The 119,598-nt window shown below is 41.3% G+C and overlaps 6 protein-coding genes across 7 annotated transcripts in view; 3 read left to right on the top strand and 3 right to left on the bottom strand.

The window, feature by feature from the left end:
- Positions 1–24,373: 24,373 nt before the first annotated feature.
- Positions 24,374–26,169, top strand: bet1 (Bet1 golgi vesicular membrane trafficking protein). Its single transcript, XM_083680235.1, has 4 exons — positions 24,374–24,506; positions 24,848–24,957; positions 25,050–25,106; positions 25,348–26,169. The coding sequence occupies exons 1-4, from the start codon at positions 24,488–24,490 to the stop codon at positions 25,501–25,503; spliced, it is 342 nt and encodes a 113-aa protein (XP_083536361.1). The 5' UTR covers positions 24,374–24,487; the 3' UTR covers positions 25,504–26,169.
- A 421-nt stretch (positions 26,170–26,590) lies between these two features.
- Positions 26,591–40,410, bottom strand: LOC310811881 (putative acyl-CoA dehydrogenase 6). The gene is made up of 9 exons (XM_083680221.1): positions 40,203–40,410; positions 35,197–35,317; positions 31,464–31,593; positions 31,149–31,255; positions 29,620–29,787; positions 29,104–29,277; positions 28,386–28,547; positions 27,764–27,914; positions 26,591–27,058 (listed from the first exon to the last, which is right to left on the bottom strand). The coding sequence occupies exons 1-9, from the start codon at positions 40,407–40,409 to the stop codon at positions 26,968–26,970; spliced, it is 1,311 nt and encodes a 436-aa protein (XP_083536347.1). The 5' UTR covers position 40,410; the 3' UTR covers positions 26,591–26,967.
- A 634-nt stretch (positions 40,411–41,044) lies between these two features.
- gngt1 (guanine nucleotide binding protein (G protein), gamma transducing activity polypeptide 1) lies at positions 41,045–41,720 on the bottom strand (the record flags this gene model as incomplete). The annotated part of the gene is made up of 2 exons (XM_083680269.1): positions 41,045–41,173; positions 41,625–41,720. 2 exons carry the CDS (start codon positions 41,718–41,720, stop codon positions 41,045–41,047), a joined length of 225 nt encoding a protein of 74 aa, XP_083536395.1.
- A 1,793-nt stretch (positions 41,721–43,513) lies between these two features.
- On the top strand, positions 43,514–45,808 carry tfpi2 (tissue factor pathway inhibitor 2). Its single transcript, XM_083680204.1, has 5 exons — positions 43,514–43,608; positions 43,830–44,000; positions 44,273–44,452; positions 44,754–44,927; positions 45,216–45,808. The coding sequence occupies exons 1-5, from the start codon at positions 43,536–43,538 to the stop codon at positions 45,302–45,304; spliced, it is 687 nt and encodes a 228-aa protein (XP_083536330.1). The 5' UTR covers positions 43,514–43,535; the 3' UTR covers positions 45,305–45,808.
- Positions 45,809–70,364: 24,556 nt separating this feature from the next.
- On the top strand, positions 70,365–89,772 carry calcr (calcitonin receptor; the record flags this gene model as incomplete). The annotated part of the gene is made up of 15 exons (XM_083680837.1): positions 70,365–70,409; positions 73,400–73,562; positions 74,112–74,219; positions 75,042–75,145; positions 75,512–75,674; positions 75,986–76,096; positions 76,299–76,411; positions 76,744–76,835; positions 80,803–80,926; positions 85,223–85,376; positions 86,655–86,715; positions 86,848–86,914; positions 87,244–87,462; positions 87,567–87,608; positions 89,551–89,772. The coding sequence occupies 15 exons, from the start codon at positions 70,365–70,367 to the stop codon at positions 89,770–89,772; spliced, it is 1,788 nt and encodes a 595-aa protein (XP_083536963.1).
- A 19,124-nt stretch (positions 89,773–108,896) lies between these two features.
- Positions 108,897–119,598, bottom strand: part of vps50 (VPS50 subunit of EARP/GARPII complex) — a 99,075-nt gene continuing 88,373 nt past the window's right edge. For both annotated transcript variants that reach the window (XM_083680320.1, XM_083680321.1), the window contains 5 exons: positions 116,432–116,528; positions 115,830–115,988; positions 113,467–113,588; positions 110,516–110,705; positions 108,897–110,263 (listed from right to left, as the gene is read on the bottom strand). In XM_083680320.1, coding sequence (XP_083536446.1) covers positions 110,144–110,263; positions 110,516–110,705; positions 113,467–113,588; positions 115,830–115,988; positions 116,432–116,528 — 688 coding nt within the window. In that variant the 3' untranslated portion in view covers positions 108,897–110,143. The remainder of the gene's footprint in view (positions 110,264–110,515; positions 110,706–113,466; positions 113,589–115,829; positions 115,989–116,431; positions 116,529–119,598) is intronic.

Below are 119,598 nucleotides of genomic sequence, written 5' to 3'. Positions count from 1 at the left end.
TTGGAGCACCTAATGAGCTCCCATAAATACACATCCTTTTAGTATGCAGAGTGTGTTAGAACACTTTTTTGGGACAATGATGCGTGATTGAAACGGCCATGAATGTCAGAGAAAAGACAGTGTACAGTCCAGTAACCCATAGTCAAAACTATGATTATTGTGTCTGATGCATAAAGCTGTGGTGGTGATTATACTGTACATTTACACAATGCCTCTCCGCCACCTCACATGAACTCACAGTTATTTCATCCCATCCAAGGGCTACATTAGAAAAACCTCCTGCCACGTTGTCTCTCTTATTCTTTCTCCCCTCCCTGTCTCTCTCTTTCTCACTCTCTTTTATTTCTCTTCCTCATTCCCTCCTTCTCTCGCTCTCTGAGTTTTATTATCCTCCCTCCTTCTCCTTCTCCCTCTCCCTGTAGTTCAACCCTGAGCCTGACTCTGGGACAAGGTTCTAGCTGGGACAGTGGGAGGGTCACTGTAATTGAGTTGCTTCCTGTATGCAGTACGACTTAAATGCCATCTTGGAAACCACACTGCTCCCACTGCCTGAAGGTCACAGAGATGGTATAACAACTGTACCACAGTCACAAGCCATTCTCACATCGTTATTCACTCTTTCATGTGACCTCTACACTGTAAAAGCCAACTGTACCTTGACCCCTTGCCATTTTACAGCAGAGTCAATGTAGTCGCAACAGTGTCAAAACTTGCTATGTCCAACAAGTCCTGAACATACTGTAGGGCACAGTATTTAATCAGACTAACATCCTCAGTTGTCCTTATTTGTATTGTAATATCTGTGGATGGTGGCTTAGACGTTGTGAATTGGATATTATATCAGATACAGTACAACAATACAATAGGCTATGTGAAATTATTATGGAATTAGCAGTCTTCTTCAGTCTCCAGTGTTCATTATGATTTCCCTTTGTGCAATAGGGAAATATGGTTAGTGAGAGTCTCTGCCAGTCTGAGTTTAAACATGTCTCACATACTCTTTCCTGTGCAGTCACAAATATTTGAAAGCCTGAGGGCCTATGTAGGTCACTGAATATATTTCATTATGTTTTTCGATTCAAATACCCAACTGTTTCTTTTGCAACTGATAAATTATCTGCCAGTATGTACAGTAGCCTGGGTTATGATTTGATCACAGTCACAAAACCTATATTCCTCTATAACTACCAAAGCTAAGTGAACATGCAGTAGCTGTCCCCCTCGTGATTTAAATGGCAGATGATGAATAACGCCGTACAAACCCACACACTGTGTTACAATCAGAGTGCATTTTCAGTTTATGGTGCATTTTTGGTGTTTTGGCTACAGAAAGTTTTCTGCACTGACAATATTGCCTGTCAACTTGAGCAGTGCTGTAGGTTGACCCACGTGTCATTCTTGAATAGATTTTTTTACTATGAAACATTGCATTTGCAAAATCTATAATGGTATTAATGAAAGTCACCCAGTAACGGGACTTTTTTTTTTAGCAACTCTGTCCTTGTTAATTGAACTTTTGCAATTTGTGAAGTCTATACTGTTTTGCAAATATTTGTCAATCCAAGGGCATGGCAATGTGACGGACCCTAAACGAAGCCTCTTTGTACATGGGTGGGTATGTGCTGTATAAACATCAGTGAGTACGTGGAAAAATATAATGAGCTGTAAGAAACCAAACACAATCATAGTAACTAGATTGTCTAGACTTGTGTCTGTCAGAAAGACTGCTATAGTACTGTAAATACCATAGGCTTGCAGACATGTAAACTGTCCTTGTTAGCAAACTGCTTATTATGATTTTAAACCTATTTGGAGTTAAACGTGTTAACATTTCACCTCAAGCTTTTAGCATAAAAAACAAACAAACCGTGAACCAGTCAACGCCACCCTTGGGCTATGCCAAACTATTTCTCCAGACAAAAAATAAAAAGTAAAAAAAAGTGAACTGTTCCTGTAAACACAAAGCATTTGAGTCAGAAACAGACAGCAACTATGAGAAATATAATAAATGTAAGTGACCAAAGTAAATGTAAAGGCTTTTACATTCGTCTGTAAATCTTGGGCTTCTGTTTTGTCTGTCTAGCATTTGCATTTACCGTGTGCCTACATAAAAAGTTCTCCCTCAAATGACAAGTTGACCCTGCCCGTCTTGTCGCAACACCGTAGCTCATAGCCCTAAGCTACAGTCCTGGGAATATACAGTAGCTGAGAGTGTTGACTGTGTTGTTTAATTACACCCTTCTCTTTTCCAGCACTGTGATTCCAGAGGCAAGGCGAGGGTTTCGTGTCTGCATGCAGCTGCTCGTCATCGCCCGTCCTCTGGGCCTCTCCGTGTCTTAGACTCCATGAGTGAGAGAGCAGCATCCTCTTTTGGTTGGAAATCCAATAAACAAGAAGGACTTCATCCAAGTTCCATGTCATCTTTCCATGTTCTGTTTTTGCTATCTATCTATGCATTTAACAGGTGATGGAAGGAGTTCTATGAATAAGCTTACATGCTTATCATCATATCCAGAAAGTTGTTTAGTAAAAGATTTTTTATAGAAGTATGTTTGTAAAAGATGGGTTTGAGAGAGGATTAGGAAGTAAGGAGCAAATTATGTTTTCATGTCCAATTCCTTCCAACTGAATTTGTCTTAAATCTGTCCAAATCAGTTTGCTAATAAACCCTTTATTTGTTCAGTGTAATACAATGTTCACCAATGTGTAAATATAATGCTCAAATCACAAAGCAATCGCTAAAAGGTCTAGCAACATACAATACAATGCTTATACCATGTAATTACTAGACTAACTGTAATTATAGAATAACTGAATGTAAAGTAACTGAATGTAGATATAGAGTAACTGAATGTAGAGTAACTGAATGTAAATATGGAGTAACTGAATGTAAAGTGTTACTGTCATTTTGTGAAATGGTGACCTTGAAGATGTGTCAGCAGCATATTACCTCCCACTGGAGGGCGCTATATGATCACTAATATCATCTGCTGGAGAAAGCTCTGTTACTGTTCCTGTACTGTTAGAAATCAGGAGTGGGTCCAGCATATGTTCAGCATAGTGTATAAGCTACAGTCTGAGTCTAATGTAAATAGAGGTGTTTTGCATTGTCTTCTTCATAGCTCTTTATCATTATCTAATTTCATCTCACAGTAGTCAAATGGTTTAGATAGTTTAGTGTTTAGTTAGTGTATAATTCTAAACCTGACCTGACTTCCGGTGTACATAGAAAATTACAGGTATAAAGTATAACCCCTGTATGACCTTTTGAATTCAGTTGGCTGGTGTGTGTGTGTGTGTGTGTGTGTGCGTGCGTGTGCGTGTGTGTGTGCGTGTGCGTGTGTGTGTGCGCACGCGCCTATGCGTGTGAATCTGTGACGGCACACCATTTGCGTATGCATTGAAATCTGGTCAAAGGAGAAGTGTGATGTGTTTACTGAACCTTGAAGTGTTCCTTGAAGTGCTCACTTCTTCTTTTTTTCTTGATCACGCATGCAGTGAATTCAGCGTGCGTGTGTGTGTGTGCACACGTGCATGTCTATGTGTTGCAGAGAGTCACCCAAGCACACATTTGGTGCCTTTCAGCTCAGCTGGCCAGGGGCTGGCTCTCTACCTACAACTACTTAAAAGCACTCTTGAATACTAAAAGATCTGCATGAGAACAGTACTCTCAGACATCAGAGAGGGATACACCCTACTACTCCCACGTATTCAGGTGCTACAGACTTGATCATATGAGCTTCAGTTGAGGCCAAGGTGTGTATCCATGACCCAATAAAAGAAGGTACAAGGCTGGTAACAAGGCCACGTCCCTTGTTTGACTGTTGTACTACTTGATCAAACTCTAGCTCTTGCAGTAGTCTTTATGCACCACCTATAAAGTGCCACTCAGCACGACAGCCAACAAGCCAAAGCTGCTTGAAAACGATAGCTTGATAAAACAAAGAAAAAAAGAAAAAAAGAAATGTCAGACGAGGATCAGCCTCCTTAAACACCACACAACAGAACGCTGTGTGTCCATCATCGTTGAAGCCTTTGAATGTGTTGACTGGTCATTCACAGCAGTTCACTGTTCAAGCAGTCTGCTCTTTTGTCTGGGTGAGATACAGAAGATCAGGCCTAGGGCTCTGTTTTCAGCAGGCGGGAAACATACGTGGGTCCATACGCAGGTGTTTTGGCAATTTGTGTCGGCGGTAACAGGTGAAATGACCACAGCTGTCTCGTCTGTGCTCTGATGTGCAGGTGGATGGAGTAACGGTAATAGAGATGTGTTCACGGCAATGAGCAGGCCAAGTGCTATCAGTTGTGCTGAATTCTGACCTTTTATTTATTTTATAAATGTATTTTTATTTAATATTTATTAAAGCAGGGAGTCACATTGAGACATATGGAGGGACAATGGAGCCCTGCCTACATACAATTTACAACATTAGGCCTCCATCATTACAACATTATAAAACACAATCAAGAAAAACAACCACATTTTTCATGAAGGTCCTCAATCAATCTACATGGATTTACATTAAAAGGTTACTGACATCATACCAATATCTATCAAAACTATTGCTTACAGTTAGCTAGCTGGCTATTTTTAGTTTTTATTATAAACATAGCTTGAAATTGAAAGAGCTAGCTAGCATATCCAAGTTTAAACAGTTTCTCAAAGGCAGTCATTGTGAAGTTAAACAAACGGTGGACGCTACCATAAACTGTCACCTTTTAAGGGAGAATATCTCCTTTTGTTGTTTGTCATAAGTCAGCGTTTGGTTTTTAGTAAGTGCGGGTGGACGGAGACGTCGACGTTAGGTTCAAACGCTAACGGTCGTCATGGAATGCGTCAACAGCCGCCCTTGAAACGTCCTCTGCGTTCCATCATTTCTTCATTAAGAAAAAAACGTTTTTTGGATTCTAATTGGAGTAACGCAATCCTTCAAGACTTATCAAAAACCTACAGGATCCAATAGGATTGCTTTTGATTTCGAATAGGTGACCCTATGGTGTCCTAAAATATTGTGTGTGTGTGTGTGTGTGTGTGTGTGCGCGTGTGTGTGTGTGTGTGTGTGTGTGCGCGCGCGCGCGCGTTCCTGAGTTGATTGATGTTGGTTTACTGTCAAATGCCATCTTGATTGAAGCAGGTCTTGCAAAGGTTTTTTTGAGCAGCGCGTTTGCTCTCAGGTACTATTAGATGCCTCTGCACACATCAAGCACCTCTCTTTTCAGTTACAGACATTGACAATTTGGTTTCGTCCAATACTGTATGTACTTCTACCATCTTATGTTGTGATGTCAGAGTTTTCTTTGTCCTGAATTGAACACATGTTGTCATTATCTGTAGTATATTGAGATTCAATGCAGGATCAGAATTCTACACAACACAACACATCTTCCTCACTGTTGGCGTTAAATCAAGAAATATGACCAACTCAGAATTTGGACAAAAACAGACCCACCATTCTTTTTTTAATTCATGTTATTCAGAATGTTGTTTTGCTCCAACCCACTGCAAACATTCTCAAACTGCTCTCGACAGACGTTCCACACTCCAGAGTCAAACACAGCTTGTTCAATGATTATTGAGCAGTCAGAAGTGGGTGGGCTCAGCTGGGCTGTTGATGTTCAAAATAACATTGACAGGTTGTAGCACCAAAACGTCAATGCAATTTTGGAACCATTGCATCTACGCAGATGTTTTTCCAGATATCCAGGTTTGATTTAATAGAAGAAGCCTGTGTGTTAGTTGGTTAAATCCCTCAAGCTGTATTTGTTCTAGCAGGTCCAGTGTAATTTACTCTCTAAGTCAAAGTCCCCCAAGAGGCATTAGTAAGGAAATAAAATTGTTATCGGCGTACATTAGACTTGTAGATGTGGGCAGGTGCAAGCGACAGCACTCATAAATAAAGATGAAATAAAGTGGCAGAACTCCATAGACAGACTCAAGGGAAAAGAACCACAGATCAATGCGCTTGAAAGATTAGCTGCTGCGACTGAACAGAGAAACCGCTGAGGTAATCATGCATATGATAATTAGTAATTCCTTGAATACAACGTTTTTTAATGATTTGGGTGTAATATGATATGATTATGTTTGTCGCATAATGTGTAGATTTATATATTAAAGCCTAAACAACATGCACACATCTATTTCGAAAATTATAATTTGGAAAATGTCCTTTAACATTTTATAAGACAACGATACTAAATTCCTTTACTTCAGCATAAAACACTAATTGTACTGTACATTATATCAGATTGGATTACCCCCTGCTCCCTGTTGAAAACGGACCTTGTCTTCTTCATTTTCCCATTAACAGCAAGGGATACTGTAGCTAATGACATCTAAAACCCTATAATTGGAAAATAATATGTACTGTGCACATAATGCAGTTGATAGTTATGAGTCATCAGAGGCGTGGCAGTGTACTAACACTTATTCAGTCTAAAAGAGGTGCCGGGGGCCTGTCGTGCTGTAAGAGAATGGGCTGATTAGCGTGTACTGTACTATATGGCTCAGCAGGAGCTCGAGAATACAATATGTCATTATCTCTGTTTGACTTCCTCGAACCACTGAGACTCTTTGAGAGAAAAATAGAATACATCCCCACCCACTCCCTACATTCACACAGCTCAGAACAGGGACAAAAACAAGACAGTCAGACAAATTGAACCTTTTATAATGCAAAAAAACAAGACACCCAGACAAATTGAACCTGTTATAATGCACCAGTGGTTGAAGACATTGTGTAATTTCAGACAAACCTGACACATTTTTTAAGGGAGCGCCAGTCCGTGACATTAAGTCTGTCATTCCATTCTGAACAACAGGAGCCGTGCTCCAATCATCAACCGTAAGTAAGCCCATAGAAGAGATGTTCCCTATGTGGTTTGTATTGTGAATGTACATATATTATATGTCCTATATGAAAGTGCTTTTGAAACATTAACCTTGAATGACACACTCTCTGTTAAAAGGAAAATGAGAAGCATATTGATTCTCATTGATTCCTGTTTAGTCTGTAAGAGACTAGCTCCAACACACACACATGCAAGCACGCACGGACGCACGCACGCACGCGCTCGCACACACACACACACACACACGATTCAACATCAGTCGCCCACTGGCATGCATTACTCTGTCAGTCCATCAAAGAGCCATCCAGTAGAATTCTGTTATTCTGTCTCTCTTAATTCAGTGTGCAGAATGAAACCATATCACAACTGATAAATGTGAAACATGTTAGATTCAAGTACGTCAGTGAGCCCTACAACAGATGAAACTCCCTCGAGCATCAGCTTCTCTGTGCCCAAGTGAAAAAAGATATATCTTAAGTATACTGAAGTATTATATTTCTAGTATACTTGAGCTTAAATATACTTAGATACAGTATATGAATATGTTTAAATGGTATTAAAGTTGTATTTAATATACTCGAATTAAATGTACTTTAAATATGTTAAATTGACCTTGACATACGTAAGTATACTATAGATTATCTGAGTACACACTTAGAATGTAATGTTAATCATATTCACAGCTACTGTGTTGCTAGCATATTTGTAAGTATTAAAAGTACATTTCAATTAGATTAGAAATGAATTGGTATTTATGATTTTTATTTTAATATTCAACTGTTATTAATTCATGAAATCTTATTGTGGTTGAGTTGGACATACAGTTAGGTCCAGAAATATTTGGACAGTGACACAATTTTCATAATTTTGGCTCTCTACACCACCACAATGGATTTGAAATGAAACAATCGAGATGCAATTGAAGGGCAGACATTCAGCTTTAATTCAAGGGGTTGAACAAACATATCATATGAAATATTTAGGAATTGCAACCATTTTTATACACAGTCCCCCATTTTCAGGTGCTCAAATGTAATTGGACAAATTAACATAATCATAAATAAAATGTTCATTTTTAATACTTTGTCGAGAATCCTTTGCAGGCAATGATGACCTGAAGTCTGGAACCCATGGACATCATCAAATGCTCGGTTTCTTCCTTTGTGATGCTTTGCCAGGCCTTTACTGCAGCTGTCTTCAGTTGTTGTTTGTTCGTGGGTCTTTCTGCCTTTAGTTTTGTCTTCAGTAAGTGAAATGCATGCTCGATCGGGTTGAGATCAGGTGATTGACTCGGCCATTGCAGAATATTCCACTTCTTTGCCTTAAAAAAACTCCTGGGTTGCTTTCGCAGTATGTTTTGGGTCATTGTCCATCTGTACTGTGAAGCGCCATCCAATGAGCTTTGATGAATTTGGCTGAATCTGAGCAGACAGTATATCCCTAAACACTTCAGAATTCATCCGGCTGCTTCTGTCTTCTGTCACATCATCAATAAACACTAGTGACCCAGTGCCATTGGAAGCCATGCATGCCCTTGCCATCACACTGCCTCCACCGTGTTTTATAGATGATGTGGTATGCTTCGGATCATGAGCAGTTCCAAGCCTTCTCCATACTTCTTCCCTTACAGTTGATCTTAGTTTCATCTGTCCAAAGAATGCTGTTCCAGAACAGGGCTGGCTTTTTAGATGTTTTTTGGCAAAGTCTAATCTGGCCTTTCTATTTTTGAGGCTTATGAATGGTTTGCACCTTGTGGTGAACCCTCTGTATTTGCTCTTGTGAAGTTTTCTTTTTATGGTAGACTTGGATTATGATATGCCTACCTCCTGGAGAGTGTTCTTCACTTGGCTGGATGTTGTGAAGGTTTTTTTTTTTTTACCATGTGAAGGATCCTGCAATCATCCACCACTGTTGTCTTCCGTGGACGTCCAGGCCTTTTTGTGTTGCCGAGCTCACCAGTGCGTTCTTTTTTTCTCAGAATGTACCAAACTGTTGATTTGGCCACTCCTAATGTTGCCGCTATGGCTCTGATTTTTTTGTTTTTGCAGCCTAAGGATGGCCTGTTTCCCTTGCATTGAGAGCTCCTTTGACCGCATGTTGTGCGTTCACAGCAACAGCTTCCAAATGAAATTCCACACTTGGAATCAACTCAGACCTTTTACCTGCTTAATTGATAAAGAAATAACAAAGGAATAGCCCACACCTGTCCATGAAACAGCTTTTGAGTCAATTGTCGAATTACTTTTGATCCCTTGAAAAAGAGGGGGCTACATATAAAAGAGCTGTAATTCCTAAACCCTTTGGATGTGAATACCCTCAAATTAAAGCTGAGAGTCTGCACTTTAAGCCCATATTCATTATATAACTGTAACTTGAATATGTTTAGGTAAACAGCTAAAATAACAACAATTGTGTCAGAGTCCAAATATACAGTATATGGACATATACTACCAGAACATGTTACCATGCAACTCTGTAACTCTTGCAGCAGGTTAACTGCCAGACAAGGAGACCCATAGGCTTCTAACTTGTACATTCTGTAGGGCTGAATGGCATACCTTATCTTGGTCCTAATTATTCTAGATATGAAAATAATTGACAGATGTATTTTTGCAGTTACAAGTCGAAAAACAGTCTATCCCTCCATCCACATGCCCATATACTGTAAAATACAGAAGCTTTTAGCAGATGGATGGATGTCATATTGAATTCGTACGTTTGAGGATATATCCGTTGCTGTGAGTTTTCATGTATTGTCCTCAACTACAGTGTGTATAAGATTTAACATCAAAGAAGGGATTGAGTGCACATTGAAAATGACAACACACCAACGCAATCCCAGAGAAGATAAATCACATTGGATCCAGGAGCAGCAGTGGTGACATACAGAAAGGCCTTGGATTCAACTGTTCAACTGTCTCTCACATGGTCACCTCAGCCGCATCTGCCAGCGCCCTGCTTTCTGGTGTAACCATCAACCCTGTGGTGGCCCTCTGACCAGTCTCCGACCTCAACTGAATCCAACAAACAGCTCAACCTGATCCGGTGCGTCTATACTTAAGCTGTCCTGACACTTCGGAGTTCAAGCACATCCTATAGTTTTAAGACAAGTGTCATTCAAATGACGACGACACAATGACAACACAGATAAGCCTAAAGATTTTGAGGGACGAAAACTTTGTACCTGTAATGACTGTCGTACTTAGGCAAAGGACTCAAATGCACGACTCGGAGACAAAAGCTTAAATCCAATAGAATAGTCTTTACTTTCGAAAAAGGTTCGGTATACAGGTAGGCAGTCAATGGGTAGGCAGATAATCCAGGAAGGGGGTAGGCAAAAGGCAAAGTCAGAAACACACTCGGAGATCAAAAACCAGGAATACTTATCACTAGGAAATGCTGGGACATATGACACAAAGGTACAAAGCAAACTGGCACTGAGACAGGGGAACACCCAGACTAAATACACAGGGAAGGATGATGAGGGACAGGTGAAACCAATCAGGGCAGGGTAGACAATCGCACAGGCGGGAAACACACAAGGGCAGGAAGTGAAGTATCTGAAACGAGAGAGGAGGTGAGGATAACAACATAAAACAGGAAACAATGAATGACTGACATGAAACAAAGACAAACATAAAGGAGCAGGGCGAGACGTTACAGTACCAAAGCTACTTTCTCCTTTTCTGTGCTTACTCTCACTCAAATATTCTGTTTACGACTTGACAACAAAGGAGGAACAACAAAGAACAACAACAAAGTGAAATACTCACTGGATTTATGTCCTTGTTGCCATTTGTAGGGTCGACATCCGTCAACATTTCCTAGTCCTCTGTAAGGCATTGACATTGATATATACAGTACAGTCATAATTTGCATTTATATAGCAACTTTTGTACACTTTTTCCTGAACTTGAAAAACATTTTCTTATTTATTCATTTGTTTATTTCATTGTACCATAATTAACTACATAGTTTATTTCCATTTGCTGTCTCTAGGCCTTCAGTCGTATAGATCTAACTGACATCACATACTTAAAATAGATTGTAAGGCAATCACTACCAATCTTCCGCCGTAGATTGAAGACCCATCTCTTCAGGCGACATCTTAACGGTCCCTCCTAAAGACCTCTTCACCCCCACTACCCCCCTGTACAAGTTTCTATAAAAATAAAAATGTAAAATGTAAATGTAATTTTTCCTTCTTCTAGCATTGTGACTGCCAATGGCCTCTGGTCCGAGCATTGATTACTGATGGGTAGATGATTCACTTACTTAAACAAATGTATTTGTTGTAAGTCGCTTTGGATAAAGGCGTCTGCTAAATGCCATAAGTGTAAATGTAAATGAATGGCCGGCCTGTTACTAAAGGCTAGAGGTTTTATCAATGCATTTATCTTGCAGATTCCACATGTCTCTTTTGGGGCAATGGAGAGAGCTCCATGGGACAGGACTATGTTCTAATCTGTTAGTCAATAGACTCTCCTCCCTTGAAAGCCAGTGGGTATTTAAAATCATTCTAGCTGAAATACAGTATAATAGGATTAGAGCAGCTGTAATTGGAGGTCCTGAGAGCTGTATTAGGTTAGTTTTTGTTAGTTTTTGCCTGTCCCATCTAGAATCACTGAGGAGTGGAAATGGAGACCGGATTTCAGGGCTATAAGGGCATTGGCTGACAAATGAGTGGAGTTGATTTTTAATCACCAGAGGTAGATTTGTTCATGAAGATCGAGCACAGACAATGTCCATTAGAACAGCTGTGCAGCTCTAAAGATACTGATGTTGAAGGGGAGGGGAAGTTGGTAATTTCTAACCTTTAACTTTTTATAATTGGACATTCATAGAGATCTGGGACCCTTTTAGAAATGTAGGAGGTCTTTGTTTGAACGATGTTCAGAAATATCTCAGAAATGATATTGTCCTTGTGCACTAATTGTAGACATCTTTCAACTTTCAAGAATGAAGAGTCATGCATTGCCTTCCTCCAGTCTGTGCTGTGAAAATCCATGCAAGTGTTTGATTTACAATCTTGTGTGCACAGATGTCCATCAAGATGAGAAAACTGACACATTATTGATTGACAGTGGACTGGGCCAGTGATGATGAAATAATACCCACAGCACTCCAGTGTCAGTTTCTGTCTCAGCATTTCACTTGTCAGTGTTGTGGCTCGACCTGGCAAATGCGTATGGCTCCATTCCACACAAGCTGGTGGGGGGCACCCTGACCAAACATCACGTCCCCGGCAGAATCAGAGACCTCATCGCTGATTACTACTTCAGGATGAGGGTCTCTTCAGGAGCAATTATATCAAGCTGGCACAAGGTGGAGACCGGCATCATCACAGGGTGCACTATCTCTGTGACATTGTTCTCCCTAGCCATGAACATCCTCACTAAGTCTGCTGAACCGGAGTGCAGAGGGCCCAGAATGAATTCTGCTCAACAGCAACCACCCATCAGGGCATTCATGGATGACCTCACAGTCACCACAGAGTCAGTCCCAGGCTGACGGTGGATTCTGCAGGGGCTCGAAAAGCTGGTGGAGCGGCCCCGGATGCGTTTCAAACCAGCCAAATCAAGATCTATGGGGGGGGGGGGGGGAAGTTCCGGTTCAACATCGCAGGCACAGCCATCCTGACCATCACAGAGAAGACAGTCAAGAGCTTTGGCAAGATTTTTGACAGATCTCTGAGGGACATGGCATCCATCCAGTCGACCTGCACCGAGTTGGACGGCTGGCTGAAACCCGTGGACAAGTCTGGCCTACCAGGGAAGTTTAAAGCCTGGGTGTATCAGCATGGCATTCTTCCCAAAATCCTGTGGCCCCTCCTCGTCCATGCAGTTCCGATCTCGATAGTCGAGACCTTAGAGAGGAGGGTCAGCAACCACCTCAGGAGATGGCTGGGGCTGCCAAAGAGCCTGAGCAGCACAACACTCTACGGACACCACAACAACCTGCAACTGCCCTTCAGATCCTTGGAGGAGGAATTCAAGGTAACAAGAGCCAGAGAAGTGGTACAGCACAGGGACCCAAGTGATTCGAAGGTGGTTAAAGCAGGGATCAAAGTGAGGACTGGCAGGAAGTGGAGGGCAGAGGAAGTTGTTCAGGAAGCAGAGGGAAGGCTGCGTCACAAGAGGCTGGTGGGAGTGGTCACACGAGGCCGAGCTGGGATAGGATCCTTTCCAACTCCCCAAATGAACACCATCAGAGGAAAGAACAGGCGCCGCCTAGTTCAGGAGGAGGTGAGAGCAGCAGTGGAGGAGACGAGAACCTGCAAGTTGGTTGGAATGAAGCAACAGGGAACTCGGACAAGATGGGACAATGTGGTCGAGACGAAAGTGACCTGGGCTGAGCTTTGGAAAGCTGAGCCACACCGCATCAAATTTCTCATCCAGGCTGTGTACGATGTGCTGGGTCACCTGGAGGAAGGGGTATGATGTTGAAAGACCAGAAACACCAGCATGATTCCAGTAACATCACTGAAGATGTGTCCAGAGGCATCAGTAGATGTATGTACACAGCTGTGTACTCCACTGGAGAGATAATATGGCGGGGCAGAGCAGCGAGGAATCTGCAGCCTTAAACATTTTTCAAAACCAGGGAGCCAGATTAGGCTGAAAAGCTTCAGTCAGACTCTGAGCCAGATGGAAATACATTTTCATCTCAATTTTCAATTCCAAAGAGACAGGTTGATGTTTGTCTTGAATGACAATGACATGGATTCACTCTTGAAAACAAAGGTTTTTCTCTCTTGAGGACAAACGTTGTCAAGAGTCAATTTATTTCTATGCAACCGTGAATCACAACCTCTGGTATTTTTCATAACAATGTATGCTCTGAGGACATTCATTGAATATAATTATATTGTGTGAATAGACGAAAAGGATAGAACAATCAAAGCGTACCTACTTTATTTTACCCTTGTATCAGCAAATAATTCGTCACGAATGTCTTTGGATTTAATAAGGTTATAAATCTGTTAACTCGGAGCCCAGAATCTAATCTTTTCGATTGAGAATGTGATTTAGTGAGACTACAAATCTATGAACATACACTTTTGCGAAAACATAGATATTCACCTGGATAACTAAACTTCAGTCTCACTCAATCAGAAAAAAACATGTATAATATAGTGCAATTCCAAATTAGGAAGAATCCAGGGTTGAATACAGTAATTGGTTAAACCACAGTTATGGCAGAAAGACATATTCATCTGTCTTTAGTTTAGTAGATTAACGCTGGTTGAATTCTTTAAAAAGCATTAAGCATGACGCATTAAGCATCTGCTTAATGTTTACGGGACCATAACACTACTCTGACATTCTGAATTTCATGCCATATGTCATATATCAAACTCTATTGCCTTAGAAATGTTTACAGTCTAATGCACATTGTTATGAATAGATGGGTCTGAAGAGAGCGGCGCTGATTCTCTGGACTAGATGGCACTGTTGCTCTTGCTACAGTAAGAAGTAATGTAGATTTAAAAAAAAACATGTAGGAAAAATAACTGTTGAAAAGAAAGAAACATAGAACAATAGAAACATAAGAGACAAGATAAGATGCATATTATGTAGTAAGATACAATTACATGACTATGTGCATTTTTATGATTCAGTTATTCATATACATGCCATAGTCTACACCTGTTAGAGGATGGAGCTTAAGGAAATGGCCACTTGTCCACTAGAAAAACATCTAACTGCCTCTTTCAAAAGGATAAGGAGACTTCAAAAGGATAAGGAGACTTTCCTGATGGGGAGAGGGAGTTGATGTCTACCCAAGGTGACTGCTTGACCTTTGTATAATTTGTACCAAGTTACTTGTAAAACAGCAAACGCAAGATTGTTGTGGGTGTTGAGAGGGTTTCCAGGGGGTATGAGAGATACGGTGTGCGAAAGTAGTAATCAAGATTGTAATCAAGCCTCTCTTCAAAACATGTCCTCTGTAAAGCTTCAGTGTTCTCTTCCTAGATAAATACCTCTACCTAGCTCTACCTGAGGTTTTCTTTTCATTCTGTTTCAAGCTGACATTTTAATCTCCTATTGATACTGTATATGCCAGTGACAATTAATCAATTTGATTTGAACTACATAAGATCTAGAAAATGCAACTATATGTATGATTACATATTGGTAGATGAACAAGGAAATGACACTTGGAATTGTGAATCTCCCCTAGAAATAGTTTGGACCGCAAACATTATACTATGGTCTGCTCTGTGATGCCAATGATTGCAAATCACCATTTCCTCATCTGCTTCATACTGTACTGTTCACCAGATGGTTGGGTCTCTAGTGCACATCCAGTCCAAAGTATGGAGCCTCAGGGGAAATACACACTCCAACGTGAAGTCCATTTCAATGCTGCTGCTACCCGAATGGTGGGTTATCCCAAGCAATTTACTATATTCAGCAAACTATGAAGTACTTGTCAAAGCTGTTCATGCAGTGAACCAGCAGTTAGAAAGGAAAAGGAAATTGAGCCCTGATGATTCTCAATTATACAGGACAAAAGCATGCAGCTTAGAACAATCGGAGGGGAGTGCTACAGAACTGGGCCAAAGCCTGGCTACATGAGAAAATACATTAGTGCATTGAATTGTGAATTTACAGCACTAATATCCGCAGGTCTTCACCTCCATTAGGATTTTTCAGGTAGCCATGTATTATGAAAACAACAAAACAATATGGATTAAAAACAGCCATGTTCATGAGTGTAACCAGTGATTATTCACGCTATTTCATGAGTTCCTGAGTAATCAAAGACATCAATGCACAATTTATCATCTGTTCAATCACTCAGTCTCATTAACTAATTAGACTTATACATATAATGTAGTGACAGTAGCTTACTACACCGCTACATGGCAAAAAAGTAGATAATTACAGGAAAAACTACTAGGATTTGAATTTAGTTTAACTACCACCAAGCTACTGCAAAATGCAGTTAAACTAACAGTTGAACGACATGTAGTGGAACTACTCCGCAACACTGCAGAAATGTTAGGGGCTCAAGTTGGGTGGAAAAAGAGGTTGTGAATGAGGAGTGCAACTTCAATTTTTTGGGTCAGTGGAGTCTACACTCTTACGGACACATGGACAAGCAAATAGAGGAACTGGACCATTGGTGTTGCATCTAGGCTTCGAGGGATGGAATATGTAGGGCATATTTACTGGTACCATCCCCATCCTCTGACTTGGGCAACAGCTGGATATACTGTAAACAAAGTCTGTCTGTAGGGTTCACAGAGAACTGTAGAATGTGGGGGAATGTCAAACAGTCTTTCACCTTGGGGACTCACACATTGTGAGATGTCAAGTGCATCTCAAAAGACCTCATCAAACATCACCGAAGACTACTATATCTACCTGACAATACAGTTATGCACACCTGTATGGCTGTATCTGTTTTCCCCCTTGTCAGTCATCCATAGCCTCATCATCAAACATGATACGTGGTATATGAAACGTGATACATGATGACGCAAACCAGATTCTCAGCCAAGACGGGCACAAATCCACTTTCAATGTGGTGAGTATAACAATACTCACCCATTACTGCCTCACCACAGTACTGAATCACTCTGGCTAATGAGTGTGTGAAAATGCTCTGCTTTGTACCTAGAATCTCAGACATGAGCAGTATAACATACAGACGCTATCAAATGACCCTCTGGTAAAGAGTAGAAAGAACAGATGTTCACTGGAGTGGAATGGCTACAGCTGTGTAAACACTTGTCCCAAATGGTGTTGTCTGTCTAGCCCACGTCACCCCAAAGGCAAGGTTCTGTATATGATGGCAGGTCTCTGTGCTTTAACTAGGGAGTAACTTACAGTACAGTCACATTCACATCCTGTTCTACTGCGTTACCATTATTTGCTGTTTTGCTTTGAAATTACGTTCTATGAAAAGATAATTACCAATATTTCACGCCACTGACAAGGACAAAATAATCACTCACTGTACATTACATTACCCATCAATGTTTTTGCTACAGGGCTGGAAACCAGAAATCACACACATTCAGTGCTCCATTAAACATACTGTACTTCAATACTTCATAGGCTTATTTAAAATGTCTAAATATAAAACGCCATGATATATTTCCCCCATTAAAAACAGATTCTTCATATGAGGATGATCAGAGGAAGATCTGACATTGGAGACATGCAGCTAAACAAGCAGTGTTTTCATTGGAAGAGAGAGATGGGGACAGAGAGGGAGAACACACGTGGGCCTAATGATGAATGTGAGCAACAGTCTTTGGGATATTTTCATGTCTTTCAGTTAAAAAAATAACAACAGTTGAGTAGCTCTAGGCAGGGGTACGGCAAAGTCAAACAGAGGACAGCCTTGATGTACGTGCCAGGCTGGGGAAAAGAGACCTGCAACACAGTAGGCCAATGATCCATCTATCCTCCCTGTGTTTTCATCCATCCATACCAATGCATGGAAGATTGTTTGTTGAGAGGACAGAGTGTGGGAGACATAGAAATGCTCATTCATTTACATTGGTGTAGCGCAACTGTCTTTTCCAAAGGTAAATTACATTTAATAGGGCTATGGTTTTGTCTGAAACTGTAGCTAATGAGACTCTGCATACAACGGCAGGAAATTGTGTGCATAATCCTCTGCACCTCTCCTGCGTAGTATTGGTCCAGGACACAAAGAACATATTTGCTGTACGATCAGCCTGTATGCTTGAGTTAATCTGAGTAAACCTCAAACAAATTGCTGATGAGTATCATTATTAGGTATTGGGTATTCCCTGTCCCTCTGCCCAACGAGGGTTCTGTTAGATAGATAGATAGATAGATAGATAGATAGATAGATAGATAGAAACTTTATTTATCCCTAGGGGAAATTCAGGTTCCAAGTAGCTTAAAGACATAGAGACATCACACATAACATACACATACAACATACAACATACAACATAAGCAGGATTGTAAACAGGAAGTCTATATGAATACTATAGACAGATAAGAATAAAGATACTGAGAAAAATATACTAAATACTAAGTAACAAACAAGTCCACATTAATGTGCTGAGGCTGTATGATAAGGGTGACAGGGCAGGGACTGACCCTGTGGTACAAGATAGTTCAAGTATGATTTGGTGAGGTGCAAAAAGGTAAGGCAAGACAGTGCAATTATAGTTCAGGAGACCAGCATTAAATACTAAAAACTAAATACTAAATATGGGCTAAATAGATATGGACTATTTTGAAAAACCAGTGTGTATGTTAAGGTGCAAAAGGTAGGCAAGGCAGTGCAAGTAGAAGTTAAGAGACCAGCATTAAATAGTAAATATTAAATATGGGCTAAATAAGATAATTATGTGGACCTGTTAGGTTAATGGCCATATTTATCTATTGTTGTGTTCTTCAATCCATCTCTGCGCTGCCACAGGCCTCTCCTAACAGGTCCACATAATGTGGCAGCGCAGAGATGGATTGAAGAACACAACAATAGATAAATATGGCCATTATAGTGTACAATGTAAACATAGGAAGAAAAAGATAACAGTCAGTCAGTCAGTAACAGTCAATACTAGATTTTAAAGTGCATTTAGTCCAGGCTGGTTGTGTACTGTCTGTTCAGTATTGTGGATCACAGGTGGATGGAGATAACACAGAGAACCACTAGTTGATGTATATGTACTGTGGTCAGCAATACAGAAACACTGTATTATAAGATCAAAATGAAGTTTAAATCAGGGTCAATAAGGATAATCATTCAGAAACAAAGATGCCATTCCTCCGAGGGACTTGCCAATCAATACTCTCGATTCCATTGCAAATAGTGTTAGGCCCTCTTATAGAAGAGATTAAGGATGTTTGTAAACCCTTGTATACAGGCACTAAACACATTTTTTTTTAAAACACAAACTCATTTGACACATCAAAAATACTTCTGTGCGACTCCGGGGGACTGAAGCTGTAGAAACATAATTAATGATAATGTGACTGTCTGCTGAAGAACTTATTTTAGTTTGAGTAATGACTCCACTCATTAGGACTGACTGGTCTCCCCTAAAGGTATTCAAACCCACAGAGCGCAAGTAAAGTGAAATAAAAGAGTGTCATTTAAACTGATGATGTTGGGAGGGTTTTCAGGCAGTCTCTCAATCACTTCCGAAACAGACCTCAACAAGAACCTGCAATTATGTGCTTCAAGCTCCCACTGGTGAAAGACGCACTCTGTTCCTTCCTCTTTTCGTTCAGTGTTTTGCTTATTGATTTTTATCAGGTGAAAAGTCAGGGAAAGAGAAAGGATAAAGTTCAGAACAGTGTGGCAGCAATTGTTTGTAGAATCCTGTATAACACAACACAACAAAAACGAATGCTGAAATTGCACGATTCCCACCAGGCATTGAATAATGACCATGGCAGAGGGCATGGCAGAGCCCTGGGGTCCACCAGGGCTCTGTTCCAGGGCCCTTATTGTTCTCCCTCTTTACCAAATCTCTTGGGTTGGTAATTTCCTCACATGGTTTCTCGTATCACTGCTACGCAGACAATACTCAATTCTTTCTCTCTTTCCCCCCTTCTGACTCACAGGTGGCAACACGTGTCTCTACGTGTCTTGCAGACATTTCCGCTTGGATGTCAGCTCACCACCTCAAGCTCAACCTTAACAAGACTGAACTGCTCTTACTCCCAGGGAAAGCCTGCCCTCTTCAAGAGAACTCTACTGTGACCTCCTCCCAGACAGCCAAGAACCTTGGGGTGATCCTTGACAACCACTTATCCTGTGTGGCAAACATCACAGCGACAGCACGCTCCTGTAGATTCTTCCTCTACAATATCAGAAGGATACGTCCATTCCTCACCAGAGAAGCAGCACAACTTTTGGTCAAAACACTTGTGATATCTCGCCTTGACTACTGCAATGCACTCTTGGCCGGGCTCCCTGCCTCCCTCATCAGGCCTCTGCAGCTCAACCAGAATACTGCCGCCCGTCTGATGTTCTATCTCCCCAAATTCTCCCTTGTCACCCCCCTCCTTCGCACCCTCCACTGGCTCCCGGTAGCAGCTTGCATCAGATTCAAGACCCTGGTGCTCGCCTACCGGGCGGCAAAGGGAACAGGCCCTCTGTAATTGCAAGCAATGGTCAGCCTCCAAACCCTTGCCCGATCACTCCGTTCTTCCACCTCGGCTGGCCACATGGCACCGCCTCCTCTACGTGGATACAGCAGCCGCACTACTCGGTCACGGCTTTTCACTGTCCTGGCGCCCCGCTGTTGGAACAAGCTTCCCACTGCTGTCAGGACTGCAGAGTCACTACCTATCTTCCGCCATAGATTGAAGACCCATCTCTTCAGGCTACATCTTAACTGATAAAGGTGTCTGCTAAATGCCATAAATGTAAATGTAAATGTAATAAACTGCTATATGGGGTATGCATAGCAGACGGCTAAATTGAATGATTAGACACTGCCATAAGTCTATGGTTGTACTGTAAAACTACCTTACAGTCCATAAAGGATGATGCAACTATTTATAGAGATTGTCTAGAGCAGGTCTACAGGATGAATGATGCGTTGCATAAACAAATGCAGTAAGCAGTAACATGTACAGTGACTGAGGATGTTAGTTGAGTCGCTGCATGATTCATAACATTATTTGTACATGAAGTGAGAGTTGTCATGCTTACAGTAAACATAAATCTGGACAGTAATCTGGAATCCCTGTGTAGTGGAATAGAAATGATCATTTACCTACAGTTATTACCTCCACATCCAGGTATCACACAGGGCTATATTGGGAGCTCATGGAAATATATTTCTCTTCTGATTAGATTCTATTTGTCTGAAAGAAAATAATAAAATTTCCTGTGCTAGAATTAAAAAATTCAGAATTTCTTTCTTTGATCATATTATCCACAACAGTGATGAAATAGGGATATTTCAATTGACTAAGTCAAGACACAAAGACCTTGGAACCATCATGTCTTGTTGTCCTGAATTGCTGCACCACTTGATGTAATAATTATATTTGCACTGCGAAGGATGAGTTGGCTACTGTCAGTAGTGGTGAATAGACTCGTACTTTTGGTCCGCCTGGAAGGACAGTGTAGCAGTCACGGGTCTCATAAATCCAAAGTGTAAATTAAGGTTGTTTTTTTTAACCGCAGTTCAAAGAGATGTCAAGTGTGGGAGTCAGATCCCATCTTAGGTTTAAAAATAGTATTGTAGAATACCTTCCGTTCGTCCTCTGGCAAAGTTTCTTTTCATCTCTTCTCTCTCGTCTCTGACTCATTCATCTATCTAAATCTGTCTATTCTCCAGAGAAATTAACGCAGTCAGGATGAACTAGTTAGCAGCACCAAATTCTCAACACCGAGGAACAGAGGTGGATGCAGCATTTACATGTTTAACAGATTACAAATGCCCTACACTGACATCTGTGTATTCTCTTTCAGCCAAATTTAAACGCAGACGAAGATAATGTTAGACGCTGTATGATGTCTGCAAGATAAAAACAAAGCCAATATAGCCGACATTAAGCAGATGATAGCTATTTGGGTAACCCTTTGGGTAACCAATTATAGTGCACCCTTTATAAAGGGTTTATAAGACGTATGTAGACTAAAGTGGCACTGTTATTTACAATCACTGGAAAAGATACAGAGAAACGAGCAGTCCACTTGGAGGCCGCTGGCCATATGTCTCTAGACCAACACATAAAGACCTTCTTAACCACGCTGTGCCAAAGTGGGGCCACTGTCCTGATCTGGGTGTTGTCCATGCAGGGGACCATGATCGCAGCGTACTTTGAAAACAGATGCATACTGTATGAGTGGATATGAGCATCTGTACTTTCCTAATGGTGGTAAACAATGCATTACAGTAGCACATCTCAGGACAAGAAACAACCCCAAATCAATTTAAGTCTCAAAAGTTACAGTGCTGTAATCAAATTGTGTGTGTTAAAATCCAATAAAATGTTAGATTTATATTCACCATAGACTTTTGTATTCTAATCTGACATATTAACTTCTAATATCCTGAATACTTCAACACTACTTTATTGCGCATATATATATATCTTGGTCACATGTCCTTTTTCCAGGGATCAGTGCAATGGTAGAACTGTCCAACGAGATATATATCTCGTTGGACAGTTCTACCATTGCACTGATCCCTGGACATGTGACCAAGTCAAACAATTCACCCAGAGCACCCAGGAGAAGATATACAGATTAACAGTGTCCTCTATTCTGACAGCGTTCAAAGGGCCTGCAGTTGAAAAGGGCTTTGCTAGATACTTCTGATGGTGCTAATCTTATCAAATCCATAGAGATGGCTGGAACACACACACAGATAAATCAATGGGCTCTTCCCTCTGGCATTAGTGGGAAAAAGAAAGGAGATGTGGGGATTGAAATGCATTGTGGGATATAGGTTGTAAGATTTATTTATTTATGAGCCATTGGATTAGAATAAATTAATGTCACTTTAGACATTTTAATCTTTTAGATCATATTACCTGTCTCTGGTGGTATTGACATCATTTAGGTAGAAAATGATTAATGGGGGAATAAGAAAAGCTAATTAATGATAAGCAGCGTCTGAGATCTCGTTAAAGACTTATAAAAAGATGAGTTTGAGGATATTACAGTTTGGGAATATTACATATCTCACTAATCCTTTAAGTCAGAGACAGAAGTATAAATGCCCGTGCATCTGCCAATAAATAAAATATTTTTGTCATCTGCCAGGGAGGTTAACAACCAATTACTTCTTCATGATATATATATATATATACGCATGTGTAAAGTGCTTCTCTTGGAAAGTAGCTTTTAAACTGAAAATTAATGTTCGAAGTTGAGGATATGCCTTGGGGATCCTAAACTTACAGCTGTGAGGTCAAGATGAACTATAACACACTATAATGGAGCCTGTACCAAACGCATGAGGCATGCTACTGCATGATAGACTTTACTTTCACTTTGCATATGATTAGACTTTATTCAAGCTGCTAATACAGGACTGATTTAAAATTCGGACATCATGAAAGGGCTGCCGTGAACATGAGATGAAAAGGCACTGCGACACATTACAACACTGACCACACCGACAGGGAGTGTAAAGTAATTAATCTGAAATGAGTATGGGTATGTTTAACATAAACTAATACTGAATTAGTAAATCTCTTTAAGCCGTTGACAAACATCATCAGAACAGAAAGCACACACACAGCATACTGCAGAGGGCTTTAGTTAATTGGTGCTGTTTGAGTTACACTACCTCATTGATAGCATTTCTCAACTGCTCTGTCAGCTCTGGGTCCTAATTAGAATCATGTTGTCAAGGTGAGTTTGGGGTATCACGCTGTCTGATTAAGAAATTCCCCCTGCTTGCTGCCTGCCTCACACAGGCTACACTGTATCCACATCTCCAGGCAACAGTGATTGGCATTTGGTGGGGGAGTGAGTCAAGCCCTTTGTTCTGTTCCTTCAGCAAGGGAGGTTTTTGTTCAGAGTACATCTTTGTTATCTTTGACAATCATAAAAGTAATTCAAGGCATCAATCACACTTATAATACAATAATTATAACATCATTATATATATAATTATATATATATATAAAGGGGGCTTTGAGTATAAAAATATAAATGAAGTCTTCAAGTGCCTGCAACCCTTTGAAACACATTTTCATCTTTACTCAAAATGTTATTCAACAGGAAACAAGAGATGGATCACTCAATAAATATAACACAATTAGTCAAGTTGATGAAGTTGGTCATCGATGCTTATGAGGTATTTTCACAAGAGGTAACTGTGATATGAGATATGAGCTCTTATAAGTGTTAATTATGTGTTAATATCTGTGTATGTGTGTGCTTCATGTTATCCCCTCAGTAATGAAAGAAGAGTGACATATAGAACTCAAATATTACATTAATCAAGAGAGGATTATAGGAGGAAATGAGTAACAAACCCATCTATGACTCATTCTTGGCTATTACAACTCACTTCAGGATATCACTAGCCTACTGTACAACATGCTATTATTGCTGATACCCAATATGTAGCAAATAATACTGATACCAACTGTCTTTTTCAAATTGTTGAACATTAAAGACTTTGGACTGCACAGGTGATGCTTTGCAAACTTTTGAATGAAAAGCTAACAATGTGGGAGGAATTATAGCCTCAAACATAGGCCCCCCTATCTTAACCATTATCATATACCCTATCCTAAAACACACTGCCTTGAGAACTAATCTCTATTTTTGGTAGAGTCATCAAATATAGCCTAGAACTGTGTGCTCAATGCAACACCATCAGCTGACAACAATACTTGATACCATACTATGGGAAACTTTAAAAATAGACTGTAAAATAAGTGCCCAATTTAGAGGAGGTTTGAAGTTCTGCAGTCCAGTTAATATCCGTGCTCATTAAATGTGAATGATCTGTGGCTTTTGACAGCTGAGGGGGCGGGGTCGCCGATGTAAACATTTGCCTCATCAGCTTCCGTAGGATGTCGTGGCGATTTCATGACGCTTCCTTAGCTAACGAAGACAGTGACCATAACACATCACTGCTGCTGGGAGAAAATCCCACCGTTATCACTTCAAACGCGCTGCTAGGATCTCTTTGATTGAATAAATCAAGATGAGACGTGCCGGTTTGGGTAAGAGAGGAGTCTTGTACCGTTTAGCTGGCTAGTTCGTTGCTGACTTTAGCTAGTAACTTACTAGCTATGTTATGGCTAGCTTAGTAGCTAGCTATTCCATGGCATGGCTAGCTGGCTAGCTCTGTAACTACAATTTAACTTGAAACGTACATTTTTGGCTTGAAAATAGTCAGCAGGGCAGCGCGTACCATCTAATGAACTGTAACTTAGACAGCTAGCCAGCTGTAAACCTGATGCTAATGTAGATACGTTAGCTTGCTAGAGCTATCTTGCCCAGGCCTGCTTCATGTTCATCTTTGTCAAATTGATGTGATTTGTTTCATTGTCCTGTCACACAGGCGAAGGAGGACCTCCTGGAAATTATGTGGCAAGTGGATACAGCGTGTATGAAGAGGAAAATGAACACTTACAAGAGGGTCTTAGAGCCAAAGTCAGCGCTTTGAAACATGTAAGGGCTGACGTGGTTTCTTAGATTGTGCGCTGTGACAGAAATCCATTTTGTTATGAATTCTTGTTAACTTATACCATGTTTTTCCTTAGCTGACAATTGATATAGGAACAGAAGTCAAGTACCAGAACAAAATGTTAGATGATATGGTAAGCTTCCACTTTCACACCACCATGAACCACAACATACCTAACCCTAACCTTTTAATTACTTTATCAGTAACATTCATAAATATCTTATTTTCGACTATATCCTCTCCTATGAGGCTCTTCTATTTATTCATTGTCAACAGTGACAAACGTCACTGAATTCAGTGCTTTAATCTTCCAATGTAGGACGGGGTCCAATGTAGGACGTCACTGAATTCAGTGCTTTAATCTTCCAATGTAGGACTCAGACTTTGACTCGACGGGAGGTTTGCTGGGAGCCACCATAGGCAGAGTGAAACAGCTCTCCAGAGGCAGCCAGACCAAGATCCTGTGCTACATGTTGCTATTTGCCCTCTTCGTCTTCCTCGTCCTCTACTGGTTTATCAAACTGAGGTGATAAGACAACAGGAGGCGTTGATTCCCTTCCCCCAGTGTCAGTCACCCACCCATCAGTGCCATGCACCTTTGGACCCGATGACCAGGAAGAAGATAACTGTGACAATAAGGCTGTAAGAATGTGCTTCTTGGTGGACAAGATAACCTAAGTCATCAAATGACAGTGGGGTATGCGTAGCAGACGGCTAAATTGAATGATTAGACACTGCCATAAGTCTATGGTTGTACTGTAAAACTACCTTACAGTCCATAAAGAATGATGCATAGAACTATTTATAGAGATTGACTACAGCAGGTCTACAGGATGAATGATGTTGCATAAAAAAAAAAAATGCAGTAACATGTACAGTGACTGAGGGTGTTTGCTGTGTCACAGCATGATTCATGACATTAATTGTACATGAAGTGAGAGTTGTCATGTCATTGAGGACGTGTCATCATTAATCATCCTATATGTGTGATTGATTAGATCCATAGTGATATGAAATGCTTACAGTAAACATAAACCTTGTTTGTTTTGATGAATAAAGGAACTAGAGGCTACCCTCTTTTCCTACCCCGTCTGTAAACCGCTTATTGCCGTCACTGCACCACTCTTCCCTTGTTTCCAACTTTGTTGTAAAAATCTGTTTTATATGTAAATTAACAAGATGTGTTTTGAATTTCACCTTTCTGAATGTGTTTTTTTTTGTTCAGTTTGCATTTGACACAAATGACACAGTTCGGAGGGTGAGGCCAAGTCATATTAACCTTTTGTTTGGATTTCACAAAAAGAGTCTCAGTTGAGGTACACGAGTGATCAGTTTATTTTATACAGATGGCTCTATTTAAGCAGGTTCAAAAGGGGCACAAGTCCAAACGCAGGCGTATTGGCAATTTGTGTCAGCAGTAACTGGTGTAATTACCACCGCCGAAGCACTGTCCTGTCTGCGCTCCGGTTGGTGGAGTAGCGGTAACAGGCGTGTTCATGACAACGTGCAGGTGAAATGCCATCAGGTGTGCTAAAAAAATTCTGGCCTTGAAAATAGCACTAATATTCCAGACAACCCCTAGCGCCCGTGTTCGTGTCAAGACCGTTTTTTACACCAGTAAAATATAGCCCCTCACATGTATTAAAGACTACATACTATTCTGAGTTCCTCAGACTACTACAAAAATCAAACAGATTCTGTTCATACAAAAGTATTAATACACCCTAGCAATTACAAATCCTTTTCCCACTTCACATTGAAATGACTATACAATCATGAGGAAATGTCACACATCCTGTAAAGGGATATGCTAATGAATCATGATAAGGCAATGGATGGAACAAGTTATTCTGAAGAAAATAAACATTGGTATTATTATCTGGTACAAGCATCTTTACATAATAATTATGTAATAATTAACTATTATGAAGTCACTTCAGGTGACAAGTTCTGTGATTTCCAAGTGACGGTCATTCAATGCTGGCATTGTGACATCACTTCCTGGGCAGGGTGTCCATGTACTTGCAGATTATTGCCAGCATGACCTCATCAGCACCTCCTCCGATGGACAGTAATCTGGAATCCCTGTGTAGTGGAATGGAAATTAACACCGAGGTCATTTATCTACAGTTATTACCTCCACACCCAGAGCCATATTTAGGTATCATACAGGGCTATATTGGGAGCTCATGGAAATATATGTCTTTTCTGATTAGATTGAATTCTACTTGTCTGAAAGAAAATAATACAATTTCCTGTGCTAAATTCAGAATTTCTAAAATAAACAGTGCGCTGCTCATAAGAGCCAGATCTGCCCTACACCTACAGAATCATTTATTTCCACCATCTACTGTATGATAATATCTGATCATATTATCCACGACAGTGATGAAATAGGGATATTTCAATTGACTAAGTCAAGACACAAAGACCTTAGAACCATTGCGTCTTGCTGCCTTGAATTGCTGCATCAATAGATGTCACTACAGAGTAATAATTATATTTGCTCTGCGAGGGATGAGTTGGCTACTGTCAGTAGTGGTGAATAGACTCGTACTTTTGGTCCGCCTGGAAGGACAGTGTAGCAGCCATAGGCCTCATAAATCCAAAGTGTAAATTATTTTCCTTGTCACTGGTATTTCAAAAATGACCAATATCTTGGGAGTCTGGCTTCCTTGTGTGTGTTTTTTCTCAAACTTTTAATCGAAAAAAATCACAAAGGGCTTTAATACCCAAGTCCGCAGAGCACAAAGGTATCTTTCTTTACAGTTTTTTTTTTTTTTCACTCACCTGTAGAATCTGCTGACCAGGACATCACTGGTGAAGCCCATCCCACCCCAGAACTGCAGGCAGCTGTCACCCACCTCCCGAGCTAGGCGCCCCGCCTTCAGCTTGGCCATGGAAGCCAGCTTAGTCACGTCATTACCCTTGATGTACAGAGCTGGACAGAGAGAGAGAGATTGTGTGAGAGGGCGGGGGGAGTGGTTGATGCAAAACATGAGTACCAGCTAATCGTGTGCTTACACTAACCTTGCTATGAGTCAGTGGATACGTCTCAAATCTCTTCTGTGGTCTACTTAGTCCTCACATGCTCTTGAAAGTCACTAATATTAGTTGTATCTATCCAGACCAGTGTACACAAGGAAATGGGAAAATGGTGATGTAACCAATGTGTGTTTAGAGCTCTGGCAAACAGACGCTTGATTTGTGTTTTCTGGCTGAACAATTATTCCAATACCTGATGTGAATTCAATTTGTGCATCGAAGCTGTTGTCCAGTAAAGTGGTTATGGACTGGGTTAAAACAAAACCAAACGAGGCCTTGGAACTATGGGAACATGTCAGATGTGTGCATTCTCCTAACAATGAATGTCATATGGAGGGTTACTGGACCTTGGGCTGGACCGACCCACCTGTAGCGTGGTAAAGGAGGGAGCGGAGCAGCTCAATCTCAGTCTCCAGCTCAGCCAGTCTGAAGTGGACGGACTGGTGGTAGAGGACAGGCGTCTTAAAGATCTTCCTCTGCCTAGTGTACTGGATAGTCTCCTGGATTATGTTTTCCATCATGTTCAGAACTGGGGGGTAGAAATAGTAGAAAGGGTCACACAGTCACACTGCATCTGTCATTCACGTTTAGAGAGTGACGAGAGGGGTGTGAATGCTTGAGAAACATGTGAGCAAAGTCACATCCTGGATGTGACTGGACACGCACACAGAATGCAGCAATTCAAGTGTAATTGTGACATCAGAGTGTGTACGTGTTTTGGCATTTGTGATACGGAATTGTCTGTGACACTAATGTTATTTGTCAATGAATAAAAGGCTGCCCAGCAACTAGACTGACTGTCATCAAGGGCTAGAATATAGCAAGACCCAACTCAAGAGGCCAGTTTACATAACCAAAGAGAAATTCCAAGTTATTCCTTACTGGGAAGGCCTTGACTCACCCTTCCTGACATTACGCCAGTACAAATATTACTGTGGATTAAGTTGGTTTGTTTGTTATTTTTCCCCTCAGACTACAGTCCATTAATTCTCAGGAATACATAAAAAACCTGTGGTTGAAGGGCAGTGTCTCAGTAAGGGGGAAGGAGTACAAGAAGAACGGAACAGGGGTGAAGGTTGACTTACTGCTGGCCACCGCAAAAAGTCTCTCTTCCTGGAACTGGACCATCTGGTAGGTGAAGCCCATCCCCTCCTTGCCAATCAAATTTTTGCAGGGTACGTGCACGTCATCGAAGAACACCTCCGCCGTATCTGACGACCACATCCCCATCTTATCAATCTTGCGGGCGATGTGAATCCCTGAGAGTGACGGGAAACATGGAGTGTCATCATGTGAGTCTTGGCTGGGATACAAGAGGCTGCCAGTCAGGACGAAACCCTGTTTACATCATAACAAATATCCTGAACTGAAAATGACAGTATTGAGCATTTGAAATAATCACCCTGGTCTTGGACTATGAAATCTGCAGATGACAGTAAAAAAAGTGTGTTCATAAATATGACACAAGTGTGCGCTGTTAATATGAATACAGTACAACTGACTATTAGACATATTGCTATGGAGTGCTCAGTAGTAAATGTGTCCATCAGTTACATTTGGTGCTTGTGTTACAGCCACTTGCTCAGTGTTGGTGGTCTCACCAGGCAGGTTCATGGGCAGGCAGATGAGGGATTTGTTCTTGTGCATAGGCCCATCGCTGGTGTTGGCCAAGAGGCACATCCAGTCTGCCTGGGTGCCACTGGTGGTCCACATCTTCCCTCCGTTTATGACAAGCTCATCCCCTTTCCGCACCGCTTTGGTTATAATGCCTGCAGGAGACGGAGAGAGAGATTTAATCTTTCAACCGGTTACAGAGAGTTAATCTCAGTCAAGTGGTAAAGATGCTTGTATATACTATTGAACCCATGAAGCTGTACAGTATGATAACAATACCCTCTGAACCACTGTTGTCAAATAGAGAGATATACACTCACCAAACACTTTATTAGGAACACCTGTACACCTTCACGTGGTGTAATGGTGTGGGGAATGTTTTCTTGGCACACTTTGGGCTCGTTAATACCAATCAAATCATCACTTGAATGCCACAGCCTATTTGAGTATTGTTGCTGACATGTGCATCCCTTCATGGCCACAATTTACCCATCTTCTAATGACTACTTCCAGCATGAGTCGTCTCAAACTGGTTTCATGAACATGACAAAGAGTTCAGTGTTCAGTGACCTTCCCAGTGACCGGATCTGAATCCAATAGAACACCGTTCACAGCTTGACAGTGCACCTGAAAAATCTGCAGGAATTGCGTGATGCAATCATGTCATCATGGACCAAAATCTCAAAGGAATGTTTCCAAGATCTTGTGGAATCAATGCCACAAATAATTGAGGCTGTTTTGAGAGCAAAGGGAGGCCCTACCCAGTATTAGTATAGTTTTCCTAATAAAGAGCAAAGGGAGGCCCTACCCAGTATTAGTATAGTGTTCCTAATAAAGTTCTCAGTGAGTATACAGTGTCCAGCGTAACTATTGGGATCATTCTTTTCATGTTTTGGCTCTATACTCCAAACATTCTGATGTATCGAAACAATTTCTGTGAGGTTAAATACAATAGATTGGCGGTTTTATTTCAGGGAATTTGTGTACATATTGGTATCACCATTTACAAACGCCAAATTTCAGGGCACCAAAAGTACTTCTGGAGTACAGTAGAGAGCCAAAAGAAGAAAAAATGCTTCACTATCCCAATAATCATGCAGGGCACTGTACATTATAGAATAACCATTGATCAGTGCTTTTCCAACCACTGACCAGTGCCTGGACTGATGTAACAGATGACTCAAGAGAAGGTAAATCATTCCTCAGTTCAACCATTTAGTCTGATATCAGTGCTAAAATAGGAAAGCCTTGCAGTTGGCCCCCTGCTTTGAACAAGATGAAAAGGGAGGGAAAAAATAAAGCACACTAAATATTAAATTAAACACAAGTCTATTTGATATATGTTATCATGCTGTGCCTCTAGTTCTTTGAAGTCTCTGCATAAGTAGAAACAGAGTCAAGGCCTCCTTTCCGGGCCAGAGTTGAGCGGATGAGCACTTATTAAAAAATCAGCCTCGGGGGAAAAGGGAAGTCAGGCCGTAATAAAATACTAGTGAGATAGTGAAAGGCGGCCTACTCGCGACATCTGAGCCCGCTCCAACTTCACTCACGCCCAGGCAGGCCACTTTGTCTCCCATTATGGTGGGCAGGAGGAAATCTCTCTTCAGCTCTGCCGAGCCAAACCTACAGTTCCACATTACAAACACAGAAAAACTATTTAAAACAGCCACACTTACCCTTTCAACCAACTTAAACATCCATACAAGATTGTGGAGGCATGTAAAATAGCACTTGTATCCATGTTCTGGATTGTTGAAACTGCAATTAAATAATTATCGTGGATGACCTCTATTAACAACAGTGTGTGTGTGTGTGTGAGAGGGTATATTACCTGGCCAGTGCAGGTGTGGCCATATCGGTCTGGACTCCGATGGCCATGGGGATACCTCCACAGCGGATGTTCCCCAGCTCCTCTGACACAGCCACGCTGTAGCTGAAATCCAGGCCCAGGCCTCCATACTCTGCAGAGGATAAACACCAACGCAAAGACCCTCTTAATAACAACACAATGAACAGAGATGTTAGTTTTGAAGATAAATGATAGAATGTCTAAAAATGTTAATTAATTATTTATTTGCTTTCCAAAGTAGACCGTGACAGTTCTGTAAAATGGCCTTTCAGGTAAGATCAGGTATTTAATGGGTTTTAACAGTGCATTAATATAACCATGTAAAACCACCTAACTGTCAGTTCGTCTTGCAGAGAGAGAGAGAGATCTCTATTCACCTTCTTTCTATTGTGTTTATTTGTTACAGAAGCAAGCATGAGATCAGAGGGTGCTTTCAGCACCACGCAGACTGAATGCCAAAGGCCAATCAGCATGCTCTTCCATGTCCAGTTTAGTACTCATGTTAGTGGACCCCTTTTACGTTTTCATTTCATAGTTTCCCTAAAGTACTCCTCGTCTAAGGCAAACAGATGTTCTAAGACGTCTGAACAATATGCTGCTAGGAGGCAAATAGCCGTCCCTCTGGAATATAAAGTTGGCCAATTTACAGACATCCACACTAATCTGCAAAATCTAACCAGACAGTAATTCATTTGGAAAATGACAAAGGCCTGACACCCGTGACAGATTTTTGTAATGTCAGTGGTGATGGACGTCATAAAGCGCGACTAAATAACGCTGTGTAAACGACAAAATGGACACTAATGATGACGAGGATGAATAACTACAAGCACATTTGACATGAGAGTTCCCTCCAGCCAGCAGGGTCAGTGTCATCTGCCAGACGACCGTCAGATGGAGGGGGGGGGGGGGGCGAGGGGGGAGGGCTGCGGTGTTGGGACCAGCAAACAAGGATGAAAGGAGCCAAGAGGAGAGGAAACAGATACAGCTGTGTGGAGATAGCTCTGTGACAGCGCAGGAACCCCGCGGGGGATAATATAGACAGAGGGAAACGCAGAGAGGTGTCCCTGAGGTTTAGCACACCAGCTGGCCTGAAAGTTAAGCGGAGGAAGAGAATAACAAAAATCACTGTCAGCAACTGATCGCCCTTACCTATGTTCATAAAGGGGGGAGGATTCCATTGTAGCACAGAATCTGCACTAACAATTCATGTTGGGGATTGCAACAAATGAGCCTCAAGAGAGTTAAAGAAGTAAAAAAACAAAAACAAGACCTTGATGATCTTGCAGAAAGACACAAATTGATTGTTGCATTGAACATGCATGTGGGTGACGAAAACAGAGCACATTGTAAATCAGTGGAATGGCCTGTCTGTGTGCCAACTGTTTAATTGGCCGTGTCTCCATGTGGAGGATAACATGGAAGTCTGGGACAGTGAATCATTTATTGATAATGCATCTCCATGACATCCAGACCACCAAGTTTGAGGGAAGACCCAAAGTGAGGCACTGGACTAAAATGTGTCCTCATGTCGAGGCGAAGCCATTACTAAGCGACACACACGTCAGAACGTGAGAACGTTACGTAAATCAGAATCCAAAAAGTGTGTGCGTTCACGGCCATAAGATCATCATAAGAATAATAAGAGTTAGTTAGTTACAGAACTTTATATCGGTGTGTTACGAACAAGTAGGGCATTACTGAGGGAGTTAGGAAAAGTCATGCGTGTGACCATCATAACAGAACTATCAGAAATATGCAGCTCAGTGGAAAAACAGTTTGGGTTGCCAAGCCTGTCGGTCGGCCAGGAGACGGGCCAATGTCAGAGGCTGAACTCTGGATCTCACTGTCTGGTGGAATAACACAGGGAGGGAAGAGGTCACTAATGTTCTGCTCCCTGTTGCCGTGGCAACATTTCCTGTTCGGGTGTGTTACAAGTAATGCTGTCTTTTCCCTATGGAAAGGAAGGAGAGCCCGAGTGGAAGCAGTTTGTTTCTCTTGTCTCCGAGTGTGAGGGACGAGGAGCAATCTGACTCAAAGTCTGGCAACCCACAGTGCTTTCTGTGCTTGGACAGCCCACCACTAGCAACCGGAGTGGGCCATGCCCGCTAGATAAGTGAATAGCTTAAACGGGAGTGTTTCATGCAACACTGTATTTGCCAGATTAATGTCACAGCTCAAAGAGGCGTGAAATGGAATGCCCAGAAAAAGGCATTTATAAAGTACAACTGTGAATGTTTGAATGTTCGAGCCTGGTACTAAAAAGGCCCAAGTTGTGTTTTTTTTGGCTTGTTTTCTCCTGACCTCTCATTCCATAATGACTCAGAATAGTGTTATACATTCTCACTATGGTTACGTTTTCATTCCAAATGGTCCCTGCACTCAAGAAGTCCCCCAAATTCCGCAGCGAAGGCCTGAGTGAAATTCCAGTCTTCTGTATTTGATATTTTAAATCCCTCGGCTGTCTCCTCATTGATCAACACAGTCCACCTGGTATTTCTCCATTGGCCACAGCAGGGCGGTGCCTAAGCCTCTGTTCATAATCAGTATAATCTTATCCCATCACAATCAATCACACCATAACTATGTACATCATACACGGAGGGGCTGCCAGAGTGATTAGCGTTTTAGCATAGAAAAACCTCCCATTTGTATTGATTGCCTATCCGATCATTAAGAACAGTATTCACACAAGGTATAGTGACTTCATGATGTTGGGACAACAAGACTGTTTTGCTACAACAACAACAGCAGCCAACGCCCCTCCATGCAGTGTTTGATTTGCAGTGCATAGCTCTGTATCAGTACCACATGTATTAGCAGTATCATAAGAGGCTATCCAATCTGCCATCTGGTAATCTGGTGTGTCTGGGCCAGCCTTCCCTGGCCCCCCTCCTTCTAATCCTGCTTACTAATGCTACAGGTCTCTGCGGTCAGCAGTTCTGAACGCTCCCCTCCCTCTCCTCAACCTGCAGATTTATGAGCCATCCTCCCATAGGACCAACCAACGCAGTTTTCTCATTAAATTGCCATTCACTGTAACAAAGGGTAACAAAATCATCGGCATATTTCTGGATGTTTTTTCTTCCCGTAATCAAAGTTCTACTCTAAAGTATTGTTTTCTCAGTTATGCAAGAAACCACAGCATCTGGAAATGATACGGCTGACATTTTTTGTAAGATGTTACTACTTCCCTAATCACTGGAAGTACCTAACTAAGCCCTGTATCTCTTGGAGTGAGAGAAACTAAAATTCCAAGCTAAGCACTCCAGCAGTTTTCTTATATTATTGTATTGTATGTATAATCTTATGGGGTCTGCCTAGTACTGAATGCAATGAAATTAGACTTTTTTTCTTTCTAACACAATAGCTGGCTTGAGAGGTTCTTTATTCCAGGTTTGACGAAGAACAGTGCTGAGTTTGACAGTTCTGTGTGGAAGCCATTATATTTGGTACGCTGACTTATTATCTTTCGTGACCCTTTCACAGGGAACGAGGCTCCTCCACACTGGGGAACAATAGACCTCCGTTTCTTATTTTCAAGCTACTCCTCAGATCGCTCATGAAGACACTTGATTAATTCAACTATCTTTATCGTCTGAAATGAGCCATCTTCTGATGAAAGGGTGGTTTCGCCAACTTTTTGCACTTTCGATGTTTGAAAAGGCTGTTGACTGGGTAGTTTTGAGGCCCTTGAATCTTAGCGTCTACGTACCAACAGGCTTGTTGACTCCCAGAAATCCATTGTTTCCAAGGACCTTGAAGACTTTGTGGGCAGGAAACTTCCCCTCTGCTTCCCATTGATCAACATAGGGGTTGATATCCTGGTCAATGATCTAAAACAAGACAACACAAAAAGATGACAACACGCAGACATGGCAAAACATAGCCTAGAGACCAGGCTTGGAAAGGGGGGGGGGGCACTGAGGTAAATAAAAGCAAAGCTAAATCTACTGTATTTTTTAATATACAATCTGTAGACTTGTGTAGCCTCCACTTAAGCCGATGTAATACTGTATCACCGGCAGACCGCTAGACTAACGTCTAAATATCAACGAATACGAAATGAATACAGGGTGGATACACACAGAAAATACAGGGTGCATTGAAAAATAAATAACATGTATGTATTCTGTGACAAGAGGGGATGCTATTATGCATGCATGCCATTTCCCAGATAGCAAATTCATTATATCTATCTCCAACCGAATAGCTGATAACGGAGTTATGAAATCTAGGCTACTCCCCTGCCCGGTTTATGACATGTGAATGGAGATATATCTGTTGCCTGCACTTCTTCCAAATCTAAACCTTTAACTAGGTATGCTATGACTTTTGTTTTTGATACCTATTAAACTATTCAGCTTTTTGCAACTCAAAAACTCCTATCTTTCAACATGGTGGTATGTTGATTTAGGCTAATAATTCTATGAGGTCCATTGTTACTGCAACTGCCATGGAACTTTCAGAACTCTTGAATAAAAACACATTCTTAGAATGATTCCACAAAAATGCACTCTCTTGGCTACCAGCCCTGACCACCAAGACCACTCTATCCTCTCCACCCACTCCACTGAACTACCCCAGGTTCACCCTATCTATCTATACATCAGCTACCCAACAAATCTATCATCCAAATCATCTTTAAACTTCTTCCACAACCAAAATAAGACTGTGCTAAGTATCTTTCTGGAACTTCTTTTTCTCGTTCTCCTTCTTACAGGATTTTCTCACCGCTACTCCTCTGACAATTTTAAAGACAGACATACCAATCCAACTTTACAATGTGCAAGAAGTCTAACTCACTGATCACTCTCACTTTCTAACAGCTACCCAGCCATCATCCTTTCCTCCCTCTGACCATCTTTTATCCATCCTACTATTTCACTTTCATTTAGCTATCTGGCCATCATCCTTTCTCCCTATAACCAGTCACTACTGCTCCACTCAGTATAATCCATGCTTATTAACCTCTCCAACCAAGGGTTTTATCTATCCATCCATCTGTCCTACCCTCTGCCCATCTTTTGTCCATCTTACTATGTCTCTGTACTTCAACTACCCAGCCATCATCCTTTCTTCATATAACCAGTCACTACTGCTTTACTCACTACTGCTTTACTCACTAACCCTAACCCTAACCCTAACCCTAACCCATACTAATCAACCAACCGTCCAGCCAACCAAACCATCTTTACATTTTATCCACTACCATAATAAGACTTTCAGCAAGCACACACAAAGTTTCTTCTGGAACTTATTTTTCTAGTTTCATCTAATAAAGTACAGTAACACCCAATCTTCCCATAGAAACAGTTCAATACTGTTAAATAACAGTTACACGCAAATACATGGGTCTAGAGAGATTCGAGCGAGAGAGGTTCATGTGGATCTTAAGTTGAGACATTAACATAGATCCTCCATGAAGCAGTTTTATGACTATGGATGGGATGATATATTTTTAAATCTACCTCAGAGCATTCCCTTCACTACCAACTGCCACTGCCGATCCCCTTGTGTCATGCTGGAAGACTGCACTTAGGGAATGAAAAGGTGAGGAGTTGGTCCCTCCCCCACTATGGAAGTGCTCCAACTGAGCCATTGTACCATGACTCATCTTGATTTGTGCTGGGAACATGTATACAGCTGGAAGACAACTCAACAGTATCCAAGAGTCACATTTCTAGAGTCACATTTCTAACCTCTGCAGCTTTACAGAAAGTGACTAGGCCTATGGTACATGTGTTAAGGTACTAACGTCACTCTGTTTAAACACTATGTAAAAACAAGGCAGCAGGCATTAGGCCCTTATAGTACAAATGTGCAATTCATTTATTATGCATGACTGATCTCAAGTCCCTGAAAACCAAATTAAGCTCAAAATGGTTGTTGTGCAGAATGTCCTCATAATATTGGGATTTTCATATGGGAGGGTTAGGGTTAGAAACAATTCATACTGCCTTCAAAAATGGTTTGATATTTTGCAATTACCTTTGCTACTTCCCAATTTCATTGAGTAGTTAATGTAGAGAACACAATGTGTTAATGCACTGGCACTTTTAATGGCCAAATGAGTCAACAGACCCTTGACAAACCTGTCCATAAATCCGCTTTCAAGCTCTGCTGTGGAGCACAATACCTCTCAATGGCAGGTAGAGAAAATTAAAAGCAGTCATTAAAACCACTATAATTATGCAATTAAGGGAAAATGGCTAATTCAGTCAAAAAGCTTCATTAAGTGCATAAGCCACTGTCAGGAGCAATGAGTCATTTATCATAATGGGATTTGTAATAAATACTTTAATTCAGTCGTATTCAACAACAAGTCTAACTTTGCTAAAAGTTGATCATTTACAAAGTACAGGAGTAGGTTCTGGGCTCTATAGGTTCTAGGCCATCTTTCCATTGGGGCTGGATGGGATTTTAAGGCAAAAGAAAACCTGTGTAAGAGGTATGCCTCACAAAAGTTATTTTCATACTCCGAAAAGATTGTGTAAAGTATCTGAACTCAATTCTTCTCCAAAAAATACACAGAACCAACTCTACCCGCCAAGAAAAATACAATATAATACAATACAATCAAAGTCACAGAAAGACAGCTACCATACAGAGTATGGCTCCACTCCCCTTTCCTCTGCAATAAATTTATCATTTCCAAAGGTGAAATTCTGAGGGAAGGAAGGGAGGCTCTGCTAAATCTTGGAAAGGAAAATGTTGAGGTCTGCAGGGACCCTAAATCTTGTGGAAAGGTTATTGTGGACTGTTAGTGCTGCATATCAGCACAATTTCACATCACAGAGCTGAGAGTTGCTCGTCGGAGTCAAGGACATGGCTCATCCGGGCCTTTCAAAGTGACCGACAGTCTGGAAGTAGTGCTTTCCCCTGACACTGCTGTCTAACGCCTACAGTAATACCTCGCCTACAACACAGGTTTTTGTAGGTCGTCATACACATTCTACGTTATTCTATGAAACAGTATTCTGATGGGATTTGCAAGGTCATTATGAACCTCTGACCTCAAACAGTCAAGGGTTTCCCATCAACCGTTTTGTATTCCAAGTTTAGAATACTCGAGGAAATCCTCAGGTGTTTTCTTTTAATAAACTAATGTCTCTATAGTTCCTGTCCTACTTTGTGCTATTGTTATTTTTCTCCTTATATCCTTCCTATTCCTCCCCACGTCAACTTATTTTCAACCTTGTAGACGTCCTTTGAGGATTGAGTCACAAAACAAGGTTCCTTCCATTTATTGCTCAAGCTTTGTTTGTTTCCCACTTTGTAAGTATGCCTGCTGTATGTATTTTAAGACTCTTTTCTCAAATGACCGTCAAGCATGAAATCAGAATGAGAACAATAGAGCTAATAAATGAAGTGTACAAGGGCATCTGGTGGACTTGCTTTTGTTCCTCCAAATCATCATTCATAGTAGTTAAATATCTATGGCTATTGTTTTTCAGTGATTAGTAATCAACATGTTTGGCAAATTGGCTACAGTTGTTCCATACAAGAAGTTTGGGCAGTAGGCCTATAGGACTACCAGGTGTCCTAGTCTGGTTCCAGATCATGATTTAGCCAACTATAACTATCGACTGTCATCCATATATGGCATGGCAAAGATAGTCATGGAGCTATCCCAAGCGGACCACACAACTGTACAGTACTTATGTGGGGTCCGAGGCTCCCCTATTGTAGTTGCCAAGGGGATTGCCTCCTGTGGTACAAACGTAATCCGCGTCCAGATTGCAATACTTTATTGTAAACTTGAAGTCCTGAATATAAAAATTAAATCCGCCGTTTTAGACGAGAATCTACCCGACCATGAAGCAAGCCCACCAATAACAAATAATGAGAAGTACGTATGAGTAAGAACAATCCCACTAAAAAACCACTGGCATCAGGGTTGTATAGGTATCGGAATACATGTATTCAGAATACATTTAAGTATTCAGTATTCTGGTATGATACATTTTAAAAAATGGGTATTCAATCAGAATACAGATACTTTCATTAATAAGAAAAGTGCTACTTTTAGAATCCGCAACTCAATCGATCTCACAACATTGCTGCTACTCTTCACAGTAGCTGCTCAGCTGAGTGAATAAACACCGTACACCTGCACCATGTTTTTTTGCTCAGTTCATTTGTTATGCTGACAAGAACTTTCTGTACAAGTTCACTCATATTTCACAAGCTTATTTGCCAGGGATATGATTTGCAGGCCTCTGAGAATATTTCTTATAAATATGTTGCGAAATATTTGTTAAGTGTGTCCATGCTTCTTTGAACACTTCCTTTGTGTGTTTTATTGAGCGCTCCTGCGAACCGTCAGACGTAACGTGAAAGACTAGGAGAAGTCACGTGACGGCGCATCTTTTCCCTTTTCCTGTCGAGTCCAACATCAAAACAAAGAAGAGTTTGTATCGTTTAGGGTTTTGTTGAGTATCTTTTTCAGACCAGACGAACGGGACAAGCACAGCTGCAAAAGTCTGGTTGGAAGTCGACTTCAAAGCCTATTAGCTATCGTAGATGTGACCCCTCACCTACTTTCATGCCCCTCAGTCAGATGCCTGTGGTTATGTCGTCTGAATGTTAGTTGCTAGTTCTGCAAGGATTCATAGTCACGAAAACAGCTTCATAATTTTCCTTCAGAGGTTCATATCAGAGACTGCTTAGGCTGGGTTTCATGGGCAAGCTTGCTGCTATGCTAGCAGTCTTGCATACCTTTTTGAGAGATTCCTTCAGTGCAAGATGCTCCTGAGTGTAGAGTACATGATCAGCCACTATCTCAGAAGGACCACTGGCGTCTTTGGGCTTGGATGACACGTTTCCAGACAACGTCCGTACACTGCCAACCGAGGTTAATGTGTAAAAATGACGGCTAGCTGCTAAGTGCAGCCTCAGGGCTCCTTTGCGAAGAGCCATCTTCATGCAATGACAGTTCCCGTTGTGTGTTTACGTCTGACTTGCACATGCGCAAATAGCCGCGACACATAACCACTGTGACTGGTCAAGTCAGGTGAACAAAACATAAACTGCAGCTTGCCATGTCACATTCATATTCCCATAAAAGACACATGCAGAGCTTATCAAAACAATTGATGTGCTAATAAATCATATCGATCTTAACAACATGAGCAATAACTTATTATTAGTATATTATTATTATTATTATTTTACAAAACAGTCGGTGTAATAGACTTATAGTTGTAAGCAAGCTCATTTAATGACAGTGGTTTTGTCTAATAATGAAACAGATGGTGCACACTCACTACAGAAGAGCCACATGGGAGAGAAACACTTTAAACCATGAAACAAAGCTCTGACAATCATTGCCCAAAACAACTCTTATTTATTGTATCAGGAAAAAAATACAAGGTTACAAATCTTAGGGGCGTAATCCAGGGGATACATTTATCCTGAGTTTTTAAGATGTATTTACATATGTATTATTTATTCTTTTAGTGTCTTGGCTGATAATCCGGCAATGTTTCATAGGTAGGGGTGAATATCCTTGGGAGCTAGCGAGGGGTGAATCAGTGAAAGGAAAAGCTCCTCTGTCCAGTCTAGCAGATGACACATCCACCCTTTATCTCCTTGAATGGATTCTTATCCTCCGCTATGCCTTTGACAAGGGTGTCTTCCTCCACTCCAGCCTGAATGTAGTCCTTTACCTCTTCACAGCATTTAGAGGTCTGAAATAATATTCAACCAGGTTTAACACAAAATATAGCTTTACCCAATGATAAACTCCTTTCACTGTTATTCTCTTTTATGTTGGCAAATGGCATTACTTGTTACTTAGTTATTACTATTATGATATTGTTATATATAAGGTATAACACAATTAAGCTCTACTGCTATAAAGGTGTTTAATTACTGTATATTATACATGTATTGGTGAATACATTTATCTTACAGTAACCCTGCAATCCCATACAGTAGATGATTAAAGGGATTCTATTCATAGATCCTTATAGAAAATACCAACTTTATATCTAGCTCTGAAAAGCTTGTAAAAAACAACAACATTGTATTCAGAATTTAGTCAAGACAGCTTATAAAGTAAAACAAATATCATTTTAAAAAGGCAGCCATTGCAAATGAAATTCATAGCAATCTATGATTGCAGGACACAAAACTTACCACCATCCTCTCAAGCTTGATTTCACGTTTAAGCTGGTCTACCTGCATTACAGCCTTGTCCTTGTCCGTCAACGTGTCCATATCTATGAACGGCATTGTCTGTAAAAGTACAAAGACATCAAAGGAAATGTTCAAATATTCACATACCAGAGACACACTCACATCTGTGTCTTGTCATCATGTTTTGCATTACATTATTGTTAACTGTGTTTCTGTGCAGAATTGTTAATATTGATGAACTTTTCATTTGAATGATTGTCCTACATTCCTGCACTGAAGAATACATATGTTATTCCTCTCTAATGAATTAATGAATTGAACCATATATATCTATCAAACACATTGATTAGATAAAAGACAAGTAAATAAAATACGTACCAAAGAGAAAAAGAGAGCTGTCTTCCACTCCTGAAAACTACCAGAGAATCCCACTCCTCTCCCTCAATCCGAGTTATAAAGTAATCTGTATCAACATCCTAATCTCTTAATCTGATTAAAACAAGGCCCCTTATTTGCTCATTGCAGCATCATAGCAATGGAATAGTGAATCACACAGATGCCTGTTTTTGGTTTCACTGACCCACATGTTGTGTTGTTGTGATTTCTAGGAATGGCAATGAGAGAAGTGGGGTATGCATGTGTATGTCCAATATTTTGCCACAGGTGTGTTTCACTTCACTGTTCCAATGCAAATATGGGTCAAGGGGACGGACACAGTGGTTCAGGTGACCATGATAAGAAGGCTAATCTGTGTTTACCCTCAACCTATCATGTTGTCATAGGAAATGTGACAACGATAGCATTTCTCCAAGATATACAGTATAAAAGATGGAAGAGCTTCAAATGAAATCAGTTATGGAATGGATACTGCAAGATGCCTCCAAGAGAGGAGACAACTACATATCCAACATTATCAGTGTAATAGTCTTTTGATATATTACATTTAAATTTACATATTTTAAATTTAAATATCATTTTTATGTTTAGTGGTATACCTTGGCCTTGATTTAAAAACATTACAACTTTTTTTGTTGTTAATTCTTTACATCAGCTCCCTCAGAGTTCGGAAAGTTCTTAGTAACTTTTAAGTGTTGAACTTCTCATGGGCTAAAAATTAAATGTAAATAAAATATATAGTTTACATGACGTTTTAATGCAGCAGTGCTGAGAGGTGGTGTGTGAGAGTGCAGTGGACAGGCATTGTTCAGTGAAGCGAGAAAGCAGGCATGGAAAAGTCCCGTGGAAAAGTTACCTGGAGGTCACACTGGTGACAGCATTCAGTGACCGGAAATGTTGAAGGCAAGGTCATTTTGGCTTAGCTAAGGTAGTCAATAAGACAAAAAGGAGAGAGCCTTAAAACAAGTAGAGCTCATAGGTAGTTTGGATAAATAGTGAATGTATGCACTCACTGCAATGTAAGTCGCTTTGGATAAAAGCGTCAGCTAAATGGCATATATTATATATTATATATAGATCTAATGATTTATCATATTCAAACATCATCAGAAGTTGAAAAACAAAGAAAATCAGGTGCAGCCTATTGCAGAACTATTCCTAACATTGACTATACACGATACTAAACCATCTGTCACGTAGACATAGTCCTAAAGCTGGACGAACAGAAGGCTACTGATTCAGAATCAGGATAGGCTACCTTGACATATTGATTGGACGAAGCTTTTTACGCAGGAGAAACTTTGACAGGAGCTATTGCGTAAATATTACAGACGATGTTTCTGCTATGAAGCAATCGCAACATGCATCATCAGTATCAGCTCTATCGTAGTATGGAAATGAGTCATTATCCCGCCCCTTCGTTTCCCTCAGGAAAACTTTACAGGAGTATAAAGCTGGCGATGATTGCATTTGGAGTGCGTTAAAAGTTCGGAGAGTTGGAACAAACGTGCAAAAATGGAGTTCGGTTTATTTACTTTCGTTACACTTTTCTCTTCGCTTCATCAGGTTTCAGCGTTGCTCCCTAAAGGTAAAGAAAATATTATTAACATGTTTGATAACTCTATTCTAGACGGAACAGTTGTCGAGTGATTTACCAATTTTGATTTCCCTATAGTCCTCGACTCGTCTAAATAATTTGCCATCACTGCCTAAGCAATCGAACGGGCGACACGACACTACAGAAATCATTTTGAGACCTAATGTTGTAGAAAACAATAAAATTAATGATCTTCGATCTTCTCTTTTCAGAGGTATGTCTTCTACAAGTAGATGAGGGACCTTGCAGAGGGGACATAAATCGGTTCTACTACAACACTATCAGTCAACAATGCGAGGAATTCAGTTATGGAGGGTGTCAGGGGAATGGCAACAACTTTATGTCTTTTCAGCAGTGTCAGAAAACATGTTGGAGAATACCAAGTAAGTTTGACCTTTACTAAAGTCTATTTAGTTTTGGCAAGCCTAGCAGAGTGTTTCGTTGCAATGAAAACGTATTACTATTAATTAACTGAACTAAAAACATAAAAGACTTGTTGTAGTTTATATAAAACTATAAGAGCATCCAACACAGGCCATTAATAACATATGTCTTATTATCAAACTATAGAAAACTAAAGTTGTTTTCAGAATATATGACACTTATCACAAACCATAGTAAGGACAAAAGTCAACAAGAAGTGTGTTTCTTTCAGAGATTCCCCAGATCTGCAGGTTCAGGGAGGACGTCGGACCCTGCCGTGGCCTCCATCAGCGCTACTTCTTCAACATGACCACCATGCAGTGTGAGCTGTTCTATTATGGGGGATGCCACGGCAACGACAACCGTTTCGAAAACCAACTGTCCTGCATGGAGTACTGCAGACCACACAAAGGTATGTGGAGAGAGTTGAAAATAACATTAAGATATAGAAACAAAATGAAGAAATAGCTTTTTTCAATAATTGGGCAAGAAATTGGGCAATTTCATAAAAAAAAAAAAAAAAACACGGTTGAAGATGTTCAAATAATTCAGGAAATGGCAGTACCAAAGTACTAACAAACTGCTCTCTAACAGCTGCCTAACAAGAGACATGACATTTTCCAGAAATTATTAGTGTCCTCTCAATTTTGGCATAAATGAACCTCTTAAAATGTGATCATTTTTAAAAATGTGTTGTTTTATATTACCAACAGCTACTCCTGTGATCTGCCTTGACCCTCTGGACAAAGGAAAGTGTTCTGCCTCCATACCGCGGTACTACTACAACTCTGCCACTAAGATGTGTGAGGAGTTTATGTACACTGGATGTGGGGGAAGCAGCAATAACTTTGTATCCAGGCACAGCTGCAGGGACGTGTGTATTAAAGGTATGTGGCCAGGACCTGCATCCAAGTACTCTGCCCCAAATTAAGTCTACTCCATTGAGCATGGTTTTCAGTCCAGCAGTTTGTTTAATCTGGGTCCAAGAGGCCCTCTATGTACTGTATATCTGAAGATAGTGATTTTCCTGGGTCAAACAAGGGACCGCAATTGAAAATTAACGAACAACAGACGCTCAGATGTGTGTACTAGATTAGAGTATTGAACAAGTTACTGTTTATGATCATAATATACTGTATTGATACTAATTATCAGACTTTTTTGTTTTGTTTTAGGTGGCCGGTCACGGAAAAAGAAGCAGCCAGGGCCAGCCAGATCAATCAGAAATCATATAAGAAGAAAGATTAATGTCATCCGGTATTAAATACATGCCAATTAGTTTCAGGGTTTATTACATGGATGAGTACATGAGTAAATTGACGGCCATGAAATATTTTTTACTGTACTGAAAGTGATTTTTCAAAACTAGTTATTGCACTGCCTTTTCTGCAATGTACTGATGTTACTGTAACAGTTGAAAATGGTCAGTAAATCAGGACAATGTGATTCACCTTCAACCAGCAATATTTCTGCTGGTTCATTCTCTGAAGACAATATGGAATGCTGCATACATCATTTACTATGACAAGTATTATATTTTTATAGAGTTTAAAAAAAGGTTGCCTACCATTCATGAAGTTACTATTACTGTTGAACTGTTTATATTGTTAGAAGTGCTAGCAAAATAATACAGATATGTGTTGTATTTAGTGTTTTTTTATATACTGTACGTAATGTAAATGTTGACAAAAATCTTTGGTTGGCTTTATTCTTGTTGTTTTGTATCATAATAACAGTATTTTTAATTAAATAAAAGACTATGACTATTTGTCTTTATCCGGTCCTGTTCTTTCTCATTTGTTTAGAAATTCATTCTAGCCTTGTTTGGATAGTCCCATTGTTAAGCAGGCAGGATGAGTTTGATATGTGTAAAGACTTGTGCATTTTCTCTGGGGTCCTCTCTTACCAAGTCATCTGCCCCAAATTACATTCTGCTCATTTGATAACTGCAGTGCGTTAATACCCTCTTTTGTTGCCACTTTATCTAACTTTATCTCCAGCTTCCATTTTCCTCTATCTCTAACTCTATCCTCTTATCTTGCTACAGCCTGAAACCAGGATGGAAGTTCACTGGATAGAGAGAGTTACAGTGGCAGATTCTGCTGCGTTTAGAAGAAAGTCAACAAGCTAAATGACATGATAATTTTAACTGGAAATGCTCATTAGCAGGAAATACATACTATCAATGTTATAAGTATGTATAACAATGTAATACTCCTTCCCCACTTAATTACATTTCTAGTTCATTTCTTTGTTTCTAACTGAGCCCTATAACTTGCCAAGTTCTCTTGAGAAATAGATTAAGAACATGCTATGTTCTCACTCATAAATAACATTTTATGAGGCAATATTTTTTGGCAACAAGATCAGTAGACAGACATATTTCTCTTGCTTGCTGTGTTGTTCTCTCAGACATACCCAATTTTGACCAATTTTCATGTAGATTCCCATAAAAGAAAGCTATTTCCCCAAGCTGCTTTATTATATGTCCCATAATAGAATAGTTGTAGCCATATGATTTTGTGGCAATAAATATTTATGGAAGCCATCAAAGGTAACTGCTACAGCCCATTTTGCTTGGATATGAATAGTATAAAGGTAATATGTCTGAATGGTCTACTAGTAGGAGTCTAGGGTAAATCATCCATTACAGAGGAAGTGTTATCAAAGAGCATGTCCGTATACATATCTGGTCGTTTTCACTCACTTTAGAGAGGTGAAAATGAGTTGGACACACTCCTCTGCAGGCCTAATGCAACTCCATAGACTAGAAACAGAGGAGGCATGAACATATTTTACGGAAAGATTTTGGTTACTCACATAGAAAATATACTGTTGTTTCTTGTCATTTTGTTACTTGCCACAAGACATTTACCATAAATAACTGACAAATGTTCCATCTCTGTGCTTGGTAACAAACAGATTTACTGGCTGATTTTCAATTACAAAAAACCTCTGGGTTAGAACTTACTACTCTTTATGGGTGCAGAATTAATCCTGATTATTAAATATTTGGTTCACATATAAATGCTTGAGCTGGGTGATCAGTTCTTGCTCTGGCTATTGTATTAGTCACAGGACATTAGGGAAGGCAATCTACCAGTAATTCACTATTTCAATTAATGGTCTGATGTATTAAAGCATGAATCCCACGTGCTAATCAGTCAATGTCCTTTGCAAAAATGTTCACCATGTACTGCAGAATTTCTATTGCAGTACCATTACCATAAATTGACCAACTGTCTCGTACAAAATATTTCGAATCATTCCAGAAATTAATAGATCAGGTCAATAATTGTTATCAATCAACTATTATGTTGCAGTGATACCATCAAATCATGGTAACTGAATACAGAATGCAAATGCTTAAAGTAAACCTAAAGACTTCAACCCTTGATTTGAAGACGCTTTGGGAGTAACACCATCTCTGGTGCCCCCTGGTGGCAAGTCTTACACATTTTACAGCTGCCCTTGGCAACAAACATAAAGATGCTCTCCCAATAAGGTTGAGTAAGTGAATGGCCAAGCAAGGTTAACCAGTTATCAACCCTATGAAACTTCATTTAGACTATTTGCTCAGTGAGATGTCCATCATAAACAGAGCATGCGTGGATGTAGCAGCATGTTTCTCGTAGCTTACATCTACTTAGGGTGGATCTCATATTCTCCTGTTAGGGCCTTCATGACCTCACTGTTTGGCATGACTAGAGCATAAACAGCCACCGGGTGGAGATCCAAGTTAGCGTTTTAGGAAGTTCCCAACCAAATTTACTGCCGGATTGCGTCAACATCCCCTCTTTTCATTCCGCCTGTTTGTTTCACTCATAAGAAGACTTCAAACGATAATTGGGAAGTTTGAACGACATTGATGTTGAGGCAAACGATAAAGCGTCAGATCATCTCTAAACAAAATACATTTCTGCTCATTGCCCACCAGCTGTCAGTCACTCAGAGTCTAATCCAAACACGTCCTCAGTGTTCTGGCGCCCAGCAGTTTCCTCCTCAAGACATGGCATCACACTTTCCACAGAGCCGATCATCCTCTGCAGGAGCCTCTCTCCCACCCTGAGTGGATCTCTCTGGTCAACAAGATAACACTCCCTGTCTGGCCGCCTCTGTCACTTGGCCACGCTCATAGTTTCACATTGGCCTACAGCTAACATTCAATAAGCATATCATACACCTACCCTCCTGAAACCTCCTGAGTACACTCTACTGGAGTTGTTCCACGGGCTATGGGCTGGAGGCTGGGCTATGCTACAACATGACCAAGGGTTAATGTTTTACATTCAGAGAGAGCTTGGTGCCTTAAGATCCACATCAAAATCAGATCAACATCAGATGATTGGTTTTCGTGAGTGATGTGATTTGCATCAGTCCTTTTTACACAAAGCCAGATCGTCCTCCAGAGTAAAATGGGTTATAGAGGTTAAAGGATGGGATTTACTGACATTTAAACTGAATTCACCATAGTTTGAGTAGAGTCCAGGTTTGTTGACAAATAATTGCTATTTCTTTATTTTTAACGAAGCCTATTATCTACTGTAGGCTTTCCCAGTATCCACAGACCGTGTGTGAATCTCCCTTTATGTCACATAACTCATACAATACAGATATGAAAATATCAACAAATGCAACGCGCTGCAAAAGTGCCAGCATCCTTTCTAATCAAAGTTTGGAAGATTAAAAATGACTCAACCAAATCCGTTGCTGAATACAGACGCTCATTGCTTTGCCTGATGTATTCTTTGACACATTCAAGAAGAAAGTGAAAAAGATTTCAATCGAAGCTTGAATCTTCTGCTGTGCACATCCACTGCCAGTCTCCAAAGGTTAATGACTTTATAGCAAAAAAATATTCAGAGCCTCTCAACAGACTTAGCAGGTAAACACATTGGCACAATTGAATTTGCGGCTCATTAATGTGATATTTTATATTAGGTTTCTGTACAGAGGCTGTAAGCACTCCTTCAAGAGAGCTGAACTCTGTGAATAAGCAAGGTGTGCTCTGTATGCAAATTAGACATAACCCTTATTCTGTGATTACCCCTGTAAATCAAACGCAACACGTTCTGGCGCTAGGCCTAATCTCAGAGGACCATACCCAAAATGCTTCTAGCCATGTTGAGAATGATGCTTCTAAAGCACCAGAGTTTCTGTAGTTATGTCAATGCAGGAAGGTGAACAGCACAGAAAAATATGTAACAGTGCCCAGAAACTCTTTTTTTTTTTTTTTTTTTTACTGATTAACCCTCTTGGCCACTCTCTCTTGGAGTTTGGCAGAGTGATCCTCAGAAGACACAGATATTTGAGACCCATGACATTATCTGCCGCCATTGCATGCTCACCTTATTTTACCCTAGAGCCTAAAATCTAGCATCTCTTCAACAAACAGGTGTTCAACTGGCTCAATTTCCTCCTCTGCATCGCCCCAAACAATGGCCTTGATGGGGTTGAATTGAGATCTCTCTCCTGTTTGTGAAGTGGGCTGGCCTCATAGTGCCCCTTTCTTCTGTATTCAAGCATGGAAACCAGTGGGTGGTTTGCTAAAAGGATGTTGATGAGTGTTCCATGCTGTGTCTAACCTTTATCTAGGTGTGATTGCCCATCTAAAACCCAACTCCCCTGTTTCTAATGGATGGTTGAAATAGGGAGAGAAGCTGAGAAGAAAGCCTCTTGAGTAGTCTAGCTATCACCGGGAGTTTTTGTTTTGTTTAACCTTCTTAACTAATTTTTTTTTATCTAGTCACCACTGTGTATTAAAAAGCATCAATATGGAATGGAGTTGGAAGTTTAATTTGATATGCGTCAGTTAAGGTTAATCCAATGATCTCCCAGAAATGTGAACAAACACTCCTCACATGTGGCAAAGGGCAAAGTTATTTTCAAAGTTGGAGGGAAAAAAACATCCATGAGAAGATTGTGTTTGCCTACCCACTCTCCCCAGTGGATTTATTGTCTTTCTTCTCAGCCATTTTGAAAGTATCGCTGCTGTTTTAGGTTTACAGAGCCTTACAGATGACAGGCCCATCTTGCATTTCAGTGTAATACTGTCAGAAATATGCAGCTTCACGCCCACAACATATGTGTGTGTGTGTGTGTGTGTGTGTGTGTGTGTGTGTGTGTGTGTGTGTGTGTCTCTCTCTCTCTCTCTCTCTTTGTGTGTGTGTGTGTGTGTGTGTGTGTGTGTGTGTGATAACTGAAAACGTAAGGAGAACACCTGGAACAGCGATGGTTAAGCAGAAATGGCGAGTGGGAGAAAATAATCTATGAAAAACATCAACACAATAAAAAACGTTTGCATCATGCTACCTATTGTCAGGAGTATTTCCTCGCAACAGGGAAGTTAAATTGTAGCTAATGAAACACTCTGAATTGTGCACATCGGAACATCAGCATGCACTGTTGCAGCGTTATATTTTCAGCCGAGCACACAGCACTCACACTGACCTAAGTGATATTTAACAGTTGAATTAAAAGTAAAGCTTAATATGTTAAATTCAAGAATCCTTACAGATGAATCTTAGGCCCTATGAACTGCCTCCAGTATGACAAGATGTTGATTTGAAATAATTGGAGGATGTTACAAGGGTAATCTCCCATTTGAGCTAATCTCTGTCAAAGTGACAGCCATTTACCACTTGTCTGAGCACAAGAAAACCCTTAATATTAGTCTCTCAAGTGACACTTAGAGATAAAATACAATTATCATCACATTAAGGATGTTGTTGTTTGTTCTGACCCTCCCATTTCTTTGGATATAGATCGGAGTTGTCATGCACTGAGGTAGATTTAGGTCTCATCACTAGTTTAAATGCCGCTTGTGCTTGCTTCAGAAGAGCGGTCTTCTGTCGTAGGAACCAGACACTAAGCTTACTATATAGCAGGCACTTGAATCCAAAGCAACACACAGTTAACACATATTCAAATTAAAGAACAAAAACTTTCATCGGTATACTGTCTGAATACATATTGTATGGAATGGTCTTTGATCACATTATAGTAGGCTATTGAAATTGTCTTCCCTAGTCATAGGCCTTTTTGCCAATAAATGAATGCCTCACATTTCCTTTTGAATAACACATAGAGGAGGTGGAAAATGATAATAAACAGCATTATTGAATCTTAATTTTCATTGGGTTACGCGTTTATTACCTCACTAGGGATGGCCGTCGCACATTGTAACCTGCGTGGATGGTCATTTTAAAAGACTTCGGTCACTAGTGCCCGTAGCGTCAGTCATTGGAAAGCGCGCTCATAGAGATCCTTGCCATCCTGTATCTTCAACAGAGTGATGAAACCCACTGGGCAGTCACCAGCCTAGGAGGAGCTCCGCTGCCACATGCCCGTCTGCGGAACGGGAGGCTGTTAGATGCACTTGGATTACCGGTTGGTGAACTGTCACAGTGTTTACGGCTGCTGACGGGCATCATCATCACCAAGCGTTAACAGCGCATCGGACCAGTCATAAAAAGTAGCCTCCATAGCTGCAATTAATAAAACAATGGCAATTTTCGCACTTGATTGTTTTTATATCGAGTGGATATTCCTTCCTTTGGTGAAAAAAACCTTGTGAAGTGACATTGCGCCGCGTTAAATAGAATCACGGACGATGGGAGTCAGTCTCCGAGGACGCCTTCCGTGCATAGGCAAGATTGTGCTGTCCTGAAATTCCACCTAATTGGACCAAGTAAGGAGTTTCAATTTCACATCCCATTTTACCCAGGTAAGTCACTTAACCATCATTAAGTTATCTTACTACATTACATTTTGAATTATTTTAACCCCCTTTGTTAGTAGCTACTGTCTGTCACCGTATCTTAGAATTACCACAAATATTACATAACGAAGTGTCGCGCTCATTTGCTGATTGTTTAATTTCACACAAGCTTACAACCTTACGTCTCGTCCGTCCTACAGAGCTCCAGAGTGACCATTGCTTTCCATCAACTCATAACATAGTTGGTGGTTGATACTGTATTAAAGTCTTATACAAGTCTGGGTCCAGGGGAATATGAAGAAATATATTAACACTAAAAGCGCACAATGGGAAATATATTTACAGGATATATATTTATTTTATTTTTTTCTGTGCCCATAAAAGGGCATTTCTGCAAGGGCATCTATTGTAGATTGATCTTCTCCGGACAATATTCAGTAAATCAATGGCAAGCACGAGATTTGTTTGACCATACAAATTTAAATGTTAACTGTAGACTGTGAAATTATTAAATAATACGTTCTGGAAAACAACCTAAGATTTAACGTGTCATGTGTCATGCACATAGAGCTGTATTATTTTCTTACATCAAGGGAACACACAGTCCTCTCATTCTGTTGACACAGAATTCGCTCTCAGTAGCCTATGCAGAATGACATTATAAAAATACATTTTCATAATCTCAAAATATATCTTGTTATAATTTTCTCTATTGTGCTATCATCTTGTTGACCCATTGAGGCGATTGAACACACCTGCAGTACCCAAGCCCACAAGGTGGTATCCTGAATGTTCTAGCAGTGCCACTGAGAGCACATGATTTTACATGTGAATTCCAAAGTAGCCAATTTAGCACAAACACTGTGCTTAAAGCAGCACTTGCTTTCCCTAAGTGTGTTATGAGTGTCTGGAGATGTGTTGTGCCTCTTGTTAACCTGCCTTGGTCATTGTGCCTTAGGACGCTGAGTGAAGATGTGGGTGTTATCAATGCTCACAGACAGAACAGGCTGTACAACTCAACCGCACTCGACTCACCTGCTCTGTGTGAATCACTGTACTGTATCAGTATGGGTGTCTGTATGTAGTGTCAGCATGCAGATTGTGTTGTGTGCATATGAGTAATAGCATTAATACATATCAAATTTGAGCAGAGTTGATTACTGACCTGCTCTCTGGGAGTCTGTGACACAACATTGAACCAGTGCACACTCACACAAACACATTAGCATATTTATGGAGAAGATAATCCGCCTGGAATTAGCACTACGCTTGCAGGCTGTAGGATATGCGGGGACAGAGAGCATCTGGATGAGGGTTGTGACCACATGAAGATGTGGTGACTGTATGGGAAGATGGGCTCTGTTTGTGTAATCCTCTGTAGGGAAATGGCTTCCCTTCTCAACTGCATTGATGGGAGGCAGGGGGATGAGGGGTTGAAGTGCTCAGATATGAAGGGACAGAGAGACAGAGAGAGAGACAGAGACACACACAGCTCCCGGGGCGAATGGACGAGCACACTGTTAAATACGTCTGGTTTCTCTCTGTATCTCTTGGTTAGTAATTCATCATCCCCCCACTGTCTGGTCAGCAGCGGACGGGTGAGCAGCAAATATTCCTTTGGCTGGTGGGACGGCAGAGAGAGAGAGAGGGAGAGAGAGGGAGAGAGAGAGAGAGAGAGAGAGAGAGAGAGAGAGCGAGAGAGAGAGAGAGAGATCTGATAGAGGGATGAAAATGAAAAAGAAAAAAGAACTCTCTCGTCCCTTGGTAAGATTCACTCTTGGAAAAGGCCACACACTCCAAGAGGACACGAGCAGCATGTAACCCAGAGAGCTTTCTGTCAACTGCTGTATGGTCACCAGTGGATAAAGCGTCTTGTTGTTCCTCATTATTAATCCAGCTAATGGTTCATGTTTTATTCATGGCTTGGTTTACGCCACTCTCCTGCTCTCTGTCTAAGACTGCCACATGTGCATGTCAACTGTGCTCCAATTATTCTGGAGAAGTAGTTTGACTGAGCAGAGATGCTTGTCATGGACCCTAATGGCTTGCAGTGGAGTAAATAACCCCTGGAATGCTGCCTGTGTGCGTTCAATGAAATGGAATCATATTAACTTAGTTGTGCAGAGAATTCTAACCTTTGACCGTTTGTCTCCATGGCATGTGTGAGATGGCTTGTGCAAGTCCATTACGACACGATGGGGCATTGTTTTGTTCCTATTTGAGCGAAACTTGCCAAATTTCGCACTCACAGACACAAAGGAACACATCTGCTAGGGTGAGGTGTAGTTTTTTCCGTTACAAAATTAGCTACAGTGAGTTTTTGCCAAAGTTAGAATGTTGCTCCTTGTACAGGTCCTTGATGACCGTGGGGATAAACAGCAGCTCCTACAAACATGTTTTGTTTCAGTCCCCTGTGACATTATAACGCCATTTATAGACTATGGGGGACACTAAATCAAAGTTGCAGTTGAACCCCCTGGACTGGTGATAGGATGTGATCATCTTAAGCATTGTAATATGCGTGCCATAGTTTTAATAATGCTAATATATCATTCATGTTTTTTCAACCAAACTAAAGCACCATGACACCATGGTGAGGTGAAAAATGCTTCTTATTTTTGCTCTTATTCATTCGTTTCCCTGAACACAAAGAGGAACTGTTCTCTCAAGATACAGTTTTTATAGTCTTCTTCTGCCAGGTCTTCCCACCCCTAAAGCTGTTAACAATTTGCAGTGATTGCCCCATGTCTACAGTTCGCTACCGTAGAAACACACACACACACACACACACACACACACACACACACAGTGCTTATAGTGACCATAGGGTATCAGTAGGTGGAGCTACAGTATGCTAGTGTAAATGGGAGCTTATATTAATACTGGATGCTATACAGAGTCAGGAGTGAAGTCTGGGGTGCTGATTAGTAGGGATGATATGCTTATGTAATGCAGTTCAAGGAGGGAGTGGCATTACTTTTTTCACCAAGCTTTTTTCCACCGTATTTCATTTTTGCATGCGGTCTATGTTGGTGATGATACACGTGAAAAGGAATGGGTCTTTTTTCTCTCTCATGCTTTCGTTCTCAGTTTGTCATACACATAAAAAACAGACACACCTAGCCTTACGCTTTCTTTTTCCACTGGAAATGCCTCTCTGACATTCTCCTCCTCTCTTACATGGAGGCAATTTGTAGCCCCACCACAGCTGCACAGCAAACGTGTTCCTCGTTCCCTGATTGATAGAATGCAGCCTACCGTATCTGTATCCACTTTAAAATGAACCTTTCCATTATTGTTTTTCATTGCAAACGGACAGAGTCGTCATAACAGTCAAGCGTATGATTTTTGATGTGATGTACGGGATTTTTTGACCGTGCTCATCATGTAGGCATTTGTGGAATTTTTTTTTGGTTTTAAGGTCATTGATGCTAGAGAATTCATCTCATTTACACATACTGTATCTGCAGAGTATCATTCTTTGCTCCTCACTGCAGTGGGCTATCAGAAAAAATACCAATCAGCATGCTAATGACCAGCCAGAGCTCTGCTCTTTGCTCTTGGGCTGAATATTAGAAATGGCACACATGGGTGTTTAAATTTCTCCGGCCTGAGGGGAATCTGATATCTTTCCAGATTCCCCTCAGACTGGTATCCAGTTTTCCACTTAATCTCTCAGACTGGTATCCAGTGAACTCTCACCTTTTCTTGTCTGTTTTACTCTGTCCTCGTTGTTTCCTCTCTGGTGTTCCTTCCTATGTGGCTGCTTTGGTCATTCTTATTTGTAGTCTGCCTGGTGTTTGTTCCTATGTAACTGCTTTAGTCTTTATTGTTTGTAGTCTGCCTGGCTTCCTGTTCTATTACCTGACGTCTCCCTTTCTTAATACTGTCAACTTCAATATAGCCATTTTGCCTCCTCCTCCTGCCTGTGCCTTTCTCTTTTCTTCCTTCGTCGTCTTAATCTGTGCACAAGTAGGACCAGTCTGACATGGTGAGGCAATGATGATTTGAAATCTCTCTCTCTCTCTCTCTCTCTCTCTCTCTCTCTCTCTCTCTCTCTCTCTGTCTCTGTCTCTCTCTGTCTCTCTCTCTCTCTCTCTCTCTCTCTCTCTCTCTCTCTCTGATTATCAAACATTACAATATGTTCTATCAACAATCATTTCTCTATCTACAGTATCTATATTCGTATCCCATCTGTCTCCCTCCCCCTTACTGTCTCTCTTTTTCCTTCTCCCTCCCTTACTCTCTCTCTTTCTCTCTCTCCCCCCCTTACTCTCTCTCTTTCTCTCTCCTTCTCCCTCCCTTACTCTCTCTCTTTCTCTCTCTCCCCCCCTTACTCTCTCTCTTTCTCTCTCCTTCTCCCTCCCTTACTCTCTCTCCCTCCCTTACTCTCTCTCTTTCTCTCTCTCTTTCTCTCTCTCCCTCCCTTACTCTCTCTCTTTCTCTCTCTCTTTCTCTCTCTCCCTCCCCCTTACTCTCTCTATTTCTCTCTCCTTCTCCCTCCCTTACTCTCTCTCTCTCCTTCTCCCTCCCCCTTACTCTCTCTCTTTCTCTCTCTCCCTCCCTTACTCTCTCTCTTTCTCTCTCTCCCCCCTTACTCTCTCTCTTTCTCTCTCCTTCTCCCTCCCTTACTCTCTCTCTTTCTCTCTCTCTCCCTCCCTTTCTCTCTCTCTTTCTCTCTCTCCCTCCCTTACTCTCTCTCTTTCTCTCTCTCCCTCCCTTACTCTCTCTCTTTCTCTCTCCTTCTCCCTCCCTTACTCTCTCTCTTTCTCTCTCTCCCTCCCCCTTACTCTCTCTTTCTCTCTCTCTCCCTCCCTTACTCTCTCTCTTTCTCTCTCTCCCCCCCTTACTCTCTCTCTTTCTCTCTCTCCCTCCCTTTCTCTCTCTCTCCCTCCCTTTCTCTCTCTCTTTCTCTCTCTCCCTCCCTTACTCTCTCTCTTTCTCTCTCTCCCTCCCTTACTCTCTCTCTTTCTTTCTCTCTCTCCCTCCCTTACTCTCTCTCTTTCTCTCTCTCCCTCCCTTACTCTCTCTCTTTCTCTCCCTCCCTCCCCCTTACTCTCTCTCTTTCTCTCTCTCCCTCCCTTACTCTCTCTCTTTCTCCTTCTCCCTCCCCCTTACTCTCTCTCTTTCTCTCTCTCTTTCTCTCCCTCCCTCCCCCTTACTCTCTCTCTTTCTCTCTCCTTCTCCCTCCCTTACTGTCTCTCTTTTTTTTTGTATTCTCACATTTAGTCTGGAGTCAGTTAACTGGTCATAATATTCGTGTGAAGCTTTTATTTGGAGATTTTACGGACTCAGTTTAGCTAAATAACATCTTTGCTTCAGATACAGATGTGCCTCTTTAGGTATTATTGCTGACAGGTGGAATAGATCCAGGTATTGTTTCTCAGTGTGGAATAGTTCCAGGTATTGTTTCTCATCAGCCCTATTGCTCTGGTTCTATGGCTATCCTGCCTATCCTATCTCTTGCCAGATGTCCAGATTAACGTTGAAGATACGACCATCCTTTGATAAACATTGACATTCAAACAGGCAGGAGCATTTAAGGCCAGTCTGGTCCTAACTGCTGTTTCGCACAGCGGCTTGAATCTGTCTGCAGATTATTTGAAATAACTGTCATGGAGATGCCTTATGCTATCTTTTGATTAATGAGCATCTTTACTGTACGTCACACAGAACATCCATGCGTAATCATGGCAACTGATTGGAAAGGGCACGAAACATCAATCTGTTTCCCGTCAAAGAAAATTAGGACAAGTTTGACACATAAAGCTCCAGTAGTGAGAATCAAAGATGTCACTCTGTCTAACTAAACGCTTCCTCCACTGTTTTACACTCAAAGTCTCTCAAGTCGCTGTCGGAGAGACTGAAATCATTGCCTAATTGGCATATATGGGTGGACTGAGAGAGGGCGGCTTGAACCATTGTGAGACGTTCAGTATGTAAATCCGACTTGCTGTGTTTCCCTCTCCGACACCATCATGCAACAGGATCTCTCAGTGAGCAGTGATTTTCTTACTCCTGATTGATTTCCGTTACCTGTCCTCCTACACATCACCCTCATATTTCCCAGTGGTGTTCCTCTTTGACACATAAGGTGTCCAATAACACCAGGCTCGCTCTCCTCTCATCTGTGTTTTCTGAATTGATTGTGCGAGCCTGGTTGCTTTACAAAGGATAAGATCAATACTTTTGTCCTATTTTTAACCTTCAGTTTCTTTTTCTGTGTTGGATATTTCTTATACTGTAGATAAGTAATGGTTAGGGTTAGGATGTATTGGTATGGGTTAGTATGAAGATTGATGAAAGTGGATTCTGGAGCAGGGTGTTCGAGTGTTTTAATCACAGAATTATAAGAACATTTATTATGATGGTTATTTCAACTTTTAAGATCGAATGCACATGGAAATAGATTTTTCACATTACAAACTACTGGCTACCCTTAAACAAGGATGTCAGAATGGTACTGCTTGAGCCCTCCAAAAAACAGAGCAGCCCTTTCACTGAACTTAACGTTGTCCGGGGGTGTTTCGTGATGAAATAACTGTGCCCCCCGTCTCTCTCTATCTCTTCTGAGACTTTGAACTTGTAGCTGGCCAAAATACTTATGATCTTATCTCTGAAATCGTCCTCCGAGTTCCTGCGCTTGTTTTTATTCTTTGTCTTCCTGTGACAGTTCGGCAATCTCCTCTCTCCTCGACGCCCATCCCTGTCTCACAGCATCCAGATTGAGCACAGTGACAGACCTATCAGACGATAATACTAGAAAGCATAGCACAGAAGGGAATCTTAATGCCTTTCGGCTGATGTCCAGCAACAAATATTTGTTTTATTGCCTTCCCATTGCTAGAATTTTGTATGTCTGACAAAGGTTCCTTAAGGCACTTTGATCCATACCGTTAAAAATGTCAGTTTGATCAATGTGCATGTGCATCTTCCCTACACTGCATCTCTGAGTGTGGTTCCCTTCCTTTAACTCGTTGTTGTCTCTTGTTTACCTTTTTAAACAAGTTTTGCAGGAGCTTGGAAAACACAACAAAGTGTCAGCCATGCTCAGAGAGCTAGATGCTTTGATTGAGATGAGTTTCACCCGTGCATGTGGGCGGATAATGACATTGTCTGCTTCTGCCTGCCTTCCACTCTCTCTGCCAGGCTGAGATGATAAGTGATAGAGGGGAAAACGTTAGAAAAGCACATATTTGTGATGGAGGGAAGGAGATTCTTGGGAAAGGTCTTCCCTCCTGGTGATAATTGAAAGCACACACAAAAAGAATGTGAGCATGTTTTTTTTTAACTTGAAAAAAGGAGGTTATCAAAGGACTGAGTTATGACCCACAGATGGATTAACATAGTATATAGAAAGGCTTTCAACGAGCCATCTACTTGTCAACATAGGCCTGGGTTCAATCTAGTGGTCATGTTTTTTTTATAAACTCTTTTAAAGATCTTGACATGTTTTCTTCTACGGAGATCTGTTGTAATACGCTGTACTTTCTATCAAAGTCAGTGAAATGATTTGAGAGAATTGTGAATACACTCTTATAGATTTTGCTGTTATTGATTGATTTAACATATCTTATTTTTTATGCTGATTTGATACACTATTCTATCAAGTTAATTCATAATAATGAATCCTAAAGTGATACCATGCAAATTCACTCAGCTAAAACAATTATTGGCAATAATTATATGATTTTCTTGAAATGTAATATTCCGCTTAATTTTATGAAATATTATTAAAAGATACAACTCATCAGCATACAGCTCAAAGTGTTTTATGAGGAGGTACAACACCAAGCTTTAGATTGACACATTTCATTTTGTGGCATGCACAAAGATCACACACCAAATCGCAGACCCAAAAGCAGCAAAGTGTTTTCATGTGGTTATCAAAACACTTCCTGGCCACCCGACTATCTTTTGGTACAAATGGAGGAACGTGAGGAGAATGTTGATTTACGATGTCTTAAAAAGATAAACGTTACTTTTTCCTACAATATTCGCAAAGATGTTTTATTGCGAACTGAAATAAAGAAATAATAAAAGGGTGTGATAAAGGAAAATACCCTGCATCTGGCTGAGGTATCTGTCCTCAGTTAACATCAATGGAAACAAGGATTATGAAAATATTGGATAATGAAAGTCTACTGAGACTGTCCAGCACTGCTAAATAGTAATTTCTTTTCATACATTATCATCAGCAAAGGTACTCCTATCTGATTTAATGAATTATAGAGAAGTTAATTACTAAACTGAATGATTTTAAGAACCTCACATTAGAGTACGTTAGCCTACGGTTTTGAAAAAGTTATTTATCTTATTTCTGTGATGTTAGTACTGCTACACATACAAGATAAAAGCTTAATTTGATCTGTACAGAATATCTCGCATCAGGCAGACCTAGGAAATTAGCGAGATCTACTGCAGATTGCTTTACAGACCATAAAAAGCATTAGCCCAGACCCATCCACTGATTAGTTAATAGTGGGGTAATTTGGACCTTACTTAGCCAGCCAGACTCTGGCGTATGTTTCCACCGCAGACAGACGTGTAAAAAATACCTTTGCCACCTGCTAATAAAATCTCCTGGGGAGATAAACCTTTCAGACCTCACTGACCATCCTCACTGACCATCCTCACTGACCATCCTCACTGACCATCCTCACAGACCATCCTCACAGACCATCCTCACTGACCATCCTCACTGACCATTCTCACTGACCATCCTCACTGACCATCCTCACTGACCATCCTCACAGACCATCCTCACTGACCATCCTCACTGACCATCCTCACTGACCATTCTCACAGATTAATCAAACTGTGAAAAATATAAATAAAAAAAAATAAAAAAATCTCAGTGGTCGGTCGGTCGGTCGGTCGGTCTCTCTCTCTCTCTCTCTCTCTCTCTCTCTCTCTCTCTCTCTCTCTCTCTCTCTCTCTCTCTCTCTCTCTCTCTCTCTCTCTCTCTCTCTCTCTCTCTCTCTCTCTCTCTCTCTCTCTCTCTCTCTCTCTCTCTCTCTCTCTCTCTCTCTCTCTCTCTCTGCGTCACACTCACACATGCGCAAGCCATTTCTTAAAACGAAGGTGACATTAGATCTAAAAGAGACCTGGATCAGAGGTTTGCCTGCGGAAGTCAACTTAATCTTTTACCTCATACGTCGTCTGTCTTAAGCAGGAGTTGAATGTTTGTCTCCCTTTTTGATGTGTAGCTCTCCTTTGAGACAGAATGTGTGTGGTGTACATCAATCGCCACTCTCCCATCATGCTTTGTTGGGAATATGGCTCAGGAAGGCATAGCATGAGTGTCAGGGGAGGCTGGTGGAGGTAGACATCAAAGGACGGCCTCGTTGTAATGCATGGAACAGAATAAGGAATGGCTCAGTGAACCTTCCGTGAGTCTAAAAATCTTGCCCTGTCCTAGTGTAGTCCCGACCCACGTGCACTTCTCTTAATCTACCAATAGGGGGCGATATGGTGGCCTGCAGTGAATGCATTATTTTTTTTTTAATGATGTATTTAGATCCATTATTCAGACACAATAAAGCAAAAAAATGTGCTGGCGTTGTCCGTTAATGATTTGGGAAATCTTCAACGTGGCGGCGTTCCAGGTCAGGGAATGCCGGGGCAGCTCAGGCCTGGTGTGCCACATAGCCTTTGTGTTCTATTATTCACAAAGGAAAAAAAAAAGCGTTTAAAACATCCTAATAATGCATATGACTGGGATGTACTTAATGAATGGGTGTTGACACAACATGTGGTTGGACATGTGTTTTATAGGTGAAATGTTTTCTATCAGGAGTTTAATTATTCCTGGGGATTAGCTGGCCAGGCAGAGTGATCAGTGTGTTGGCTCCTGCGTGACTGTCCCAGAGAGTGCCAAGGCAGCTGGTCTCTCTGTGCTGCTGACAAGAACCAGAGGAAGAACCACGATCGTTTACTCTCAAGCTATTTTAACAGTTCGAGGCCATCATTCTCTGGGTGATGCCAACACGCAGCCTACTGTACAAGAGAAGGATGACTTCTGAATACATTTGATTTCATTACCAGAGATGGTATTCTCAAAGTTGTAGTCAAAACTACAAACTTTTGTCTTCCGGAAAACATTAACATTGCATTTCAGTTTGTCATTGGGCTTAATTCCACCATATTCTATGATCAATACGTTTTTCTTTGACATTTTCTGTCGTCATGCGAAGGCGAAGTATGTAAATGAGAAGGCATGGTGTTTCTCCTTGCATGCAGTGGCCATTCATACACCTCTAATGTCTCTGATGCCATTTCACTGAAGGAAACTGGGTGTTAATAATAGGCTTATCATGCTGTGTTATGGGCTCTTTTAGCTGTGTCTGGAAATACATCAAAGCTGAAACAACCACACACACACACACACACACACACACACACACACACACACACACACACACACACAAGGAGAAATAGGAGAACGCTCCAACCAAGCAACCAAGCAGTAGATTGAGTGGTAACGTGCTGCTGATTGAGGCTCAGGGAGGCAACAGAACCATGAGACGATAAGGCTTCCTCTGGATTCCCTCCAACCCTGCCTCTCTGTTCTACCCCATGCACAATTTGTGACTGGCACAATGTTTTCATGGCCGTTTAACACACTTGCTGAAACTTGCTCATTTGCATTGGAAATGGATTTTTTGCACGTATTCAGCTCATTCTTCAATGATATTTAAGAATGTGAAATGCAACACAAGGGTTGACTGGTAATTCTGTTTTGTACTTCCCAAGGATCTCTGGGTATCATACAGGGCTTAATCTTGTTACCAGGGGGACAAAACGCTCGCACTCTGCTCGTAAGGAATGTATGCTTCATTCGGTAAAGATTTTTGAGTTTGTATGAAAAAAAAAAAAAAAAAGGTAATCTTATCCATTATCCAGTGTGTAGCCTACGCTCTGGCAGTACTGAATCATGTTAGACTGATATTCCCCTTGAGCCACTATTGACTTGACTTGCGTGTGTGATGGGCCTTTCCTGTGCTTGCTCTCACTGAGCTATTTCTGTCCTCTTTCTCTTTTTTATTGCCTCCCACCCTCTGATTTATTGTTGGTTCCATTCACCAAGTGCATTTCCCAAAGCTATTAGGCATTCCCATATGTACCTTTTCCACCATTATTTGCCCTTGCTTTTTGATGCTGTTTGAACTTCCCTGTTGGAGTCCAGGATTAAGTGGTCCGATTCGGGTTGAATTTCTGACCTCCTGGCCTCCCATCTTGTCCAGAGACATATTATAGATCCCACTAGCTTGACTTATGACCCTAAAGGCTTATCTTTTATCCATGATGTGTGTGTGTCCCTTCATTCCTAATACTTTTGGACTGGGGGCACGTCACTCAAAGCTGTTATCACGTTCACTTCTTCCCACTGTTGTCTGTCTGCACACTATGACCATGTTTCATCTAGGAGCTTAATGCCTACGGCTATGTGGCTCTATGGGATAAAGTCCTGTCCCATAACCTTCCTTATAAAAATCCAGTGGATTAGCAATATTTTGCGCTTAGGTATATAGGAAATTTGGCACACGTGTGTAATTTCTCAAGCTGAACAGTTGTTGGAAGTTCTTCCCTGAGTGGGTTTTCTCCCTTTGCTGCTGAACCTACAATAAAGCTCTGGCAGAAAAAATGCAATATGTCATTCTGCATCTGTCATCTGCTGACTGCTTTTGGAAAAGAGAGAAACAAATGTTGTTGGTTGACAGATGAGATGTACGTCTCTGAAAAAAGTCAGAGGAAAATGAATAGGCTCTACTCAGTATAAACAGAGGCGGAAGGTTTTCCAGATGAAAGGACCTATTCTTCCCCCCAAAATACCCCTCATCCAAAGGTAAATATCAGAAGCTTTTCGAATCAAACGGTTTGCTTGGAAACAGAAGAACAAAGTAAGACAAAATCAGCCGAAGGATAATACAATTCGAAAAGAGCTCATTCAATTGATTGAAGTAAATTGGTATTGTTTCACATTACTGACATCTAAGTGCAGATAAATAAAATACTGTAAAAATAGTGGCAGGAAGCTGCATGTTCTTCTGCAGAAGAACAGAGTTGATGTAAGAGCTGCCAGATTTTCCTCTTACATTACAAACCGTGGACTGACAGCAGTGTGTCGGCTTTAGAGCAGACTGAGGACTAACATCTACCAGGAGAAATAGGAGAACGCTCCAACCAAGCAACCAAGCAGTAGATTGAGTGGTAACGTGCTGCTGATTGAGGCTCAGGGAGGCAACAGAACCATGAGATGATAAGGCTCCCTCTGGATTCCCTCCAACCCTGCCTCTCTGTTCTACCCCATGCACAATTTGTGATTGGCACAATGTTTTCATGGCCGTTTAACACGCTTGCTGAAACTTCCCAAGGATCTTTGGGTATCATACAGGGCTTAATCTTGTTGCCAGGGGGGTCTGTTACATTCCAAACCGTGGACTGACAGCAGTGTGTAGGCTGTAGAGCAGACTGAGGACTAACATCCCATGGCCTGAATCCTGATCCAAAAACAACGTTTCCTTAACAACAGATTGAAAAGTTGTAACTGAAGGTAACGTGGATGCTTGTGTGAACGCTGTCATACTTATGGTAGGATATGCTTGTGAGTTCATACCCTTAGCTCTCCATGTACAGCACATGCTCAATATCATGAGAATATAGTGATGCTGTTTTGTTTGACCGGTTCTTAAAGAAGAATGACATGTTTCCACTGAATACCAACCTTGTACCGTGTGGACTTTTACACTACTGTAAGGAAGGGTATTAATGATGACCCAAAACATTAGTGTTTATACGGGTGGCATGAATGTAGAACATTACAAAGAAACAGGCTGAAACCGGAATGACATAGAATGTGTTTGTGTCTCTGCACTGCCTAAGTTGCATTCCAATGTCATTCCAATGTCACGTTAGCCAGCCTACTTATAGTTCAAGCAACAATACGGTGAAAACCAGATACCAGATAACTGTCAATCTTTCTCTTTGTTCAAACATGTCCACATCCCCTGGGACTCAGTGACATTAGCATAGGACACAATCATCTGCTGGAAAGGTGTTATGCAGCAATCAGACAGATGTTCTGGTGTTAATTACAGGGATAATGATGGGATGGTATCAAGTATCAAATATTCCATTCCATGAATTACAATCAGCCGTCCTCCGATTTCTACCTCCACCAGCCTCCCTTGGATGAGATGGATGATTGGATGAGTTTTAAGTATGCTAGATGATGAGTATTAATGACTTACATCCTAAATACAGTATGTGTGACTGACTGGGGTCTTCTGTAGCCCTCTGAGCTAAAGTCACTATCCAGGTCTATGGCAAGAGAACCACCTCCATTACATACTGTTTGTATGCACGCTGTGCTGTTAACAATATAACTTGTTCACTGCCTCATAAAAACAAGAGTGATTTTCGAGACAGTTGCTAAAGCCCTTTTTTTTTAGAAGGGATTGAAATGGAAAAAGCTTGCTCAATTTGAGATATTGCCTCACACTAGAAACAAGTGCTTAAGTTATATCTTTGGAGCATACAGGCACCCATGGCAGTTTACTAGGGTGAGTTATGACAGAGTGAACTGGGAGAGGGGCCTTAGGAGACACGAAGCTGTTCCATGTTGTCATTTTCAAAGTGTAGATGGGGAAATGCATGATGGTTCTCAGCAGACCGTCTTAAACCCACTGATTTAAAACTCCACCCTTAGCGCTGTGAAGAGGCCTCAGGCTCAATAACACTGCCCATCGCCCCCCTCCTGCTCCTGTGCAAACCGAACTCGATAGTCTTGGCTTAAGGCTTAGAGAGGAAATGCGGGGGTTGTGGTAGCGAGCGGATGCGATATGAATCAACAAAACATCAAGTGTACTGCACAGGGCCTGATGGCGGGCTTGTATTAAAGAGGTTGTCTCACCGAAGCACTTGAGTTTGTCTGGCCCCCTCTATACTCCATTCCTATCTGTTGTGAATAAAAGGTGCTCTCAAAGTGAAGGGTATTCCTTCTCGAGCGCTGGAGGGCAGGTCTGTTATGACCGGATCTAACTACCTGTAGTTTGATAGTAGCTTACAGCTATTGGCGAGGAACAGGTAAACTCGTTGGGTAACAGCTTAGTGCTTTTGATCTTGTGTATCAATACCAAGTAGAGTTAGTTTATTTCTTATTAGTCATTGGAGACTAAAATTAGGTTGGGTTAGGGTTAGGGCTAGGGTTAGGGTTAGGGCTAGGGTTAGGGTTAGGGCTAGGGTTAGGGCTAGGGTTAGGGTTAGGGTTAGGGTTAGGGTTAGGGCTAGGGTTAGGGTTATCAGGCAAAAACAGTTGATTATGTGAAGGCTTGACCATAAGGAGACAAACGGTATCCTGTTTGCTGAGATAAATATGTGATCAATCTACACCTTATTCATAAAAGGCTGACTTTTATAGGGAACCTGGATTCATACAGTATATGTAATTCATCTATCACTGAGCTGGGTAACCAAGCTCTCACATCAGCTGGTCTAGCTGCTCTTTGTTTAACGAATATTTGATTCACCCAGTCTTGTGTTATAGGAGCTTGAAGTTAAACACAGAGAGAACAAACATTTTTACATCCAATACAAGCGATTATGGATGCGTATTATCATCCTTAATATCTGCATGCTGCACAAAATGTACAAATCCAATTTACCATTGTGATCCACCAGTAAATAGATCAGGAACAGCATAGGCAGCCGAATTTCAATTTACAAGCTCAGTAAAAACCCTACCTGACTCCCAGACACAGAATTATATTAAAGATCTCTCATCCAGGAAGAGCATTTGGTTTGGTCTCCGTTTCAATCAGAATAAACAGGTTTGAGCCCATAAAGCGACCATGTAAGCCATAAAACAGACCGTTCTGTAGTTAATTGCTGACAGTTGCCGTTTTCCTCCATTTGTTTTCTATTATCCTTTTATTATCCTTTCCTATTATCCTCTTTTTTGTTCTTTTTTTTTATATACTGTCGGCCATCTTTGGTTCGGCGTGGTGTTGTTAAATATCCATTATGCCTTGTCCCATAATAGCAGAACAGCTGGGTCACACGTGGAATTGGGTGCCCTCTTTCTCCCCCGTCTACGCTGCGGAGACAGATTAACTGAACACGGGACTAATAGAGGGACCCGTCTGTGCACAATAGAGGGCCCCATTTGGAGAGGATGCAGCCGCTCATGAATCAGCGAATCGGCCTACGCAGTCAGTGGCAGGGGAGAGGAGAGTGTGTGTGTGTGTGTGTGTGTGTGTGTGTGTGTGTGTGTGTGTGTGTGTGTGTGTGTGTGTGTGTGTGTGTGTGTGTGTGTGTGTGTGTGTGTGTGTGTGTTTGGGGTGACACAAACCACAGGACTCCCCTGAGTGGGATTCCACATCTGTTTCTGAAAGAAAACAAGGCAAAGAAGGAGCTCGAGTGAGTGTCAGATGGTGATAAAGGATTCACTGAGGTAATTTACCTCCTTAACCTCCCCCCAAACAAGACTAAACCTGACCTGACCTAAACACAAACATGTGAAGAGAATGAGTGCGGAATGGGACTCTCAGGTATTTGTGGATTTAAAACTGTGTTACTCCCCTATTCAAGCCACCATGTGTACTGGCCTCATACATCCATATTCCTCCCACAGTACATATGACTAGTTAGACTTCAACAACATTGCTCAACCGACATTGGTCTGGCTTGATCTCCGCTCTACAGGGTCATGACCAAACCATGAGCAGACTGAATAATGATGTCTGAAACAAAGGCATGTAAGGTCCAGAGAGGCCTACGAGCTTACAGATAGGATCTGATCGCAGGGACCACACAATACAGGCTGTGAATGTTCACCGTGGAATACTCCCAGGTGCTGACAGAAAGGTTACAGACAGACATGGCGATAATGTGGCTGAGAGACCCAGCATGGAGACCGCGGTGGCCAAGTCCTCTGTCTCTTCCATTCCCTCACACTGAAAGCTATTTGAGGGAGAAGTTATTATTTTTTCATTGAGTTTCCTGTTTGAACTTTAGTATGGATTTATTTTGGTCTGCTCTGAATTTTGTAGGAGTCTAGGACGCGTGGCCAGTGATGCAATATGATGATCTTGAGATAAAAAAAATAATTAATCACACATTCAGTACGTTTTTTTGTTGTTGTTGTAAGAATCGTTTGAATCCTTTGCCTAGAAAAGCTCATTCTACTCAAACTAAATTAATTGTAATTTCTTTATGGGAACTTTTTAGATGCATTAAAACATCCTATAACAAGATACATACTGTGGTGCCAAATACAAGGCTTACATGTGTAAAACTAACCCTAACCCTAACCCTACCTAAGTGTTACACATTCCCCACCCCTTGCACACACACACACACACACACACACACACACACACACACACACACACACACACACACACACTTCATATATCCACACTTCATCTGCATCTCCCTCCTGTCTGCAGCGATGTGCCTGGAAAGCATTGCAGCATGCAGCTCTGAAGTGTTGCTGAATTATAAATGCACTCACCATCCAGAAGGAGTGCTTTTCTCTGTCCTCTTCATGGGGCAACAGGGCCCCCATCTCAGCTTTGAGATATATACAAGACACACAGTGCTGTACATCATGCTTGTTAAATGTGGAGCTAATGGCCCAATGGTGTTATGGTTTCCATACAGTTCTGTGTAAAAGTCTATTGAGCTAATGGATCAAGCAGATAAACTGTACTGCTGCAAATCCCCAGCTGGAGGGAAAATATACACACATACACACACACACACACACACACACACACACACACACACACACACACAGCTAAACTTCCTAGGAAGTGTATCAGACACATATCCATAAAGTGTTTGGTTTTATCACTTTCCTTCAATGTAGCTGAGACACTCAATCACTGTTGACTATAATGGCTCCCAATTCACTTACTGTATGTCACATTTTAGTAAACTGCAACGGTATTGAGGGTGACAAAGCTGCCATTCATCTTGTTGAAACTTCATTTCAATAATAGAGAGTAGTTCTCTCTCTTTCTCTGAAATGAGTCCCACACCTTGGGGACAGCAGACCCACATAGGCAGCCTTGAGTGAGCGTGAATTCAAACAGCTTGATATTTTGTTTGTTTGTCAATCCAGAGCCGCTTTGTCTTCCCAATCTATCTTCCCTTTTCCTATTCCCCTGATCATGTGATTGATGTATTTGTCAGCGTGTTAGTCTGACTCCCTACGGTCTACTCTGTGGACAGTGTCCTTGAAGCTAGTTCATGAATGTTTCTCAACACAGGCCCCTGATGTACGGTCTCTTGCAGTGCTAGTATCGTGCTGCAATGTTCTGGAACTTCGACATGTTTGATACTATTCCTCATTCCATTCCGTGCATTAGGCTTTTGGGCCATGATAAGAAAGTCAGGTCTCTGTGCCCAGTTTTGGTCTCTTAACTTCTAACTGAAATGCAGATTCAGGGATGCTCCTGTTAATTATTATTATTAGTAGTATTATAGATTATGTAACTGAGACTGTCCCTCGTGAGCTGACCTGAAACATGCTTGCCCGAGGGGGACGTTTTGGAAGCAGCTACTGTAGCAGGATATGGGCTGAGGTAAAAGTAGAGCTTATGCTCCCCAGCCCAGACATTCTTCTCATGGCTGAGCTCCACAGAAACACACACATCCATTTACCTGGAACATGACCATTCCCCATTTACCAAGAACATGACCATTCCCCATTTACCTGGAACATGACCATTCCCCATTTACCAAGAACATGACCATTCCCCATTTACCTAGAACATGACCATTCCCCATTTCTTCCTAAACCCCATTTCACAGGTGGGTTGTTCTCTGTGTGGCGTATTTGGCAGCTATCTGGGAGGGTTTGGCACTAGGCTGGCAGCAGAAGGGCATTCTGCCGGAGTGGGATGAAGACTACTCTACACAGATCTACCATCAGTTTTTTCAACCATTGTGGCAAATGTGATGTACAAGTGTTTAATACCTCTGTGTAGGTAGCCACACAGGTATTAGATTTACATTCATCAGCAAACTCACAAAGTGTTCAACCACAGCAACATTATACCCCAACCTATAGCATGACTTCTACAAGTGACTCTCAGGACCAAACTCTATGAACCTGTCTGTTCCTCTAACCTGTTACAGTGACATGCTCACTGATGTACACCAGCTCTGTGAGCAAATAGAGGCAGAGTGATTGGCGTTACACAGCACAGTAATGGGCTTACAATGGGAATCTACTGGGCCAAAGTAAAGAGACCTGCAGGGAATCCTAATCTGACTCCCAGCCATCAAACCTGAGGAGGCAGCACTGCTGCAGTACCCTGACTGCAGAATGATTAACTAACATTAACACACACACTCTCACACACACGCACGCACACACACACACACACACACACACACACACACACTCACACACACACGCACACACACACACACACACACACACACACACACACACACACACACACACACACACACACACACACACACACACACACACACACACACACACAATTGTATGGTTGAAAATACATGTCTTTACTTTTTTCCTTCCTTTTCTTCTCTGTCTCCACAGACTTGGTTGGAATCAGGCATTATGGAGTTAAAAGGCATCTACTGGCTTTTGATATCGTTCATGGTGGTGAGTTCATCTTCAGCTTAATGAACACAAATTATTAACACAATATTTCACAGGACTAGACTGCTTTTGTGATTCTGCAACTGTGCAAATCAAAGTGTATTTATCATATGCACAGGATACAGCTGTAAATGTACAATGAAGTGCTTTACACATGCTCTCAACAGTGCAGTGAAACACAAGGTAGGAATAAAATAAAATAGAGTAATAACAATGTCACACATTATAACAATACAATACAAACTATACAATCAATAGTAATAGCAGTCAAACAGTAAGTGTAGCCTTGAGTGGAATATGATATATGATAAATAGTATACATATAATATAGCAGCAATGATGGAAGTGGGTTGCGAGTATGTCTGTGTGTGTGTGTGTGTGTGTGTGTGTGTGTGTGTGTGTGTGTGTGTGTGTGTCTGTGTGTCTGTGTGTGTGTGTGTGTGTGTGTGCGCCTGTGTGTGTGTGTGTGTGTGTGTGTGTGTGTGTGTGTGTGTGTGTGTGTGTGCATGTGTGTGTGTGTGCGTGTGTGTGTGTGTGTGTGTGTGTAGGTGTAGGTGTTGTGCAGGGGTGAGTGCAAATTGTCTCTAGTGAAGATGATCAGCAGGTAGTGCTGTTGGGCAGCTGGGGGTATCAGTTCAAATGGTAAGCTACTGTTTTTTGAATTGTACTGTGTACTGTTTACTGTTTACATTTACTATATTATACGTACTTACTACATTTCAACAGTATACGTGAATTAGTTTTGGTCTGATAGTTTTCAACACAGCAAAAATCTGAAAGATTAATTTGATGTAGCTCACCAATCCGTAAACCACTAATTGGTACAGTTTGTTAATTAGAAGCTTGGCTGACCCAAAAAAGCAGAAGGTCCCTCAGCCATGAAGCTGCATCTCAGCAATACTTTTTTGTGCGTGCGTGTGTGCGTGTGCGTGTGCGTGTGCGTGTGCGTGTGCGTGTGCGTGTGTGTGTGCTTTTACCGTCCCTCATCATATTTACTTCAGCCATTAGTGGTCACCAATTACAAAAGCACAATTGCCAAATTCTTGCCTTTTGTCTCTTTATGACCCTGAAACAACCAATTGAATATATTATGTTGCACAGTAATTTACATGAAAGGATATTATGTTGCATACAGGAGTGATGTATTAGATGTTAAATGAAGACGCATCATTAGCCTTTTGTTGCAGACGATGTACCGGTGCTGCCTCAGGGCAGGCTGGAGGAGGCAGAAATCGGAAGGACAATTGTAATGCATGCAATGGAAGGAGGAATGGTATAAACATGGATGTGTTCCATTCCATGCATTATAATGAGCCTGTCCTCTGTCCTCCACCAGCCTCCCCTGTGCTGCATGTAGAAATGTTTCTTTGTTAGCTAAATTAATTCGGGACACCTATGTTTGGAAATCTGTTGGGGGTTACATGTGAACCAAAAGGTCATTAGTTTGATTAATATGATTAATCTCTATTTGTCTGTCTCAATGTAAAGTACAATTTTCACACGACAAATTGCTGTTGATAACTTTTCTTGCCATGTCATTGTACTGTAAATGAAATGTGCCTGTCTAAGTGTACAGTATAGGGTCACCTGGACACATGCTAATCTGTCTAATGGTCATGGTTCTGCTGTCTTTGTCTCCTGCGAGACTCTTGGAATGTAATAAAAATGCTCTCATTTCATTCAAGTGTAATACGATATAAATGATGAATGACTTTGACTCGACAGGTTTACTCAACAAATTGTTGTTATTTCATTAAGCACCTTAAAGATGATATTGGTGGTGGCCTGGTGGTCGTATGTATGACGTCATTTACTTCAATGTTTGGAGTGACATCATATGTACGGCTGCTAAACTGCTACATGGGACAGCACATGGGATATCAGCACTCAGACGAGAACTCTCAGCTACCTTGTTTTGTGTTGCTGTGTATGCTTTGAATTCTCAGGTAAGAATGACGTGTCGTACCCAGGAGAAACGCCTCACCTCTCTGTGTCGTACCCAGGAGAAACGCCTCACCTCTCTCTCTCGTCCCGAAGCGTGGCCCGTCGGTGCTTTGTGAAGGGATGAGATTAATAGAAAGAGAGTGAGAGAGAGTGAGAACTGTTTGTGAAAGGCCCTAGGACTATCTCTCCACGCTATCCTGTTAATATTCATGTAGAATTAATTAAAGTGTGGAAGTAGGGAGAACAGAAAGGCCCGGTGCTCTCTGTATACATATTAGTGAGATGAGTCACACTCACAGTGCGTCGGACACAGATGCTTTTTGAATCTTGATTTCCTCCATTCATCTTTGTGAGAGAGGTGTTATCGCGATCGGCTTTTCAGAAGCAGAGCTCCGTTATTTAAGCTGCTTCCAAACCAGACAATACATCACAGATAGGAGGGGAGAGGCACAGGCACCCAGAAAATCACCTTTTTGAGTTCTATTGTGAGTTCTCAAATGCAGACAGATTGGTAACATCAGAAAGTATATCTGGGGTGTTGCACGCTGTCCTCCTGAAAGCAGTTAAAAGCAAGTTTCAGTCAAGTCAGGTACCATGGAGCTCTCTTGAGCAAAGCTCTTGGATAATGTTCTATTTGTCCAATGCTTTTTGGTGGCCCCATCACACCCCATCACACCCCATCACACCCCATCACAGACACACACAATGGATGTGAAGGACACTAAAGAGAGTAGCTTATTAATCACCTCCACGCAAATTTGGGAGTACAATATATTGTGACCTCATAATCAGTTAATTACTTTTACACTACTCTAGACCATAACACATTCATATTAAAAAATAAAAAGGCCAATGTTATTATAATACAATACACTACAATAAAAAAAACAATACAATGCAATACAATTCATCTTCATTCAATCCTTGGGACACTATGTTTAAGCGTAGCACAGGTGCAACATACACATACAACATTAACTAACAGTCACTGTGATGTTGGACTAAATTACTAAATTGGTGGTAAAGATGTAGCGGTTGTGTCTTTACAGAGCGGAACTGTTGCAGGTACGTCAGAGTCCAAACCTGAGCCCACTCCAGACTCATCTCTCAGACCCATGTTGACCATAATGGAGGGAGAAAGCCAGACCACGGCTGAAGGTCAATACAAATGTCTTGAACTCTTGAGCAGAGACCAGCCTCACAACAGAACAGGTGAAGCCCAAATCGAATTACACTACTTAAGGGGAGGCTCTGATTCGATTCGTGTAGCTCTTTGAGAGAGTATCAGTATAGATACCTTTGTCACATAAGTCGTGGCGGATGGATATCTTATCAGCTCTTCCTTGTCATAGGCTGAGGTAATATAAATGCTGCTACCTGCACTCAAGCACAACATTACCTCTTTCAAACCCAAAGATGCATTCAAATTGTACCATAGCAAAATCCAGTTGCTGTAATGCTTTACTTGAATTTGCTTATACATGTGTAGTAACACTGTTATAAATTGTATTAACATGTTGTTACTGAGTGATTTTGTCACAGTAGTTACAGTACATATCCCACTTAGCAAAAACTAATAAGGTGAAACTACAATTACAAGGCAATTACAATTATGTAACAACATACTGATATACATTACTGTTAATGAAAGTGTAGGCTGGACATCAGTCATTGTTATTTTGCTAAACAACAGGGAGATACAGTATCATGTTATTCTATCAATATCCAGATATAGATATCATAATCCTCTCCCTCATCCAGATCAATACTGTAGCCGCATGTGGGATGGTCTGCAGTGCTGGGACGAGACCCCTGTTGGGACCTATGCCACGCGTAACTGCCCAGACTACCCCGGACTGGACACCACGGGTAAGAGACACTGACAGATGGTCTCATCTCCACTAAGGGAACCGGACAGGTAACAGGTGATTAGAGATTAGAGGTTAGAGATTACAGAGACACACCTGAGCAAAGGGCAGGTAGGAGCAATAGCATGCCATGTACTGTAACCTCATCTGATTTTAGCAGATACACTTTACTACTGCAATTAGAGCCAGAATAATGGGCATAATGGGCGTACACAATAGATTTCCTGGTGGTGCAACTTCCAGGTGATGTCACCCTCCGCCGGTTGAAGCCTGCTGTCTATGAAAGCTCTATTTTACGTAGATTTAAGGCAGTTGATGAGCGGCTCGGCAGGGATAAGCAGCTGGTTAGTCAGTTCACCATATATTATTCTAACACTGCATTTTCTTGCCCAAAAGAGATGTAGTATGTTGAAGCTGAAAGTTTGGTCAAGAGTGTCTGGGCTCTATTTTAATCCTAATGGCACTTGACCCGCTCATTTTCATGAATAGGCCTCTATTACCGCTACTCCGCCCACTTGAGTGCGAGCGGATAGTAATTTCACCTGTTCCCGTCCCGACACAAATTGCCAATGCCTGCGTTTGGACTTGCATCCGTTTTGCGGCCAGCTGAAGACAAGAGGCCGTAGTCTATTAGAATTCATATCAGAAACCCATAGTGAGCCCCTATTATCGACATATCAGCATGCAGGCATACAGATCAGCATCATGTCCCGTCACTATTACCTCAGTGATGGATTCTGCAGGGGCCAAGCTGCCATTACTCATCACTGAAATTACATCGCTAACAACTACCACAAACAATTTTTTCTCTTTTTTTGCTCAGGGATAGTGACAAAATATTGTGATGAATCGGGTAATTGGGTCCAAAGTCCCTCCATTAATAAAACCTGGTCCAATTGTCTGACATTCTCCAAGGACAAATTAAAGGTAATTGAAGATTGATTGGTTCTGTGTGATTAATGGATGAACCAGTAGTGTGTTTGTTCAGGCTTGTAGCTGGTTGTTCTAATTCTTTACCATGTCATAGTCTACATATTAGATTTCTTTTTTACTGTGTTTCCTGGCTGTTCTTCAAGGAAAAAGACCATTTACAAATGGGCTCTGTTAAAAAGTTATCAGTCAGGGTTTATTATTATTACTGTACTGCACACTACCTCATTCTAGACATGTTTCGGGGTATCGTACCTGCTTTTCTGACTCTTTGCATAAGCCTATGACTGTAGGACATCTGAGGCAGTCTTGTGTCTGTGTCTTTGTTATGGCGTCTGCCATGTTGCATGTCTTCTTCCCCAGAAGGCAACACCTCATGCTCTGGTAGACACAGGGTCTGAGCCCACAGTGGGGACCAAGGTCAGCCCGATGGTCACTCAGAAAGAGGAGGAGAGGAAGAAGATCATCGACGGGCAATATAAATGCTTTGAGAAGATGAATCGAGACCAACCTTACAACAAAACAGGTAATGAACACGACGATGGTTCTCCCTCAGTGTGTGGTTACAGTGGTGTCTCTGTGGTGAGGCTTAACAGAGCAGATTCCAATGAGAAATTGTTTTATAGTGTCATATATGTCTCGGTTGACACTGAAAGTTACAGTCACAAGTCCCACAGACATAGAACACACAGTGTCACTGACACTGACACACTGCTGTACTGTACGAATGACAAATGAGTACATTGAACAGATACATCTAAAGTGATGTTTATGCGTGCCCTGTTTGACTCAGTTGACTGAGTAGTATTGGTGATTGGTGTCTCGTTGGCGGTGCAGGTCTGTTCTGTAATCGCACCTGGGATGGCTGGCTGTGCTGGGACGATACCCCGGCCGGGACGTTCAACTCTCAGAACTGCCCCAACTACTTCCCTGACTTTGACTCGACAGGCAAGGCTTGGCGGGCACAAAGCTCTGAGTCTGTAGCTCCTCGTGATACATGCATCACTATGTTTCAAAGGGCTTGACTTAAAAATATCCATATCTTTGAATTATTCATGGCTTCAAATGGGAGCGGAGCTTATAGACATGCTGCCCAGTTTAAAAGTGAAAGTGTGTCTAATTCGTCTTACTTTACTTTCTTTTCTTTCAGAAAAAGTCACAAAATATTGCGGCGATAATGGCCATTGGTTTCGCCACCCAGAGACAAACAGAACGTGGTCCAACTACACCCTCTGTAATTCCCACACTAAGGACAAGTTAAAGGTCAGGGGTCATGGCATGATTCGTCCTATTCTTTCCAATACACTTGATCCCATTTTGCCGTTGCATAATGAAAAGGACGAAAGGGGGAACTATTGTTCAAATTGAGCTGGATAACGTTCCTTTAAATGTGGCGCAGGCTAAACATTTCATTGCTATGAAAAGATTTAGACATGGAAATTAGCAGACTAAAAATACCAGGAATCAGAGCCCCTCTAGGGTGAACGAAGACATAAAAGACGAGTTGGAAAGATAATAAAATAAAGATTAAAAATTTAAAAAAAGGTGGTTCATGGGTGAGTTCTGACAGGTCTAACTCAGTGTGCTTTTTCCAGATGGTGTTTATCCTGTACTACATGGCCATCGTGGGCCATGCTTTATCTATAGCCTCCCTGCTGATCTCCCTGGCCATATTCTTCTACTTCAGGTAAATATGGGTGATTTGTACTGTTGTTCTCCTTCTCCCCCCCAGCATTGCACTGTTTACCCAGGTCACCTTTTAGTTCCTGTGATTGCAGATGTAAAGACACATCGGCTCCGATTAAATAATTACATAAACTTTCACGTCCGTCTTTAAATCATTTCTATCCTCAGAGTATAATGATGATTGTAATGGTGATGGAGATGATGATGACGAGGGTGAATCTGATGATGACATTCATGATGATGCCCATGATAATATTAAATAGAGCGAGCTTGATTGAGACAACACACTCTACGTCAGTGCTACTGCCAGGTGACAGATCAGCTGATCACACCTGACACAATCACGTGTTACACATGTTACACATCGATATGGGGGCATATTTAAGTGGTCAGACCACCTCTCTGTAGCCCCTGTGGCTGCCAATAGCCCCTGGTCCCACCATTGATTACTTTTTCTTATGGTGACTGATGGATAGATGATCCACTTACTTAGACAAATGTATTTGTTGTAAGTCGCTTTGGATAAAGGCATCTGCTAAATGCCATAAATGTAAATGTAAATGTAGCCTACAGTATTGTTGCTGGTACTGTTGGTCGTTACTGTGCTATGAGAGTATGGCTATAGTTTTTATTCCCACCACGTCTCTCATGGGGGTTGAAAGATACTGTATGGGCTCCCTGCCATGTAATTTGTATCTGTTGTAGTGGTCATTTATAACTCCCAGACAGGGCCCTCTCAAAAGAGCGGAGCCATCCAAATACCCCAAGCCTGATTGTATAATCATTTTATATTCAATACGTGGGACGTGAGTGTTTCTGACCAAACAACAGTTGTGATGACAATGACTGATGTGATTAATGCAGTACACCTCCTGTAAAGATGCAAGAGTTGGTTTATCGAGAGGTGATCGTTCATCTTGTCATTGCCAATGCTTGATTGAAACTATAGTTTAAAGAGTGTTTTCTCCGAGATGCCCTTGGTAATGCAAGCCTGTAGAAATGTAATTTTGAGACTCAATTCTCTCGCAATTATGGAAATATTTGCGATGGGTTATGATAGTTACTTCCACACAACATTCCCATTTGTTATTGTTTGTGATTAAACTAGGCTGCATCTAAATAGCTGAGAGATAGCCCAGATAGCTGATTAGATGTCATTTTTTAAAATTCTTATATCGGTTTGGATGAATTACATATTATGTAGTAATTATGGAAATGTGTAACATTTACCCAATTTAAAAATAACTGCTGTATGAATAATGTGAATGCTGTTTTTGAATACGTGATGATTATGGTGCAGTAATAACTGGTTCATTAGCTGGGTCCATGCTATTCCTGTGAATTAGGTCCTCTCATTTTAAGAGTAGCAATAAGTGTTCCTGAATGTTGTACTCATTTTGAGATGTTCCCCTAATTTCGTGCAGGCTTAGTTTTCTGTATAACTACTTTACAGGCAGATCCATTTCATGGACATTTAAGAGTTCAAGCCATGAATTCAGAACAGTCATGAAATAAGTTGGTTGTGGTCTCATTGGAGGAACACGGTGCAACCTGAACACCCTCTACAGTCTCCCATCACACATAGGATCCTGCAGAAGAGAGTATAGGAAGGCTTATTTAGAAAGAAGAACTGCCGAAGAATCTAAATGAAAGGTCTCTGAAAAGGTGGTCGCATCAAAGCTAACGAGGTGTAGGAGGAAGGAAAAGTTCCCTTCAGGGCAATTTGTTCAAGAAAATGACCTTGACTCGTGAAATCCCAGTCTATCCAAAAACGTATCCCTAACCCAATTATGGCCATCACATTTCTTTGACAAGTAAATATTTAAACCATTACTATGAAGACCACTTTGAGAGATAAAACTGGCACTGTTGCACTGTTGTGCAACAGTGTGTACTTGGGGAAGTAAAAAAACCTGCAGTTGTGAAACTGTACATGTCTTAAAGTCTTATGGATATAGTAACAGGGTGTTAGCTGCACAAATGCAGCTGCATATCTTGTAACAGACTGCAATGTGCTACATCATAAATCCAGCTAAGACGTAGGTGTACTATTGCCCATCTCGGTAGCAGCTTATTCTCCAAACCAAAGTCAAACCCTCAGACTTCTGTAGTTTAAGGTATGACAAGAGTACATCCTCACACGGCACCAAACACACCATTAGAATGACCAAGCAATCATCTAATTATGACCCAATTACGTTTCAAAACCGGCAGAGCGTTGATTTCAGAAGAGCATAGTTTTATGATCAGGCTATTGTATTTATATCCTGATCTCTTTAAACGTCAAGTCTTAATGTTGTCTTATTGGTTCCAGATGTGAAGTTAACAGTGGTATTTGACGGGGTACAGCTGCACTGTCCTCTTATTTATGGCTCTACTTTAGCAAAGCCAGGATTCCCAGATAAAAATACTCAAGCTAGCTGCGGAAAAATGTTGTTGGTTAGAAAATACTGCCTAACTTTTTATCTGAAGTGTCTGAGCCTGTGATAGGGCATACATAATGCTGTTGTTATACAAATGCCTGTGTTTTGACAGCCCTATCAGATAAAATGTCACCATGTAGTGTAAACATTTGCCAGCTACTCTATTCTGTGCAATTTCCTTTGTGATTTTGTATGTCTGACCATCAAAACTGGGACTTACTGTTCCCAAATGCAACAATGAAGCGGTGTTAGCGATAACACTGTTTTACAGCCCTACTGATATTATTTAACTGGCTATTATAGACTGATTTACAGCAAGACTGCAAGATTAGTTTCTTATTGGCCGCAGACAACTAACAGGAAATTGTTCGTAAACATAATTGGCACAAGGTGTTTTCACTCAGTTGCTCCAGTAAACTCTGTTGAAGCTATCTTAGATTATTGTTTTAGAGAGTGTGGTGGCTTACAATTGCAAGCATTCATTGACTAACCCTTGGTATAAAAAAATATAATTTGATTCCATTAACACATCTGTGTATAGATAATAAGGCGTTTCATGATCAAAGCATTTATTTCCAATTATTTATTAAATGACCGATTTTGCAGTTTATATGGTATCAACATTCTAGAAGACCAAGAAGCACCCCAGAGACCTATTACACAATATTGAGTAAGCTCTTATTTCAGAAGTATGTCTCAAGTTAGTTTGTGTATTGTTATACCTGTTTACAAAAGCCTATGAAGGACTGTAATTTGCTCACATTTTTTTGGTGAGAATCCTGGAAAAACTGTAATCATTCTGTTTTACATTCCCTAACCACAGCAACATCTGACTATCTCATTAGACTTTAAAATGCCAGAGTAGTCATTATTTATTGTCCTGTTTACTTCATCAAAGGCTGAAAGATCTTGTTTGTAAGATGAAATATGTTGATGTTGCAGATTAGTTTTTATTGCAAAAGGCAGAAACTATTTTTCATCTTAAATATTAATTATTTGACATATTTGATACATTCTCTCATTCAAGATTAGCATATATTTCCCCAAGAAATATCTTTGATGTCTTTCATGTGTGAGAATCAATAGTGGCATTACTTTGCTTATTTCACATACTACTCCTGCGTTGTATTGAAGATAAATAACCAACAACACTATATAATACATTTCATTGATATGCCATCACAAAGACTTATGATAATAAATGCTTATAAGTGCTTTGTAATTATAATTCTTCATAAATGGTGAAGATGTTCATGAATACTGAAATATCAGTTTACTGTCAATATGTAAACTACTTATAAATGTAAACTCCTATGAAGGAAAACGACTTTAAAGTGTTACCCAAAGATCTGTGACGAACCACTCTGTGTTCCCAAATTACGGTTTTCACAGTTGAAAATACAACAACCGGCTTTTGGCAACAATAATTTGTAAACGTTTATGAATGTTTGCTGCATTTATGAATGTTCGCTGTGGTGTATTGCTGCCAGGCCCACATCACACCGTACTGTATGTTAACCATATTAAATGTGTGTCTTCTTCAAGCAACCTGAGCTGCCAAAGGATCACACTGCACAAGAACCTCTTCTGTTCCTACGTGCTCAACTCCGCCTTCACCCTCCTCTACCTCACAGCAGTAGTTAACAACCCCATAGTGGCCAAAAATCCAGTAAGTATCACCTGTTTTAGACATGTATTTCCTCTCTAAATACACAGGATAGGGTAGGGTATCCAATCAAAAATGTTTTTTTTTTTTTTTTTTACCAATGGGTAAAATAATATGTTCATTGTGTAGAAAATCCTCTAAGAAAGCCAGTGATCCAAACCGCATGTCTCCATATAATCGTTCCTAAAGTTATTGGAGTGTTTACCTTGAAGGTTGGCCAACATTAGGGTGATTAAATCAATGGAGGCCAGAGAAAAAAAAGTGGTAAAAAATCTGGAAAATTGTATCCCATATATATAGAGCTAGGGTACTACTGTAACTCAAATTTGGCTACCAGAACATAAAACAATACAGAGGTAAGATAGATCGGTTTTGAGACATGACATTTAGTATTTTCATATTCTAGTATATGCTTTTCATATGAACACAAAGGGTATGTAAATGGAGCACTGAGCATACCGCGATCGTTTTATTTTCGAAGCCTTTTACATTTAATTCAGCTTGTATGATCCTTATTTAGCTTTTTGTGACTCGCGGAAACAACTTTGAAGACGACCCCATCAAAATCCTCAAATGTTGCTGCGAGATCGCGGCAGCACTCTATCGACAGTGCTCGGTGCTTATTATCGGATGTATGAGGTTACGAAATCCGACTGTTTTGATAAAATGCTAATTATATGTTGGAGAACTACCCCGCTGAACAATTCACAACATGAAGGATCATATTGTTTTGGTAAAATATATTTTATAACATGAGGAAGTGACAATTCATCAAAGTGCGTTTTCTCTCACTGTGCAGAGTTGGTGGACACCCTAGATAGTGTCCCTCTCTATGTAATTTATTTGATAATCTTTTCAAAACAAATAAAACATATTTTAAGATGTTCAGTGAAAGCTAGTGGCCCTATTGCTCAACTAACATCAGGCTAGTTTAGCCGTGCTTTGAGCCCGTTCCCCAAAAACGGACAACTGATTCGTTTACGCTTCACCTGTGCGTGTGTAAATCGTGATTGCTCTCTAACATGAATCATGGGTTTTGCTATCCTTCAACAGAACTGTCTTGATGGGGCCCTCATCAAGTGTGACATTGCCCTCAAATGCTGGTATATAACATTCAAATTGGTTTACTTTAAATTTCACATCGTTCTCCCATATCTTGAATTTGTTACGCTATTGATAGACATACCCCAGAGCTCTCCCTCTCTTCGCACTCACAGATTTTCCCCTGTCAGACATTTGAACAGCTGCCATCGAGCCTTGCTTGTTGAATTTCAGACGTGAATTCTTTGGATCTTGAGGTCTGCTAAGGTGAAGATGGTAAATCCATCTCCATGGAATGCTGTTATTAGACATTGTCCTCTGCTGAGGCTTTAGGTGTTGCTTTTTAAGAGACAAATTATTATGTCAATTTCTAGCTAGAGCTACAGAGGTTGACTCAGCAGAACAGAGTAACTGAGTTTGAGGTCTCTGTCTTCCAAAGAGTTGACCACCATTTGTCAAATAGTAAGACAGGACGTTTCAGAGGTCAAAGAAACATGGCTGCGCATCGGGTTGCAGAGTGGGAAAATTGTGTAGGGCATATAAAGATTTTATGAAGGCTCTGTAACAAAGTTATACTTTGCTTCAAGTGGAACCAATACATCATACGTCATGTTGATTCAGAGGTACGGTAGTCTATGGCAACGGGTTGTACAGAGGGTCTAAGGTGTACATTTGGTTACCAGGAGCTGTCTTTATTTTTAAGCATCTCTTTAGAGAGTTCCTTAGCCAGACACAGAGAAGCACCTACAACACGTCTGGGTTTGATTTCCAGCTTCAGCGCTCTGCTCCTCGTACCATCACGTTCTCACCACGGTAACAGACTTCATGTCTAATCCATCTGGCAGATCCGCAGTGGAGTGTTTACTCAGATCTCCCATCTGACCCTGTCCAACAGGCAGGGAGGAATGACAGCCCTCACAATGAATATGGATAGATATGTTCTAGCACGAAGGCTCCATTTCAGATTCTCCCAATCTGTCTTCGGTTTAATATAAATTACAGCTATTTTTAATAAGCGCAAGAAACCAAATTGTTTATTTGGGTTTCACACACTGAGCGGTGATCCAGTGAAAACAGATGGTTGGTCATCATGGTCCTGATTTCAAATAAAGAAAAATAGCTGGGTTGCACACAATGCACACGTCTTTTTGAAGAACATGCTGAAACTCCGGAGTGCCAATTTTAGACTTGAGCTGTGTTCTGCATGTGTGATTTAGGGACGCGGTGCTCTGTTGGGAGAGTAAGCTTGCTCTGTTGAACAAGCTCTCTTTCTCTCTGGTGGATAGCAAGAGGGACGCGTCTGCCAGCTGTGAGAGGGAGTGAATCTCCAGAGCTCAGGTCAAACTAGGGAGGCCATGAGACACGTCTTCAGACATTGGTGCCTTGTCCTGTAAACCCCGTGCCATTAAACATCCATAACCTTACAGACAAACTTGAGTTTAGATGTGCTTACAGTGTGTTGAAAAGCCGATCACCAACTGGCTCAAGATGAGTTAACTGTCCATCGGTGGAAATGTGATGGTGCATCTGGACTCTATGTTAGGCCCGGGAGAAGAGAAAGGCGGGGAGAGAGGGAATTGAAGACATATGGCGAAAAAAAGGTTATGACTGACAGCTTTTCAGGGCTGCATATGTGTCCTAGCTAAAACTAGCTTAGCAATGCCAGTATCTTCTAATTAGATCTGCACACATGCTTGCAGACAGAGGGCTGCGTTCTTGGAATCTGAACATGGAAGAGCCGAAGGCCAAGTCTCAGTGAATATGCATCACACTGAATATGACTGTCCAAGTGAATGCTATATCTACAGTCTATCTTACCCTTCACTGACATTTAAATTCTCTAAAATGGAAATGTAGAGAATAAATGGCGTTTTCCAAAATAGGAGGAAAGTGTTATTATTACACCTTTCTTTAGGCAGGGAAGTCCTACTGAGACCAAGGTCTGTTTAAAAAAAAGAAAAGAAAAAAAAGAGCTGCTTATGAACATGGAACAATCATAAATGTACATTCAGAATCACAAACATTATACAGTTCATTAATTTCATATTACGACGCCAATTTACACAATATAATCAATTAAAACGTGCATTCCTCGGATGACGAATCCTTTATCAAGGTCTTAAACTCACTGACACAAGAGAATCTATTTTGAGTGTGTTTTGAAGGTCGTTCCAACGTTAGCTAAGCTTGGGACCTGGTTTGGTACTCCGGAGAACATGCCTGCCATGAAACACAATGTAAAATGGTAGTTTTAAAGGAACTGCTTTATATACAAATAAAATCCAATAAACTCCCAACCCATAGACTGATATAGAAGACAATGGTGGGTGCAGAAACAAACGGCAGAGCAGAGTGATAAACCGAGTCTAGTGGTTTAAGAACTGAGGCTGCTGCGTACATATAAATTGTGTCACCAAAGCCGAGGACAGGGAGGAGTGTCGCCTGGACAATCATCCTCCTATTCTCGAAGGCGAAGCAGGACTCTCAAATTGTTGATCAGTTTTTCAACCTTGTGTTATAAAAGACGGTTTATCATCAGTAAAAATGTGCAGATACTTATGCTGAAGGACTTGTTCAATTTGGGCTCCTTTCAGGGTACAAATATGCAAATCGTTATAATCAGTGTTACGGCATCCAGAGAAAAACATTAACTTAATTTTGCTTTGATCAACTGATTTCAGCTTAAGATCAACAAGCGATCTTTGAATAGAATCAAAACCATACCGAACGTCAAGCATGGCCTGCTGAGCTGAGGTGGCAAAGGAGTAGACAACAGTCATCAGCATCAAGATGTCATTTCCAATTGTTCAAGGACAACATTAGTTATGTGAATGGTAAACAGCAGTAGACCTAGAATCGAAACTTGTGGAACACCTGCATTAATATTGAGAGGACTAGACTGAACTCCATGAACTGAAAAACATTGAGTAAGAGAGACACACAGGACGACAACAAGACAGACGACTTAGAATCACAAATTGCTATCATAGAACAGGATGTGTAGTAGCCTTTCTCTTCTAATAGCTCAATGTGAGGTCATCACTGTTAAACACTGTCACGGAAACAGAGTAAATGTTTTCATAATCATTTGTTTTCAGATATATGACAGGAGGCTGCACTGTAACTCAGTAGGGGGGTAAATGGATAAACGTCCTCTCAGAAAAGCGTAATACTCACTAATGATTTTCTGTCAGGGCTGGTAGGGCAACGTGCCAGTGTTTGTTGACTATCATGTTGTTATTGTGTGACTCACTGCAGGTTAGCTGCAAGGTGCTACACTTCTTCCACATGTACATGCTGGGCTGTAACTACTTCTGGATGCTGTGTGAAGGGATCTACCTGCACACTCTCATCGTGGTGGCTGTGTTTGCAGAGGAGCAGCACCTACACTGGTACTACCTCCTGGGCTGGGGTGAGTCAGAACCAACAAGCAAACAGAACCCTCAGACAGAATTCTCACACGGAGTTAAATGATTCACATTGACACATCAGTCATCCTGTGTTTACCGTATTTTACTCAGTAAGAAACGTACAGCCTTGGTGTCTTGAACACCATCCATGCTCTTATCAATCAGATGACTCTCTTCTCAATCAGATGACTCTCTTCTATTTCTGTACTCTCCTCTCTTTATTGAAGAAAAGCTAATGATCCCTGAGGGGGCTGAGAAACCAAGCTCAAATGGCAACACAATGTGTGTTACAGCTTGTTGCACGCTACAGTGTGATACTAACCGTATGGTCAGTTCCTCTCACCTATAGCCTCGAGGCCCTATTGTACATTCTAGGATTATGATTCATAAGCGACAGTATCTTCAGATATCATCACCCTGGTGTTCACTGGAGCTGTAAAGAACATTGAAAACAACTGGCACAATTGCTTGAATGACAGATGAATCAGCTTGTCACCAAGAACAGGACACAATCTGTTGGCGCATCACAGGGTCAGAAACAATCCCCAAGGTCACCTTCTGTGACGACCGCACTCCTGTGACTCAACCCTGTTCAGATTGAGAGCTTTAATGGGCTTTCTATTGGATGTTGGCCTCTAACGTCCCGTTTCCCCCCTGTTCAAAGCAGGAATGATGGGCACGGTTTGAGCCTGTCCGATAAGTGGACGATATAATTGTTAATGGTCAGCCGTTATTAAAGATGGCAGGATAACCTTGGGCGGTATCTGTCACAGCTCCCAGAGGGATGAAGGACAGTCAGGTCCATCTGAGCCAATATGCTGCAGGGGCTTCACTGCCTTTCTAAACGATCTATTTATGCCAGAGCTAAAATTAAAAAGACAATATAAACGTTGCCATCATGTTGTTTATGGATCAGGATTTTAACTAGATGAGATTATTAAAGGAAATTGCCCGTGTGGGGTTGTTGGGCTTGTTACAACATGATTAGCACATGGAGGTTGTTGGAGTTGAGGAAGGGAATCCTGTCGGCCCAAGTGTGGTCTGGAATCTGAACCTTCATTGACATTTCTCAAATATTTTAAATGTGTAAGGGAAGTGTAATTGCTATGTAATAACTAGATCACTATATAACAACGTGTTAATATCACATTATTATCAGTTTAGTAGCATTACTAAACTGGCTTAAGAACAAGTTACAGTAATTGAAAGTTTTTCCATAACAATAGATACATTTGCACTAATTTCATACCTCAAATGTCCTCATGTCCTTTCCATTCTAGGATTTCCCCTAGTGCCTGCATCCATCCATGCCGTGGCGAGGAAGAAGTATTTTGATGACAAGTGAGTAATGTTCCCCTGCAGTATTGTAAATAAATGATACGGCTGCGTGGTGTGTGTGTGTGTGTGTGTGTGTGTATGTTGGGCAGTAGACAGACAGCCAGAGCTCTGTGATTAATGTGTTTTTCCTCCCAGCTGCTGGATGAGTGTGGAGACCTATCTGCTCTTCGTGGTCCACGGCCCCATCATGGCAGCGCTACTCGTAAGTCAGCTCACTTCTAAACCAATTATTTAGTCATTTACATCCACAAGGAATCACTCCATAAAATCAACGGGTTTAAGCATAATTTGTTCTGGTTAAATTTTCATGACGTTGTTCGTATAATCACCAGACTTCTACACACGATATCTCAGACACCACCGGGGCAATTTTTATGAAACTTTGGTGAATGGATGCGTGTTGCCATAGAGATCCAACGTTTACAAAAGTACACTGATGGGCCAAGAGGGGTGCTGTAGCAAACCACTGAGCTACTGAAACGACACTGATTGGCCACGAGGGACATTTACGTTTACTGTCTTATCTTCCAGGTGAACCTGTTCTTCTTGTTGAACATTGTGAGAGTGCTGGTGACCAAGCTGAGGGACACCCACCGGGCAGAGTCCAACATGTACATGAAAGCAGTGCGAGCCACCCTGATCCTGGTCCCTTTACTGGGCATCCAGTTTGTCATCATCCCCTGGAGGCCTCAGAACCGCCTGGCTGGCGAGGTCTACGAGTACATCATGCACATATTAATGCATTACCAGGTAGGCAACCCCACCGATCACGTGGCAGGGGCCTACTGTCCTACTGTACTCCAGAAGTCTCTCTTTTTGGAGTGAGAGTGTGATGTTTGTTTTGTTTCTTCCAGGGTTTGCTGGTGGCAACCATATTTTGCTTCTTCAATGGAGAGGTAAGAATTTCTATCACGTAATTTCAACAAATAAGAAGGGGGGGCATTTCCTTGGTTTTCACCCTCATGATTACATGTGTCTCTGTCGAACACTCACCCTTTGGAAAAGGCCAGCATGCATGTGACCATGTCAAAGCGATGACCGGAGACAGGCGGTGCTGAAACAGCTCATTGCTGGTGCCGTTTTGCATGTCATGCCTGGCCAGTCAAGCAGACCATTTTCACAGACCATGGCCGTGACTGAACACTCATACTGAGGTCTATTTAGTATGCGTTTTCAGTACGCAAGATGAGAATGTATGTGAAATTAACCAAAATTGAGTATGTATAAAATACCACGATGTCACACTAGAATTGCCTTTCCGTGTAGTACGAATTCACTGCACACTGTTCAGGAAGAAAGCAGAACGTTTGGTCACGGCCCATTTCCTGTGTCAATAGAGGGGCCATCTTGTGCATTTGATGACACATTGATGAATTGACCCATGGGGATGGAGCTCTGTCACCAGTGACTGAGAGCGTTATTTAGCACACAGCCTTTTTTGGGAGGGAGCTTACTCCAGCGCAAACAGAAGCAGGGGCGTCTCAGGTGAAGAGGGAAAAAACACTTCATGAATGCCTCAGACGGTTCAAAATCAGAGAGCGGATCATTGTGTCACCCACTCACACCCGGCCTGCAGCTGTTCGCCAGTGCCTGTCCATAATTCAGACTCATCCATTTAATAGAGGCATGAACTTGAACTCTGAAGCTTAAAGTACAGTATTAGCATTACCGAGCCCCTGTGGACTAATGTATATGATGAATGCTCTCAGCCGGAACAACTTTCAAAGCTAGGTCCCCTTCGTCGTGCATGTTATAAGGTGAGATTATGCGTTTGATAGGTTGATAGATAATGCGTTTGATTGGTCAGGGGTCGCGTGCTATTGACAGGTAGTGCTTGGCCTGTAGATCAGGCTAGGGGAGAGACAGAGACCATCAGAGCATCTCTTAGCATGAGAAGTAGAAAACAATGCGGAGACCCAGAAAAAGAGAGGATACTCAGCATGAGGTGTCTCGCACTGACAAAAACACTGTGAGCCTTCATCAGGGCTCAGGATCTTAGTCATGTTTTATACATTGGAAATTATCTCAGAGCCTGGAAAATAGGTTAGTTATTAGCTCATGCATGAACAGCCAGATCACATCAGTGTCACTTGAACTCAATTTGTAAACAATTTGGATGTGTCCGAAGGATAAAAGATGCATTGACACACAGTAATTGTTTTTTTGGGGGGGGATGTTTGTTTGCCTCAGCTACATAATGGCCAGTCCTGTCTCCTTGTCTCCTTAGTCTCTTTATTTGGGACATTAGGTTTTTTTTTGGGGGGGGGGGGGGGGGAGTTCATAACCAGATTTGATTCTGTGGCCAAACTGCACAGACCTGCCCAGTTTATTGAATAGCTCTTTGTCAAGGTAGGTTAATGGGGGGAAACATAGTACTTTTTCATGTTGTATTTGTGACATCAAGCAAGACGCACCAATGAAGGCACACCGTTTGCCTTGACTGTCTCATTACTACAATTAGTGATTTCTACTGGCCGATATGCTTTGTCATCATTAGATCATGGAATTGCAGTGTCCTGATTTTTCCCTCCGTAAATTAGTGTAGCATTGTTGAGGAATTAGAAAGTCCCTGCTTAGTCAGGTCTGTTGAGAACTACGTCAAACTCTGCTTTGGTTTCCATTTTTAGACACTCATTCTCACAGCATCACGTGATGACACAGGATAACGTGACGATTTCCGTTCCTAATGTCTCACTATCAGATTGTCTCTCTATTGGTTCCCAATGTCTCTCTGTCAGCTGTTTGGCCGATGTGTTTGCCTTGCTGTTGTTGCATGTGTTTTCCACCGCACCACTGGCCTGACGTACCGCGTGCGGCCTCTGTGTGTCCCTCCCTCAGGTTCAGGCGGCCGTGAAGAGGCTGTGGACGCAGTACAAGGCCCAGTGGGGCCAGAGGCGGAGGGAACACTGCTCCATGCGATCCACCTCCTACACGGCCACCTCCATTACAGAGGTGCCCGCCTTCATGTACCACCACGACTGCAACAGTGAACACTTAAACGGCCGTCACTCCGAGGACTCAGAGCTGGTGGCGCTAAAGACGGGAGAGACGTATGCTTGATACCCGTCTGAGAGGAGTGTCGTCGGGTCGAGTTGAGGGACCGCGGTGGAGAGGAGACCGTGCTCTACCTAAAACACAGCAACAACACACATTTCTCCAAAGGCCCCCGCCGTCCCCCATCTCAGATACAGAACGGGTCGGTTAAGCTCAGAAGAGAAAAAGAGTGTCTGGACAGTGACATCTCCTTCTATGAGATGGACAATAGGCTAAAGGTTAATTTTCACTACATTGCTGCTGTGGCTGCTTTTAAAAGAAAACAGTAGAAGATATACAATACATGAAACGGGAGCTGCATTAACTATGTATGTGGTGCATCCTAAAGCTGCTATCTCTGGGCCTACCCTCCACCCACTTACTGGGCTGATGATGATGATGATGATGATGGTGTTGATAATAACGGTGATGAAGATGATGAAACTGAAACAGTATTGTTACATCACCTATACCAAAGGGTGTGTCAGCTGCCGGTACAAGAGGCATGCTCTGTCTGAACTGAACGAAGCACAGAGGAGACCAGAAGGTGACACACCAACAAGACGGTACCACGTACTGTATGAGTGCATGTCACCATGATGTAGGTTAGAGGTCAAGGGTCAATGGCCCCTTGTGACTAAGCTTTGGAATCCTGTACATAATGTTCACCAGTTTCACTTTGAAAGTGTCAAAAGGGTGTTTTAGAGGATTTTTATTTTTCTGACTGATGTTTTTGTTCTTGCTGACTATAAAATCCCGTGACGCTTCTGACTGCTTCACTGTTTGTGCAGCTGCTGTACTTGTGGTGTTTCTGTCACGAGGCTGAGATGCAAAAGTGCTAAAGACAAAAGATACTTTCATACGGTCTTGAAAGCAAATGGATTAGGTTGGTGTTTTTATGTTGTGCCATACGGATCGTGACCGCAGACCTTTTCCAAGTCTTTATGATTCCTTTAAGAATCATTCTTTTACTTTTGGGTTAAATGAAAGCCATTTAAACGTTCTACTGATTTTCAGTATGTTATAATTGAACAGAGATGGTAGTGAGAAAAGGAGAAAAGGTCACACCTTAAACAAAGTATGTATTGTAAATAACAAGGGTTAGGGTTAGGGTTAGGGTTAGGGTTAACCCTAACCCTAACCCTGACCCTGACCCTGACCCTGACCCTGACCCTAACCCTAACCCTAACACACAGTATGATGCTAAATAAAAGATGACATACTGTTTGGGTTGTGCCGCATTTGGCAAATCACCAGATGTAAAGTCCTGTTACACAACATCAAGCCAAGATATACTTTACTTTAAGGGTGTGACCAGAGAAAGTTGTGATGTTGTTTTGCATTTGTCACTAAACTAGCAGTTTGCTCTGGTCACCCATACTGTACCTGCCATAGTTCCTTTACTGCCCCTTACTCTAACCTAAATGGATGACGAGTGTTATATAATAACTGTATAAGAATATACTATGGAAATACTGTATGAGAAGTATTTACTAAATATTAATTTAATCATCGTAACGTTGTATCATCATAACGCCACAATTGCTTTACCCGATGTGGTACAGAGAATAATTTCTTTGAGAGAAAACTGTTGCCATGATTTTAGGAACCAACGGAAGCTAAGTTACTTTTTTTTAATATATATATATATATATTCTGTGAACAAAGACGGGACACAGTGTCATATCAACAGTCTGTAAGCTTTTCAATGTAACGTCATGACAATCGGGGGGGGGAAATGTTAAAGCAAGCCCTCATTTTCCTAAACAGTGAAAGTGGCATTTCCATTCTGTTGTACAGAATCTGTTATATGTATAAAAAAAGAAAACGATTGCAGTAGCACTTTACATTATGGCTCGGAATAAGTAGGTAATAACAAGCTAATATCCATGTTAGTTATCAGTAACAAGGAAGACAATTACCTAGTTATTACAGGGTAAGGTGGACTGGACTTAAGTGTTTTGTATGAAATATGCTTGTTTTCGCAATGGATCATTGAAAACCCATGAACATCATACACATTTGATTTGATGACCATGTTATTATACACGTCTTCCAAGCCATATTGTAAAGTGCTACCAGGGACAATATTGAAATTATGGATATGGATCAGTTTTTCAGTGTTCACCTCTGTTCATAAATGAAAATGTTTGAGGAATTTCAGGAAGTAGAATCGGAATGAGGGATACCCTGTTCACAGTCCAGATAAAAATAAAAAAATAAAAAAGTTTAAAAGTTTTGAAATACTGGCCGCAGGTGATTTTCTAGGAGTAGGATTGTTGTCGGTCTGCCCTGAGGAGTCAGAAATAGGAACAAAGTTAGATATCTCTGGTGAGACTGTCTCTAGCACTTACTTTCACGCCCTGCAGGTGGCCTCTCCAACAAACACCTTCTGTTTCTTAAACATTCTTAATAAAAACCCTTTGTAGATTGCGTAACCCAAACTGGCTTCTAGACATAATGGTGCATTGAACCAAATTGGTCAGCAAACCCTGCTTTGTATTCTGTGTGTGCGCGTGTGTGTGTGAGTGTGTGTGTGTGTGTGTGTGTGTGTGTGTGTGTGTGTGTGTGTGTGTGTGTGTGTGTGTGTGTGTGTGTGCGCGCGCGCGCACACAGATAGCAGCCCACAAACTTTGAAGCCTTTTGATATCAAGATTATTCCTATCTCCTGTTTTTTTAAAAGATACAGGTCTCCCGTGATTTAACTCCAGGGGGCTCTCAGAAACTACAAATAGTATTGGAGCAACTCTCAGATACATATAGCTGGATATGTAAAGATGCCTGATCAGGTCACTATTCCCATTGCAAAGCCAATGGCACCCTCCTAACCTATTGGTACCAATATGATTCATTTTACATCTTGAAACTTCATCCAATGTTCTTCCTGTTGTCGACGATCAAGCCAGATATGACACAGTGACATCAAGGGCTCTATTTTCAGCCGACGTAATATGGACGCAAGTCCAAATGCAGGTGTATTGGCGATTTGTGTCGGTGGTAACTGGTGAAATGATCACAGCACTGAAGCGCTGCCCTCAGGTGGGCGGAGTAGCGGTAATAGAGGCGTGTTCATGACAATGTGCAGGTCAAGTGCCACCAGGTGCGCAAAAAAAATTCTGGCCTTGAAAATAGCACGAGTGTTTCAGACACAACCCCTAGCTCCACTGCCACCGCCCCTCACCAGCACCCACGTTTGCGCTAAGAATGTTTTTTAACGCTGTTAAAATATAGCCCTCAGTCTGAAATGGATAAGGCCCCAGAGCTAATTCTTTTTGTTTTATAACAGAAAAGGTTTAACCACTGTGAAGTCTTACATGTGATTTAAAGCTGTAGCATGTAGTTTTGTGCGTTGCTGCCCTCTCTTTCGGCGCTGAAAATTTAAAAACATACAATATGCTACATTCTCTAATAGCGGCAAATGTGTGCATATCCATGTAAACAAACAACACGTATAAACGGTACATAAAGTGCTTTGTTTTCTCTCAACTGAACATTCTTTATCAAATCTACATACTGGACCTTTAAAGCTCAAATCTACATACTGGACCTTTAAAGCTTTTGATTAATCCGATTCAGCCTTCTTTTGAGGTTTGTTTGTCCTTGATCACATGGTTTATATTTTTCATTTGGATGAAGATGAATTCTGTATATTTTGTATGTTAATGGTTAAGTTGTCCTGTGCCCGTGTAAATATGACAGCAGAGTTTGTGTGTATAATAGATGTTCACACTGTGAAATGTTTAAGCCGTTGTTTTTTTGGTTATTTTTTAGCTTGTGTTTGGCTCTTTCTCCCTCTCAGCTCTTTGCGTGGCGTGATTTCAAAGATGACAAAAAAAAGTGTTTCGTAAAATGCACAAATTGACCAGCTATTTGTTTGAAAGCTATTTCAATCAGAAATATATTCATAAAAGATTTCTTCTTGTTTCTCCTCTTTATTTCCTGCACAAACCATAACCAAGGCAACATAGTATACTGTAACGGCCTTGCTGTGTATGTTTTCAAAAGGGAGCAGAGACAAATTAAATGTAAAAGTAAAAGTTTTCTGCCATTAGCCACTACGAGGCGGACAGGGTTTCAAGGTTCACAAGTTTTGTGTAACGAGTACACAAAGACAACACAGTGAGACTGACTTAATTTGCGTGCATCGCTCTGCTTCTCTTCAAGCCCTGTAATGCTTCCAATGCCCATTATTCTAGGCAATGCCATTTTAAAATTGGCATTGCTTATCAGATTCAACTGTTGTCCTGTACTGAAAAGGACAGCTTTATTTTTTTTTTATTTTTTTTTTATCATGACACTGTAAGGGGGCTGTAGAACACTAATAGGCTGAGTTTTGGTCTGTTGATTTCTAATAATAAAACTAAAAGTAGCATAGCATCTCTCCCCGTTTTCACAGGCCTCTACTTGTTAAATCCTAATAAGTTAGTCCCAATGAAGTTAGGTTTATAAAGCAGCTCCAATAATCTTATTCCTATTGTTGTTCTATAAACCTTATAGGCAAACCCCAATCCCTCAAATAGAATCATTAAATTATCATGTTAAACAAGAGACTGGAAATGAAAATCAAGCAGTAGGTCAAAAGGATGATGCTAAATCATTGAAGGCAACTTAATTTGCATTGTAGTTGTTGATACACAATGGGGATTACTAATAATTCTCTTGTGTAGCGGGGATTTTCACCCAAAATATTTTTAAAAGATCATCAGCAAGTAGACGGTGGTTGGTATGGTTCCTATCCATGCTAAAATTCAATAAACCAGCCTACCTTTTATTAAACTTGGAAAGAACACGGAATAATTGACCACATCTGTAATTGACCTCCTCCATCCTTTGTGTAAATAACCCCATCATGCACTCTAACTAACACATTGTCACTGTATCTCAGAGGCAGACCACAGACCCAGGGATGCATGAAAGCAGGGATGCAAATTCATGTTGTTGTTTGATACCCTTTTGTTCCCTTCCTCTTGGTTGGGCATCTACTATATCTCCTTGACATGTTGTAGTGAATAACAGCTCAGACCCCTCTCTCTCTCCCTAGGCTTGAATATGTTCACCCATTACACAATCCTTCCGACTAAGAGCTCATAGGGGCAGGCATCTGTACAACTACGTGGTTTGGGTGCACCACGTTTCACATAGCAACAAAAAGTGGTGTATGTTGTGTACTTGGCGCGGTCTTATGACTGGACCCCTATCAGTCCACTCTCTAAGCCTGTGGTCCTCACTGAGCATTGACCCCAGACTGAAATAGCTCGTAGTTATGGGAATCCCCAGGTTTCTTAGGATTGCAGTACTCTGACCCTCTGACCCAGGCACTCAATACTGGGTCAGAGGTGATCATGAGGATTCCAAAGGCATTGTCCAAGTGTTCGTTCTATGCCAAGTGGATTTCAACTCATTCTATTGCTTATTGTCTATTATCAGCTTCCTCCGCCAGTGGTAAAGGCCCTTGCATGCTTCACACACTGCTGCCTCTCACAACTCTATGTTATTGTGTCCATAGTGAATAATTACCAACCCAATATCAATGTTAATCATGAACACCACAACCTTTCACAACAAACCTACAATCTGTTTAAGAATGCAACTCGTTTTCCTCAAGATTGTCACAGTGCATTTATTTATTTATTTATTTTGGGGGGGGGGGGGGCTCTCTACATATGCTGGTGTGGTTAGATGACTCCCTGCTGAGTGGGGATCCTGCCAAAGACACCATCATGGCACACAGGGACAGGCACAGAACTGTCAAGGCCGTTCCATCAGAAGTGTGTAATATCTACTGTGTGTGTGTGTGTGTGTGTGTGTGTGTGTGTTTGTGTGTGTGTGTGTGTGTGTGTGTGTTTGTGCAGTGTCTGTGATTTACTGTATGTGTTGAGAACGGAGGTTCCCTGCTGATTCTGCTTCCTCTTCTTCTGAGAGGAGAAACACAGACATCAGGGAGCCTGCTGGCACTAGGGTCTGGCGGACCCGGCATCACAAGGGGGGCTTGAAGGGGTAATATTTGAATTTTGTGACCCCCTCTGTATTGTGGCAAAATATTTTTCAAGAATCTGAAACATCTTGTCAAACGTCTTGTCACTTTATCCACTCCACAAAGGGTTAACTGTCTCAACATCCCCTTATTGCTCCACCTGCCTCCAAAAATAAAGTTAATCTGATTGGTTTAGACTGAACTCTCATCTGAAGTTGCGGACGCTCATCTGAAGTTGTCGCTTCGCTTGTCGATCCGTCCGATGTGAGTGTGAGGTAAGACGGCCACTGACCGAATGAAAGCCACGGCTGTTTGTATTGTTACATAGTTTGAGTAAAAGACTATCTAGTCAATGAAAAGAACTAGCCAGCTAGCTATAACCTATACATTTTGTATATGTTTGAGTATAATAGTTTGAATAGTTTATTTGCTAAGTCGTTGAAATGTGCTCTTTTTTTCTAAAGCTCTCTGCTGGCAAGACAGCTCTTGTTGTATGATGAATTATCCAACCTGTGTTATTGTGTTATGACCGAGCTCAAATCGGCTTTTTTGTTGTTGTTGTTTTGCTCAAATAGTTAGAGCCCTCTGGCCGGGCCTGCTGGCTGCTCAGGCGGGTCAGGAGGGGTCATCATACCTAATCACAAATACGATTTGAATGACCTAAGCCAAATTTGTCATATTCCAAAGCAATCATTGCAATAGGACCAATGCTCTTTTCCCCTCAATTTCAATGGCAATAGAACAGGGACAACAGGCTTTATTCCACTGATTAAAGTGAAGGACCAACCGCTCTGACATCAGAGCTTTGTTTTGCCCTAGGCTTGATTTATCCCACGTTTTGAAGTGCACAACGAATTATTCACAAAATACAGAACAACAAGACAGTTATTGGATTTTAAATGTCACTTGATGGCAAATTAGCATCCCTCAGATGTCTTATGAGACCCAAGTATAGTGATGATTATCTCCTGAAATAGCTTCTCCTTCAGGATTACAATAGAGTGCACACAGTGCATGATAATGATCATTGGGCTTTCTGGTTTAAACCCTTTGATACTGAGTATATTACAAAACAAAACACACAGCATGGTACATTTATAATCATAGTGCTCTATGATGTTAGTCCATTGATATTAATACATAGGTGATTGAACAATGCTCTCAGTATAACAATATATCATTTCAATTAATAATGAGCTTTGTTTTTTTTTCTTTGCAAGGGCACAATAATTACAAACCTTTATTTTAGCAAGTACATAAAGCAGGGGATGAGACAAAAGGGTTTGGCTGAGCATCATAGACTGGGCTGAAGGCTGTCTTGTCAATCGGAGCCTTCTAGCTTTTGGGATGGGAACTCTATTGGAAGAGAGAGGCAGGAGTGGCAAAATGGCAGATGGATTTAGAACTCTAATGGGACTATTCCATCACTGAAGAAAACTGTTTTTTTTTTTTTATTGTCATACAATGGAGACAATGAGACAGGCCCAGTGCACAGTTCCTAATGGTGGCATAATGGAATAATTGGTAAAGACCTCACAAACAACAGGTCTCAAAGGACTGTCTCGACTAGAATACACTACACTTTCAAAAGAGGACACACAAAGAACACAAAACGTCATTTTTAGAGATGGTAAAATACTCTACCAAGATGATTATTGGTGGCAACTCCTCATTTATGATTTGTGTGTCTGAGTAGACTCAAACTCTTTATCTGGCTGGATTTATGTTTTTAAATAATAACTGCTTCTCTCTTATCTCCTTAGTGGTACTTGTGTGCACATTATGCCATTATGAGATTTGCGAGGCAAATAATTAATTTACAGAGTGTCCTCAAACCACAGACTGGCAAGTGCCTTCTCAGAAGAATATTCTTTCTTGTCCTTTTTCTGTTGCTCTGAGCTGCTGTATGTTACATAAAATCATGACTTTATTTTACCATCCAACAGTGTACTGTACCATGTGACTCAGGTCTGCCTGAGACAAGCTAACACTTGCTAATATTAATTGGTTATGACAAGGGCAATTTATTCTCTGTGTTTTTGTGTCAGTAATTAAATTAAATTATTTTTTTGCAGTGTAACTAATTACTGCATGGCTGTACCAGAAACTCCAATTGAGAATGAACTGTAACTCCAACTGTACCACAGAATCCATTTGAGAATGAACTTAACACATAATTACTTACTGTACCTGTTGCTTACTAAAACAAGCTACAATTACCATACACTACGAGAGGTTTGCAAATAAGGGTGGGACATCTTTTAAAGGCATACAGAGCTAAATTGCAAAAGAAAATGTTGATGCTGTGACGCATCTGCAGTCCTTTCTGTAAGCAATGATCTAGGATCTTAAGAGCAGACACGGATACTTTGGGATGTTTATAGAACCAATCATTGAAACATGAAATACAAACATGAATACATTCACCATCAGTTACCTCATGACTATTTCTGTTTGAAGTTTTGGACAAATCTTTCTAACAGTCACCAAACAAGATTATCTAAAGGATACTTAAATGGAGGAAATTAGTTGACCTAAATTTCACATCTGCTTGATGTTTAAAATGCCAAACAACAGATAAATTATTTGCCTCGTAGATATAAAAAAAAAAACACAAGGCCTGATTTTATCTCTCACACGCCTGCGGAATTTATCAACAGCAAGTTATCGGCCGGCAAAGAGTCCTGAAGAATGGGAGTCTAAAAGATTGTACCATTTATTTAATATGACATTTGACCAAGATATGTAAGACATCTCAATCAGACGGAGAATAAAATCTATTCGGCACTGTATTTCATCTGACTTTAAAGTATAGGATCACAGCTTTGAGTAGGACTTGAGCTCAAACTAGGACCGCTGAGCCTTGTTAAATGTTAAAAGTGGGTCAAAAAAAAAAAAAAAAGTGCTAAAGTGCTTCAATCCAAGTTTCATATCCCTTATCCTCCACGGCACTAAAGCAGTTTTAGGAGGTATCCCAGGCACAGTGGGAGCAGAGATAACTTGTTTCTGTTTCTTATTCAGAGGGCATAAATTCTTGCCTGGCTCCAGTGATCAAGTTCGAAAGGTGTCTGGAGGCTAATGTAGGGCTACTTTGACAGAGGTGACTACAGGCTACTGTGTGTGTGTGTGTGTGTGTGTGTGTGTGTGCGCGTGTGCGCGTGTGTGTGTGTGCGTGTGCGTGTGTGTCTGCGTGTGCACATGTGTGTGTATGTGTGTGTGTGGACGTGTGTGAGAGAGAGACTAAGGTGGCAAGTGCTCCCATCATACACTCCACTCTTTTCCCCCTTGGGCTCTGAGGACCCGGGCCATGAGGAGAACAGAAATATTTTATTCCACTCAGATAGTGTAATCGGTGGCGTGCAGGCAATCTGTTCACAGCCTCGTACCCCTACACTGTGGCAAATGATAATCCTGATAATGAATGGCTTGACGGGAGTGTGAGGCTGTGCAGCAGAGGGAGAAGGGAGCAGGAGAGAGCTAAAGCTACGAATTAGTTTGTGAGTAATGTAAACACGACTTGCATTTCTTCCCCTGTCGTACATCAATGCTAGGCTGTCAAGAACGACCCAGCCCCCCTCTCTCTCTTTCTCTGTGTCTGTGAGGCTTTCCAGTAGCTCTCAAGATTAAATATGAAAACCATGAATTGTTGTGATTCAGAATATATCAAAAATAGTTTCTCAATTTAAAGATGATAACATCAGTGACCACCACCATCAAACAAAGGGAGACTGAGCATAAACAGTAGTCTCTTCATTACGGCTATTGCTTTTTGCTTTTTATTCATCTTTCAAACACAAATTAATATGCAAAGAGTAGGACACAAACGTGTTTGTGGTTGTGAAAGCCCACTATAAAGAAATCACAACCAGACCGCCTATATTAGATTGATGTTAAAATGTTTTTTGTTGTTACAACGTGTTGTGTACAGGCTGATCACACAATAAACCCTTGCCCTTTGATATAATCATTAGTGTTGACAGCTCTGCCTCACGGGAAAAATGAACTCATCACCAATTTCACAATGACAGATAGAGTTGGGAGTGGAAAGCGAGGCTGAATGAGAGATATTCATGAGGGTGTTTTCATGTACAGAACTCATTCATGCACATAAACATACATCAACATTGAATATCACATACTAAGAGCAATTGAGGTCTGATTAATGATTAATGATTAATGAATTGACATCACTCAATTTCTCTGAAAAACTAAAATATCGTCTTATATACTGGCATACACCTATTGGACACATTAGGTCATAAACAACATGTGTGGGAAGGTGATGTCCTTCCAAGTCTGGTTTTCTAAGTGGCTGTCATAATCAGCATTCTCATAGTCATTTTCTGGCCGTCTCATGATGTGCAGGAAAGCTCTCCAAAACCTCATTGGCTTTACTCAGAGAGCTTGAGGGGCAAACAGTTTGGGGTTTGCAGAAAATCATAGGGGCAATTGCTGTGTTACCTACAGTAGCACCAGACTAGCATAACCACGCTTTGAGCACCTTCCTAAAAACGGTCGATTGATAGGTTTAGGCTACGCTGCAGCTGTTGGTGAGCTTCATCCTGATGGTTCTGTCAAATAATCATGGGTTTTGCTGACCTTCAGCAGAACTATCTGAAGGACAGCAAGTTGAGTCTAACGAATCTGGTTGGTTGTTCCAGACGTGACCGTCTCAATCTTCCATGCGTGTGACAGCGCAGCTGCCCATTTTTCTTACAATTTTATCACAAAGCACATTTCCCGATTAAAATCATGTCAATATCATGACAACTAATGTGTACTAAAAGTGGTTTATATTCCTCATTAAAATACCCCTATCTCTCCTTAAACCTACCCCCTAACATGGTTTAAACAAGATCGCAACTCCTTCGCAATTAGCATGAACCCTAGTGGAAGTGAAGTGATTTAGTACATCGCAACTGAGGTCAACATAAGCATGCTAAGGACACGGCAATCGTGTTTATCCAGCTGTTTAATTTCTGTATGTGTCAGTTGTGTTTAGACAGCAAAACTATGCTAAGCTAGCTGACACAGCAGTAAGTGCTCAGGGCGAAACTTCAGTTGAAACCACTAGAAGTGGTGGAACCCTCCAAACAGGGCCGGATCCCTCAACAGTCTCCCGGAGTTGAGACGGCGATGCAGAGTGAGATAGAGGATTCATTTGTTAGTCTTTTTTCGCCCCGCTGGCAGGGATCCCTCCGTTGAGCATTTGACTGAAGTGCCAGTCTTTTAATCTACGAGGCAGGAGTGCTGAATGTGTCATTTTATGCAAACTATAGGGCTTTTAAAACAGTCCATTATAGAGCAGGAGCGTGTTGGTACACACACATGCAGAACACACACACACACGCATACACACACACACACACACACACACACACACACACACACACACACACATGAACACGTATGCATGCACCCTCATCGCCAGTAACTTTCTCTCTCTCTCTCTCTCTCTCTCTCTCTCACACACACACACACACACACACACACACACACACACACACACACACACACACACAGGGCAACAGAGCAGCAAGGCAGGACACTGTATAATTGCCATTATAAGAAACACTGTCACGGTTTGAGGCTGGCTCAGGTCCTGTTAAACCTTCATTTGCTGTGGACTTCTCTGACTTGGTTGAGTCACTCCAGTGAACTAAAAGCTTTCCATAGGGAAAAGCAACACTGGACTATGTGACAGCACATTGTTGGAATAGAGTACAAATGACACAGAGACGGAAACAAAGTCTAATACAGCCTTTGAGGAATAGTACAGTGACTGAATGTCAGTGGATTTATGATGTACTGTACGCCAAGCTGGTCTGGCCCTGGATGTACATACAGTATACATTCTCCATCCGTTATGGACTTTATATACAAATACTCCCTGCTACTGCAACAGTATGCACACATCTGTTTAATACTGTACGATGTATTCACAGTTAATATACATACTGTGAAAATTAAATGAATCAGAGATGATTTTTTTTATGTTTTTCTTTTTTTTTTTTTTATGGTGGAGATGCTTATCTAGATCATCATTAGAAAGTTGCAGCATACAGATAACCATGACCTTTAGAGCGTATGTCATGACCCGCTGTTCTTAATTGGATTACAACTCGACCTACAGCCCGAGCCCGGCTCTCTGATCACGTACTCTACCTCAAACACACACCGAGGCAGTAATGAGGAATGTCATGAGACAGGAACTAATGTAGCTGGGTGGACCATTCTGAGGGGTACACGGTACAGAACACTGCAGGTAGAAATGCCATGAATGGAGCTGAAATATTTCCCTACATGACATACAACATTTGTATCTGAACATTCCACAACGTTGCACCATACTGAACGCAGCCCTGCTTGATCACAGAGGTGTAGGCCCTAGTGTACCGAAGGACTGATGGAAAATAGGCATCCATATTCCAAGTGTGAGATCATGCACACAATGACAGTTATGGATGACACAATGTACATTACTGTAAGTATCACTTACACTATATCTGTGTAGTAACAGTGTAATTACTCTGGTAATAACACATTCTTACAAAGTCACATTTTGTTATTACAGTACACAAGTGAAACATGAGCCTTTTGTTTTTTTTAAATATGTTTTTAGGGCATTTCTGCTTTATTGGAATAGAGATAGTAGAGATTGACAGGAAGGATGGGAGAGAGAGAGGAGGGATGACATGCAAGATAGGTCGAGGGTCGGAATCGAACCAGGAACCTTGCGTGTGCTGCGCCACCAAGCGCCCCACATGAGCCATTTCTATCCCCACCTTTAGAACAACTCTTCAGCCGTTTCTATCCCCACTTAGAGAGCAACTTCAAGTGTTATCCATATATTCCCCTCTCCCTCTCAAGGACTCCCTCTGTGCCATTAAAAGGACAACATCCCCTTTGGCGAAGGACCAAAATGCTGATACCGCTTTGCCTCTTTGATTTCTCTGCTCAATCAATTGGAGGACATGTAAACCTAATCTAAATGTCAGGTAATAGTGGATTTGTCTGTTATACAGCAAAGGTCAAGGCTGCAGTTTAACCTGTAAGACAGTGGGCCAAGTGGCTTTATTCACGTTGGCTTTATTATATATATATATATATTGGTACAGTATAAAGTTCCTGCAAATGTTCTTCCTGTAAACTCAAGAGTCCTGTATAGATAGGAATACATTCTGATATCATATTTATCTTTAACTGTAGGCTATAGTCAGTCTAAAGAGTTCTGTGGTATTAATAGCTCTATGACTTATTAAGATATATATGGCATTTACCTGATGTTGTTATCCAAAGTGACTTACAGTGTAGTGAGTGGATACATTTTTCAGTATATATGGTCCCAGCAGGAATCAAACCCACAACCTAAGCATTGTTAGCACCATGCTCTACCGACTGAGGACCAGTGAAAACCTTTATTTCACCAGCACAGTTATATTTCTCAGCTTGTTAGTAAGAGAAAAGAGCAACACTCCCAACCAGAACAAACATCCAGACAGATATATTTTTTTGGCAGAGTGTGTACCCTTGAGTCAATTGTTGTCCCTTTAAATTAATTAATTAATTAAGTGTATATATATATATTGTTTGGATGACTAGTCCTTGCTTGCATCCACAGCTCCGTCTATGAATTTAAGAGTGGGTTTTCTCCAGCCCCATCTCTTAGCTGTTTACCCCCAAAAAAGTGCTGAATGCTTTATTGTTGTTTGAATCTGATCATCAGATTGGCTCTAATAATAACAATTCACTCATGAACGTGTTCTTGTAACTCCGCTCGGAGTTAGATATTAATCATATTCTTTCTCTATAGCAACTACGGTGATGCCCATTGGATAAGGTGCTCAAACAAGGATAACAGAAATTACAGTGGTCATATATTTCACTCCGAGTCAACAAGCCATTATAGGACACATTTGCGTTGATGAAGCAAAAAAAAAATGTTTTCTGACTGTAAGACCATAAATAAACTTCCAACAGAATTGGATTTCACATGAAAATTGCCTCAGTGCCCAAAAAACATCATCTGCCCTGCAATCTTTCTGATACGCAACGCTGTAAGGCCCCAGACCATGAAATTAACTATCTGGAATAATCTATCTTGTGGTTTTTGCTTGTTTACCTCAGCATGAATATTCAGTCTATTAACCTAACTCGAACACACACTCTGCGTCTGTTTGGTTGTAGTGTTATCCATGGGCCATTGATTAGATGTGGGGGTAATGCAGGCCCTGTTCCAAGAGATAACAGGGATACAATCATACAGATGGTCTCTTTAGCTACTCTGGTGTTGGTGCAACGAGAATGAGAAATTGCATTTAACATATTCAAGAACACAACCTAACGGTGCACTTATAAACACATCTTCCATCCTGAGCTTAAGAGAGCATCGACTAGCTCTCCTTTCCTTGAAAGTCTGTATTCTATGATAGCTCTGGTCTAGATCAATGAGACAGCTTGTATAAAGTGCAGATTCAATATGCCTGTCTCTTAGTTATGACAGGAACATTTATTTATTTGTATATTGTTATATTTTTTTTTTTTTACATTTTCAAGCCAACAACTTTGATCGGTTCTCTTTGTCATCCTAGTCATCCTTTCAACAGCTCATTTTGCTCATTTTGCCAGATATTTATTTATGTGTCTATAGTAGTTAGTGTACTGACACGATTGAATAGGTTGCTTAACAAGGTTAAGTCAACAACAGCACTGCAGTTCACTGGGATTCAGATATCAGACACAGTGAAGCTGGTAGCCTTGTGAATGAATACTACGGCTCTGTGGACTGTAACAGGGTTACACAGCCACAAGAAAAGAAAAGAAAAGAGAAAAACACATCAGTCAAACTCTTGTGTTTTTCCAAGTCCATCAGCCCTCTGCAATTGAATTTCTATATTGATGACTGATTGACAATAGATATATACTCTAAAATACTGTGAAAAAAAACTGTAATTTACAAAAAGAAATAATATCAACAAATAAATCAATATCTAGTCCTCAACTCAAAGGCAGAGAATTAATTCCTGGTATATTCGAGAAATGTAATTTAAAAATGTAAATGTAATGTAAAAAGCTGCTTCAGCAGGGTGAGAAAAGAACTGCAAACTGGGAGGTGTGTTGCCAAGAAGTCCTAATTGTTCCAGACACGAAAGGCTCCATAAGAAGATCCAAGTTGTTGACCGGAGGATTACCATTTGGGAAAATGTGTAATTTCCCCTGTACTGTGGTCCCCACATGTCTGAACCGGGAGCTGTATCTACTACTGTCTGGTCTGTGTTGGTGTAAGAAAATAAAGGACGGTAACAACTTCTGTGCTTAGGGAATATTTTACTTGGGTGTATCAGGCAGCAAAGCAGGCCCATACTCTGGTTCTCAGAAATGCCAGTGACACAAGAGTTGTTCACATCAAAATGTAATTAAATATCTAATCTTACCTTCACCAATATACAAAAAAAAAAATCTCTGAAAAGTGTAAGATAGATAGTATTTATCTGCAAACTGCAGCGTGCAATCAATACAATGTAAACATGGAACTATAGTCCTTGCTTGGAAACATCACTGGATCTACAGTACTGTACAGTAATTAAACATGACCTACTGCTATCTTAATGGCACAGCACTGGCCTGTGTTATCACCTGGGTTTTGTAGGACATGCTTTAATGTGGTGTAGCTGTGCCACTTTAACAAGGAAACTAATTGAATTTCAACTTTTCCACACGTGAATGACTTTGAACATCCTGAAGTTGCGAGCTTTGAATTCCATAAATCTTTAAAAACTCTGCTAACGGTGCACTTATAAACACATCTTCCATCCTGAGCTTAAGAGAGCATCGACTAAATCTCCTTTCCTTGAAAGTCTGTATTCTATGATAGCTCTGGTCTCGATCAATGAGACAGCTTGTATAAAGTGCAGATTCAATATGCCTGTCTCTTAGTTATGACAGGAACATTTATTTATTTGTATATTTTTTTATATATATTTTTTTTAACATTTTCAAGCCAGCAACTTTGATCGGTTCTCTTTGTCATCCTTTCAACAGCTCATTTTGCCTTCCTGTGTTCATCAGCAAGTGTGTACTGTGTGTGTGTATTGTGTGTGTGTATTGTGTGTGTGTATTGTGTGTGTGTGTGTGTGTGTGTGTGAGAGAGAGAGAGAGAGAGAGAGAGAGAGAGAGAGAGAGAGACAAGCAGACTGACAAATGCTCCTTTCAATGCCCTCAGCACAGCCCAGAGTCCCCGCCTGTCCGTCAGATCACTGACACGTAGACTAACTACTGACTTCGAGACTCCTGACTGAGAGACAGGACCGTGAAGGTGAAGTGTCTGTGATGAGGTGTTGTAGAGGAGGGTTCACCTCAGGGTGCTCAGCGCTCACCTCTCACCTGTCTGCCTTGTTTACAACCAGGTTTGAAAAGTAGAGTGTCTAAGTAAGAGCATCCGTTGACTGTTACCTCAAGACCTTTATTTTTGAGACGAGCCCATGACCTATGACCTATATAACCTATGAGGTCTTATACCACAGACTAGCCTAGACGGCAGCATAGCTTCTGCATTTCTACTCTCTCTTTGTCAACACGTCTGTCCACAAGGCTAGCCGTAGTCTCGCTGCCAAACAGACTATAAATAAGGCTCACAGACGGGTCACATTTTCAGCATACAGGGTCACAGGACATTTTGTGCCTGTGGTCATAATCGAACCAGACTGGACTACAGATTTCCCATGGTCTCATGGCAGAGGGAGATCAGGCACAGTGCCACAGTATAGCTGTCAAGCAGTCTATGCATTGTTTAGAACACATAGAAATGCATACAGTAGAAGGGTTGGGGGGGGGGGGGGGGGTCGCATCCAAGCCCTGGGATCTGACAAAAGGTTAATCAGGGGGAAACACAGAGGACTTGTAGGAGCAGAGTGCCAGGCCCTTTGTCCTAAAGGGTTAATTAGGACATGGGATCCCACTGTCTAGACTGGGAACCAGACCGCCCTAGGTTGGGAATGATAGCAATGGGTTCATAGAAAGAGACACACTGGGAATCGGATGGAGACAAACAGAAGCTTTTCAACACATGTGGCTCAGTGAGAATGGAATCCAACCTGTCAGCTGGAGTGAGTTCTAGATCGGGTCACAATGAGTTGAATTGAGAATGCTGGAGATAATTAAGAATGGATTTCCATCGCCTTTGTATGGGCGAGGCCAGCGACATACCTATGTTTCTACAGCTCTCTCATCAACACTCAACACTCGAAAAGCCCCCTGTGTGTTTCTTTCTCATTAGAGCCCCAGTCTGTGTGAACTGGAACACGAGGCTGTGTTGTGACACTGGGTTGGAGGAGGGAATACCAGATGAGGGTCCATGACAATAGTGGAACAGACCAGAATGACAATGATGGAGTTGAAGTGCAATCAAAAACAATCAATTCTGCCCCTATCTTCAAATGGCCCTTCCCCCGATGGGACAAGGTCTCAAGAATGCGTTGGTGTTGGTTGGTTGGTTCTCTTTGCAAACAGCTCCTAATTTAATACTAAGGTTGAAAGTTGGTTTGAAACAGAAGTAGAGCACAGATTCATTCTCTTTTTTCCCCTCTTGGTGTTCTGCCACAGCTTCTGGTGTTATCTGTGAGTACAGTAAACTGACCATGTGGTCTGCTCTTCTCTCCCTCTATCATTTACCATTGAGGGTAGAATGTAACATTTGCCTATGAAGTATTTGCCTTGTAATAATTGTACAAGTATACAGTATTATTAAAACCTCATTTGATTCATTCTATTTGATCATCTTTGCACTAATTCAGCTGAAACGCAACAATTCTTTGCACATACTGTAGTGTTAATTACATTACTTGTCAGAGTCAGATTATTAAAATAATATATGCTTTGCTATTAACAACATATAGTCAAACTCCCTTGCCAAACCTTTGCATGGTAACTGCTAAGCTATTAGCCAGGTTGTTTGTGTTAGGGATTGGCCTATGGGCAATATGTGACAATCTGTATCTGTGTTTGAACAGTTTATTTACTAGCAGATGTAATTAAAATACTGTATGTGCTTGTGCTTCTCTGTGTGTGTACACAATCCATACAGTGTGCTCTCCTTAGAGTCCTAGATTAACACACACACACACACACACACACACAAGGCATTTTGTGCCTAAGCACACTGTATGGATTCTCTCTCTCTCTCTCTCTCTCACACACACACACACACACAACCCCTAAAAGTCATTAAAAAGTCCCTGCCTACCTATTATGACTTATCCCAGATCAATACCGCTGTACCTCTTAAACAGAGGTTAAGGGCCTAGGACAGCAGGAGGAAGCACTTATTAATGAAGCTGAAATGTCCCTGGGTGCAGCTGAGGGTCATAAAGTCCTCCACAGTGATGCAGTGCTGAAGGGTATACAGCAGCTGTAGAAACCTACTTTATAAGACAGGTCTGAGCTCTCTAAGACATGAAGTTGAGTATCTTGAAAGACTGGAGGTATACAAATGGATGAAAATGAAATGGGCCAAATTCCAAATTCTTCCTGATTTTATGTGGGCTTCTAGTATAATGAGAGTTGCAGAGACTAACAATACAATAAGGTTCTCAGAAAAACACTTTTGTAAAGGATATCCTAGAAATTGCACCGATAAGTCCTCAATGACTGTTGCTGTAAGCAAGTCACTCATACTGTATCAATGCAATTTCCACCCCTTGCACATTCTCTCCCTCTCTGTCTGTCTCTGATTATCATGCATTGTACAGTGATGTCATGGTGCTCTATGGGCAAGGTTATCTAATCACGCTGAGCTGGGGCTCGGGACAAAGGGCGGTGAAGTCCAACTCTAGACATTCCTATCACTTATTTTACTTTTACTTATTATTAGTAAATAATAAGTAAAATATCTAGTTTTGCATCACTGAAATGACACGCCAAAATCTCCTCATAAAAACTTCAAACAAAGTTTAGTTGCGGGTTACGCTTGAAAGGATTTTAAAACAAAACCGATTACAGTCTCTCTAATCGATTAGCTCAGAACTGGAACTACAGTGCCCAGATAGATAGTTATAGTACTGTAGATAGTGAGATTTGTACAAATGAAAATAACTTAAAAATCTTACAAATAAAATCTCCAGTATCAGATGAATGAAGTGACAGCCTGACTGAATAAAGAGACACACGACGGGCTGGTTGACATGTTAGTGTGTTTAGTGTGTAATCATCAGGTCTACGACTTCAACATTTACAATTTTGGAATAGTGCACTTAAGCCTCATCTTAACATGTAGTCTACATTTTTTTTTTTTTTTTTTTAAATATGACATTACAGTTGACAACAAGTTCCAGGGTGCTGCCAGGAGACGGATGACAGCTCACCTCCGGTACTTATGGTAGAAAAAAGTCCTGAATCCAACAGCAGAAATAAATAAAAACCATGTTCAAACATTCACATTCACAGCACCGTCTTGGAATTGTTGTGCATGAAAACATAACGGAATCAATTGATTTATCTTCTCTCATTTAATTACATTATTCAATTACTTTGGTCTGCCACTAAGACAGAACAAGAAAACCCAGAGGCATTGATTGAGGAAGTTTCAACAATAAAATCACTTCTTCATATGATATAACATGAAAAGAAAGGAGTGCAGTAGGTGCCAATACAACCTAAATACATTGTTATATCATCTAAATCCACTTAATCATTCAGAATCACCATTATATTAGGATTAATTATTCATGGACGCAACACAAAACAAGGCCAGGTACAATAAAACAGAAGACACCACAGGCCTGGTACAGTAATCACCCTGCACTGAAACAACCGAACAAACATAGCGCTGTCATCATCAATGGACACTTGAAGAGCCACACACACTGTCCACATACGTAAGGAAAGTACTTAATCAAATATCTATTTACATGGATACTTGTATACGAATTATGGATACGAATCATGGATTTCAACGGCAAATAGGCCTTCTTACGACTCTCAGACATATAAGTCATGTAATTGTTGAACATGTATGTTTAACAACTCAGTTTTTCCCCTAAGGGCCTCCTTACTCCCGAGTTGTTGATTCAGTCAGTCCACATGACAGACAACTTCAGCATTTCAAGTCGGAAACAATTATCTTAAAAACACACAGTCCTTCCTTGTACTGTATGTTCAGAATGAATAGGAGAATTGACAATCTCAATGGTAATATACATATAAAATGCAGCGAAACGGTAAGCAGCATGTTTGTTGATATCAAAATGCGGGGCATGCACATCAGTTGTATACTGTACATAGATAAACTGTCAAATAGCTGTAACATGCATGAGTATTAGCAGGAGTTCCTGTTCCATAGCCTCTTCTGTGTTCCAGGGATATATGGGCCGTCTTCACTGAGCTTCCCCAGTTGATACTGCACAGGCCTCCTTCAGTCAGAGTGTCTGTCTATCTCTTTGGTCTGTCAATATCGTCAATGGCTGCCAGGAGTTTTTGTCGGGCCTTCTTGTTGATGTGAGACCCCAGACAGACATTCACCAGGTTGGCCAGCTGCTTCATGGAGTACTCCTGGTCGGATAGAGAGAGACAGACATACAGACAGACAAAAACACAGACAGACAGAGACAGACAAGCAGCCCTTAGATTACATGAATTCACGGTCAAGGTGAGCTATCCTTTCTCTACACATGCTGAGCAACTGTATGTCAAAAAGCAAAATACTTTATACAATGCCCTTTGAGACCAAGTGAAAAGGAATGCAACAAAAGCAATACAAGTAACCCATTCTAACGACCCCTCCTCCCCTGCTCCCTCTCTCACCCGGTGGTTTTTGATGAACTGCTCCATGTCGTTCTCAGTCAGGTAGTAGGCCTTAATGTAGGTCTCTACAAACTCCTTGTCAGGGATGGGCCTCAGGTCCGTCAGCTTCTCCAGCTTCACCAGAAACTGCTGGAAGTCCAGCTGCATCAGGGCCCGCCCCTCGTTACTGCACTTCTTCACGTTAGCATAGCTAGGGGGAGAGGGAGAGAGGGGAGAGAGGGGAGAGAGAGAGAGGGAGAGAGGGAGAGAGGGGAGAGAGGGGAGAGGGAGAGAGGGGAGAGGAAGAGAGGGAGAAGGTGGTTAAGTACCAATAGTGCCAAAATCATGCCACCTGTTTCTTCCCATTGCTGTTTTTGTTTGTTTGTTTGTATAATTACAAATCTATCAATAAAGTATTCAAGAAATGTGTTTTCTTGGTGCCTAGCACACACAAGACAAAAAAAAAACGGAAAAAAAACAACATTCAATTAGTGGAAACATCTGAGCCAACGTCAGGAGACTAAACACCAAAGTGAAAACTTGAAATTTCCAGAGCCTTTTTTGGCTGGAAGGAGAAATCTTAATTCTGCTCACACGGCCTCTCGAGGCAGCTTTTGTCCCAATTCAATTGTTCAGTTTGTTTTCATGGTCAAAAGTACACCGATTTTCATACGGTTCACTTCAAACCAATTTTCATCCAGTGTGTGTGAATCTTTATTTGAGATCCTCAACAGGAGTGGTACTCACACCTTTGCCTGTACCCTGGTGTGTGTGTGTGTGTGTGTGTGTGTGTGTGTGTGTGTGTGTGTGTGTGTGGATGCTGATATCCATGCTTGCTCTCATCCTGACAGGGCCATAATTGCTTTTTTGTGGAAGAGATAATGCCACACCTCCCTCTTTCTCCCTTACTGAGGTTGTCAAAGGCCCCTACAGTGATACAGAAGGTTGACAGGTGATGTCTATGACCAGGCTCCCTTACTGAGGTTGTCAAAGGCCCCTACAGTCATACAGAAGGTTGACAGGTGATGTCTATGACCAGGCTCCCTTACTGAGGTTGTCAAAGGCCCCTACAGTCATACAGAAGGTTGACAGGTGATGTCTATGACCAGGCTCCCTTACTGAGGTTGTCAAAGGCCCCTACAGTCATACAGAAGGTTGACAGGTGATGTCTATGACCAGGCTCCCTTACTGAGGTTGTCAAAGGCCCCTACAGTGATACAGAAGGTTGACAGGTGATGTCTATGACCAGGCTCCCTTACTGAGGTTGTCAAAGGCCCCTACAGTGATACAGAAGGTTGACAGGTGATGTCTATGACCAGTCCACTTGGAGTACAGAGAGTCACTAACAAACAGAGCAAACAAGTCATCAAACATACATATAAACTGTTGTCATAATGGAGGGTTAGGGTTAGAGAGAAGAATGAAGAGAGGGAGAGAGAGAGAGAGGGAGGGACAGTAAAAAGGGAGGGAGTGAAGATAGGAGGGAGAGAAAGAGAGAGAACAGAAGAGAGGGAGAGAAGGGTCTTACTGGGAAACTCAAGCAGTAACAATGCAGTTACTGCAGTAACAATGAGCATACAGTAGCTGTATAATATACCCTGTACCTAATTCCCCTTGATCTGTCGAGTCCAACTTCTACTCATGGAGCTGCTCCACCTCGTCACTCTCCCACTTAATCAAAAGATAGACGCCAGCATGATGAGGCTTTTATCTTCCCACATCCCCACTCACGTTGTGTCACTCTGGCCTGAGAGGATATCACAGCTCCCGGTCTAAAACCCCACCATGCAGTACCCTCTACTTCACACATGCTCTCACCATCTCACCCACATGAGAGTAATGATACATGATGCATTAGCAGAGAGAAATGGTACTGGGTAGTGCTGATTCGCGGATAAAATGTATTATTCTGCTCCCCGGTCCTTTCAGGCCCGTCTGTATGACTAGAGATGAAGGTGGGGGAAGTGTGTTACAGGAGCCATTTTGGATGTGTCAAGTGCTTATAAGCGGGCCGAGTCTTATGTCACACCGTACAGGTACTGTATGCTCTCTAGGGTCTCCACACAGCCCGACGCAGGCCTGGGACGTGACGTTAGAGACGTGCCACCGTATGGAGGAGATGACAGGAGTGGAGAGGAGTTATCTTGGGGGTTGTGTCTCAGAGAGTTGCAGGGAAAACTGGCACTCTGTGTCTCCAGTGTCTACGTCTAGGCACTCGCTGTGTTCCTTCCTTGCAGTAGTCTTAGGATTTTGGAAAGAACGTTGTTTTTATTATTTATGACAAGCAGATGTTCAAACAACTGTATGGTTAACCCTGTGAAAAAGAAAAGGGGGAAAGTAAAGAAAGAAAACCCAAACTTTTCCTGCTCAATGCGCTGAAGCAGCACTAGACGTGCTTTACTGCAAGAGGGGTGGGGATATGACAGGGGCACCGATCAAGTTTGATATCATAAATCACAAGAGGCTTCGTATTTATGAGTCGGCCCCGGGAGCAGAAAAGGCCCAGAACAAACAGGCAAAAGGCGTCAACATAAGAAATGGATGAGGTAGCTAATAATGTCCACCCCTTCCAAATGCAGTCACTGTAAATCCACCATTCCACAGGTGTTAGCATAGGCCGGGGAGACACACTATGGTTATAAACTATAACTGAATGAGCAGTGTCTGTATTCACAGATTTCTTTTTCCTGCTGTGCAAAACCGTGTGCTGACATATCACATTTTGACAAGCTTTTCACAAGCTCACAAAACTACTGCTAATGCAAAAAAAAGATATTTCTGAAAACAAAGAGAAACTACTTGCACTACGCTGATATGGAGACACCTTCAAAGTCTTTGCTGCTATAGTGACATAAAAGAAGGCGGTGTCAGTTGAAACGTTTATGACTTTATCTATAAACTAATACATATATATATTTTCTAAAAGATGTGTTGATAGTTCGTTGGCCCTCCATCTTGTAGAGCTAACTCACCCTTCTACTAGAGTCCGATTGGCCAGGCGGATGCAGTGCTCCCACAGGACGTTTGACACAGGCAGAGGGATACGCACGTGTCCGGACACATCATCCAGCCTCTTATTAAACTGCTCAAACTCCTGAGGGGAAAGAAAAAATAACAATGAGTTAATCTGTGGTCCAATTATTTCCTCAATGAATCACTCCCATCTTTGGGGGTTCAAACAATTATCACAAATTGACTGAATTTTGTCTATCGTCCGTCTAAAATAAAGGCTGGACCAAAAAGCCACGACACCCTTGTTTAGTCAGATCATTAATCTTGTGCACAAAGCCCCTATATAGCCTCTACAATCATCCCCTGGCGTCCTTTCCTTCTGCAGCACAGATGTCCCAGAGATGCCTTGCCATGCAAAATGGCTGCCGCGCTCCATTCCAACAGAGCAGCAGAAACCCATCAGTTAGGTAGGTGTTGATTCAGCTGGGGTCAGGCCTATTCTCTTTCATTTTCCCAACCAAAAAATGTGTTTTGGACACAAAGATGAATCACGACCTAACAGCCAAGATCTACATGTACTGTGTTCTTACACTTGTTTGTTGTCAATGCAAAAATTCCAGAAAGAGTCAGAAAAAGAGCCAGCAATGCTTCAAGCTTTTTTAAAAACACTGCGCCAAATTCTTTGACTTTGATTGATTGATTCTTTGATTCATTGATTTGACTGATTGGTTTTACAGCTGTCCTAAACATATGGTGGGCACTTGTTACACAGTCTTCAATTTAAATTGGAAATCAATGGATGCAATTATGGAGAGTACAGCTGCAGTTTGTGGTAGAATAGTAAATTGCAGTATATACAGTAGGAAATGTAAATTAATGTGACTAATTTTGCACGTAAGAGGTTATTGCATAATGAAGTGTGCATCTTACAGATTTAATCTACAAGAATAATAATTTTTAAAAAAACCCACCTGAATTTCAACTCCTACACACTAGAAAAATAGGCCTTCACCCTAAAATTGCTTTTCATACTAACATAATCAATAACTAAATTGTATGACTTTTCTTTAGTTAGTGTTGCATCATCAGTGTAACATTCTGAATGACCTGGTTTGTCAATGAGGCTATTTCAGTGCTCATATCATAACTGCCACTCTAAATGCAAATAACAGCCAATTCTGAATGGTCATAATAATTAACATGAATTCACAAAGAACTCTCATAACAATACAACACCTGCACCAAAGGCTTGTCAACCATTAAACATTCTGTAGTCATACTATGTACTACAGTGATTGTAAGTGCTGCTGACATTTGAATCTGACAGACACCGTCAGTGCAATGTAAACCGTAATGCTATTTTCTATCTAATCCTTTGCTTCAATACATGTCGTAAACCATGTCATGTCAATTACGATAGCGCAAGGCTTGCAACTCCACAGGGAGTTTTGACGTGGCATACATTTAAATCAAATCAGTGAGGCAGACACTTTTGCTCGGACTATTTGGCTTAACAGCTTAATTGCAAAAGTGCCAGAAAACCAGAGATGTGTCTTCTTGCAATTCAAGGATCCAGAAAGGTAAGCCTGATTTTTTCATTAGCAGACAGACTTCCCTGGGATTGGCAGGGTGGTTTCCGGAATCGTGGCAGTTTGGGACTTAAGGATGCGTCCGATTCAGACATGCTTATGCATATTTAGGGGGGATACTGGGGGGCTTTGCGCTAACAAATAAGGCTCTGCTAACGATTTCAGTGTAGCAGCCCATCTGTTCCCAAAGACGCACGCTCACTCCCTACGCCACAGCCATGCAAATCACGCCACGCGTCCCCATACAAAATGCATGATGGGATAAGTGAAAGCCATGAATAAGGATTCTCATTTGAAAGGAAGAGGTATTTCGGGACCTTAAGCGCTCACCTCTTCTTAACGAACCTGAGACTTGGTTCCAGGATCTGCATTTTAGAGCTCCCATTTGAATCATTCAACCCCCTGGTAAATAATTGATATCAGAGACCTCTCTATGTTTGAACTCACAAGGTGATTAAATTAAAAAGAGGAAACTTCTTGATATTTTTTTTTCTTTCTTCAAGAGATGAAAAGTTGGAACATGACCTTGTAGGCCCACTGCACGAGCAAGAGAAACAAAATCCACATTCAGAAGATCTCAGTGCATCTCACAAACCGGTAAATGTGTATTACCATGTGACGTTGCTCCTCTTTGCTCTAGTGCCACTCTCCTTGAGTGTGAGGTGCACACATTAACAGACTGACACACCGAGTCAGAGAGGTTAAGGGACATAAAACACATTTCCCAAATTTGTTCCCCTTTAATAACATTACACCAGGCAAATAAGCTCATAAACACACACACACAACATTACCTTTAAAAGAACATCCACATAGACGTTGTGTTGTGACATTATCTCTTTAATGTCCCATTTAACTCCAGCCATCAGCAGCAGCATCTGTTCGTAGTCTATGGCCTTGGCCGCCACCATCCAGTATATAGGTTTACGCAGTTCACTGGCCGTGGACACCGTCTGGAAATAAGCGGGACAGAGAACACAATACACAAGGACCGACGTTACTTCCTCAGAAAGGCCTACAGTGCCCTGAACAAAATAACAATGACGGAGTCTAATCATCTGATACATTTTCAAACTGCATTATTTCCTGGCAGTGAATTCCAAATATGTCATATCTTAGGTGTTGACATTTTGAGTTCTCCCCCGTGGAAAAACAAACAAACATTTCTTTGGAACAGAACAGCTGCAAAAGAATCAACTGACAGAACACAATAGTTGTAGGCAATGGGCATTTTCAGTCTCTCATTGACAAAGGCAAGGCTGCAAGCTGTGCACCACAAACACAGAAGTGATTTGTCCCCTGGACGCTTTTTCAGAGAGGGAAATGAAAAATCTTACTCAGGAAAGAAAGGAAAAGGACAGAGTCTTTATAAACAGTAGACCTGGCTGGGGCTAACCTGGGAGTAGAACTGCTGTAGGAAGGGCTTCTTGGCTGCGGGCATCATGGTGTCCAGATGTGATTGCAGAAATTCAAACTGCTCGGCCAAAAACACCCTGGAGAGAGACAGAGATGGAGGGGGGGGGGGGGACACCAAGCTTTTAGTTAGACCCTCCCAATCAATCAGAGACAATGCTCGGCTTAGAGGGGCAGGAGAGAAGAGGACAAATGCCATATTTCTCTAAATCCTCTGTCCTGTTTGTTAACAAGGTAGTTTATTTCCTACTGTAACTTCAGTTGAAGGTGGATGTAGAGGTAGGGAGTTCAGTGAATTTCCATTATCATGGAGAGACAAAGGGCAATAAGCAATAAGAACAGAAAAAAAGAAAACAAACCTATCCATTCTAGTGTAATGAATGTTTTTAACATTGTTCTCTTCACTTGGACTAATCAATGCCATTTGTTTGTGACACAGACAAAATCAAGAAAACAAATTCAGCAGAACGGGCAGGAACTGAGGAGAGGGTGGGTAAGGAGTTCAGCTGAGAGGACCAATGACTGACAGGGATGGTCATAACTGCTACAGCTTAGCAGGGGTCTCAGACTCTGCTCCTAGAGAGCTACTGGGTACTGTACTGCAGGCTTTTGTTTCAACCCAGCACTAACACACCTGACTCAGCTAATCATGGTCCAGATTGTTAATTATTATCGGTTGTGTTAGCGCTGGGCTGTAACAAAAGCATGCACACTATGTACTCAAGTAACTACTTACAGTAATGATGGCCGATGTCAGCCCAGGTTGCTAAGCAGCTCATTTGTGCTAATGATACAGACACACACTAAATATACACACACACACACACAGATTATTCGGCATCATTATAACACTGAGATAATTGTTACTTAAACCATGTTGAACACTGACTAGGGTTGTACTACTGTACTGTTACCCTACACTACTGTACTGTTACCCTACACTACTGTACTGTTACCATAGTCACTACTGTACTGTTACCCTGCACTACTGTACTGTTACCATAGTCACTACTGTACTGTTACCATAGTCACTACTGTACTGTTACCCTACACTACTGTACTGTTACCATAGTCACTACTGTACTGTTACCCTGCACTACTGTACTGTTACCCTACACTACTGTACTGTTACCATAGTCACTACTGTACTGTTACCCTGCACTACTGTACTGTTACCCTACACTACTGTACTGTTACCCTGCACTACTGTACTGTTACCCTGCACTACTGTACTGTTACCCTACACTACTGTACTGTTACCCTGCACTACTGTACTGTTACCATAGTCACTACTGTACTGTTACCATAGTCACTACTGTACTGTTACCCTGCACTACTGTACTGTTACCATAGTCACTACTGTACTGTTACCATAGTCACTACTGTACTGTTACCATAGTCACTACTGTACTGTTACCCTGCACTACTGTACTGTTACCCTACACTACTGTACTGTTACCATAGTCACTACTGTACTGTTACCATAGTCACTACTGTACTGTTACCCTGCACTACTGTACTGTTACCCTACACTACTGTACTGTTACCCTGCACTACTGTACTGTTACCCTACACTACTGTACTGTTACCCTACACTACTGTACTGTTACCATAGTCACTACTGTACTGTTACCCTGCACTACTGTACTGTTACCATAGTCACTACTGTACTGTTACCCTGCACTACTGTACTGTTACCATAGTCACTACTGTACTGTTACCATAGTCACTACTGTACTGTTACCCTACACTACTGTACTGTTACCCTACACTACTGTACTGTTACCCTACACTACTGTACTGTTACCATAGTCACTACTGTACTGTTACCCTGCACTACTGTACTGTTACCATAGTCACTACTGTACTGTTACCATAGTCACTACTGTACTGTTACCCTACACTACTGTACTGTTACCCTACACTACTGTACTGTTACCCTACACTACTGTACTGTTACCCTGCACCACTACAATCTTCGAGGATGTCTACCTAATGAGGTAGAGTACGTAGAGTGATAGATGGTTCATTCGTCTAAATGACTGCACCTCATTACAGCTCCGGTACAGTAACTGTTGCCTAAACCCTGCGGTACTCTCCTCAGTGGGCTGGGGTTGCTGCTGTGAACGCTACTCAGCCCCTGACAGGCCAGGCTGATGATGAAGCAGGAGTTAGTTTGGAAAGAGACAGGTATGTGAGACAGGTATGTGAGACAGGTATGTGAGAGGAAATGATGAAAACACGTATGAGTTTGAACCACATAGCGGGAAATAATACAACTCTTTTATTTGGTAATGCAAACCCCTCAGGTTTCATTTCCAAGGCAACCAGAGAAATTGTGCGTGTACTTTTTCAAAGACAATTATAACGTAACAGAATCGTTCTCTAACAAGTGCTTGCCTCAAACGGTCGTTGCCCGCTGAGAAATAATTGAAAGCTTGCTTGAGAAGAACAGCAAACCTACAGTGTATCTGTTCAAGGATGGATTTGCAGTGATGGCCAAACGGAATTGTACACAGAGAGAGCCAAACGATTGGTGGACCAGACGCAGTGCCTTACAGTCAAACACGGAACATTAACAAGCACAAGTCCCTGTGTTTAACAGAGCAACAAGCACACCAATGAGCACACCAATGAGCCTCAGCAAATACATCTGTTTTTATGGACTCGGAAATTGCATTATGCGTGACGCGCCGCCATGACACAGCGTATGTTTAACGCGGGGAGATACAGTACGCCACAGGCCGAAGGGCCGCGTGACGTTTATCTGGTTCTGCTTATATAAATCCGGCATTTAGACAATGGCAGGACGGACTTTTCTAGTCCTTATCTCTCACACCTGTAATCTTGATCTTTGCTCAGGCCCCCCGGGCCTCATTGATTATTCCATTATAGTGAGGCCAAATGAGGTGTTACACTGGGAGCAGCCTTTTAAAGGATCCGACCGTCTGTAATGGCAATATGAGAAATGACGTATTCTGAGCATGTCCTGGGCTCTACACAGAGGGGTTAGCCGCTGTGTAGCCTTCCACCACTCTAATAACCCCCTGTTCTGGGAGAAATGGTTTCCATGCAATTAGGCACAGGGCTGTGTCTTATTAAAGCTTTATTAAGTGATGTCTCTCCCATCCATGCTCCCTGCCATTTCCT

The sequence above is a fragment of the Argentina silus genome (assembly GCF_951799395.1).
Source record: "Argentina silus genome assembly, chromosome: 11".
NCBI lineage: Eukaryota > Metazoa > Chordata > Actinopteri > Argentiniformes > Argentinidae > Argentina > Argentina silus.
The sequence above is the reverse complement of the archived record's forward strand: the minus strand, read 5'-3'. Positions and strand labels throughout refer to the sequence as shown.

What these genes read in the sequence shown, in the direction of transcription:
- bet1 (XM_083680235.1), top strand. An exon ending in AAGTCAGCGCTTTGAAACAT is followed by an intron (nt 24,958 to 25,049) that starts GTAAGGGCTGAC and finishes GTTTTTCCTTAG; the next exon opens with CTGACAATTGATATAGGAAC. An exon ending in ACAAAATGTTAGATGATATG is followed by an intron (nt 25,107 to 25,347) that starts GTAAGCTTCCAC and finishes CTTCCAATGTAG; the next exon opens with GACTCAGACTTTGACTCGAC.
- LOC310811881 (XM_083680221.1), bottom strand. Translation starts at nt 40,409, where the DNA reads ATGAAGATGGCTCTTCGCAAAGGAGCCCTGAGGCTGCACTTAGCAGCT. An exon ending in GCCACACCTGCACTGGCCAG is followed by an intron (nt 31,256 to 31,463) that starts GTAATATACCCT and finishes GTGGAACTGTAG; the next exon opens with GTTTGGCTCGGCAGAGCTGA. An exon ending in CTGGTCAGCAGATTCTACAG is followed by an intron (nt 27,059 to 27,763) that starts GTGAGTGAAAAA and finishes TCCACTACACAG; the next exon opens with GGATTCCAGATTACTGTCCA.
- tfpi2 (XM_083680204.1), top strand. Translation starts at nt 43,536, where the DNA reads ATGGAGTTCGGTTTATTTACTTTCGTTACACTTTTCTCTTCGCTTCAT. An exon ending in AACATGTTGGAGAATACCAA is followed by an intron (nt 44,001 to 44,272) that starts GTAAGTTTGACC and finishes TGTTTCTTTCAG; the next exon opens with AGATTCCCCAGATCTGCAGG. An exon ending in GTACTGCAGACCACACAAAG is followed by an intron (nt 44,453 to 44,753) that starts GTATGTGGAGAG and finishes TATTACCAACAG; the next exon opens with CTACTCCTGTGATCTGCCTT.